General features: G+C 45.1%; 1 protein-coding gene across 1 annotated transcript; it reads left to right on the top strand.

The window, feature by feature from the left end:
• The first annotated feature begins 42,122 nt into the window (after window positions 1-42,122).
• On the top strand, window positions 42,123-136,731 carry LOC104380953 (vascular endothelial growth factor receptor kdr-like). Its single transcript, XM_086619916.1, has 30 exons — window positions 42,123-42,309; window positions 42,824-42,920; window positions 46,627-46,835; window positions 58,133-58,260; window positions 62,430-62,589; window positions 63,987-64,123; window positions 65,594-65,753; window positions 66,385-66,502; window positions 68,367-68,542; window positions 80,072-80,222; window positions 83,074-83,179; window positions 91,545-91,653; window positions 99,708-100,001; window positions 102,409-102,555; window positions 104,235-104,360; window positions 104,472-104,578; window positions 105,798-105,933; window positions 107,255-107,359; window positions 109,720-109,836; window positions 113,195-113,283; window positions 114,596-114,761; window positions 115,303-115,400; window positions 116,369-116,491; window positions 116,600-116,711; window positions 121,242-121,341; window positions 121,924-122,029; window positions 123,960-124,084; window positions 124,350-124,428; window positions 127,235-127,329; window positions 136,521-136,731. The coding sequence occupies exons 1-30, from the start codon at window positions 42,123-42,125 to the stop codon at window positions 136,729-136,731; spliced, it is 4,074 nt and encodes a 1,357-aa protein (XP_086476042.1).
• The last annotated feature ends 7,448 nt before the right edge of the window (window positions 136,732-144,179 follow it).

Here is a 144,179-nt window from a genome sequence, read left to right as displayed (position 1 = left end):
TAAAAGGTCATGCCAGAGGAAAACTCCTCACTCTTGACAGTTTTTAAGCAAAAATAAAACTGCTTGCAGTTTCTTACTTTTCTTATACTTTAGCTTTGCTGTTGTTGTTGTTATAAGTGAATGACAGGGCTCTTCCAGCTTCGCTTTGTGGCTTCGGATGATTCATTAAACCCTTCTGCGGCTTGTTTTCCCTTCTTGTACAACGAAAAAAGTTGCACAGAGACTCTGTTAATGACTGTGTGTGCTTCCTGTCCTTCCCTCTGAAGATGCCACCCCACAGAGGAGCAGCAAGTCATCAGCAACATGCCCATGGCTCTGCTGACCCCACACCTCTCGCCATCGGGCTTCTGATGGCCTGCGTGCTACTGTGTGTTTGAACAAAGCTGTGCAGGAAATGTTTTTCCCAGCTAGAGAAACATTTTGTTCCCATTCTGCGTTTGAGCCAAACGGGGTGTTCTTGAGGCTTTTTTTTTTTTTTCTGTTTTTTTCAAAACAAAGGAATAAGTAAGCAAACATGTCTGCGAGGAGCTGAATGAAACAGCCAGGGACAGCCAACGGACTTGCTGAACAGAGGACTCCTGCAAGACGTGAGAGCACAGTTTTCTGACTTAATTCGGGCTCATGTCTTGAAACCAGACCTTGGACATGCAGGAGATGCAGGTAAGGCTGGGATGGTGCTTCCTTTCCCTAGAAACTGCATCCCTAGCAGAAGTTAATCCAAACTGAGACTTCCCACAGCAGGTTTCCGTTTCGATAACGCACCGTTTTCCAACGAAAAATATTTTCAGCGCAAAGTACCCCACCCTGTTTGCTCACAGGCTGCCAACGTTAACTTGTCTTTTGACCCCCAAGGGACTACATGATGCGTGTGCAGAAAAGACAACCGGAGCAGAAAAGACACCCTATACATCAAAGAAATAATAACTGAACTCACGGGACATGCACTGTTTTATCCCAGAACGACACAGTGAAGTGTAAGGCACATTTGCAATGTCCCACCTACTTCCACCACCTCGTCTAGGGGCTTGAATTTACAGGGCATGGAAAGCTGCCCATCCAAAAAGCACTCTAGGTCCTCTCAGGAAAATGATAAAGAACTCCTTGACACAGCACACTGCAATGAAAATCTATGGGCCTGCCAACTCACTGTCCTTAGAGATAGTCACCACCCTTCTCCTCTCCTTCCAAAGACCACTAACACACAAAAATGTCTTTCAAGCTCGTCATGTTCTGCTTGCTTCTCCTTCTGCAGGCAAAGCTCAGCTCTGGAAGCCCAAGCCAGCCCTCACCAGCAGAGCACACAGCTGGGATTATCAGCTCTCTCCAACTGAAAGGGCAAGAGCTGTTGGGGAGAACAAGTCCATTTTGCAGAACACACCTCTGGTCAGGACTGTCTCCTTCAAGCTGATAGGAAAGGCCATCTTTGCATCCAAGTGCCTCTACCTGAAGACACAGGGCAGAATTAGCCATCTAAAATTTAGGCTTATAGGCTAAACTCATCTCTCCCCTCTGCTGCCCTTGAGGGAGGCAAACGGGCACCTGCCCAAGAAGGTTTGTAAAACAGAGGTTTGCGCAGATGGGACGACTCAGAAGAGCCTGTCTCTGCAGGCAGCCCAGATAACCAGCCCAGATGAGACACCTGACATTCAGACAGCTACGTTTAGGTTAGATACACTGTGCCTTTGGCTACAGCTAAACACAGCACGCAGTGGAGGATGCAATTCCAAGCTCTGCTCTGCTCAACAGCCATTCCCTCTGCTGCGCTTCCCAGATACAGGCTTACTGACGATGAGCACCAACAGAGGAGCAAGACCAAGCGAAGGAGTTCCCAGCTCTGGTGTTATCCTCTGCCAAGTTGATAAAAGGGAATAATTCATGCAATCCTCTATGTCAGACCCATGCCATAAAGGATGGAAGATACTCCAAGGGACGGCCAGGCAAGTTGCATGGTCAATCTCTAGTTAGTGCAGGTCTCACAGGCTACACCGCCTCGGTCCTGCAAAACCGCGCTGCTCCGTCCGAGCGCTTCATGGAGCCATAGCCCTGATGTCCTGGCCAAATTCTCACAGGTTATTGCTTCCCATCCCAGTTGTCTAGTATTTCCACCAGACACAGCAATCTCCACTCCCCTGTAATTATTATTTCATTTCGTTATGGTCATACTGATACAACTGCCAGGTGCCTTTGCAGAGCTAAAAGCGTTTCATTAGGAAGTGAAACGACCTTTTCCAGCCCTACTTCAATTCCCACCAGTACTGTGAGGCTAAGATATTTTTTAACATTAGTAAGGAGCTTTGAGTTCCTCACATGGAATAATTGTCACGGCAAAACAAGTTGTACTATTACGAAGAGGTTCTAGTCCAGTTAGCAAATCGCTTCTCCCACCTCCACGAACAGAACATGCTGTAGTGTTAGGGAGGTCTGTGATGCTTTGGACAAGCTCTAACAGGTTGCTGCAGGCGTTTGAAGATGCTCTGGAACAAAACGTGCCGTTTTTACAACTGGATTTTTGACTTTGCATATTTTGAGGGAGAAAATAAAGAATTAAAAATAGTTCCCAGGACCATTTGGCCAGATCTTCACACCGAATTCCTTGTGAAACGACACGCTATAGTTTAATCTCAATTAAAAGATCAATTAAGTTTATCAACAGATAAAAGATCATCTAGGGCATTACACAAATACAACATGATTTGCTAGGAGCTGCTCAGTAACCTCCAATGAATTCTTAAACACCCTCGTGTAAATGAAAAATAAGCTACAGTTCTATACTTTTCATCTGCAGTTAAGCTTCCTATAAGATTGGTCTTTACTATCATCCATAACTATTTAGAAGTCTGTTACTGTAACACAGATCTGGGAGAAGTTGCTTTCTGAAAATTAATTTTAGGCATAGAAAATGCATTTGTCATCTTAAGAACGACCCGGGCCTTTATATGAAAATCAGCATTAACTGATGACGTCGTGTGACGTTGAGAAAAGTATTCCTGATTTAACGCCGTGCATGAGAAACGATGCTTCTTGTTCATAAACTGGAAATATCTGAGGCTGTTCTGGGTTCAATTTATTGTTTTAATTTGGGACATTTGTACACGAGGTATCAATTCCGATCTTCTGAAGCGCCCACTTTCCTTGCAGGGTATCATATGGATTTGTAACTCCCAGAACGGCACCTACGTCTCGCTTTGCTCTAGTGCATTTTAATGTACCATATATACTTGTTAGGAGCATTAAGAATTTAGAAGTACACTAAAAAGAGGATGAAAAACTTCGTAACACCCTGATGACAGTTCGGTTTCCCTACACCCCTCGATACACACAGTGTAAGGACTAACGTTCCCGCGATCCTTCTCTTCTTTTGAGGATGAACTGAGCAAGAGTAACAAAAAAACACAAACAAACCCCGTCCCTCAGCCTTGGGGACAGACAGTGCTTCACTGTAGGGCTGTAACAGACCATCTAACCCCAGTGTCTCGTTTGTGGCACTACTGGCAAGGACAATCAGTGTGGGCAGCTGCAGAGCTCCCACCGCTCCCTCATTACCAGTACAGTGTAGTGGTTTGTGCACGCTAAAAGCCATGTAACTGGTGTGTGCACTGCAACAGCACGGCACAGCTCCCTGCCCATCACCTGAGTGCCTGCTCCATTTCCAGCAGTGCCCCTTACATGCACTGGGACACCTCCCAGGACGTCCAGCACTAACCAAGCACCTGTCCTGGCCCTCGGAGCTGAGGCTGCGCTGGCCCCGGTGGCACCGGGGACTCCGCTCTGCCGGGGCGGAGGCGAAAGGGGAAGCACCTGCGTGTCCCCTGCCAAACCACGTTGTCCCCCAGCATGGCAGGAGTACTGCCCCTGCTGAAGCCCTGCCTGGCACGGCGAGAGCAAAGGCATGCGGACCGGCTGGAAGCCTTTCCGCGTGGGTGGATCTGTCTACACCCAAATGCCTGGAGATAATGCCCAGGTAACGCGGAAGCAGCTGCTATGAGAAACCCAGGAGAGATCAGGGAGGCAGCCGTGCTATACAAATAACACCACCATTAGGGTTCCCCGGAACATCCTATTCAAACAAGAAACTTTCTCCGTGCCCCAGGAGCAGCGGTGGTGCCGCAGGAAGGGAGACAGCGGGGCCGGAGCGCGGAGGCGCGTTCCGGACGATACACCGAGCGGCACAACGAGAACCCCAAACTGCTCCATAACCAGGGGAAGGGGACAAAGACAGCGCTCCTGCCAGGCAGCCTGCTGCTCCGGCGGCGTCCCTCTGCGCTCCCCTTCCCCGTGCCCCGGAGCCCTGAGAGTCCCGGAGCCGGGAGGGGGGTGCTGACACCCCGGGCACCCTTCTGCCTTTGGGGGAAGCAGGGCTGGGATGCGGGGAGGGGGAAGATGCTGCTGCCTGATGCTCACGCCGCTCCGCAGGGACGGGCGATGCTGGGAGGCAGCGGGGCACAACTGGGCTCGTTTCTTTGCCCCATTTCAGGCAGCAGCAGCAGCAACAGGAAATCCAGGAGCTCTGTGAAATGACAAGGAAGGAGAGCGAGCGAGCGGAGTCCCTTTGCCTCCGCTGGTGACGTCTCTCCTTCCTCCTCTTTTTTTTTTTTTTTTTTTTTTTTTCCTGTCCCTATAAAGAATCTCGAGCTCGCATCAAACTTCCCAGCGAAAGCAAACCAAACCCAGAGGGGTGGGGGAAAAGGGAGAGAGAAACAGCCGGGCGGGCTCTGGCCATGCCCCAGCGCCGCTGCCTGCCCGCTGCGTGCCCCGGGTGCTGCGGGGTGGCCCGCGGCAGGTAGCCAGGCTGGGGGGACGTGGGTGCTCCCTCTCCTCCTGCCCTGCTAAACTGGCTGGAGTCGAGGGGTTCGTTCTTCCTCCTGATCTCCGCAGCACCTGCACCTCCCTGGATACAGACATCTAAGAGGAGGCTTTGCAGCTCAGCCACCTTAGCCCAAATTCCCGGGACTGCTCGGAGCAGCGACTCACTGACCGGAGGAAACTTTTTTGCCAAACTTTTTCTGGTGCTTCACTCTGCTTTTTAACTCCTTGAGTTACTTTGCAGCACCCAGCTGGGCGGAGGAGCTTTCTCCTCTCAGGCAGAGTAACACTCCCCCCTCCAGGCACCCCATGAATTAGAAAAGCCGGGGGAAACGAGGAATAAAGTTATTGTGAAAAGAGGGGGGGGGGGGGAAACCCAACAAACAACCAAACTTGCACCTCGAGAAGAAAGGAAGGAAAACAAACTCTGCAGCCCGAGGATGAAGCAGTGAACTGGAATCAACAAGTGGGAACTTCTTTCCCGCTTCCAGCCTTCAAACTTTCAGAAACTTGTTGCTGGAAAAGAAAACTCGTCCCTCGTTTGCAGGTTTTTTTTTCCTCCTGCTCCTTACAAGGGATAATAACTGTCATCTCCACCGGCACCAGCCATGGTCCCCAGGCCGAGCATCGCCCTGGTCCTCTGTGCCCTTCAGGGGCTGCTCCTGATACACGGTAAGATGCGTTCACACGTGGGATTTGCGTTCAGCGGAGAAATTGGGGGGGGGGGGGGGGGCACAGAGAGCCGCGGGGGCTCCGTGGAGCCCCCGCGGCTCTCTGTGCCCCCCCCCCCCCCCATCCTCCCCACCTCTGCCCTCGGTTGATGAGATTTAGAAGAGCTTTTCCATCCGCCGTGTGATTTTTCATTATCTCGCGGAGCGTAAGGATTTCGCCGGATTATCGCGTTATTCATGACGCTGTAAATTGTGCAAGGGAGATGGTCTGTTATTGACTGGGGAATTCCTTCTGACAGTACTGGGATTTATTAATTTTTTTGGCATAGTGAATGTATTTCATAGCGTAAGGCTGTTGCTTCTTTAGCATATTGTAATCTTTTTGTAGTTTAATATCAAGAGGACAGCTTCTGGAAATACTGTGAAGCATCACTGTTCTTGATTTTATCATAGAATCACAGAATGGTTTGGGTTGGAAGGGACCTCAAAGATCATCTAGTTCCAACCCCCCTGCCATGGGCAGGGACACCCTCCACTACACCAGGTTGCCCAAAGCCTCATCCAACCTGGCCTTGAACACTTCCAGGGATGGGGCAGCCACAACTTCTCTGGGCAACCTGTGCCAGTGCCTCACCACCCTCAGAGGGAAAAATTTCTTCCTTATATCTAATCTAAATCTCCCCTCTTTCAGTTTAAAGCCATTGCCCCTTGTTCTGTCACTACACGCCCTTGTAAAAAGCCCCTCTCCAGCTTTCCTGTAGGCCCCCTTTAAGTACTGGAAGGCTGCTATAAGATCTCCCAGAGCTTTCTCTTCTCCAGGCTCTTCTCCAGCCCCAAGAGATTTTCTTTCTTAGATTCATTCAGGGATTTAATGTATTCCTTCTGCAGATTGGCAAGCACTACCCCAGTGAATTTCACATATCCCCTACAAAACCTTCCCACAGTTACCTACAGAATAAATAGTTAAGCCTGAGATTGTGCTCCAAAGGGCTTGTCCAGCTTTTCCCGAAAACACCCGAAGCAGCAAACCTACAGGTGACAAGACCCCCTCCACCACAGAAACCCTGGCGACCAGGGTAGCAGTGCCCAGGTTAACCCTGTGGTGGCCCAACCACGCCGGGTACCAGCCCCCGCGTCGCACCTGGCCCAGCAGAGGAAGCTCGTGCAGCCCCCAGCCAATTCCCATCAGGTTCTCCATCTGGCTGACACGTGTGTGAGCAGCCAGCTGCATGCTACGGTAGTTTTAATGTCTGGATAGTCTGGAAAAGTTGTCCGTAGAAGGCATATGAGGAGAAATCCAGTGTGATTTTCACAAAAACATCAATCACCACAGACTTTCATGGGTCAGAGAGAGATAATAACAAGTGTTGGGCAGAATGGAGAAAGTGTGTCTTATCACAAGTGTTCCTGAGGCTCCAGGATGAAGAGGAGCACAGTGCAATTGCTACTGAGGAGGTGGGTGAAACCCTGGGCCAGAGATGCTAGCCACACCTCAGGGCTGACTTAGGTCCTTACTTACTAGGTTACTTTCCTAACGATTCTGGTCCTAATAACTTTGGAATTTGGTCCAGACTCACTTTCTCGTCAGTGCCAGGCACAGAGAAGGCAGAGAGGAGGCAATGTCTGACAAAGAAAGGCAGGCAGGCACATCGCTGACCGTCCCTGTAGGCAAAGGCTGATGATGGATTCAGAAGCAGCGTTATGGATGTCAGATCTTTGTCCATCACTAGGAAAAGATCATGTTAGCACAGTCTCTGTGTGCCCTAATTAGGCTGGAAGCCAAACTGAAACAGGGCCAGGAAGTTGGAGGATTCTGGATAGTACTGATGTTATTGAGGCATTAACTCCTCAGCCACCTTCCCCTCAAAGTCCATCTCCAGCACTGAATTCAATGAAACTTTGTTGGCCCTCCCAAGGCACAAGAGGCACCGATCAGTCCTGCAGGCTGTAGGTTAAACCTTCCCTGGGATCTCTGTGGTCAAAATGAGGCAGAGTTGCGCTGAAGAGGCTGACTCTGATTCAAATCCAAACAATTTCATCTGCAACGCAGATAGAAGATTTTACAACTGTGAAAGACATTCGGTACCCGAGGTGCTGAGCGAGCGCAGGGCAGTTGCCCTCCGAGGGATGCTTCCCCGGGCAGGGTCAGGGCTTCCCAGGTGCCCAAGCAAAAGGAAACCCTCTCAGCTCATACCAAACCTTAGCGAAGGAGCCTGAGTGCCCTCTCCTCCTGTATGAGTAGCTGATGGTGATCGCTGTGTCATTATCTTCTGCACGCTGCCAAGCAGCTGGCCAAGGCTGCCCAGGCGGCCGTGGATGCCAGCGGACAGTGGTTAACCTCAGCCATAGAGTTCATCCAGATCAGTGGATGGTTCCCTTTAGAGAACTCCTAACGCTTTTGGTGCTTTCAGTCCTCATGGGGAAGCAGGGGGAGAGATCACGCAAACGTCATCCCAATGATTTTCTGACTTGTTATGAAACACAGCTTCACAGTATTGCGTGTGTCTTGAAACTTCCTAAGACAGTTCTACGAGAATCGTTAAATTTCCACTTTCCTTTTGCTGATCACCCAGCTCATGTTCAACTCCTCGGAGTACCACTTAGGGTCCTTCTGCTCAAAACGTTTGATGTAGCAATTACGGTGCAGATGCCAACAGCTGGCACATGTTGTAGGTAAGGAGCGGGTTGGTTAAAACCCAGCCCTTTCAAAACCAATCTGCAAACGATTTTTGACACTAGCAGCACCTTATATCTTGCATGAAAATTGTAGTGACTTTTACCCCCTGATATTAGCACCAAAAAGTTTTTAAATATACGAGCAATCCCAATAACTTTATGGGTAATGGAATAAGCTCAGTAATTTCAGTGATTTAATGCTGGAAAACTAACAGGATTCAAGAATAAAAATTAGGTCCTGCCCGATCAATTTGAAATTAAAGTATGTTTGAAATGGAAAACTTTTTTTCTTCCGATTTGCAACCTCCTCTACAAAGAGAATATACTCGGATGGGCAATTTACCTTGCTAACACACGCGTTTCAGACACGTACACATTTTTGGAGTAGACCCTTGGGGACTGGAGTTTCTGGATCTCAGTAGATTTGACTTTAACCTGACATATATTCATATTTAACCTGGTGTGTATGTCTTAATGTTGTACAGAAGCAGAATTACAACTTGCAGAACAAAAAATCAGAAGACTATATACTGTAGCATACCAGTAGCTAAGTCAAAAGCTTCAGGAGCTCAGAGTCCTCAGGATGCTCCTGTAGAGCCAGGAAGACTGTGGGCTCCGTGGTGCACTGCTGAAAAGTCAGAGGCATTAAGGATTGGATCACTGACAGTACGGGCTGTGGATTGGTTCTAGCAAACCAAAAATGCATCTGTTAATTGGTGTTAGTCCTAAACATTTGCTGTACTGTGGGAAAACGTTACAAAAAGCAAAGACTTTGTTTAAGATGGTGATATATGAGCCTCCTGCCTGAAGCTGCCACATTCAAAACCAACTGGAAATCTCTTTTATTATAGAAATTCATCGATTTAAGGCCCGGAAAAAAATGTAAAGTATTTCTGAATATTCCCTGAACTTCTCAAAAACAGCACCGTACCCAAAAGAATACTGAGAATACAAACCAGATTGTTTGCTGAGGTTTCTGTTATAAGAACTTACCATATTTTCTTCAAGATATTTTAAAAAATATTTATTTGCACACATTTCCCCATTGGTCTGCTAATACCTAGCAATGTAATTAAGAGCAACGAGGTACATTTGAGTGATCTCTGTCTTTTCACACATTCCCTGAATTGTTCATTTTATGATGAAGTATTTGTACAAAGCCATAGCTCTATCTATTTCAGTTTGAAGTAATATATCAAGTTGAGCTGAATATATGATATTTATGTTGCTAGTATGTTTATGCACAAGGGCAAAAGGTTTCCAATCATCACAGGAGATTTTTTAGGTATAGTCAATGGTAGGTGATCTGTGTTTTTCTTAAGTTTGTCATCCAAACTGCCAGCACGGTTTGAAGGAGAGTGAAAATCTGAGAGGAAACCTGTCTTTTGCTTCCAAAGACGTTGGCAAAGTATATGCAGCACAGGTCACCCCCTCATCAGCAAAGGACAGGATGAACAAAGAAGCTGCTTTCAGTTTACATTGCAAAACAGTTTTGGGGGCAGCAACAGCAACCTGCATGTTTTAAAACTACACAGGAAATTTCCAGGAGGCAGTGTTTGACTTTCAGAGTGAGTACGAGAAGGACACTGAAGCTCAGCCCTACCAAAGCTCACATGCTTAGTTTGATATTTCCTCTCATCAGCCTTGCTCCACCTTTCCTTTTTTCTCTAAACCAGCCTGATGTCACTGGAATGGGAATTACGAGTGGAAGTAATTAAAAGATGTTGGGGATTTCTAAACAACAGCTAGAGACAAAATAGATCTGTCCCTAGTGTTTTCCTTCAGAAACCAGCTCAGATGACTGACAGGTCACAGAGGCTTCTGAGTGTGGATTAAGACGTTCCTGTTCCTCCAGTCCTCACCTTCGGGCAGAGCATCTAACTGTACTCAGCCACAATGTTCTCCAAATACTGGCTACCTAAATCAGCTGGCATAAAAATGTGTGTAATAGAGAACTGATCTCCTCACCAAGTTAGGCACTTCTGTAATTTTTCTTTTTAAGGCCTTAGAGAAAATAGTAGAAGCTGCCAAAATCAACCAGCCAAGGCTTTTATCTGGAAATGGCATTTCATATAAGCGCATGCTTGAAGCTTGCCCCGGGGAGCAGAACTTTAGCAGCAGAGAGCTTGCAACCATCAGAAGCAAGGCAAGATTAGAACAAATCATGTGAAGCAAGGTTTTCTGTATGAGGTGTGACCTTAGAGACTTGTCCATGAGCCGCTTACCTCAAGTGGAGAAGGAGGAAGGTTCAGAGAAGGTCGGAGTCTGATCTCACGAGGCTGTGATGAGCAAAACTGACGGTGCCCATTCCGTGCAAATTCCTCGCTGCCCGAACACACTCGCGTGGGGACTCCCAGCTCCCCTGAAACCAGATATTAACATAAATTCAGAACTGAACTAGGCAAATCTCGTGGTCAGCTCTCACAAGCTGATGGTATCTCCTGCATTGACCAATAACTAGAATACAAACCAGGAAAGCATCTCTTGGACCAAGCCCAGTCCCTGCTTCACCCAGCCGAATCTGGCGTGATGGTGCTTCTCTTTGCCGTAGCTGGGACAGGGCTGGCGTTACACTGTGTGTACAGAGGGACTCAGCTCCCTGCTTCTAAAGGCTTTGGAAACAGCGAATTAACACACTAATTTACGCAGTGAATTCACGCACTAAGGGCAGCTGAGCTACTGCCCTCTGCAAATGTTGTTAACTTTTGCATCGGGCTGTTACTCACAGCGTAACACAACCATGCACTCTGATGGACAGTGAGTCTGTGGACTGCTTTGTGAGGCAGCCCAATCCCCTCATCTCAAGTCCTTGGATTAGTCTGTCTTTACAGCACATACTTTTTGTCCTCACTACATCCTCCATCCCTCTCCTGCTCTCCCCCCCTTTCCTGGATGTCTCCTAAACTCCCCTCAGGGCTCAGGATTCCTTGAATTTTTACATTAGAAAAAGCCAAGAGGAATTTCTCAGCCTTTCCATAACAGGAGTCTGCACAGTCTCTCCTCCCTGTACCAAAATGAATTTTGCCTTTAAAACTGTGCCTGATGCCCACATTTTGGCAGCTGAGACCTGCAGCTGAATCTCTTGCTTTCTGCAATCAGATGCACCAAGTCTTCCTGCTGCACTGGATTTTACAAGAAGCAGTTTTGACAAACCTTCCACCATCCAGGGCTTTCGTTGTGGCTCTAAGCAGTAAAGCTTTTAGCACTGAGGAGTCCTTGACTTATGGAGCAAGAAGGAAAGAACCTCATCTAACCCTCTGAATGAGGAAAGGCTTAACAAATCAGTTTTCCTTTGTGCCCTGCAGGGAATGGCAAAAGCATATGGTCCCCAAGATTTCAAAATTCAGCCAAAAACTAAACTCAGGCCCAGAATGTAAAGGAAATATATGGACCAGCCTTCTATTTTCAGATCACTTGCCTTTGTCTTCTGCATTTCCACATAGGTTTCCTTAGATCTTCCTGTGTTTTTCTGAACTGTGGGAACATGATTGCCAAGGAAGTAGAGAGGGGAGTTTCCAGCCCTGCTGGGATTGTTCTTGATTTGAGGGTCAAGGAAACTTGACCTACTCATTACCTGTTCCATTTTTTACAAAATCTTCATGAATCTACAACACCTCAGCCAAAACGTTTGCAGAACAAAGAAGCTGCACACCTTAAGTTCTTCCCTGCAGATACACTAAGGTCAGTTTGCAGGAAAAGCACCAACCACCATGGGGCTATTTTGCCTGTTCCTCTATAGCTGTGAGTAAAATGGGACTGCTCGTAGGGATATGCCACACAAATATACAGCCATTCCATAAGGCACTCATCCTGTTTGCCGTTAACTCGTACCTCATTAACTGAAATCAGTGCAGAATACAATACTTTAGGAGTTAAAGCAATTTCCTCCCTGTCCCTAGAAGCCTGCAGTGGGTGATGTGAGCGTGGAGACTCCCAGAATCCCAGTCCTGATCCTTGACTCTCTCACAGCCACTGAGAAGGGCTCAGTTTGGCCCTTTGTAGCCACAGGGATCATCCCAACAGCTGATACTGAGCCTGGACTTCCCTAGCTTCTGGGTTGGGTTGGCGTTTCAGACCTGCAATGTGCAGATGCCTACTACGGTGTGCACTCCAGGAGTTACAAAAGGTGTTTTCCCTCTCTGCTTCTTCACTTGTTCTTCCAGCTGCCCAACACCAGCTCCCCAAGGGGCCGTAGCACATGCCCACGCAGTAGCATTTGGAAACCCTTCTTGTGGGCAACCCTCAGCACAATGAGCCTTCAGACAGGAAATGGCTGTTGGAAGAGATTGCCCAGAACCTTAACAGGAAGACGCGTGCGACTGTGTTTGAAAGGAGGGAAGTAAAGCCCTGTGGATTATCAGTTGCAAACCTCAAGGTCTCTGTCTTTCCTTGTAGAAAAATAAATCCCCCAGGTGCCGTGTTGTCCGGCACTGGGTCACTAGGTACATCCCCCACCTCCACTTAGGGAAGGGGACCCGCTCCAATCACTGCCCCCTCACTCCTGAATTAACGCTGTCGTTGCTAATTCGCAAAGATAAGGGAAAGGACTTCATGAGCATCCACCACTTAAAAGCACAGGTATTACTTTGCTCCTTAACCCAGGAGGAATATCATAGAATCACAGAATCACAGAATGGTTTGGGTTGGAAGGGACCTTCAAGATCATCTAGTTCCAACCCCCCTGCCATGGGCAGGGACACCCTCCACTACACCAGGTTGCCCAAAGCCTCATCCAACCTGGCCTTGAACACTTCCAGGGATGGGGCAGCCACAGCTTCTCTGGGCAACCTGTGCCAGTGCCTCACTACTGTCAGAGTGAAAAATTTCTTCCTTATATCTAAAGAAATAATAATGCAGCGCCCAGGTGTGGGGAGAAATGCTTTTCCCAGATCTCCCTCTGGATGTACAGGAGGCAAAGATACCAGCTCTTGCTGCATGACACAGCAGGACAGAGCTAAGCAGCAAATTTGGCTGGTTAAAAGGGTGCTGTGCTGTTACAATTAAAGGATGATTCAAGTGAATGTAAGCAATGATGTCACCCTGAGAACCCTTTAAAGACAATTTAAGCTATTACATGGTGCGAAGCAGAGAGAATCAGCTAACCTCTTGGCCTGCCACATTTTTTTCTCTACAAATAGATGATGTCTGGATTATTTTTGTTTCATGTTCACGCACTTGGGATGAGCTTTCCTCTCAGTTACACAGGTTTAAAGCTGTAGCCTGGCTGAAGACAATAGTTTGTCTTTGAATTCTCCCTTGTGTGACTGAGCACTTTTATTTTATTTTATTTTATTTTATTTTATTTTATTTTATTTTATTTTATTTTATTTTATTTTATTTTATTTTATTTTATTTTATTTTATTTTATTTTATTTTATTTTATTTTATTTTATTTTATTTCATTTCATTTTATTTTATTTTATTTCATTTTATTTTATTTTATTTTATTTCATTTCATTTTATTTTATTTTATTTTATTTCAGTTGTTTACACATTTTGTGGTAGAATCCAAGTGAGAAAAGAACTGACTGAAAGCTGCTCTCTCACTGCGTGCTTTATAAAGGTAGAGATTTTACTGATCTTGCTGGAAAATCCTAATTTGTCTTGGAAGTGCAAAGTGATGGTGAGCGACCTGCTTGATTTCCCGTGATGAAGGGAAGTCAGCGTTCGGCCCCAGCACCGACCCTGCAGCACCATCCCGTTGTGTGAGGCAGCACAACCACCCCGACTGCCATCCCTGAATGCTCCACATTTATTTTGGCTTTAGAGATCTCGTCCTGCTAAGCCTCCTGGAAGCCCTCATGCTTAAAACAACTTTCTTTGAGTCTTGGCAAATTTTCTGTTGAGTAAGGACGGAGCAATAGCTAAGGCAAGAGAAGGGCTGGGCCCAATAGGAATTACCAAAGAGAGTAATTAATCCCCAGAATCCTACGTCAGCATGAACGGAGCGGAGGATGCGATGGGGAGGGATTCCCTGGGGCAGAGCCTCCTCTGGCTGTGATCTCCATGCAGTTGGCCCATCTCACTTTGAAAAAGCCATGTGTTTCTCACAGCTCATCATCCCACTCAGTGATGACTTTCCCAAATATAATGACCCTGCGGGTCTCTGGGAAAGTAAGGGCCAGTTGTTACCATGAAGCTGCTAATGATCCCGTTAACAGTTTTATTACTTAATCCATTGATACATCAGGTTCTGACTTGTCCAGAAAGGAGATAAACCAAGTCTCAGTGTGATGTATTTATAGGTTTGGAATCGGTCCGGGGCTTCTAGGCTGCGCTTGCTTTTGGACTGCTTTCTCATGGCTTTCTCACAAAGCCAAAAAAGCACGGGGAGCTTCACCCTCTGGGTTAATTTGGGCAATATCACCCTGCCCTGACGAAAGAGAAGTGCAGGTCAGAAGAAAAGAACCAGGATGGCAAGACTCCCGGGATGAAGGAATTTCTAGGCAAGGTGAATTCAGGAAGAGAGCAGGCTGCTGAGCAGGGTATGTCACCAGTTCCCCCCATCTGGCTCCAGACAGTATTGTACACTGCAATCCCCATCGGGGAATTTTGTCATTACCTTTGAAGGAGGATGTACACAAGGCTGATTTTGTCTTCTCAGTATTATGGAAACATGGGATTATTCAGATCTATAGACTTTTCAAACAGAGAGACCAGTAGAGTTGGTTGTTTATATGCTCTGGCTTGTATCACAAGAGCATTGTTAGACTAGAAAGAGGAGCTAGAAGGACACCTAAAAGAAATTAGGAGTTTCACAATATATTAATTGGACTGTGATCTTTATATGAAGGATAAAAATTTTTGGTATAAATCAGCCATGTGTTTTGCCTTTTTTATTGCTGTCTACTTTGTATTTGAAATATAATGTTCGAACCCACATGGTGAAATGTCACTATTAGTATAATTTAATTTAATAAATCATGAAGTAATGTGCCTTCTTCTGGTTGCTGAAGTTGATCTCTACTGAATTCTGTGTGTGACTGTGGCTGTTATATTAACATTAAATTACTAACCTTCTTTTCCTGATGTATGATCCAGCATGTCAGAGCTGGTATACAATATCATCCAGGGCAGGCAGCCACAGACAGGCACTAGGACATCCCACAAGTCTTCAAGCACAGACTAATGCTCCCCAGAGAAAGGCTCTCCTTTTCCCATCCCAAGAATATGCACACCATTTGTTATAACATTCTTCATGACAGTATCTTCAGCTTTCTGGAGAGTTTCTGGCAGAAGGACAAAAGAAGAGGAAAGGAGACAGTTTTGTCTGGGTATAAATCTCAACTTTCATTTGCCAAACCTGTCCTGAACTTCTGAGAAAATCCGGGCAGTAAAGCTGAAAATTCTGTGCTCAAAGTGGGATTAGTGGAAAAGCTAAAACTGAGCTAGTTTTGATTTCCATGCAGTAGAGTTGGCAGAGCTGCCGTTCAAGGCTATTTGCACTTCCACTGCACCATGCCACAGTGCCACTGTACTTTAAAACACTCATGTAGACTTTTAAATGCTACAGGGACTTGTGCCTGGCCCTGAGCAATGCAACTTCGACATTCTGCCTTTCTGTCACCTATGCCTGGGACGTCGCTCAGTCTGACCACTCGACCTAAAAATTTTGGTCTCAGCTTCTTCCTGATTTAACTGGAATTTGTATATAGAAATCTTGTTTCCAAGATAGTTTACATTTAAAAGATAAGTGTGTCTTTCAGAAACAGGCAGCTATTGCTTGGGAAAACAGGAATAATCATTGTTAGATAAATGACTGGCTAGAATTAGTTTGGCCAGGAATATGAGACACAAAGCTGACGGCATGAGTCTCTTACCAGCATAAACCAGATCTGTTTGCAAACACAACTCATGGGCCCCGGGTCTGCACGTGCACGTGTGCACCAGGGCAGAATGCCCTTCAGGGGCTGGTTTGCTGCATGAAAAAAGCCACTGAAGATCTTCTCCTTGTGCAGAGAGGGGATAGAGGGATGCGCATTCCCATAGCGACAGTGCTGTCCCTACCCCTTCTCCTCCGGTGGCTTCTTCTTGCCCAGGTCACACCTAGTGTGACCACACTTTGTGACTGATCAGGTGGGAACCACCTTATTGATGAACCAGCCCTTTTCCTGAGCAAAAGGTCGAGTGTAATCTTTAATCCAGAGTCCAGTGCTTGACAATCTGTACGAGGGAAATACTGCAGGCTTTATTCTGCGACTCTGGGATTGCTGTTACAGGTTCTGGACATTTCTGACGCAGTGGTTAAACTCCTTCCATGCATTTCTTCTGCATCCTTGGAGCAGCAATGATAGTTAATATTGACATCACTAAAGCCATCACCGTTACGGTTCAGGATAAACACTTCACCTTGATGAATCAGGCACCTAAAGCTTTGCAGGGCCATTGTTTGGGGCTGCTCATTCTTTAATTCCCAGATGACCAATATATCTGGTCTTGTCTGGTGTCACCATACACAGCCTCCTTAAATTTAGAGCTAGGCTAACCAGACTTCAAAAGAGACTGTAAAAGGGGTTAAAGAGCATCATTAGGAGAGGCCAGAAGAGCCTTAACTCCTTCGGTCATCTTTCCTGTTTTAAAACCTTTCCACTTATCTCAGTTCTGGTCTTGACACCTGCTGGTAGTGAAAGCAAAGCAGTGCCACTTGGGCGTGGTGGGACGTAAGGAGGGTATCTCCTGCGCCGATCTCGCCGTGAATACGATACAGGAATTGAGAGGAATTCTCAGCAAACGTAGGGCAAAGGTCTCTCTCTCGTGGTCTTTCATTTAACGGCCGAAGTGATGTCCTTTAGTGTGCACTGTGCTGCCAGCCTTTGACAGGCTGCTTTTTTGTTTTGATTCTATATTGTTCGAAGTTAAATAGTAGGAAAAGAGAAATCTCTGCCACCATAACATTCTCTTATAGGTCTATTCACTATAGATCCCGAGAGGAAACTGAGAGCTCCCCTGGACAATGGGCTGATATACAAACGAGCACACATTAACTTTCTGTGGCTGTATAGTTCATTCTGGCTGCGTTTCCTTTACATTCTTAGGAACATGGAGTCAGGCACAATTTGGTTTGATGTCTTCCTCTGCCTTGAACTGCTGTCTTGTTAAACACACTGCACGTCAAGCAGCCTCTCTGCAGCAGAGGCCTGAAGCGGAAACGCTGCAGGCAGCGGTGGTGGCGCGTGGAGGGATGCCCAGCCGGGTCTGCGGCGTCTCGGCCAAACTGGGGGACGGATGCTGGGGCGGCTGCTGGCCACGATGTTTAAGCAACTCAGTTTTAGTCCCCTGTCCTCTGGCAAACACCTTAGGGGAGCTCACCTGGGGCACGTCTGCGATGGCGCTGGCAGCGCTGACGGCAGAGCAGGGGCTGCGGGGTCGCAGGACACAGGAACACCCACGGTCTCTGGATGGGAAGCAGCTGATGTAATTACAGCTGTGCTCACTGTGCTAATGAGTGGGGACACTTTGCTCAGGACCACAGCTCGGTTGCTGCCTGAACTGCACTCTCCAGTTTGTAGGTGCCCACTCAGACCTCCAGCACTTTGGGTGCTTTGGGTGCTTTGGCATTGCACTGATAGGACAAGGGGTAATGGTTTTAAAATAGAGGGAGGTAGATTCAGATTGGATATTAGGAAAAAATTTTTTACCATGAGAGTTGTAGAACACTGGAACAGGTTGCCCAGAGAGGTGGTGGATGCTCCATCCCTGGAGATGTTCAAGGCCAGGTTGGACGAGGCCCTGAGCAACCTGATCTAGTTGGAGATATCCTTGTTCCTTGCAGGGGGGTTGGACTAGATGGCTTTTGAAGGTCCCTTCCAGCCCTAACCATTCTATGATTCTATGATTCCTCTCTGCAGCACAGGTATGTTTGCTGCTTTTGTGCCTCTCTCTTCTTCTGTAAATCAGGGAGACCAGCACTTCCCTTCCTCCCTGGAGGGCTGGAGCACTAAACGTTTTGAAGAGAAAAAGCAGCTCAGGACCTGCAGTAGATTTACTTCACCCTTCGCTTCCATCTCCAGAGAAAAAGCCATTTGAAGCTACGAGGATATTGAGGCATTTAAGGTTGTAAGAATTAGGACCAGGATACCATGATAGGCTTGGCCTGAACTGTCAGAAATGAATCTCCCCCCTGTCCTCCAGACAGACTTCTACAGAACTTGGGTTTGGCTGTTGCTCTTTCGCACTGACACGTCTCGCTCTCGCTCGCTTTGCATGGGAGCAGAGCCAAGCGGATGAAAAAGATTAGAGACCAGATCGGTCATTGTTCCCCTGCCTTCTGCAAACAGCCTGGCACAGTGGGACGGGTGGGACGCCAGCCTCTGAAATGCTGCCTGTCCCGTGCAAAAGGTGTGTCTGACCCACCACCCCAGCTCACGCTGCCTCGCGGAGCCCGCTTGGTGTCCCGGGTACCACCAGGCGCACGGCAGCGACGCACGGGGCTCGAAAGGCTGCAGTTTTCCTTGGATTTGTTTTAACGTGGTACCACCCTCAGCTTCTTGGCCCACAGACATACAGTAGGTTGCTGGTTTCCTCGGAGGAACAACAACATGCACATGGACACACGCACACACACACGTCGAGGTGCAAACGGATGCGGCGTTGCTCCGATTGCAATGACATTCCAAAAAGCCTCTTGGTTTTCATCCTGTCTTCTGGCACAGAGAAATTTGCAAAGCTAATTTTCAGCTCCCGCCTAATGGGTTCCCCTGCTGAGTGTCTGTTACAGTTAAAGGATTCCAGATTGAGAGTTTGCTCTCGTCTCCCCTGTGCATCTATGCTGGAGGTGCTTCTTGGAGAGCCGGTTAATGAGCCTGGAGTGCGACTGAGTGCTTGTGCTGAGGTCCAGGAGGAGCTTCTCCTCCTCCTTGGAGGACGGTAGCCCTCACACTCTTACAGCCCATTTGCTTCCTTACTCCGTTCACCCCAGTCGAAACGAGGTGATTACAGGTTGTCAGGCTGCGCAAGGGAATATTGGATTTATCCGAGTTGAGAAGCAAAAGGAGAAACCCCCCATGTGAGGAGCTCACTTGTTCTGGAACTTACACGCTTTTTGGGAGGAGGAAAGAGCAGTTGAGCAGCACGCAGCAAGGGTTCACAATACACTGCAGCACTCGAGTTCCTCCTTGTCCCCGGTGCTTGCCCCGCTGGCCACGCTCAGAGGAGAGGGCACTGCCGTCCACACCGGATACTCACTAGTGCCAGCTCCTTCCAGCTCCTATGGAAACTGGAAAGAGCTTTTTCCTGGCTGATCCTGCAGCTCAGCACAGAACTGGGAGCCAATTGACTTGAGCTCTCAGTCCTGCCGCGCTGCAGCCATGTCTGACCTTCAGTAAGATACTTCTCTTATCCATCTTCAGTTTCCAGCAGCATATCAGCAATTACTTACCAACCTCACAAACATGTTGCAAGGTTAAATCCCTTTGTAAGCCAACTCACAACTAATCTCAGACATGCAGACTGCTATTATTATCATTATTATTATTATTATTATTATTATTGCCATTTTGCACTGCCCTTTCTCAGCCATGGATGTTTTGCTATGACATCTGCACCTACCCAAACCTACAGCTAAGGTTTAAGCACCAGTTTCCACGAAAGATTTTCGTGGTTTTGGACACAATGTATTGGATCTTTATCCCCAAAGGCCCTCAGAGAGTGGGCACGGCCACGCAGAAAACGAAAGATGAATGGGACACACAGTACAAACAAGACAACCCATTTCATGCATCTTCACTTCTCATACCTGGAGACCAAACCTCTAATGCTTATTTTAGTATTTGTTAAGATTTTGTCTTGAGGAAGGGTGGGAAGAAGGACAAAAAGAGACATTGTTCCTCTTTGGAAAACGTTTTGTTTTTCCCAAGCAGCTGGCCAGGCAGATCTCTTCAGTATTTACTTTAAGGACATATTTCTGTCTCCAGCAGGTACAAAGACATCTCTGCTGGGCCATCTTGATAGCACAGAAGTGAACAGGGCAAGAGGAGCCCATGTGGGGTCCATGTGGGACCCGGGCACTGTGTAGGGTTAGGATTAGGATTAGGGTCAGGGTTGGGGTCAGGATTAGGGTTAGGAGAGAGAAGCGCACGGCCTGAGCGTGAGCGGGGCTGTGAAGGGGATGCCAAAGGAAGAAGGGGCTGCAAGTCTCTGGGAATTAGGTGGTCCTGCTCCGACAGGGGAATTGGAGTAGATGATCCTTTGAGGTCCCTTCGAATCCCTAACATCCTGTGATACTGTGAATGAAGTGAGCAGGAGGCAGCAGAGGCAGAAGCCTAGAGAGCAAAGATGCCCCAGGAACCAAAATGTCTCACTGAAGCTGTGTGTGGTGGTTTGGTGGTTTCTGGAGGGTGAGGGAGGTATGGAGGCGTGCTGGCCATGCCAGTTGGTGAGGGAGAAGTCTGTCTCACAGAATGACCGTCACAGACACCCCTCAGTGCCGAAACACCAGGGACCCAATGGATTTATCGACGATGGTCATCAGGAATTCCTCGCTTACCTTGTAGCAAAGTATGTTTGTGAAGCCAGCCCGGAACGGCTCCCGAACACTTGGCACTCATTCCGTCACTGCTTTGGATACACGTGGCCAATAATCCGGCTCTTTTCGTGTGTAGTTAAGCCATCTAAAAAAGATCAAATTATTGAAGAGTTAGAAAGTTGATCTTTACATCCAGGCTAAGCTAGAATTATAATTGCTGAATCTCTTACTGAGTGGTTTCTCTCAGTTAAAAGGGAACAACATAAATGAGTTTTCACTGGAATATGCTATCTTGGCATTTTAATGAAGATGAAAATACATAGGTAAACCAAAATAACTGGGCATTATTCAGTTTTCATAGCTATTATTCTATTTGTCAGCTGGGGCAATCCATTTGCTGTGTGAACTGCAGTGCTAAGGGTACGATATCTTTGTGCTCAAAAGCAACATATTCCCAAGCATGTTGTCTTTGGCATGGTCAATATTTTATCTGCCAGAGCCAACGTTAATGAAAAATTCCTGAAAAATTCCGCATTTCAACACAGCAACACTGATGGGAATAACAATCTCTTCTGACCTCGTTCAAAAGCAGATATGGAGCCGGGTACGAAATAGGGAGGTATTCCTGAACCCCCCTACCCAGGACTTGGGGTACTTTGTGCTATGTTGCAACGCTTGTCTGCCTTTGTAAGTGCTATCAACACTGTCAGGTTGTGTACTCCCCATGGCACCTGTATCCAAAATCAGCATTTCTCGGAACAGACATGCATGCGGTCAGAAACATGGGGTTGGTGAAACTAAGAACTGCCTCCTAGTGTTGTTGCCAACAGTCGAAACAGAGTGATGCAGCAACTTTATAAAGAGAACGTGTCTCTAGAATCATAGAATGGTTCGGGTTGGAAGGGACCTCAAAGACCATCTAGTTCCAACTGATGTGGGTTTCTTTTTCTGGGACAATGCTGGTGAAGTCATGAGTCTTTTTCACATAGGGAGTAGGAATATTTGAGATCTATTACAGCCAACATTAGCCGAGATGATTGCTAACATACAGGTTCATGTCCTCTTTGCATTGGACAGTCTGGAATCAGCAACTTCTGTTGCAAGCAGGGTAGTTCTAGAGGTTCACTGGCATATGGGCTGTGCCACAAGGAAATCCCCAACCTGAACAAGAGAAGAGCCACCCCGAATTTCTCCTTCAGTCCCTTCACTTGAGCCTTGCACAGGCGGACCATCCTTCCTGCTCTGAAAAGGCTTCTTGTCAAGGCAGTCCTGTGATGTGGGCAGGACAGGCAAGCCACAGCTCTGGGAATTGGGGAAGATCCCAACTCAGGAAAGAGAGGCCATTCTAAGTAGACCTTACAGCCAAACTCCGAGAGGTGTGCTGGATTTATTCATGGACTGTAGGTCACTCAGAAAGCGGAGAAATGAGTGAGCTTGTCAACAAGCAAGGAAGACCCATGTATACAGCCTCTCCACGCACTGTCCTACAACTGGAACCTTTGTGTTACATGCACACTTTGCGGACCAGAACACAGGAGGCAAAGGAAAATCAAAGACTTACAACTAATAGACATCCAAAGTCAGCTTATCACACACACGTCCACACCTGACAAAAGGCAGGGGAAGCCCTGTTGTCAGAGTCCATGATAGGGTCTACTACCAACGGCTGTCTGTCGTGCCCTAGAGACAGCAGAGAGCCTGGCAGCACACAGATAAGAGCAGGAGCTCACTTGATGCTGTGGTCCAGCACACAGACACGATGCTGTGTAAATGCTCCGGTTTCAGCCCCTGGAAAGCCCTCTCTTGCCAAGTTCTCCCCTCCTTTGCAGACATTTTAACTGGCAGTTGCTCAGTCGGCAGCGAGAGCACAGCACGTTCCTCCTGTGCAGACAAGATCTCTGATGTGCTCGCGCTCTGAGCTGCTACCTTTATTTCAGTTTTAAAGGGGATGCAAAGGGAGGGACAGGTTCTTGCCAATCACACACTTGCCTAAATATTTATCTCTGCTAAAACCAGTTTCGCTTCTGGATTGAGCCCAGGGTTGTTTCTGATGAGAGACATCAAACACAATATACATGAATCGGGGACAGCACATCTGGCATTGCCTGTGTGCTGCAGGAATATAAATAAAAGAGCCAGCAAACTCCAGCTGGTGAGTTATTCGTTCTGCAACAAGGCTGTCAGCTTTCTAATATCCCCACCCAGGGAGAAGAAGGTGCCGTGGATCACTGGGGGCTGCTCTGTGGTCCCCCGTTGACATGTGTCTTTCTTTTCGCATGGGAGGACTCGAAAGCGAAGGATCATAACCCCTTTTTTGAAAATGATTTGCAAGAGTGCCGAAAAGAGTGGCGGGCCAAGCCAGCAGTGCTGCCAACATTTAGAACATGATGATATTTTATTTTTGGAAGTATCTGATACAAACGTTCTTTTCCTGGAAAGATCCCTTCTCCTGCCTGCCTCCCCTGCCTCCCTCAGACTGCTGGTGCCAATATTTCTGTTGCAACTTCCTTGCTCCCAGCCGTTTCCTACTATAGATTTGCCTCCTCTCTCTCCTGGAGCTGATGGTCCAGGGTGCACCCTGCATTGTTCTGCTGGCCTGGGAGGAGGCAAATGTCTGGAGACACCATCTGATCCAGCTGCCCACGCAGAGGCACCCAGCGCTGCTCGGGATGCTGGTGGGTACCGCTGTAGAATGGAGGGGCACGAACATGGCAGAGATGCCCTGCCCCTGCCAGCCCTGGGAGGATGTCTCAGATAGAGACGTGAGCAGAACACATGGCAGTGCTGCAAGGCCCGGTGGGCGCAGGGAACGGCCAGAGCTCTGGACCCACACGCGTGGGGGACACTTAGGTACATGCTGTGTCTCACTCCTTTCCATCCTCTCATCCAAGAGGAGCGCTGTCCTCGGAATGGATAGTGTCCGTTAGTGCCTTTTGCTCCATCACTCCTCAAACTGAGAAGTACAACCTTTAGTTGGGCCAAATTCGGCATGGAGTCACGAATGGAAGCCTTGGAGGCGAGGGTTAAAAAACCTGCAATGTCCAAAGAGTCATTTTGATCACTTTAAACGAAATAATCATGCAGAGCAGCCGTGGAGAGAGACTTATCACATTACTTCCCTGATTAGCCCAGGACACCAATTTTAGGTACTGTAAAAACAGCGGAGGTCAAATTTACTATGGAGGGCAAAGACCAGTGATTCTTTTTTCCTTATTCTTTATAGTCACTTTTCACCTTGAAGAACAAAAGGGCCTAAAGTCAGAGAACGTTTGTTCTTGAGTCTTGCCAAAGCCTTTTTTTCTTTTTCTTTTTTTTTTTTTTAATAAACCATCATTAAAATCTGGGCCCACTGCCTTGACAAAAGAAAAGAATATATTTGTGTATACTTAAGAGACGGGAAAGGGACTGTGCGCCAGACCTAGTCACAGATAAAGGAATTCCGGACATTATTCCTTGTGCTCCTAGGGGTTGTGACATGGGATTTCCTTTCAAAGTGGTAAATAGCCCTGCAGTTGCTGTATGCCAGGGTGGGGTGATCACTGATTTCTTCAAAACGGGGCGAGATGAAAGCACGTGATGAGAAGAAAGGCTGGATCCGTGTGTGCAATGAACCCCTGTGAACGGGGGCGAGGGGTGCAAACTCACCCCCACCCAAAGCACCAGCTCAAAGCTTTGCCCTCATAAGCTTCCCATGGTTTCGAGGTGCTACCAGCTGATCTCTGCTTTGGGAAGAGTTGCTCATGTCACGGTGAAATAGATTTAACTCTTAAAAGGGGAGCCAACATCTCGGGGCTTGTCAGCACCTTACGAGTTCCTCTCAGATCTGCGGGAGGTAGATGGAACTCATGGAGAAACAGGTCTCTCAAAGCCAGACAGCCTCTCGTTGCACACCATGGGACACTGACCACCCGTCCTGGCCTGGTGTGGGAACATGGAGGGTGGCGAGGGTGGGACACCGGAGTTGTGAGCTTCAGGAGGGGCCTCACCCTGTTTTGGAACAAGAATCAGACAGCCAAAGTCTTCTGTAACTGAAAGCACCTTTCTCTCTTCTGCTGAATCCTGCACAGGATCAGGGTGAGCAGTTTTCTCTTTTAAGAAAACAGAAGAGGTAAAGCTGCAGATTTTACCCTGTTTGCATTTTAAACAGAAAAACGTTCCACTTTGTACTTGGATTACTTTTTCTGTTGGACTTTGCATTAAGGGCTCACCAAAGTGCATTGATCTTGCAGTGTCGGGGGAAGTCGGAACGTGAATCGCTTGATGAGGGAGAAAAGAACATCAAGCTGATTTTGTGTTTGGATCTGAATACAAAACGATTTCCTTTCCTCCCTCTTCCTGCGGTTGTCCTGGAGGGTCAGCAAAGACTGCAGATCCTGAACCTCACAGCTAAAACAGAGCTCAATGAGAGGGGGAAAGAAGATTTGCATGTTACTATTCTCCAAACCCTCAGGATTCAGGTCTTCAGCAGTTAAGGAACCATCAGTGGAGCAGATAAATAAGCATATTGCAGAAGTTTGCAAATGAAAAGTTCCTACATGAGCCTTTTTATTGCTGTTTTATTGCTAGATATCTGAATTACAAGTCTATAATCCTTCTACCATGTAACAACACATTTGCAGATCTATTTTCCTTTTAAACTACAATGAGCTCTCATGTCAGTATAGGCAGGGACATGATCAAATAGTAAAATTCAGCTTGTAAACTTCATGCAAAGTGGAAATGACTGAGAGGTTGAAATGCTGCTTCTAGTGCAAGAGTCAGTTTGGATCTGCTGCAAAGGATCTTGTTCAACTAGTGAATAAAATGCCCGGGAAAGACTAGAGAGATCAAAGTCATAGCTGCATTCAGTCCCTACTGCAACTCATGGGCTTAAGAGATTGTGTCAAGAGGGTCTACGTCCACACAGGACACGTGGAAGACTCTATCCAAGTTCAGAACTGGAGACTTCAAAAGAAAAATGACAAATTTTCCTTCTTTCTCTTTGACTCCTTCCTAACATCCCACATTTTTCTGAAAACCACAGAAAAGAGAAAGTTCCCTTGTTTGTTGCCGCAGTAAAATAAGACATCTTCTAAAATAACTAACTGTATGGCTGGTCTAAGGAACAACAAAGGCAGCTAGATGAATCATACAGACAGAATTACTCATCCATAGGCATTTTCAAACAGTACCCAGGTCATGCTCAGCGTTGTTAGCTCGCCAGCACGCCCGGCTGTACAGTCCACGTTGCTGCTCGCGGGTATTTGAGGAGATCAGGAGAGAAATCAGTTGGTGCACAGCAGTAAAAGTGATGTGAATCGGGCCCTGGGGTTGCACTCAAACATTAGCACTTCCACGGCCTGTGCACGGGGCTGTACAGCAGCCACACATCAGGACAGTACCACTGCCCCCCGACGCACTGGATCGTGTTTTCCGAGCCCCGTAACAGACTACCGCATCGTGCTTTTTTGATATCCTGGTACAATCGCACTAAATCTCTTCAGATGAACTACATTTGCATGGCCAAAAGCCAAACAAACAAAACCCTTTGAAAAATCAACAAGCAGAACCCTTTCAGAAGGATTTTTAAAAAGCTAAACAGATCTTATACTTGTTTGAGGGACTTGTAATTTAAAAATAGCTCAAATAAATTAAGAATACCAAAACTGATCAACTGTCCTTCCCAGTGGTGGTGTGAGCACATGAGAATTTCTGTTTCTTCGCAGTGAAAACTGCCCCTTAATTATGGTGCTGTTGCCCAGCATCATGATCTCTTTATCTTGGACTGCACGGTGGAGTCAGCCTGGGCTCGGAGGACTATTCCCACTGGACAGATGTTCATATCCACACAACAGCTCTTGTGAATAAGATTTGCAGGACTGGTGCTTGACATACAGCTCTTTTTACTCTCAAACAATTTTTTTTTTTTTCTCCCAAAGCTGCTTATATCCTATGACCTTGCACTAAAGCCTAAATGAAATGCCTCACAATTTTCCTAAATACTATCTTTATTCTTATGGCTCCTGTATGAACCACTGCTATGCAGTTAATGCTGTGCAGTTGTTTCTACCCTAAGACCTTTTAGCCGAGGGTTTACAATTTGGCATCTGAGGTCTCAGCCTGAAAATTCATCTTTGTTTTTGTACTCTCCTCAAGAGTCTGTTTTAAATTGATATAAACATTTCGATAGCTTAAGAGTGCAACAAAATGGTCAGCCTCCCTTTCCAGCTGGAAAACAAGCATGTTTCTTTGAGTCAAAGTATTGCATGTCGTTGGCTAGACCAGTGGCTGGTCTCGTCTTGGCTTGGCCATGCAGATCCAGGCATCTGCGTAACCTTATGGCACATCCAGAAAAAAAACAAAACACATCTTTACTTGATTGTGCAATTTTCACTCTATCTGCTTCTCTGGAGTGAGCGTTGCTTCCTCCTCTTCCCCCGATATATATCGTGCACAAATGCCACCAAATTCAGCAAGAGATACCAGGAACCTGGTGATTTTTTCCAGCATGTGGAGAAATCCTTCAGTAACCTAGTTCACATCTGCCAGACCAAAATTCATATGCTGTACTAAACTAATGGAGACAAGAGGGAACAGACCTCTGGAAGAAGCAAGGATGGACCCCAGCGAATGCTCTCTCCCCCTTGATAAGCTGGTGCTTATTCTGCAGTGTCTCAGATCTGGATTTCATTATTGGGATTAATTCTCTGAAACCTTAGTGCAGCAAATCAAGGCTGTGTATGTAGATTCCGAAGGGAAAGGAATTTGATTAATTGCCTGCATGCATTTGCATTATTCTTTCATCTCCCACCTTGGTACTTTTCTCATCCTGAATCCAAATGGTGACATTTTTCTTTCTCGGTGACATGAAGTTTTCACTTTGCTTTCACTCAGTGCTCACTTAACTTTCATGATTCTTTTTTCTCTTACTCATTTTTATATAGTTCTGTATTTCCTACTAGGGATTCTGATACTCTGCAAGCGGTAGTCAGGAGAGAGCTCCAAAACCAGGAGCTGCTTTCCTCATTTAATTACTTTTAGAGTCATATTTGTTGATTTTGTTAACTATCCAGCACAAGAACTAATTTTACTGTTCAAAGGGCAACTGAACGTTTTGTCTGTCTATAGGAACTGCAATAAACTCTTGGGCTGAAGAGGCGAGATTTTTAGGAAAAGAAAACAGTGGTGTGCTTTTTTCTGCTGTTTGAAATCAATAGTAAAAACAGAACCAGTTAGGGGTTTTATAAAAAAAATGCTTTTCATTAGAAAATTACACTGTGGCAAAATTCTGTGTAGAACGTGGCTGGGTTACATGCAGTTTTCCAGGAAAGGTTCTCCCGCCAGGATGGCGTTTCTGGTCACATCCCAACGATGCCACGACTTTGTCATTGAGCTGCATGTGTAGGATGCTGGAGACACCACGTTCCTTGGTGGAATCAAGCCTTTGAATCTGCGTCTCCCGCTACCGGGGGCTGCCCTAAATATCTGGCTATTTTTAGATGAGTCTTTTTCTGTTGCTGCTTTTCATAATAAGAAAAACCTTTGAAGGATTTGTGTTTTATCCCTACGCACAACAGGAATTAAAATAAATAAATAGACCTTAAATATTTAGACATGAAGAGGGAAGAATTTCCTGCCCAGCTTTTGCTAAGCAGCGTAGGTGGCTTTAATGCAAAGCGGGTTGGCTCCCGGGTACCTGGCAATCATTTATTTTCTTGGAAGTGACTGCGGTAAGGCACCTTTAAAAGCAGGATCTGCTGTTTCCAAGGTCACTGTGCAATCGTCTTCCCCATGCCACAGTTTTTCCAGATGATGAACTGATCTCCTGCAACCTAACCAACCTGTTAGAGAAGGAAGTGCTCCAGCCAAGGGGCTGCAGCAGAATGGAGGGTACAGCCAGCACCAGGGTGGCACGGCCAAGGAGTCATTTAAGAGCCTGACCCTCCGCAAAACCCTTCAAAGTAAACCCGAAAGTCAGGATCTGGCACTAAAGAAGCAAGTTTAGCTCTGAGCATCACACTGGGTGTATCACCCACCTGTTGCCCCTTCTCTGGGCTTGCAGGACGTTGCACCCAGACACCAGCAATTGCTTTTCCTGCCGGACCTTCGCTGGTCAAGGGAGCTGATCTGGAGATCTGCGGGGGATAGAAGAAGGGACTTTTGTCAACAGGCAGCCACGCTATGCAGACTTGATAAATATGTGCAGTGCTAATTCGAAGCAGATTCCTGCTTTGCCACAAGCAGAATTCCTCCAAGCCCTGCCATCGAAAACATTATGTCACAGCTGCGGAGGAGCCTAATAACCAGGGGAGAAGTTGGGGTCACGTCAGGGTAACTGTGCGGTGGAGGCTGTAAGGAAGCGATGGAAGCCCTGTTCCACGGCCTGATGCAGTTTGTCATTAAGAAGGATTTCACAAATGATTTGCAGCCGATTCCCTGGGTCCGATTGGTACTTTCCAGCTTAATGCAAACCAGTGAGGAAATCAGCATCCAGACCCAGTTTGGCCAAACTGCCCAGGGAGGCTGCAGGCAAGAGAGAACAGAACATCGCCTGGGGCTGCGGAAATGTAACTGGAACTGGGATTGGTTTTTAAGGAGATTGTTAGGTTCTCTCTCCCCATCTTGAGCAAACAGCTTTTATCTTGTCTCCCAAAATAGCAACCTCCCACCCTTCAAAACAAACATTAAAAAAAAGGAAAATCTCTTGAGACAGGCACAGAGACAAAGCTGACAAAAGTAGAACGCAGAGCTGATCGAAAACAGATTCCGGCGTCAAGTCCAAAGTCGGTTTCAGCCCATTTCTTAATGGGTAAATTTAAGGAACTGAGAAAACAAAGTAATTACCCACCAAGCAGATTTTACTGGCACGAAGCGTTTACACGTTTCTGACACACACGATCCCTGTGATTTGGTCAAACCCGTCTCTGTTTAGTGCGGCGCGTCAACTGAGTCAACCTCAGAAGGCTCTGGCTCATTTGCTTCTGGATTTATGGCTCAAGGAAAAATGATAAACCCATGCTAACTGGGGTGGGGTTTTGTTCTGCTTCACTCTGACCATCCACCTTCTCCACTCCGATTCCAACTCCATCCCTCTCATGGCCTTCCCTTGGCCTGCTCCTTCTGCAGGTCAGTGATTCACCCCACAGAACGACACAGATGTTCTTCACAAAGAAGTGTTTCCGTGCAAGCTGATATTTTTCCTAGAAAAGAGGGCTGGGGAGGAGGAAAGAGATGGGGAGGAGGAATCCACCACTGTGCAAGAGTTCTGAGAACACACGTTGCCCCGTTTCCACCCGAGTTTGCGCGATGCTGCCTGTACGACCTGCTGGCACCCCAGGGAGCAGGGCTGGCTGCTGGATTCACACCACCAAGGCTCCAAGCAGGAAACCTTGGGGCACGTGGCCTGAGAAAAGAGGTGGTCTCTCTGAGCAGCTAATCGTTAAGCGTTTGGTGGTCAGCAGGCAGTCATCTTGCTTGATGGCAATACTAGGAATTAGCTAAGGAGCATGGTCAGAGGTTGTTTTGCAAACCACTCTCTTATCGTTCAGCAGAACCTCATCCAAATTCCTCTGTCAGCTCTTACGTTTCTTAGAAAACAGCCACAGTCCTCTTTTGAGGTCTGGCTTATGGGCACTTTTGAGTCCAAAGCTCACAACGTCCACTCTGCCTTTGGATCTCAGCAGCACTGAGGTAGCGCCAAAGAAATTCGGAAAGGGAAGAGACCTGTAGCTCAGGTCAGGCCCTGGCAGGCGATCTCAGCAGAACATCATTGCCTTAATACTGCCCAAACGTGGCAGCTGAAGCTCACAGAGATTACTTCATGTAGGTCACCAGCGAATGTGTTCTGAAGGACATCTCCTAGCACTTTATTGAGTCTAATTTTAAATATTCCTAAAGATAGGGCTGGCATCATTGCTTCTTTTGGGAGAGGAATTACACAGGCTGATATAGCTCAACCTTGGGAAGATTTTCTTTTCTCTCCCCAGACTCTTACCAGTTGCAACAGAAAAAAGTAGATGAATAGCTTCCCTTGGTATGGGATCTCTCATGATTCCAACCCCTCGTGTTAAGCACTCTGATTTGCAAAAATTTTATTATTGTAGCATCTAAAGGCTCCGTTACAGTGTGCTGTGCAAGAAGGAAGTATCAAATCTATCACTAGAGCTCTTGGTCTTCAGGTTAAACACTGTGGCAAGTTAACAGATGAGCAGCATTTAAACCATACTGACATTTCGCTTGAGCTATGGAAAACTGGCAGAACACTCACAAGACAGAGAGGCAAAACTGTTTATATAAGCATCCTTGACAGCTGAGATGTCAGAGTCAAGCTACAAAACTGAGATGCAGTTGCATGTATTTAGTATCTTAACTGTTCACTTCCTTAGATTTGGGCTACTGATCCTCGACTGAACATCAAAGAACACAGAGAAGATGACACTCTAAAATAATAACTTGCAACATGCAAGTAAAGTCATGCTTTCTTCAAAACAAACACCTCTGAGGGACTGAAATATTTTTGTCTTCAGTAGAGTTGAGCCACCAGCTTCGATGTAGGGACAAGTTTCCTTATTCTTTGGCCTCCGAGCCTCTAAACAGGTTTCTTTACCGAACTCTGCAAGCATTGAAGGTCCACGCTAGCATGTTTAGGAATGTGTTGGTATCATCCAGGCACTTTTCACCAAACCAAAATAAATGAAGGGCTGTGAGTCTCCCTCTTAAGCCTCATCCAGCTCTACCGACTCAGATCACTGCAAACAAATCATTTCCGTGCACAGGGATGCCCGGAAGGAAAGACAGGACCCAGAGTGGATCCACACGGCATATCCTGATAAATCCCATCAGTTGGGCCCAAAATATCTTTTTTCAGATCTTATAAAGGTCATTCTGTACTGCACAGCGCTAGTTTGGGGGTTTTCCCAACAGTCCTATGTGCAAGTGGTTGGTGAAACACAAAGAAAGACTTGGGAGTCACCGATTTAGTCTGCAGATGGTAGAGGAGGGACGTGAGTGAGCATCCTCCTCTCATCCCATACATCCAGGCAGAGGCTGAACGCTGGCGCAGACCGTACAATGCTTTCAAAGAAACATACTTCTTGCTAAACCAGAGTTTCAGGGATTTCGTAACTTCTTTCTCTTCTTCTTTGGTAATTTTAATGTCTCTCTAGGATATCCATTTTATACTTTTCCAAAGTCTTTTACTTAGGATGAATTATCTTCCTATTTTATTGTCCAAGGAGTAAGCTGGCATGCAGTACAATAACTTAATTGACTCAGGAGTTTGCAATACTGTGTCACTTGTTAATACTACCTTATGTTACATGTAAAATTTCTCTTTTAATGCATGTTCTGGCTAAGAACTTAAATAGCCAGGCTAGGTGAATTTCAAAGTTATCATCGCTCAACAGCTATGTAAATATATGCAGATATGGCAAGTGGGATTGTATTTTGGGTTACCACTGGCCAGTGCTTCAATTTGTGTGGCACAGCCAAGTGAAACTTAATTTACCGACCTCTCTAACTTGAGGAATTTTCATTTTCATCCGTTTGCTTTTCATTTATGTGAGTGTTATTTTCCAAGCCCCCACGGTACCAAAGCTGTCGTTCAGGAAACAAGTCTGACTGCTCTACATCATTATTGAAAGTTGTTTCACGACTGTACTTTAGAGATGATGGCGACTAGATCAGATTTATGGCTCTAGCAGCATGCTCTGGGTGCCTCGACAACCACATACCAGAACAGATTTTCAACACATGTGAAAACAGCATTATTTTACTGAATTCTGGCAATCAAAAATTCATTTCACCACTGACGCTCGCTGCTGATAGCAACTTTCATGGAAACCTAAGGGAAACCCCTCCTTAATATTTTATGGTGCCAGTTTAGAGTCTGACCTCTACTGGCAATCGGGATAAATTATAAGCTGATGCAGGTATGGATTATTGCATTGCCTCCTAAATACTGAACTAAAGGCAACTTTTTGCCTACAGAAAAATAAATGCCACTGCGTTCTGCCTGTCTCCTGCCTTGTGAACAGCCCGACCTGCACGCAGCATCACTGCTGCCTCGGCGCACCGTGCTCCCTCTGCACCAAGTGCCCCGTTGGAATCACTATCTACATTTCCAGTCTGCCACGAAGCGTGCAACAATGCTGTGATTAACAAGTGAAATCACCACATCATATCCACACAGAAAAGAAAATGACTGTAGGTGTTTTTTTAATCTGATGGCTATTCTCACTTTAATAGAAAAAAGATGAGGAAAGTATAAAACTCTATAGAAGATCTATTGAAAACTTTTTTACTACTGCTCTAACTTAAAAAAAGCCCATTCTCCTTAACAAAATACCCAGCCTGAGAGATTTACTCTCATTCTGAGTATAGGGAGGCCCTTTATTCTAGGTTAAAAGTCCAGTATAAATGTTAAAACTGGGTAGGGACAAGAGAGAAATCACTGCTTGCATCGACAGAGATTTACTACCTGTTTTTTCGTTTGAGGTCCTGGCTCCTATCAAGATAGATTTCAACGGTGACTGATTCTTTCTGTGCACATGAGCAGGTTGGGGAATAGTTCTTGGAACAGAGTCAGCACAACAGTTGCTTTCATTATTTGCAGCTGTACAAAACAAATAAGTTTGAAAGAAATACAGAGAGGTGCCAAATTCAATCCCGTTGATGTGTGAGTGAACACAGCGTTTAGTGACACGCATGAAGCCCGTGAGTTACCGCTGTTGACTTTGCAGCCTTACATGTCACCTTTGATAAACGAGCTCATCTGCTGATAGCTACTCAAAATAATAAAGTAATTTAGTTAAAAGAGTCTTAAAACATTCCTTCCTTAGCATCCGAAACTTTCTAACTACCGACTCACCGCATACAAATTACCCTGCGTGGAGCAATTCTGATTAGATTAAAGGGAACTGAACGTAGGGTTTTGACACGCTGGAATCATAACTTGGTCCATGGTTTACTGTCTGTAGCTATGAGGAACTGCTGGGCTGACATGCAACAAAAATACCCATCTATCTATCTATCCATCAGTACAGAAACATGCTCCCAGGGGTTCATCTGTGGTGACAATTCTGAGTTGACTCAGGGACACAGGGAAGCCTGGAAAGGACTCAGCGGAGGCAGATGTGGCTGGCCTGGCCCTCTACCTTCCCATTTTCCTACTCAGTGCTCTGGAGAAAGGAGACAAATCTTGGCTAGATTCACTTCCAGATAAATGCTGTATTATATCTGAAGACTGAGTAGCAGTAAGTCATTCAGAACCATAGAATCACTGAATCATGGAATGGGTTGTGTCGGAAGGGATCTTCAAGATCATCCAGTTCCAACCCCCCTGCCATGGGCAGGGACACCCTCCACTACACCAGGTTGTTCCAAGCCTCATCCAACCTGGCCTTGAACACCTCCAGGGATGGGGCAGCCACAGCTTCTCTGGGCAACCTGGTCCAGTGCCTCACCACCCTCATTGTAAAAAATTTCTTCCTTAGATCCAATCTAAATGTCCCCTCTTTCAGTTTAAAGCCATCGCCCCGTGTCCTATCACTACACACGCTTGTAAAAAGCCCCTCTCCAGCTTTCCTGTAGGCCCTTTAGGTACTGGAAGGCCAGTCAGAAGGTCTCCCTGGAGCTTTCTCTTCTCCAGGCTGAACAAATTTGTTGAGTTTTCTGGGATGAGAGAAGGGCAGGCAGAACGTGTGCTGTGGTGGACTGCAGGGAGAGTGGAGGGTGAACCCTGGGGCCAAAGCCACCAGCAGAGAGGTACACTGGGCTCTTGCAGGAGCTGCTCCCCATGCTGGTTCATCCCAGAGACGAACGTGTGCCCTTGTTCCTCCTCACACTCGCAGCCTTTGTCCGAAGAATGTGCCCTCTCCTCAGGATGGTCAACTCAAGGAAGAATGAAAGCTATGTCTGGAGCGCCTATGAAGTAATCCTGTCTGGGAATCATTGGAAACACTTGCATCTGTAACCCTAAAGCTTTTCTCAGGAGACCACGTTGGGGGAGAGGCAAAGACAGTTTCATACCTCACATTTTTTGATTTTTTTTTTTGCCCCCTAAAGTCTTCAGCACATAGCGTGGTCTCTTTTTTTGTGTCTCGTTCCCACTGGGTCTGCATATTTGCACATGGAGATGTGCCAGGTCTTCTCTTTCCCAGAGGAATTGCCATAATTTGGATCAAGAAATAACAACATTCCCAGACTTTTTTCCATCGACATGAGATTACTGCATTTCCTAAATACTTTAAACTGTGCTTGAGTGCATGGCAGATGATTGCAGATGTTGCCACCTCCTTTCCCAGATTTCATGTTTATTTTATGGCTGTAGATCTAAGTTCTGGACTTGTCATCTAGCTACAAAGAAAGGACATGTCCCCTCGCTACATAACTCAACGTAAGCACAGGGTGGTGATATCTCTGTCATTCTTTAGGACTCTGCACTCTACAGTGTCAGAGGGAAAACAATGGCTTTGATTAATGAGGTGCTGCCGCCGAAGACCAAACAATTTTGACCTGGAGTTGCTTTCTGTGACCTCTTTCCATAAATCTGCAACTGATACAGCGGTCCACATCATGGACAGCCAAGAAAGCACATGGCATTGTACGTTCAGGGAATTGCCTTTGAGCAGGTGTGGTGGAACTCAAAAGGTTATGTTTTGGTTACAGAAAACCAGAGAAAAGTTAATTGCCAGGGGAGTTGCTAAGCCTCAGCACACAAAGCAATACGGTGGCCTTGCTGAAGGGTTTCTGCTGATTACAGAAGGAAATCAGAGTCACCCTGTGCCATTTCGTCAGGAAATGCTGATGCATCTGTGGGTGAGGAAAAGCCTTGTAGGAACAAATCCCAAGAGCAGGGTCAATGTCTTATCTTATCTTTAAACACTTGCTCTACTTAGCAGTTGTTTTTACTGTGCTGTTGTTGATGTCTTCTCTGCTCCAGACTAATGATTTAATTTTTTGTTGTTGTCACTAGAAACATTTACACCCAAATCAGCTACACAAAACTCCTATTTGTGGCAGGCAGAGAAGAAGAACGGGTGTGAATTACTCCCCTTTCCCATGAGCCAGCGAAACAAATACCAGCTCCTCTGGCTTGGAAAATCAACGAAAACACGACGCCTGTTGCTTTGCCAGCAGATGCTCTTGGGTTAACACTAGCATTCGAATACCCTGAAAGAATCTTAGCCATCTCTCCTGATGAGTTTGTGATTGCTAATTTAATTTTGGATTAACTTCTTCAGCTTCCGTAGGAATGGAAGCTCTGGCTCTGCCCTACAGGTTGCTAGTTCCACGGCCACACACAGCATTTCTGTTGCAGGACCACCCTGGGGGATTCCTGGGTATTTCTAGGTGGAAAACAACAGGAAGATACGCTTCTTGTAACCATTCCCCTTAACCAAAGAAAACAGAAAATCTTTAAAACATGCTGAACCATTTTCCTTACAAATAATTCTTGGATAGCAGCAGTGTGGGCAAGGGAGACAATTTTGGCAAAAGATACAGATGGGTACTCAAGGGACCCTGGAGCCCACCACATGTGGGCTCTTTGCCCCTGGCTTTTCTGGCCTAGATGATGCGTTGGTCTTGCAAGAGCCCACAGAGAGGAGCACGCTCCTGGGTGCTTCAACACTCTGGAAGTGGTTTCCAGGTGAACCCTGTGCTCTGCTCATGCGCCTTTCACTGAGCTTGGGGTGGGAGAGGCACTTGCAACATTCAGCAGCCCCACAGGTGGGTTTCCCAGCTGGCAGGAAAGAGGTTGTATTGATCAATGGCCAAGTGAGGGTGAGGTCCTGGTCCCTGGGCAGCAGCATGGAGAAGCAAGCTGCACACCGAGCATGAGCTGGACTTTCCTGGCGGATCTGCAGCCCATTTCCCATGTGCTTCCCAAGGACAGGCTTTTCAGGGAGATTAATTTTGCCCATTACTTCTTGGGTCCATTAATCATCTGCTTTCTTTGCGTTTCATCCTCCAATTGTGAGAATTATCACATGTCTATGGTTTGGATTCCTCAGCAAAGGTGGTGGAGCAGTCTTATTTAATTCGCCCGCTGATTTGGGCTAATTTCTCTTGATTTTGCAATTATATGGGAAGTATCATGTAACTGAGATATCCAGCCTGGGCATGTGGAGAACGGCTTGGCTACCAGCCTCCAGCACATGGAGCACTTGTTAAAGTGGCATTCCTACCTCATGTGAGACTAGGACTGCGACAGGGTCCAAAGCCCTACTCATCTCCTCCTCTAGGAACCTAAGGTAGCTCACCAGGGAATAAACCAGTAACCTACAGGCGCTCGGCCTGTATCAGCACCTGATGAGGAAGTCACAGCCCCCTCCAGTAAGCACTGCACAGATGCATAGGGAAAGATGAAGGGTTTAAATCTGTACAGACAAGTTAAATTATTATCCTCAATATACACACGGAGAATTGAGGCTTAGGAGAGCAAATAACCTGATCAAAACCAAGTCCCTGAGCAAATCAGGGGAGAAATGAAAAGGCAGAGAGGCAATCAAACCACATTAGGTCTAGAGGGTAAGTTACCCTCTAACAACCCTTTCTGACCCACACATTCCCCATCTGGAGCCCATCACAGAGGCCTTTGGCCTCTGTACTGACTCTGTACCCAGCAAGTGTCTGGACACAGAACTCAGTAGCTGTCAGAAAAGAAAAAAATGGAGAGGTTAGTTCCTGACTTACAGTCAAGATCTTCTCCACAAGAGCATCCCTTCTTCTTTGCTGGGCAAGTCAAGGCTAGCAATAATATTTCATTTAGAAAATTTTGTATTTTGAATAGAGAGCACAAGACATTTTAACAATGTCAGTGCACGAGCCTAGCAGAATCAAAAATTGCATGTCCTCTCCCATCCAAATTCACAACAAAAAGGGGGGGAGGTGGGTCTTTTTAGTTATTTGCTACTGTCATTTCAAGCCTTTCAAATAATAGAAGATTACTCGAGTATAACAAGTGAAAGCTGATTCCAGGAGCTGAAGACTTAATAAACATACCAAATATTGCAAGGCTTGTGATACAATAATGCTGGCAGTGCTGTTGTGTCTTCTCTTTTCATAGGGGGTAACCTTGAAATAAATCCTCAAATGATTGCAGACCACTGGTTTAAACACAAACAGCTTTTCAGTGAACTCTGGAGCTTTCTAATTCCAGAGAAAACGGGATTTCCTTGGGGCTAATAGTCACAAAAACACCCTTTAAAAGAGGAACCTGTTCATTTTTCAGATGTGCTCACACTGTGTGCTTGTGATGAGGTACCCGTGGCACATCCTTCGTGCCATTCACTGCTGCACACACAAAGCCACTTGCAGAGCCTGAGCTGTCCCCAGTTTTTCCCTGGCAGGCAGCGTAGGTGGCAGCTCTTCATCTGCATGATCCATATTACTGGTGACCACCTTATTACTGGTGACCACCTTACTACTGGTGACCAGGGCCACCACGCTGTTCTCACAGCCCCCATCGATCCCACAAAGCGTTTCTGGAGCACAGATTATGCTCCCCATCCAGGCTCTGACTCAGTGATGCTTTAAGGTAAGCACAGCTCACAAAAGTATCCCCAATATCTATTGCCAGCAATGAAAAAAAACAGTTTTCACACGTTGTGTATGTGCCTCTCCCTTTCCCCCACTGAAATCAGCTCTAAAACTGATTGCAAGTGCTCTTCTGGGGACAGCTACTGGGTAGTTACAGTGCCTAGAGGATGCTTGGAGGAAGGCTGTTATAATAAGAAACAGAGATTAAAAATAGTTTTTTCTCCATTCTCACTGATAGCCCTAGCATGAACAATCAGGCATTCCCTTAGCGTGGGAGGGATCTCCCTCAGCCAAGTGAGATAGGCTTAGAAATCATCTGATGGAGGTGAGGGAGGTCACACATTACCCTCTGCCTGGCGATCCTCCCGTGTTTAATGTTGGCAGTGCTGCAAAATCAGATTATCCCAGGAAAAACAGCTTGCAATATACTTTTCTTCCCTGGATAATGTACCAGTCAACCTTTCACGTTTCACTCCCAAGGATTTGTGTAGCTGTGCTTGGGGTTTTCACCATCAAGAGCAGAATGCTAAAGTCTACAGTGAGGGTAAGAATAAACTCTCAGAATTAGAAATGGTGCAGTGAGGTGCTGGACAGAAGGTCTGACCTGACTTGGGGCTCTTTCCAGAGGCTATCTTGAGCCTGGTGACACTACACTCTTGAGTCTTGCTGTAGTCAACTTGTGTTGGGAACAAGTAATTGAGGGCAGGAACCAAACATCAGATGCAACACGTCACTTCCCAGAAGGAGCCCATCTTTCTCCCTTGGTTTACAGAGGGGATGCTGTGCTAAGACCTATTCGTAGCTCTGCAGGAGGCCACCAGCTCTCTGCTAATTCTGCAGTATTATCACTAGCATCTTATCCCAAAGCATGCCAGAGGATCTACAGAAGGACACTGCACCAGGCTCTTCACCCCAACCAGGCAGCAGTGTCAGCTTCACCAAGCGAATGGCAGGGACAGCCTGGATGATGATGCTGTTTCCTGGGCCTTCAGACATCGCTCTGCAGAACAGAGCCTGCCAGGCTGTCTGCTCCTCTGCAGAGCTTTGCTTTGGTAATGCCATGGTTGGCGCGAGTACTTGTTTATAATTTTATGACCCTTGTCGTCCTAGAGCAGGACCAAAGTTGTTTAGCAGAGAAGATAATGTTATTTTAGGCCTGGACACTGTAATTTGAGCTGTTTGATCAGAGCACATCAGCTTCAGCTGGACGTAGTCCAGCAGTACGGGTCTCCCACCCCACCCTGGGCAGGTTGTAGGTTCCAGTTTTATAGCGTGCCACAGCATGCTATCTCAGAGAGATGTTCTTCAAGTCTAGGAGGTTTTATTAGAGTAGCTGTGGAAAACTTTTTTTTAAGAAGTGTGAGACGTGTTGATTAAAGTCATAAAATTGAAATTAAACATATTAAAATGGTGAACATTCACGTTCATTCTAAGAAGAAGGAAAAGCCCTGCAACTAAGCTACACGGTGTATTTAAACAATGCTTTTCTATGGAATGCCAACACTGGGTTAACTTTCTCCTTCCCAGAACTAGATCAAACCTGCCTGTGTTTCACAACTCCTGCAACCCAAAGCTCACCAGCAAGTAAGAGACCTGCACACACACAACGTCCCAGAAAACTCAGTCTTTGTACAAGCTAACCAACATCTACCTCCAACCCAGGTTCCCCTGGCACCACCGACGGGTGTGAATGAGAACCCAAAGCCAACCAAACGTTAGGGTGCAGGATTGTGGAAGGTGAGGGTTTGTGCTGCTGAGGATGCTGCAGCCCACGTGCCCGCTTCTCTCTGCAGAACGCTGCTTGCAGCATCCCAACGTTTTCTTAAAGCCACGAGCCTCCTCAAATATATAAAATAAATACAGAAGTGGAGCAGATCCTTTTCTTCTGATCCAACATGCCCCGGGGTTGTCTCCAGCTTTGCCTCCAAAAAATAAAGTCTAGCTCCAGAGGGACCAAGGGAGGTTAAAAATTTTGTGAGGCATCATCCTGCCAGTTCTGGCATTTAGGTGTTCTGATGTAGCACAGCCTAACCTTTTCCCCCACCACTCTCTCTGTTTGGCCTTCAATTTTATTTTTATTTTTTCCCAGTCCACTCAGCTTTGGCTCTGGTGAGCCAGAAAGGGCACACACTGTGTTTGTCTAAACCCTCTGTCACCTGGCAGCAGCGATCGAATGGGAGTGTGGCAGAGGAATTTCTCCTCCTGTCCTCCATGGGGTAGAAAAGCACTGAAATTACACTTTGCTTTTTCTTTTCTTCAGCTCCTGAAGCCAAAATAAACTTTGGGAAAGAAGTAGCTCAGAAGTATAAACAGAATAATTGAAAAATACTTTTCTTTCTTGTAGCAAAACCAGTTTCAAATACTATAAAAGCCCAAAGACTGCGTTGCTCTGTGGTCCCAACAGCAGCCCAGGTCTAACGCCCTCCGACAGGGTCACACTTGCTCAGGAGAGGTAAAACTCAAGCCTGACCAAAAGGCCAGCTCAAGCCATCAGCTAAGCCCCTCTAAGCCCTAAGAACAACTGAGGCACAAGAGGAAAGAAACACAGGATTATTTCAAACCCCAGGATTTTCTAATTCGAAGCAGCACCTGGCTGAAGTGACAGTGTAAACAGCCCAGAGCGGATCACGGCAGCAGCTGTGTGCTGGGAGAGCTGCACAGGACCCACACGACCCTCGGTTAGCCAACTAAATGACATTTGACAAACATATTCAAAGCTGTTGGCCATTTTGGGATTGTTTCTGCAAAGCTCAGCACATGGTCTTAAGAGAGTGAAATGCCAGAGCACCACGAAATAACCCGCGCCAAAGCTCAGCCCATGCTCAGTGTGAACTGGTTGTTTCTAGAAACCGGTGGGGACTCGGGGTCAAGTGCAAGGGGGTACTTGGCTGATATTGTCTCCTCCTGCAGAGTTTGGGGCTTTTTCTGTTGATTCTTTGTTAAATGTGATGCTGTACCCTGCATGTGTCATCCTGAACATGTCTAGGAATAACGGTACTTCTTAAGACGGGGGAACTGCAGGGCTGGAACCCACTGATATTCTGCTTCCACAGCATTACATGTAATGGCAGTTTTTAGGTAGGGCCATGGTGAATAACGTCACACAGATGCACTGGGGGGAGTCTGTGTTGGCCAGACCCCAATCTCGTGTTCCACAAAAGACTTTGGAGATAGAGCTACAGTGTCATCAGTCGTGCAAAACCAGGCGGGCGACGGGGGATAACGCTGATGCTTAAGCAATGGTCAGGACCAGTTTAAAGTCCCAGGTAGAGGTCTATGGGGAGGGTCCGTATGCAGTCCCAGGTAGAGGTCTATAGGGAGGGTCCATATGCCTTCGAAGGGGGTCCAGCAACATGCTGTCTGGGCAGGATCCCCTTTGGGAAGGATCCTCTGGTGCTGTGAGATTAGCTGGCCTCCGCTGAGTTACTGATGGGAATCTGAACGGCTCATGGAAGAAGCCAGACTCTCCAAAGCAGGAGTGATTCCCTCTCCACACTGAGACACTCTGCCAGGCTAAGAGCATTTTACTCAAATCCAGCTAAAAAGAGATGAGAGATGGGAGGTGGGAGGCAAGAAAATCACTGTTTCATCCAGTTGAAAAGTTAAACCCTAATGTTTCTCTTTTTGCTAGATATGTTATCTTCACTATTCTGCTGAGAATAATGCCTCTGTTATAAGCCCAGCTAAAGATTTCTGGCTTATCAAGTTCAAGGCAAAGGAGAAGATAGAGATTTGAAGAGCAGGAGGGGAAAGAAAACATATGGCTTTAACATCAGAGCTTTGGAAATTGAGATACTTATCTAAGTCTGTTTTCTCCTTCCCTTGATTATGTTACTTTGAATTTGGACAAGAAAACCAGGCTGGCCAACCTCACTTCTGTTTCTTCTCAGTTTCACTTTCTGAAAAATTATATTGTCATAGATGCACACTCAGATATGCGTCTCGCTGAGGACAGTTTCACATCCAGAAGACATTTCACGAGCCACGAGATGATGATGAGAGAGACCTTTATCGCTACTGTCATTGAAGACCAGTGCCATCAGAGACCTGACAAACCTTGCCACACTAGTCCCAGACAGCATGGCAGATTCACCTTGGAGCATGACAGGGCACACAGTGGCGATGCCCACAAAGCAGGCAGCTCGCTGCTTAGTTCAAACGCGGTGTTTGTGAGCGGTGCTTTGGAAAACAGCAGGCTTTTCATTGCTTTTAGTAGAGCAGATGCTTCACAGTTGTGAATCAAAGAGTTGCTCCCCAGAATTATTGTTTTCCTCTTCTCCCATTGATTCAAATGTAACGTATGAGCTCGCACATCATTTCCCAAAGACGTGAATCCTTCCCTTTTTATATGCGCGTAAAATCCTTTTGAAATGAATCTCTTCTCCTGAAACGGCAGTAATTCAGCAACAAAGCTATCTCTAAATAAAAGCAGAGAAAGACTATTAGCAGAGACGCAGGTGCTCGATGTTAGAAAAGAAAGAAATGAATAAAGGAAACTAAAAACAAACTAAGGGGATCTCAGGACTAACTCCACGCTCAACTGAATTGCATCGGTATAAATGCAAGCACTGTGTGGGCCCCCAAATTAGGAACTATTTACAAAACAAAAAGCTTGCCTCGACTGTATTGTGTCTGTTCTAACCATACTGAATAGCCGCCCTAATGATCTTTTCTTCTTTATTTGGGTCAGGTCTTGCTGAGGAAGAACTTTTCGAGAAACCAACGCTAAGCATTGCAAAAGACCACATCGTCATCTCACCAGGAGACACCCTAAAAATCAAATGCAGGTAAGGATCGCTCCAGCGACGCTGGATTTCCTCGGTTGCATTGGTTACCTTGGCACAGAACAGCTTCTGGGTAGGGTAGAGCAAAGACCACTGCACGGCCAGCTGGGAACTGGGGCCGTTTACCCCACACGCATTGCTGCGCGGAGGAGAACTAAACGGGCTGTAACAGAGCAGGGAGAAGTCTCAGCTCAGCATTCAGCTTGGCCAGATCCTTTATGTTGTAAAGGGGCAAAATCCTGATTTTGGGAAAGCTTATGGGAGGGGGATGTACCATGCTGAAAGCCAGGGCTGGAAAATCCTCATCTGAAAACAGGTTCAGATTCTGCAGCTCCCATCACTTTTTCGCCCCTGTCCATAAGTAAATGATGAACAAGATCACCAGGGCATGTCATTAGCTCTTTCCATATGCATTTATGAGCTTAAACTTTCTACCTCAAACACCATCTGGCCTACAAGATGACAGTTAAATAAAGAGCAGTTAGTATGTGCACACTCAAAGACCTGACCTGCTTAAACATATCATATTCTTTAAATCAAAGATAACCAGGACTTCATAAAAAAACAGACTGCTGCTATTGGAAATTACGTCAGCTCTTTGGTTCTTGGCACAATGTGTAAAAACAAGCAAAATTATGGTACTGACACGGGTTTACAGGGAGATGATCCTCTGGAAATGGGGGATATCGCGTTTGGTCACAGGTGGCTGGCACACAACTGTATGTAGTACAGTCAGAGCACTTTCACACGCACACACATCACTTTTACACCGTCTTGCAAAGTCCCCTTGACTGTGGCCACCACAGGGATGGCTTCTTGCAACAGAAGTTACTGGAAACAGTAAAGAAAAGTAGTGGGAAGGTGAACTTACACTGTAGTTTATGCTGACACATACGTCCCTTCTGAATTTTGTCCTAGTCTATTTAATTCATTGTTATAGTGAAAGATGAATTGACTCATACTGTGTAAATTTATGATGTCTTCTGCAGATTTTTTTTCCAAATACCTCCAGCTAGCCGTGTGGCTTATGAGGTCAAAACAACCTTACAGTGGTATTTTTAGCTTGGCAAGCAGCAAGTATGATGGCAATAAAGTTTAAATAGTCCTTTAAAACCTAGATGCAGTACTTCATAAAACACATTATGTGGACATGAGTTCAGTGTAGTGCTCCGGGCCAATTAAATCAACACATTGCAGCAGTTCTCCATCCACTGCCTGTTTAATCTGCAGGAACATCCTATTTTTCTCATATCACCAGATGAAAAAATAGATGAAAATATTATTAGCACCTCAGTCCCAAATTGCTTTATGGATGCAAAGCAATAAATCCACACAACAGGTCTGAGAAACAGAGTATGCCAGCATGCTGCCGTGCTAGCAGAGGAACAGAGCTCTGGAGAACTTCGGTTCCTTGACTCAGGTCACGCAAGAGCAGGGAATAGAAGGGAAAAGTGTGAGTTCTGCACATCGAGTGCAAGACTCCCTGTACAGAGTTCTTTGTGGATGTCTGTCATCTGCCTCCTCTGACACACCGGTGTCTGCAGGCTCCGATTAGCCCTGGACTGGCCCAAAGGGAGCTCTGGAGTCCTCCGTGCTTCCCGGGGACATTAGGGCTGTGTGGAGCACAGCACGAGGTGGCAGATCGAGCAGGCAGCTGCCGAAGACTGCGATAACTCTGTGCGAACATCCCTTCTCCCTTAAACTCCATTCCTTTGAGGTTCTCAGCCAGGATTTCCTGATTTTTGGCAGCCTGGCCAAAGCTACTGCTGCTACTCCCCTCTGCCAGATGTATGAAAATCCCAAAGCAACAGCTAAAGTCTTCATCTTCCACCAGGATAAAATATGCAGAAGGAAAAGTGGGCACATGTAAGGAAGGACAGGCGTGTGAAATCCCTGACGTGCTCTGCAGAGTCACTGTTACGGATTTCCAGCCCTGACGGACACCAGACTGGGCGACAGCAGAGGGGCAGGGACATGATGACGTGCTGGGAGTTGAGTGTCTGAATGTGAAGTGGCATTGTTCCATATTCCGGGCCAGGAGTCCCATTTCTTGATAGAGGTGGTCATTACGTCATTAGTGACGTTGATAAGGTAAGGGAAGAGCCCTGGGTAGGGACGTCTGCGTCAAAAAAATAATTCAGTGTTCTGAAGGACAGGAAACTGGTATGACGGATGAGGTGGGGTTGTCCAAGTCAACAGTGCATCCAAAAACGAGGGTGAGGCTGTTCACCAGAGAGGATATTCATACTTTTCCCAGTGCTCTCATTCTGCTACGTGCTGGGAATAACCTCAAGAGTTCATCCCCGTGCCTGCATCATCTTCAGGAAGGCGACAAAAGGACGGGCAGAAATGAGGGCCAAGAGGATGTTTGTTTAAGTGTCACTGAATTTGCTGGCAAACACATTCCCTTGTTGCACCTATCGCACCACTACAAAGCCACGGGCACAGAAAGGGTAGTTAAGAGTTATTAGCTAACTGGAAACTTCACACAGCTTGCTTGTTAGATACACCTAGTACTCCCATCTCTATACCGAGTCTATGTGTTTAGACCGGATTTCTCCCTGGTGACACTGAGCTGGGGAAATCCAGAGGTTCCTACTCCTTCCTCAGCTCAGCAAATGCCACTGGGCCAATGGGAATTCACTGAGTGAGAAGGGGTGAGTCAACCCCCCATCCTTTTGAAGAGTGGCTTCTCCCTGCAAACATAGACAGACAGAACCGCCTCCCTCTCAGTAACTTCTTCCCCAAAAGAATCCATGGACGATTAACCCTGTACCCCACCAGTTTCCACACTGGCCACCAAAAACCAGTCTGCTACAAAAAGACCATAATCTTCATCACCAGAGCCCTCAAAGTGCATCCCAAGCAGAAGAGAGCTCCAAGAGCTCCTGCTGCCATGGTTTGGCCAAGTCTTTCCGACACGATAGGACTCACACAACCAGTGCCTGTTACCAGCTGAGAGCTCGCTCTCAATCCTGCAACAGGTTACGAAAAGGTCTCGCTTTTTGTCAGAGAACTGAGTAGAATTGCATTTGACATTAGCTGTGCTCATAGGTAAGACACCGAACGGGTCAGGTGGGTGAAAATGGTGTATCATCTGCCCTGCTAGCTTTACGTTCTGACTGCCATGATGAGGTCAATTGAAAAAAAAAATGTGTCTTGAGCAGATATTCTAAGATTTGTAATCTGATTAGTTCCAGACCCTTCACAAAAATCAAGACTGAGTCACTGCTGATTAAGCAAGAAAGGTGATGCAAAGTTATGTAAATGTTCTCTCTCCACGCAGCCTCAGTGTTCAGAAAATATACGTTGATTTAGCTGCTAAAATATACAAAGTCCTCAGTTTGGAAAAAACATATAGTTCTATCTGGTGTTTTCTAATGTTTGAAGTGGCTAAAATATAGCATTATAAAACCAAACTCATGTTCAGGAACTCCATTAAAATAAAAATTAAACTTTCCCCCAGGAGCTCGCTTGGTACAGTTCCCACAGACTATTTCAGCAATATCTTCTGCTCTGGGGAAGAACGTGGGGTGATCCACCTTAATTCCTTATGGGCGGATACGCAAACACCCAGCAACCTCCATCATTCATTTCCAAATGACAAGAGTAAGAACATTGGCAACATTGACAACAGTTGGCCAGAGGAAGCTCGAATTTTGGCTGAAGTCATGACTCTATCTCTAATTTTGGTGTGTTGTGTTGGCAGGGGAGCACCTTCCGTGAGCTGGGTTTTGAGGGAGGAGCAGAAGGAGGACCGGGTGCGCATAAGTAATTGTCGCAATAACACAAGGCAAAGCTGCAGCATGCTCGTCGTCAGGAAAGTCACAGCTAACGACACGGGTTACTTCACCTGCGTTCATGATGATGCCCCATCTAAGGAGGATCTCATGGCCAAGATTTATGTGTTTGTTAAAGGTAGGAATTTAGTTTCGTTTTGCTGTTATGGCTTTTTGGTAATATAAGTCGTGTTCAACTGTGGGATCTGTGCGAGGTAGAACAAGCAACTCAACTCAGATGCTTTCACAAATCCCACCTCCCCACTGGCCCAGCACTGGAGCAAGCACCAGCTTTGCCATTTTCAAGAGGCTGGACATATTTGGAATTTCATGCCAGCTGAATTCACAGGGACACAGATGTGAGAACCAGAAATTACCCATCTTGTTCGATTCCGGGACTTGAAAACTAGATTGTACCATCTAATTTTGCGTTTCAAATTACTGACACACTGATGTCTTTAAACATCTTGTGCTTTTAAGACTAAATTCTTTTATCCTAAAGGGTTTTGCCATCACATAAGAGTCATCCTGAATACCCAAGTCCTCTCTCTTTCCTCTCCTCCCCAGGCATGAAACTCCTTGACAACATCCTTTGTAATTCCTCTCTCTCCTACACATTTTTATACTGCTTTGTCCTTCACATCTGTGAGACACACTTAGCAAAGCTGGATGACTGCATTATATATATTTTATTGTAAAAAATGACCAATTGTTCATTTTTGTTCTCTTTGAACTGCCTCTCCCTCATGTGTCAGAATCAGAGTTCAGATCCAATAACAAATGGAAGCAGAAACTTCAAAGCAGCATCGTCCTCTGTGATTAAGTCAATGTAACACACTGACCAACCATTTCAATAATATAAATTTTTGTTAGAAGAATATTCCTCAAAAATGCTGATATTTTTTAAAATCTACTTGATGAATGCCTTACTAAACCACTGAATCATCTTGGATCTTCCAAGCCAAGCTTGTGAGCAGTCAGATAAAGGAGTTGACCTTTAGTGTCTTGAATAGGGGATGACATGAACTCCACTGCTGAACTATTCGGTTCCCCGCAAACTCAGGAAAATGAATTAATTTCATTTTTCTAGTAAATGCTACAATGCGATTACTAAAACGAATGCCAGAGAGGCAATGAGTTTGTCTGATATTATTTGACTAGTTCAGCACTCTCATCCTTACAGAAAACACATGTATTTGCTGGGCAGCTCTGACCCCTCGCAGTATTGCTAACGGTGGTGAAACCATCGATGTCCATCCCAAGGGGACTGTGATACACCTATACTGCTAGCTCCAACTCCTGCACTACTAGGTGAACACACCTGTTTGAGCCACGTGGATGACTTTTTCCTGTCTCTTTATGCCTGTTGAAAATAGTCCCTTTCTACCCTTATCCTGCTTTCGCAGCAAGTCTTCCTCTTATCGGAAAGCAGCTTTTTGGTGTTACTTGTTAGTTCCTGCAGTACTTTTTTCCTCCCTTTCTATTTCCTTTCTCTGATTTTTTCTTGCTACTCTAAGTCCTGGCTGCTTTATCCACCCCAGTTCTTGTGCTGAGCTGTTTCCTTTTCTCATTACACACTGCTCAGATGCCCCACATCTCACATTGTTAACCCAGCCCCATGCCTACGCTTCAGGAAACAGTGCATTGAAAACTCCATTCCCTATCCTGATTCAGTGCCCTGGCTGGCTACTCCAGCCTTCATTACTCCATGGTGGGAGCACGTGCAGGAAACGTTATGGACCTTTTGGGACTGCCTGAGCGTTTTCCTTAAGAAAGTATCTCAGGTTATGAAATACTTGCCGGTGATGCACTTGGAACAGTGCTAATCTAAAAAAAAAAATGGCAGGATGTCCTCTTGCTTGTCTGAGACTGCTGCGCCAAGGTTGTCCCCTGAAAAACAGCACTGGATGTTTTCTCTAAATCACCCTCCAAGATTGTCCCCTCTCAGATGCGATTTCATTGTGTCACGTGCCCTCCCTGCTCTAAAAGCTCTTACACAGACTCCTGTGCTTTAAGTTATTGAAGGAAAAGTGGGTAGGAAATGAACCAGCTTCTACTGCGCTCTCCACGGGTGAAGCAGTGAGAAAGGCAAGTCAGCAGGGACCTCTGTGGTCCCTGTCCTGGCCAGCCAGCTGCTCGTCCACCCCAAAGCAGAGCTCTGCCCCCGCAGCTCAGTCTATAAGCTTGCAAGTGCCCGCTGGGATGTGGGCTGCCAGCCCGAGGAAGCTGCTTGGCCCCAGTGAAATGAAGCTATTTACACCTCAGCATGGCTGCTGTCCTCAGGGCATGCTCTTCCTCCCATTCAACGAGTTAAGCAAGGCATTTGGAACGCACCTACAATTTTCTTCAATATTTAAACATGGCTCTTTAAGGTAATTGGCCTGACTGGGCATCACTGAGAAACCCATCAGTTGCCACCAAGTGAAGAAACTCACCGTTCCCTGTGAGTGCCAGGCAAGGGTGAGGTCCAAAAGACATCTCTCCAGACGTTTCGTGGAGAGAGCAAGTGCTCAGCAGGGTGTTTATGAGCCGGAGTCAGGTGGAGTTAGAAACTGTTGAGCCCGACCCTGAAAGCTGGAGATTCCTCTGAAGTTACAATCCATTATTGCCAAAAAAGGAAGAGGAATGGTATTTTTTTCCCTTCGTTCCTGGCCTGCTGCTTGACACCGAAATGAGAACATGATTGTATCGGAAGCCCTGCTTATTCCCTATTATTTCCTGTGCTTGCTCCTGTTTTTACAGCCTCCCTGGTGGGGTTTCTGAGCTCTGCCGGAATCTGGCGTTGGGCAGCTCTCCCCCCGTGCAATCGAGCTGTGACCCCGCACATCAGTCAGCTCATAAGGGACCCGGCGGTGGCAGGGTCACCCACCAACAGTCTGCAGGGAGGGAGAACTCAGGATCTTAATCCCCAGTAATTGTTCCCGAGGCTTTTTCTGCTTCCCGCCGCAGCTGCAAGTCCCAAGGATGGCAATTAAAAAGCAGGACAACCTCCTTCTCCTGTTGCCCATCTCCTTGGCGAAAATACAACGTAGCTCAGGGCTGGAGCAGAAATAGTTGGGTGTTTTTTAACTGCCGGGTTTAACTTCATGGCAACTCGGAGGGACAACCTCTGCAGCGAGACGCAGCGTGCGGCCGAGCACTTGTCTCGTGGCCGCTGTCGGAGAAGGGGGTGGATGGGGGAAGCCCACCCTCAGCCCGCAGAACGTGCCGTCTCTGCCGAGCCAGCTCTCCACCAGCAGCAGTATGGACAACTCCTCACTGCACACCAGCTGCCCACGGAGGAGCCCACATCAGCAAGACCCGTGCAGATGGCATTTCCAGTGCCAACGCCAGCTAGCCGACGTCGTCTGCTTCCATCTGTCTTCTGCAATTGCCCTTCCCAACCAAGTGGATGCTTCCCCGTGAGGGACATACTCATTTATTTCAACCTTTGGGACCCCTGTGCCAAAGGAAAGGGCAGGCTATTTGGCATCCAAAGACAGACAGCCCCCTCTACAATGTTTCCTGGGGCACGTATAAAATTTAACACGGCTTAGAGAAGACAAACCAAGCCAAGATTCGCTCCACCTTCCCAAAGGGCTATCCCAGGCCCCAGCCTAGCCAGGAGCCAGGACTTGCAGCCCTCAGCTATTTGAAATACTGTCAGCAAAGAACTGCCTGGAAGTAAGGCAGTCCTCGGGGCGTCAGCTGGAAGAGCTCTCTGCACCAGCTGAAAGCCTCAGCTTTCCCAGCGATTTCCCCTCCCAGTCCGCAGCTCTCCGGAACAGGAAGGGATTTGCTACACCTCTTTGTACCACGCGGTCAACGCATCAGGAGGAAGGAGCAGGAGCTCAATTCTGTTTCGCTTCCCTCCATCAGCGACTTGCCTGATATTATTACTGTGGTTAACTGAACTGGGCACATCTTGCCAAACAGCCTCTCGAAAAGCGCGTCCAAGTTTCCAAGCTGTGCTTTGATTCCCATCCACACACACCAGAACTGCCGGGCTGAAGGAGGCCATCACCTCCTCATCACAGACACGGGGCGAGCAGGCCAGCAACAGACATCCTCTGCTATTCTTTGTGCAAAGCAGGGCTGTTATTCTGTTTCTTGAAATAATCATGGCCATGATAGAACTGGTTCCCAAATAACTGCTTCAGAAACACGAGTCCCACTTTCTCTGAGATACTGTAATGGGCACGAAATGACGTGTGTGAGCCCAACGCATCAGCGTTGGCTGCCGCACAAGGGTCCAGGCACTGGTAGAATCATAGAATCATAGAATGGTTTGGGTTGGAAGGGACCTCAAAGATCATCCAGTTCCAACCCCCCTGCCATGGGCAGGGACACCCTCCACTACACCAGGTTGCTCAAAGCCTCATCCAACCTGGCCTTGAACACTGCCAGGGATGGGGCAGCCACAGGTTCTCTGGGCAACCTGTGCCAGTGCCTCACCACCCTCAATGTAAAAAATTTCTTCCTTATATCTAACCTAAATCTCCCCTCTTTCAGTTTAAAGCCATTGCCCCATGTCCTATCACTACACACCCTTGTAAAAAGTCCCTCTCCAGCTTTCCTGTAGCCCCTTTAGGTACTGGAAGGCTGCTATGAGATCACCCCAGAGCCTTCTCTTCTCCAGGCTGAACAGCCCCAACTCTCTCAGCCTGTCAACTCTCTCAGAATCACCAGTTCCTGTTTGTGCCTAGTGGTTTCACTCTTTGGACACACAGATTGGTGAACGTTTTAGCAGTCTCTTCCCACCCAGAGCAGTTGGGCTGCTGCTGTTTCACCATCTCAGTGTTACTGTCAGTTAGGAACACGGCAGGATTGAGGGAGTAATTTGTTTCCATACATTTGGTTTTCAGCACTGATGTTCGCAGGAACACAGTGTGACTAGAAGATACCCCTGCAGAGAACGTGAGTTCTGGCTCCTTCTAAAGTTCATCTGAACACCACGAAGCACCAGCACTGCAAGCTTGAGCCATAGTGCAGTCCTGCCAGGAGTCCAGAGCACAAGAACTGGAAATCAAATTTGAAGCACGACAGAATTTTGTATGAGAGCACAAGGTCTGTTAAGACCATTCTGAAGGAACAAGGGGGAGGCATCCAAGCAGCTTGTCCTGTCAGAGCATGCATCTCACTGCTCGTCAGCTCCAGTAGCAAGGTGTCCCCAAGGCAGGGCATGAGCTCTCCCTTGCTACTGCAAAGAACGAGGAGGAGAGGTGGTACAAGGACTGCATCCGCATAGAGCGTCACATCAACCACAGCCTCTTCTTTACCAAACAGTACAGCCTAGACATGTGAAGTCCCATCTTCTTCACCCCTTCCCCACCAAGAGAAATCAAAAGAGGATGGAAGTGCATGAAAGCACCCCTCACATGAGATCATACTTTGGTTCTGATGTTCTTTGAAGCTGATTGCTGCCTCCTTAATTCTCTTGACAGTTCACAGAGATAATGTGAATGTGAGAAACAGAAATGCAGGGCCGGGGTGACAGCCCTGACTTGAGCTTTGGCTTGCTTTCCAGAAGATATTACCAGTGGGAACAGAGCTGGAGATGCATTTCTTCTTTCTTTCATGCTGGAGGCACCGAGACAGCTACGCTTGCTGCCAGACACTCAGCAAGCTGAGATAGGCCAACACTGTCCTGTCTGCTCAGCATGGAGCCCAGCAGATAAGCTGGCTGCCTCGCACAGACTGGTGGAAGGGTTTGGCACCATATCCTCGTTAAGAACGTTTAGGGCCACATGACGTGGGAATACAGGCGATGTCACTACGCAGGACCCTCTCTGTTGTTGCTCAAGTATTAAGGGCTGGATCCAAGGGAGAAGTAAGATGCTTTCAATTCTGAATCAAGACGTTCAGTATCTTCAAATCATATCCTAAAGGGCCACTTTTAAGTGGAGGAGCTTTGTAAGATATGATGTTGAGTGAGCAGCATAAGTTCCTGGCACTAAGTCAGTGACAGCACTTGACAACCCAGCAGGAAGAGGGAACGATCCCCTCCTTCTCATTGATAAAGAATTTCTAAACGAAAGCCTGACAGCCCAAATCACACACACCTTTTCCCCACTTCTTCCTTCCCATTTCTTATCCACTCAGTAAGTGCTATCTGCTGAGCCTTACTCACGGTCTGCAGCTGGCAGCAGCTCATGTCGGAGACCTGTTCTCAATGAAGGGACTTCAGGTAAAGCTGGTGAATATCTTCTACAAAGGCTATGCCTGCCTAAAATCTGGGGTTGTGGCGACTCAAAATGTATTAATTCTTCTGACACTCGAAACTTAATTCCAGCTGAAGTATGGAGACTTTTTTTTAAAAAAAAAAAAATTAATCTTTCCATGTTGGCTTTTATTTGTTCAGCAGTGAGAAGCATTTTGCTTCCACAATTTTTGAAGCAACACTTTTTAAAGTAATATTTTTCTCTACAAATATTACTGTGTTTCTAACAGTAATCTCCAGGGGAAGAATGTATTTCATTTGACCAAAACAGAATGCTTCATGTTGACTCAGAATGGCTTCTGGGGGTTTTGCAGTCACTTTTGTTTGCCTGAAGAGAAAATATTCTGCTTTTTGTTTAATCTAAACATTCCACCACCAATTCTTTTCATTGGCCTGCCAACTGAAAAGTCCTTTATTTTCAAAGACTCAGTTTCAAAACAAGTGACTCTATAGAAGTTACTCCTGTACCTAGAAGAAGCTTTGATGGGTTACCAGGAGGAATACAGCAAACTGGGCAACTTCCTTCTAAAGCTTTCCAAAATGCTCTGACCAAAGTATCACCTAACTGCTAATGATCCTATTAACATAAAGAAGAGATTATAAACCTCCTCTCTGTGATTTTGACCTTGATGAAGACAAACTTCATGAGGATTATGTCAAAACATGAACTTAAAGAACCTGTGAAACTCTGCCCAGGCTTCCCTGCTAAGGTATGACTGAATAAAGAAAACCAACGGTGAGGGTGAGAGAATGATCTTTAGTTGGAACAAAGTGAGAAGCCAAATGAGAACGTTCAGGAATTTCAGAGACAAGAACAGCCGTGGATGACTGTCCTCAAGTCCATTTAGTGCTTATCATCTCTGTGGGCTGATGGATAGTATCTGAAGGGAGAGGTGATGTTACCTCCACAGCTTTAGCTGTGACACAAACGTCATGAGACAAATTGTCACCACGGTGTACGAAACACGAGCAGAAATGAAAAGCACCCAAAATCCTGTACAAAATCCTGTGAGTGTGTCTCAGGAGGATGTTTTGAACACGCAAGCAGGCGATATACACTGCTGAAAAGTAAAGAGCTGTAGGAGAGAGCCTGAATCCACAACACGCTGAAGTCCTGGGGTGGATCCCCAGCTGGCAGGATGGGGCCGTGAGCCCTCCGGGGAGCAGGATTCCAACACCAAGGGAGCATGACACCATAACAGACCTCCACCACTCCCTGGTAGATAGTCACCTGTACTACAGATAACACTACACAAAAGGACAGATGTCACCAGCCCCATATCTGTGCTCACACACTGTTCCCCAGGCAGCCGCTGTGACACCGCTGAGTCACAAGGGACCCTCCCCACGCTCCTCGCATGCAGCAATTAATCTCCCTCCTTCTAGGCACAGCGAGAATTTAATCACCCAGGGCTCCACTGCCCGAAAGTAAACAATGTTCTTGTAGGCACTTGACCTTTGAGTCGCTTTAGTGACTTTAGCTTGATTTTTCTGCCCGTCCCTGTCCCTGCAGCTGGACCACAGGCTCCCCTCCCCTCCACGGTCCCGCTGCTTCTGCTTCCTCCGCTTTGCTGTTTGTGTTCCCTCTTGAGCCGTGCTGGGTAAACAGTAACACCCCGGCCTGGCTGCAGTTTCCTGCAAACTTCCACTGACCTGGAGAGCCAGCCAGCCAGTCTGAGACCCGAGGGGAGGGCCCTTTCCCTCGCCTCGGAGCTGGTGCTGCAGCTGATAAGTCCCTAAACGTGCTGCAGCTCTTGTCTTTCTTCCCGGGTAATGAGCTCCGCAGCCCACGGTGAATTATTCTTTTTCATTACCCTATGGGAATTGATGGGTGTTTCTTTACGGGGAAGATTCACGGGGTACATGACCTTCCCAGCTCAGGAGGAACAGCGGTGCCAAGCTACAGGGAAATATCCTATTTCATAAAGTGTTTCTTTGCTGGCCATTTTTTCCCCCGGAGTTGCGTGCTGGTAACGGCAGAGAGGATGACACCCGCGTTCCCCATGCCACAGCTCTCCCAGTTGCAACGGCTGAGTGCAATTGATTCACACCATCTGGAATCAGAGATGTTCCTCGAGGCCAAGGTTATCATTTTTAAAGCAAAGCGACCCCATCCCTTTTGTTTCAAGAAATTCTGTCTCTGAGAGACTTTTTTACAAGGAGTTAACTGATTGCTGATTAACTTAAGGTGGTGAACACGTTTGTAAAGCTGGCAGTGACACTCCCAATGCTCCAGCAGATCATTTTTCCATGCTGCAATCAGCCTGAACTGCTTAGGAGCTGCCTGAAGGATTCAGTTTTTTCTCTGCACAAACCATAACAAAGGTATCAGCTGGCAGGTGATTAGTTCCCTATTCAGTATTTATTCTTTGTCATTTTGGTAAGATCCAAAGCTGAGCCCCTTTATATTTGCTTATCTGCTAAGTGCACAGTCCAGCTGCCTGGGAAGTGCTCCTGCTTGGAGCATCTCCTTCCCAACACACGCGGGGTCGGCTTCTCCGGCTTACGCGGGGTTGGAGAGCAGCTGGAGCGAAGCCCAAACTGTAAATTCATTCTTCCCATTCAGGTGTTCCTCAGCAGTTAGGTACCACCATGATGAGTATCTGTCCTATTTACAGCTGAAAAAGTAGATTATTTTTAGGTCTGTTGTGAATCTGAAAATTTGGTAGAGGTCAGTCTTGGAGGTAGAGAGAGATGATGGAGGAGAATGGGGTTAAATAATTATTTTTTCTTCCCTGAACAGGAAATATTTTTGAGAAATTTTACTCTGTTGTGACTAAGATATTTCAGTCATTACATAGTTCAATATTTTCTGACATTTTAGTATTATTTAACATTTGCTTAGCTGTCCTTTTTTGATTTATATTACTTTTTAAACAAACAGTGCTATTCTGAAATTCCCTCTAAAAACACTGGCACAAATATTTTTAAATTCAGTGTTCCCATCTTTTCAGTCAAAACAATTAGTCAAAATTTGGTCCAGATTTGTAAATAGTTTGCTATCAAGAAGCTCCTTTTTTCATAGCATGTTTCCTCTTGGCCTATATTCTCATCCTGTCCTCCTGGCACGTGGCACATTGGTTGTTCTCTCTTTTTCTCCATAAGACTAGAAATAGATACTAACACATTTCCCCTTACACTTTTTTGCACTCCCAGTGCTTGTTGCAAATATACACAAATCTTTTTTTCTACTACTTTTTCCTACAACAAATAGTCCAAGGACCTCCTTTTAATTATCCAGGGTCTTCTTTTAAGTAGAAATGCCTTTCACCATTTGCACAGGATTGAAAATTGGCTATAAAAATATCACATTTGATACCTCCAAGTATGGTTTAGCTGGAGAGCAAGACTGCAGAGGCATTATGTAGCATTGATGCTCTGGGACAAACACTAAACAAATTTTCATAACGTGACTCAATGTAAGAATTTAGCAGACCTGTTTGGGAAACTGCATATGACACTGGATCGAGCATAAATATTTCATATTAGGTTTAGGGATTGGAACAAGCTACAAAGTTGTGGTCTGGAGATCAGGTTTCTCAGCTCAAGGCTGCCTAACCAGAAAGTTCAGATGTGTATCTGAAACTTCCTAAATGTCTGATGGCAGGTGAGGGTGTACGCAGCCCTTACTGGAGATGCTCACGCCGTGCTGCAGAGCCAGGCTGGTGCACGCTGAACAGAGGGGCTGTAAGACAGCTCAGGTGGCATGGTCATCCTGATTTGGTAGCCTGTGGACTTCTTCATGTATGTGCAGAGAGGCATGTTGTTCTGGGCAACTTCTGGAGAGACAGCGAGGCGAGATCCACTAAGCAATAAGTAATTGACTTTTTTCTCTATTAAAAATCCCTTAATATTACATCAGGAATCAGAGAGGAAACATGACATGAGGATACAAGGGGAGTTCAGGAAGTACATTAATGATCTTCATCAAGAAGGATGCTTTCCCTCATTATACAACAGGTCACCTACACTATAGGTGTTTCCCTTTTCCAAAGCCATAAAATGTTTGGCCACTGTTGAAGGCCTCCTACCAATGCACAGCGATGGATCTGTCAGCCCTGGTTCACTGTGTTCCGTAGCAATTCAGCCCATTTGGGAATAGTTAAGCATTCTTTGGAAAACTGATTTTCATTTCCTCATAGCACATCTTTTTTTTTAAAGTACTGTCAGAAGACTTCAGAGCACATTTTTGCAACCTAGATTGCTCACAAACCTTTCATGTCAGCTATTTCCCATGCTGTAGGTGAAGCCATTTCCAAAATATAATTAAGTGTGTGGAGGCGGGTCCCAAGCCAAGGATAAGCAGGTTGAGGTTATTGTACAGGGTGCACATCCTTTCCTGCCAACAGCAGAATCCAAACCAAAAGCAGGTGATTGCCTCCGCTGTGTGGTGTAGCTGGTATTGCATTAGCTGAACGGTATTCGAAACTTTCTACTATAAGAATATCAAGTCAAAGAATGCTTGTTAGAAAAATCTTGATGCTTTTAGGATTTCACAAACATTATTTTAATTTTCTGATGACCATCACTGTATTCATGCAATGAAAAATCAGTGAATGAGACTCAGAAGCTCCATTAACTTAAACTACCTCAGATTTTTTTTTATTTATATTGTATATTTATATCCAGTCTGATTTACTGTGGCAGATCTGTAGAAAATCCCACAGTTCCCCAGGAGCGTGACCAAGTTACTTCACTGTTAGGGTAAACAGATTATTTTTGCCTGGCTTTGAATATCGCGGGTCTCCATTCCCTTTTTGCACGATTTCTGCAGTATTCTAGAGATTCTAATTCACAGAAAGAAGCTTTTTTCTTTCAGTAGATTTCCCTTAACTGCTCTAAACCCACAGGAACACTTAGCTGCTGTTAAATTCACGAGCACTGAGGTCGAGTATCACCTACAGAAGAAATTCAGAGCACTGGGGAAAGAACTAACTCAAGTGCCATGAGGATCTGTGGAGCTGATCTATTAACTTCATTTTTACAGATGGGGAACGGATAAGAAAAGGAGTTTTTACAAGATTACACTGCAAACTGGCCAAATATTCCAATTGTTGGCCATGGGCTATAATCCCTAAATGACACTGGCATTTGCAAACAAGCAAGATGTGCCGGGATGCGTGGTCACACGCTGCAGTGAGCTGTCTGCGGGCAGCTGGCTGCTCAGATGACAGTGCTCTTCTGGTCATCGATCAGTAAAGAAGCAGTTTTGCAAATCAATGTTCTCTTCCCTGCAGACTACAAAAATCCATTTGTGGAGATTCACCCGGAACATCCCCAAATAATCTACATTTTAGATGCTAAGAAAACGGTTGTTATCCCTTGCCGAGTTACCTCGCCGGACATCAAACCTAAGCTTACCCAGGTAAGTGTTTCAGAGAAACTCAGTCAATTACAGAGGTCTGGGCTGCAGCACAGTGGGTAAAAATACAAAATAAAATGTATGAAGCTAGGTAAGTTTCAGAAAAAAAAAATAGCAAAGAGACTGAAAATCCAGGAGCACAGTCCTGCTCTTGCAGTATAATACTACTGAACTGGGTACAAGGGTGTTTTGGGGATTAGACTGAGTTTATCACATATTTTTCTCATCCTTTGGCTTGATGTTCCTCCATAAATTGGCAAAGATAGATGACCAGACATAATTTTTTTCAAAATTCTTTGTATAATACCTGGCTATTAGCTATCCTCATGAAAGCTTCTCTCTTTTATACCTTGAACCTCCTCAGAACAGTTGCCTGTTTCTGCTTGATCTCATAAATTTAAAGCAAGTTTCAGCCTCAGAAATAAATGGCTACAGCATCCATCCCTTCAGCAGCAGTTACACCTGAATGTCAAGGTTACAGAACGGTCTGTGGAGGCCAAGGCCATTTTGTATAATAAAAATGGAAATTTAAGGTCTGGGGCTTCCTCAATCGATGGAGATGTAGTCACTCATCTAAAGGGCTTTAGAATTGCTCTACAGAGAAGCCTGTCACCAAGTGAGGAACAGAACAAAGGTCTCCTGGCTCCAGTCCTGCCTTTTACCCAAGAGCTCGTCCTCTGCCTCTGCTCCTTCTTCCCCAGCCCGTTCTGGAGGGGCTGGGAGAGATGAGGTTGCTCTGCTGGACACGGTGTGCTGGTGGACCACACCTAGATGGGCTGATGCTGTGCTGGTAGAGGGTTCTGAGGACCTCTGCTCCTCTTAGCAGTTAGATCTTAGTTGTAGGATGTCTCCTCCTGGGAGGCAGCACATGGAATCACGGAGGCCTGAGAGAGTGCTCCGGCTCCTGCTGAGACCGATGGCAGATTTCCAGTAGACGTGCCGAGGGACAGCGCTGGCCTTATTGCTTTAGCAGATCTCTATTTTTAAATGTTGTCAGCAGGGATTAGAGGGAGGGGGAATAAGGCTCCTCTGCAGTTACAGCTTATCACTTTAGCCAGGATAAGTGTTATCACCTTCTCCTCCTTGGCTATAAAAATGAAGCATCCCCATCTTATTTTAGCCTACTTCAACCAAATTCATTGCTGGAGTGCTGCTGCCGACTTCGGTACAGACACATGAGCCTAAACGTGGCTTTGGACCAAGCAGACCTCCACCTTTATCCCCTTATTTATAGGCAGCCCTGCTCTCCCTGCTCGCCACCTAAATTCTCTCCCGGTCATTTCTTCAAGCACAAACTGAAGTCCTTTACCTTGCTGCAAGCTGCTGCTGGAATGAGATCTCTACTGAAATCTCCTTTTTGAATTGCAAAGGAAATTGTCCCCCAAAAAGATTTTTCCCCTCGGAGGGAGAGCAGCTGGAGCGCAGGGCAGGGATGGAGATGTTGAAGGAACCCTCCGGAGGCTGTGAGCTGGGAGTGCTCAAGGGGATGCGCTTCGGGAGGGATGTGTTGGCTTTGGGAGGGATGTGTTGGCTTCGGGAGGGATGTGTTGGCTTCGGGAGGGATCTGTTGGCTTCGGGAGCCGCCGGCCCCGAGCTCCATCCATGGAAAGTCACTGCTTGTTTTGCCCTGTCCGGGAATTTCATAGCGCCGTGCGGAGCCGAGGTGGCGGCTTCCCGTGCGAAGAGGAAGCGGGGCGGGAGCGGGTGGAGGTAAGGATGGGGGGGAGAGGTGAATAAGGCGACCAGACAAATTTAGAACATCCTCTTCTTCCAAATTTAATCTCCAATAGACAACGAACTTCAAAGGGAGGAAAGCCGCTGTGATTTCCTTCAAGCAGCGTTGACGCTTTTTGTTTGATTGTTTAAATATATATTTTTGAATATTTTATGAAGACGTTTAAGATGTGTGTAGTGTTGAAAAGGGCCTCCTGAGTAGGGCTATTTTTTCTTTCCCCTTCCCCTAGCCGTCAGGGAGCAGAGCTGCCAAACCATGAAGTTCAGCTTTATCACATTTTATTATTCTTGTAGAAAATGTACTTTTTTCCACCGTAAATTAAGTTCCTTATGTTACCATTAGACTTTAAAATCATTGCACTCTCTGGCCTTTAAATATGTATGGAGAGAGGTACCTCTTGCTAATACTAAACAGATCCCAGCTAACCCTACACATCACTTTTGCTGTTAATAAACCCATGCTAAGACACACACTTCAAACTTTTCTTTTTTGCTTAACACGATTTTAACTCAGGGCAACAAAACCAGGTATTTTCAGTCTGTCAGATCTGTTTAGTCACTGGTCTGGTTCATTGTGCATTTGCCACTTACAGCTTCGACCTTCATGGGTGTTAAAGCACGATTAAGCCTCAGGTCTCAGATCTCTTTCTGTAATTTTCCTGAATTTTCCTAATGGTTCCGAACAGAGATGCCACAGCTTGATTACTTCAAAAGTATTTACATGAAATCCACGTTTCCTACCTTTTCCAAACAAAGCTAGTGCCTGGCTGTGCCTGCTCCCCCACAGCCACAATTCCTTTGCCTTTGCTCTGTGCTGAACACGTAACAACACGCGACCCGAACCAATGCCAACCCGATCAATGGTGTGTTCACACCAGAGGTACGAGCATCCGCTCGCGACGCCCGGAGCTGAAATTTCCTCGGAACAGAACTGTTATTTAAACTGAATCCTATTTAAACCTCACTGCCACACCAGACTGCTGTTTGTTTGGAGACGGAAAAATAAACCGCGTGCTGCGTAACACCAAGAGTGAGAGCAAAATTATCACGTTGTTGGGGAAATTCCCACTTGCAGTCCCGAGAGCAGCTCTTCCCTTGACGAGCTCCGAAAGCTAAAACAAGGTAGCAAGGGAAAGGCAAACGTTGACCTGCCTCACCTTTGAGAAGCCAGTATATGGTAGGAAGGAGGGAGAAGCTCCGTGCAAATGGAGTCAGCTACCATGGGGCAAGTGTAGGCACACTGAGGCTTCCCCAGGCCCTTCATTTTCAGCCAAAAGTGATCTCAACACCCCCACGGCGCACCCCGAGTCCCAAAGGGCCTTCCCATGACCTGCCGGGACCGTCAGACCTACAGCCTGTGCCTGCAAACAGGCTGAACCGGGGCAATGGCAGTGACCTCCTCCTTTACAGACTCCTGAGTTCCTTGTCTGCACTTAATTTCACTTATTTCTTTTCTGCCTTATAATCCAGGATTTTCAAAATGAGTGGAAAATAAATTGCATTTTCTCTAGCAAACAGACAATTTCCCTGTGTGTTAATAATAATAATAAACTATTCCCACCAACCAAAGCTAACCTGCTTGGCATTGGTGCTGTCCAAACGTATACAGAAGGTTCATTCTTATTAAATTAATTTTTGCTCTAGTTTATTTTCCACATTTCGTATCCTCACTTCTTCCTCATAAGCAGAACTTACAGCCACCGTTTTTTCAAGAATCTCAGAACATTACAACTGTGGTTTTGAATTCAGCACAAAAAATGTCTACGTTACTAAGTCCCCTCATTTCTGCCATCCTACGATTTACCGTCGCGAGCCATCCATGCTGCTTCGGTGCCTGGTGGAAATCGATAGGCTGCTCTGAAAGTGTCTCATCCCTTTCTGTGACACAGAGAGAAGGTGATGACAAGCCCTAGCCCACAGCTTATAGATGACTGACGTCAGGTCAGTTAGTGACATGACTCATTGATTTTTTGGGGGTCTAACTTTTTAAGTACTGTGAGATCCCAGGAAAACATGTGGCAGCTACATGTAGCATTAGGGGAAGCAAATTTTGTTCTTAAACACTGCCAAGAAGATTACCCTGCAGAACTCATATAAGACAGGCATAATTATTTCCAGTAAAGAGTGAGGGAAACGGGACCTACAATGGGTAGCATGGTGTCTTGCCTAAGATCTGAAAGGAGCGGGGCTACTGAATCAAAAGCTTCAGTTATTACATCCAAGTTTTGGATTTCAAAGACAGTCACACCTTAGGGAGGGCTTTTCTATTTGCTTATGTTGATGTTGCTTAAGATATGTGTGGAATGAGACCACCAACCACTCTGAAAGGTCAAATATCTACCTTGCCTCTAAAGCAGAACAGCCTTGGCTGGTTACTTCTATGGTCTGAGGGGTAAGGGAACGTCTCACAAGCCTCCAATCTGTCTGTTCTCTTTCAGTATCCTTATTCTGTAGAGATGAACTTCAAGAGAATGGTGTGGGACCCCAGAAGAGGATTTGTCATCCCTTCTCATTCTTTTGTTTACTCTGGAGTACTCACATGCACTGCCAACGTCAGTGGAAGCGTGTTCACCTCCTACTACCTGGCACAGAGGTTGGGTGAGTGACTACTGTGTGCCAAGGAGCGACCACAATGTTTCTAGTTCCTAGCTAAGCTCCTGGGTATTATTTCTTGGTCAGCCTCAATTATATTTGATGTAGCTCATTGGTATGTCTCTGTAGCCAGTCCAAGCTGGAACGCTAAAAGCAAACTCATTCTTCCCTTTTTTTCCTATTCAGTTGAAAAATTACCAAGTGTTGAGGTGGTACAAAATAGGAGTATTTTAGTCAAACCCCACCAAGGCTTTGTTTGCTTGGTTTGAGCTGTATTTACAGTAAAACGACTGCTGGTTTAGGATAAACCAAGCAGTAGCTTTCTTTTTGCTTCTGGTCATTAAACACACAAGATGATGGTATAAAAATCTCATTAAACTGCTAATTCACTTCTTTGCATTTTTATATGGTTTTTCTTGGCGATTTACTATACCCTTTCCCTTGTATTTACAGTTGAGCTTCAGCTCAGAATTCAAATCTGAATTTGAAGCAACTAAACATTACATTTTTGAGTGCTGGGGATTTATATGAAGCCAATTAGAATTTATTTTTCCTTTGTTTTCAATGTGTTTTCTTTCTCCCCTCATATATTACATTTTTGACAGAGGAGAGTTTATTGTGACTTCATTCCCATTAGCTCATGGCATCCTTCTATACAATTAGCACTTGGCTTTAAACAACAGGCTTGTAAATTTGTATGGCAGCCAAATGAAAGTCCTGTAAATCCCTCTCTCTCTTTCTTCATTGTTGGAGTAATTATTTTTTCCAGAATTATGAATGCAAAGCTAAAAAACCCATGAGGTCACCCCTTTCTAGCCCAACAGGACACAGGCAATGACTTGCGGTGGTCAGACGTGTGTTTGGCGTGGGGCACCACGAACAGGGTGGAGGCTCATTTCAGAGCCGATGTATAGAAGGCATCAAGACATGTATAGGAGCAAGATTTGGGGATCCCATTCAGTAAGGAAAGAGAGCTGGTCATCAGAGGCAGGAGAAACACGTTTCGTGTTTCACAGAAGTTAATCCTCTCGCAGATACGCAAATGTTGAGGCACTCAAAAGGATGAGTCACTTCAAAAACCTTTCTGAGAAGCACTGTGGAGCCGATGAGCGAGCGTTGGAGCCGAACACGGCAAACGCAAGAAAAGTAATTCATAAACTGCTGTGTCCACGTGTGATCAGTTAGTTTGATCAGCTGATGTTCAGGCATTTATACAACTGACCTAACGTTTCCATTGTGTGGGCATTTCCAACAATTTCCATAGAAACGAGAGAAGAAAGCCAAGTGTTTTGGAAACTGTGAAAGGAGCAGATGTTGGAGAGGCAATTGGAGTGCGGATTCCATCTTAAATGTCATCGACGTAGAGTGCTGCGTGGTTATACCTTTGCTTTTTCTCATTTCAGAGAGCAGAGTACAGAACCTGGATCTGAAAGCAATTCCCAAAAAACTGCTGGTTGGACAAACCCTCAGTTTGGAATGCACTGCAGAAACCTTCATCAACGGGCGCATTGAGCTCATATGGACGTGTCCCAGCGGGAGAGTGAGTTGATGAAAATTCTGTATTCTGCTTTCACGCAGCCTCCCCCTGCCCAAAAGCAAGATCTGCTCACAGGGCTGAGTAAACCCCAACTACTACTGATGCTGAAACGTATCCAACCCTTTGTAAGCCTACAACTGATTGTGTTTTCAGTTTGGATGAATCTAAAACTCATCTGGCCATCTTGTACCTGCAAATTAAACTGCAAATCTCAGGCTAAATATAAGTTCGCAAGAAAAGCCAGGAGTGTGGGTTTCTTGTTGGGAAGAACAGCTGAGTCAGCAATTCTGGGCTGTCTCTTGATCCCGGCTCACAGTGGCAAGTCTCAAAGGAGGTTGCAAGTTGTCAATCTGCTCATCCATCTTGGCATTTATTAAGTAGGAAGAAGTGATACAAAAGCCAATAGTATCTGCTGAAATCTCCACAAAAGAATTAAATTTAAATTCTGAATGGAGGTTCTTGAGCTTTCTGCGGAATGCAATACGAAAATGCCGAATTCGAAGTAGAAACTTGTAAGACACTGAGCATTTGCTTTGATGTACTAAAACCTTTCAGTTCTCCTAAGGAAAAACAGAGGGAAGAAGGGGCATATTCCAAATCAGTTCATTTATTTGATGCTCAGAATTTAATTTTTTATCTTTTTAACACATTTCAAAGAAGCAACTAAGCCTCTCAGAAAAGTGCAAAATGTGATTCCTAAAAATTGATTTTTTTTGACTTATTTTGTTTACTTAAAGAAAGAATGACTGGTTTTGTTTTGGTGAAGTAACTACAGAAAATAAAACATTGAATTTATAGGAATGCAAGCAATATGGTGTTACTGAATTTTGTTTCTTGAAATCCATATGACAGAAGAGAGTTGTTTTTCTATGAAGACTCCTTAGATTTCTAACATTATAAATGTAAAACTTCTTGGCCAGATCTCTGGGATCAAAAATCCTATCAGAAGTGATAATGCTTTCTAAAATTCTTCAGGAATTTGCATTGGCACGAGGCTGTCATAATATATTATATTTCTGCCATAATATATTTCTTTTAGAAAGCAGGAGTTTTTTAAGGCAGAAAAATACTGACTGTGACCAAAAATAACCCCAACAGAACAAACAAAACAAAAAAACCAAAGCACAGCTCTGACCCTACAGATGGCAACGGCAGTTTTACACTGAGATCCCTGGGATCTGGTCCCTGAGAAGGGCTGATCCTTGGTGCATCCCCTTCTTCACCTGCCTGCCCAGATTTCAGCAGAGAAGCACCACAATCCCACTCTGTTTCTCTCTCTTATTAGACTTGATAATGTCACCTCCCACAAGCGCTCTTCCTGCTGATTTGGTTTTTATGTTCCTTATTTCAGTGGCGGGGAGATACGATTATTTTGACACGAATCGCTGCTTTGCTTTACTGGCAGACTTTGAAAGGCTGAACAAAATGATCCAGTTTATGCTGCTCTTTGACCCCTTTTTTCCTACCTTCCAGCACCCTTATCCTAGAAGAACAATGGACCAGAGTGGCATGGTGTACAAAGTCGGCAGTAAGCTGACAATTGAAAATGTCACCGTGCAGGACGGAGGGCTGTACGTATGCAAAACATTCAACGTCACACGGCTGGAGGCCAACGTCACAGTGACAGTGTACGGTAAGTTCTGCAGCTCGACCAGCATACCCACCAGCCAAGACTCTTAAGCTTAAAGGATAATGCCACATTATTAAACCTGTTGATAGGCAGATGGCATTAGGAAGAATGCCAACTAGTTAAAACAACCATTAATCATCTATAATCTCTAATCAAGCTATAAAAGAGTCAGCACCCAGCACTGCGTTTTTCAAAGAAACTCTAATTTAGAGAGTTCAAGACCGAAACATGCCTGAGGACACGGATCAACCAGGAGCCAAACTGTTTTGAAAGAGGTGGCATCAAGTGTGGTTGCTGATGCCCTGGCAAATCTGGCCTGCTGGCATTCACACACACAAGGGATACTCCAGGCATTTCTACACGTGGCTCCAGGGGCAATGCAGATGCATATTGTCTGCTTTAAATATAAAATCCTTCATTTGGAGATAGACCATTTGGAGATAGACCTTCCTGGCCGTGGCTGAGCTTTGCAGGGGATCTGCGGGCACAGCCTGTCATTCCATTTGGTTCTCTGCAGCTTCTGCAGATCTGCATTGCAAAAAACCCAGGGCAGACCCAAGGCGGTTCAGAGATGCGAGCACTGCTCTGTGGCAGATAGACCATCACTCGTCTTCCTGCTCATTTCTCTCCCCAGACAAACCTTTCCTCATGGTTTCACATAAGAAAGGGTCTTACTATGAGATTCCATCAGGACACAAGTCACTGAAACTGGCTGCTAAGGTGGACGCCTTTCCTCGCCCAAACGTCACCTGGTGAGTACCATCAAATCAGGAATACGTGACCTTCTTTCAAGCTCCTGTCTAGGATAGATTCCCACCGTTCCTTACTACACAGACAAAAGATGGGAGCTGGGAATGCTCAGAGCTGTGGTCTCACAGCTCAGCTAAGGAGATGTGACCCCGGCTCTGTGCTGACGTATGCCCTGTGAAGCTGGGCAAGCCAAACCTCTCTCCCATGCTACTTTTCTCTCCTAGCCATGCAGAAAAGGTCCCTACAGGAGGAACAGCAAATTTCGTTTACCCTGGACACAGAACTGTTTGGAGGATTCAAGTAGAAAGCAATTGTGGAAGGGCTACAAATTTACCAGCATTACTGGTGGTCAGTCTGCAAGGAGGTGGTGCATAACAGAAAGCTGCAGGATACGTTCTCAACATGAGAAATTGTCTCTCTTCGTAACTTTTAAATCATTTTCTCTAATCCTGTACCACCATCAATGTCAGACCCTTGCAGACAGTGCAGTGAGTCCTCCCAAGCAAAGTAAAGGCTCCACCAGGACCGTAATGAATCAGCTTAACAGGAGGGACGATGTGTCAGCAGCTCCAGGAGATGCCCATTTCTCCCTTTACCCTTTCATCGCTTGCCCTCTCTCTTGCTACTTTTTCTATGCTTCATTCTACAGGGGGTCTTTAAGAACCCCATCCAACATCTAATACATCTTTAACTGTACGAAATCCCGTACGACAGCTGGCATGGGTTTGCCTGTCCTGGCAGAGAAGGTGGCCTGGGTGAGTTAGCACCAGCACAGTGCACTTTTCCATGGCCAGTTGAGTCCCACCCAGGGGGCCCTGGCCATCAGCACAAAGTATTGCTCAAGGTTGGGTTTGCTGCACTTTTTTTAGCAGTGAAGTAACATGAAATTCTCTAATATTCGGTCACACCAGTGAAATCAGTGCTGCCAGGAGATATTTTTAATTGTTGCTGCTATTTAGGAGATGGAAATGTTTTTGTGAGTTGAAGTGGGGTCCGTCTGCCTTTGCCAAGGCTTTGTTCTCGGGGCTGAGTGTGGAGCTCCTTGGGAGCTGCCTGGGACCACCAGCGCTGCCTTCCCTGCGTGTTCGACGCTACAGCTGTTGATGTTGGAGGTCTCTCAGGACAGTTGTTTAAATGACTGTAAAGGAGGTTTCCAGCACTCTCAGGCAGTAGGACACATGCCTCAGCTTCTACTTCCACCAAGCCTAAAGCTCTGTGTGTGGCAAAGTCTGGCCTATTTCATATTCATAACTCAAATCTGCATATCGATTAGCAGTGGAGTCTGCTCGTGCGGACTCTGCTATCCTTCTCTTAGCTAGTGAAGATTCAAGACTGTGGATTCCTCATGGACCTTCCTATCGACTGTGAATTCTCCAGGTCACAGACTTCAACGTTTTCAGAAAGACTAAAGGGTCATGTATATTGAAAGACAATTCTGCTTGATTAATATCTTGGTTTAAAACTGATGACATAAATTTTGGCTAACCGACGCACTCAGTATTGCACATCCAGCATAATTTGGGGGCATCTAGATGTACATTTCTGATCATAGTTGAGCATTCAGATCCATTCAAATACATTTCTTTTCCCTGTTTGCTGGATGAAGCCATCCCACAGCACTGCAGGTGCTATGAGTAAAGGGTAAAAGGAATAGATGTCCAGTTCCAGCAGTGATTATGGATCTGTGTTTCCCTTGCTGTTTCCAAAGGATGACTCTGTACCCACCTAACTTGAGTAATAGCTTTTCTGAGGGCTAACGTGCATGCATGCACATCATGAGGGGTTGGACTAGACGGACCTTTAAAGGTCTCTTCCAACCCAAACTATTCTATGATTCTATAAGCCTTGATGGGATTTTCAAAACAGGTACAAAGACGGCAAACCGATCAAGGATAACCACACTTGCTATGAGCTGGATCCAATGAGGTACAAACTGGGCATAAGAGATGTGAGACCAAAGCATGCTGGAAACTACACCATCGTCTTGAGCAATGAAGAATACGGCCTGTATAAGAACCTCACCATGCAGCTGGTAGTGACAGGTAAGGACTTGATGTTTATATTGACTTCTACTGGGTTCTTTCTCATTTTTTCTGTGATCCTACTTTACCAGTCGGCAGGAACAGGTGACATTTCCCCATGTTTAGCTGATACGAGCTGATACAGCACTGTGCATAGATTCCCACCTTACTTAGGAACCACTGAAGATCCATCCACCTCATTTCACCACGTGTTAAATCAAAGCAACAGAATGGAGAGCTGGTATGAGGAGTTAATCTGAAACTAGGTCATCTAAAGTCACTTTCCACTGAGATACTGCACCTCAGACACGGTCTGTGGCACCTTTGTGTTGGGACGGTGTCTCCGCAGAGGGAGGCAGAAATGGCTTGAAAGTGGACAAACTTAACAGGACTTAAATTTTAATAGGAGTTTGGGAGGATAGCTAGTAGTGAGGTCTTAGAGCTAGAGGCAGAGTTTCCCAAGAGAAGTGATGGAAGTTGTATCCCTGGAGATTAAAAACTAGCTTGGGCAAAGCACTGGAGAACATCTGTTGGGACAGGAAAAGTCCCAATAGGGCTGACGGAAGGAACTGGATAAGCTACCCTGTCTTTTATGTCTCTCCATCATCCTGCTACAGAAATACTTTCCAAGTCTGTATTTTGTGTATTGTCACTTATCTGCTGGGAGCACTCGAGAGACAGGTTCCTTTTCAGGGGAATCTGGAGAAAACCGAAGTAAACTCTGGTGTGCACTGAAGCAGGTTCACTTGACACAGAGGGCAAATAGATATTGGAATCACGTTTATTAATCTCCCTTGCTGGAATAATGGAAGACAGAGCCACATTGTCTCTTTGCACATCCACTGCCTCTTTTAATCCATTGAATTTGGCAACAGAGATTGAATCACGAGGCCAAGCAGGAGTTCAGCAAAAGTTAGCTCTGCTTCCCTTTGTATTTCCCGAGGTTCGCTCAGGCAGTGAAATAGATAAAGTTATTGGGGACAGCTTTGCTTTCTTTTCTGCAGTGAATTCTTTCCTCCTTATCCTCTTTACGCCTAAAAATATTCTCACTTGTCCTGTCTTGTACACTTATGTACTGTTGCACCGTGTAACTTCCAGCCTTTGTGTTCTTCTCATTTCACCTTTCTCCCTTCACAAAGGAGTAACAATGCCTAACGAATGGAGAACTTGTCACTTGGGCACATTTGGCCTATTAAAAATGCTAAATAAGACACGGTAGCTTAAACCACCTTAAACGTTACATAAACTAAAGTGTGATTTAGGAGTGGAGAGAGCTAAGGACACGCTTATGGTCAGGTACTGCAGCTCAGCTGATGAGGAGGAACGTGTTAAGTTGCAGTAATTTGTTCACTTGAGACTGTTTATCCGTACAATGGTTTTGCCTTCTTGCTAAGAGAACGGAAACGTTCAAAGGAAGAGAAAATTAAGAATGATAATAAACTATCTTGTCAAGGTAAACATTGGTGTTTGCACGCAAAAGAGAATGTTTACTTGAAGAGCAGCCGTGCCCCAAATAGGCACATAAAAAACAAACAGACCTTGTTTGCATCAGCAAGATGCTATTTCAGGATTAAACCATCCCATGCTCTTAACCACAGAATGAGCCTTTCATCTCTATTGTGTGCACGAGTACGCGGTACTCTGTCTCACCCACGGCGTGTGCCTAGCCCGGTGCTCATTGTTGGCCCTTCTGAGACATCAGCCCAACAGAGACTTCAATCAGGAATAATTTATTTCCTTGCAAAAACATCATTTCTCAAGAGTCTGCAAAGTCCAGCAGCTGCAGGAACGTTACCCACTGCACAAGGTTCTGCATGGAGAAGCAGAGGAAAAACGAACAGCAAGTGTCTCTTTTCTAGGAAAAGGTCATCCCAGAAATGAGAGCAAGCAAAGGAAAATATCTGCCAGAAAGTGCCGTTGTTTTTAAGCTCAAGGCTGCACACAATGAGGATATTTGCCCTGGCTGTAGACAGGATGGACACAAAACACCCAGGAAATCTCTTGCCTTTGCCAGGCTCTTCTCAGCAGCAACCTGACGTGCTGTTTGTGAAGCACCCAGCCCAAGGAGAGGGTCATTTTGCTGAGACGCCTGTGGGTAGAGACCAAAAAAGGCAAATTTTGCTCTTGAAGCTTATCCAACAGCAGCAAACTGCCTTTTTTCTTCTGCTTTCAGTTAAAGGGACTGCCATCCCAGATCTGGGCATCATTTGCTTTCCTTTCACAAAAAACTCTGAAGCTCCAAACGGAATGCAGGTTTGAATTTTTCCCTTAACCCTTCAACAAATAACCTGACTCTTTATCTCCCGTCAGACTGATATCCTGGCATTGCACCTGAATAGATTAAATTGCTTGGAACTTCAGCAGATGCTTAGACCCGGAGAAAGAGACCAAAACACACTTTCTAGCCGTTTTATACAGGGATTACCTTGCCCACCACTGAAACACAACCACCTCTGAGCTGGGAGGGGTGATTAATGTCTCTGCCCCAAACCATGGGCAGTCTGCAATTACTGCAGCTGGAATTTGAACACAGGGATTAGCAGACTTGATGGAAAAATCCTCTTGGGCTTGCAAGTGAACACGGTGGTGGGAGCATCAGTTTTGCATCATGTCTAAAAGGTGGAGCCTGCAGCAGTTCAGCGAGCGACAAGCCTCATGCTGAGCACATAACCATTCCCAGCTCCCTATTACTGAGAAATGACATTTCTTTTTGAGTAACAGCATTGCTCCCCAAAAGCCAGGGCCAGTCTTTTACATTTCGGAGCTGCACCTGTAAAAGTGAGTGAGTTCTGATCTTAGAAGATGGAAAATTATTTACACAGACTTTTCAATGAGAAGATAAATGTCATTTGAATGCTTTCTTTTGCTGCAAGGGGCCACTGCATTGAAGAAATGATAAGCAAGCATACAGCCCCCTCTCCTGTGAGTCTCTTCAAAATAATTCGTCGCTAACGTTCCCGAGCATCACAGACAGTACCACTGGCAGTCAGCGTGCTGTGACAAACCCATCAACGGCAAATTCGAACTAGGTGCAGAGGAAGTTTGAAGTTAATGGTGCTGTGAATCGTTGTTCACAAACAAAGTATAAACAGCAGCAGGATTCCTCCATCAAACTGCGCTGTATTAATTTTTGCAGCGTATTTCATGCAATAATAATGGCAGCAGAAGAGAACCCTTTAAGCAGGATGAGAACAAGACAAGAAGTCATCCGCTTGAGCCCTCCAGGACAGCAGCTTATAGGCACTGTATCTCCTGACGGGGCAGAAAACCAGCCCTGCTGAGGCTTTCCTTGGGGTCACCTCCTGTATCCTCAGTTGGCAGCAATCTCAGTAGTTCTGACATAAGGCGCACGCTGTACGTGCAAGGTATTTCACTCCATGGCAACGAGTAAAATATTAAGAGTTATTTCCCCAAAAAAAAGTTCGATATGGCCACAAAAGCGATGAGTATCTGCAGAACGCAGAGGTATCCATCGTCTCAGCTCCACGGAGGCAAGAAGGAGCAAAAGGGGCAGATAACTCCCAGAGCTGCAGGGTGGGCACTGATAGCAGAGGTGGCCCGAGGCGAGGACCTGGCTGACGACGCGCAGGAAGGAGGCACGCGAAGACGTGCGAGAGCTGCCTGGCCTGGAGGAGAATCACGCTGCTATTCAAAAAATGTCTCTTTAAGAAGTGGCTTAGCTGTGCCTCTGGTCACCCGTGCTCCCACTGCAGCTGGAATTTAATCTTGCAGGAGCACATATCTCCCTTGTGGAGTCACCTTGGCTCATTGTAGGACTCCAGTCCCCAGGAGGCAGCTGATTGCATTTTCAAAACACTCCTTCTTTACATATTTACACATCAAACACTGTCCAAGAAGCAGCGGGTTGCTGTGTTTTTGTTTTGTTTGATTAAATTCTTATTGAGAAAAGCTTCGAGAAAATAATGTCCTGAAGAATTTGGAGGGGAGGGAGCAAGGAGAAGGAACAATCCTAGCTAACAGCTGGTGGCTGTACATCCAAGCCAGCCAAGAGGGAGAAACGTGGGAGAAAAGAGTTATTCCGGGCTGGAGTACAAAGCTGTTTCAGAACAAAACATAAACAAAACCCCTCCAATCTATTTACGGGCAAGCAGGGCCCATTTCATTCTCACCCTTGCACAAGTCATCTGCATGTATCAGGGTTCTTGCTGAGCCCTTTATGGAGCAGTCAGCACGCTCTGACCACCACGTTGTGAGCAAAGATTGTATTGAAGCATAAGTTAATTCAAAAATGGGATGAATAACCTCCTTCACCACTTTGCCATTCTTCTTTGTCCCAAAGTTTCTCTCCTGTGCTCCCTCAAGGCTCTCCCAGCAAATATTGCTTTGGGTTCCAGCTGCTCTAGTCAATTGAAATTACTCTCCCTTGTAGAGTCCTTGATCCCCCAAGCTCTTGTGTTGTATCTGTAAGAAATGCAGGATTAAGTGCTAGAAATAGCCTCTCCCATAAGCAGTAGTCATTCACAGGCTCCTTATGAATTCCCTCTCTCCTGGGCAAGAACTGGAATAAAAGGGGTGCACGGAGAATTCACGTGTGCATTGCCATGTGCTCCTTGTTACGTCAGCAAGGTGACCGGCTATGCCTCGGTGTCCTACTGGGGAGAATTAGCTCCAGAGCCCTTCATGATGCATATGCTACCCTACTCTGCAGTCAGGCCAGCTCTTCATAATTTGGTTTAAAATCAAAGGCAAAGGAGTTCTGTGCCTGACCTACTTTGGCTTGCAAGGGATGAGTTGACATCAAAGGGGTCCCCAGTGATTTCCATGAAAGTTAATAAATATGTGGTGATCCACGTGAACAAATACCCCATCACCTCAACCAGACCCAGAAACAGTCTGAAGAGGGAAACGAGCCTTCAAGATGAGGTTAATACATTTGGGCTATGCCAGTTCAGGCAAAAAGAGTTCTTAGAGTGAAGGATCTCAGTTAAAGCCAGTTGAAGACAAGACAGGAGACTCCTGTAGTCTTTTGTGCATGGAAGGGCCACAGGAATCTCTAAGATGGACACTGTTGCACTGTGAGAAACATTAATTTCGTTGGATTATTAGTGCAACCCAACTGATGTTCAGGTTAAAGGACTGGGCCACATAGGAGAAAGCAGGGCTACGTAAAATGATCTACCTTCACCTTGCCTGCACGCCTCGGTACCCTGCCAGGATTGGTTTTCCTTTGTGTATCCTATCCATCTCCTGCATAGCTCCTTGGAGGATAACCCATCCAGGAAAAGTCAAAATAGAAAATCTAATTTTCCACCTCCTGGGCCAGCCGAGCAAACTAGAAACCCCAAAATAAAACAGAGCCTGTCTCCATCCAATGTGTTCTTCCCCGAGCCCATTGCTTTGCCTTCCTCCCGGGTACTGGCAGCAATGGCTCTGGCCAGTGCTTTGGGTGGGCAGGATGCTCAGCTGAGCGAGCAAGGACAGAGGGATACAGTGCTCCAGTCTATCCTTCAAGTCTCGTTTGTCAGACACAGGCAGGAGAGACACAACTGGCTTTTTCTGGGAGATATATGAAAGAAAAAGAAAAAATCCAGCAGCACGGACTGCAGTGGGCTTTTCTGGCACACTAATTATTAGCAAATTATGAAGAATTTTCTCACTGACATCATGCAAACCCAGCACACTCTTAGCTCTGCAGTCCAGCCTGCGCTCAGCCTCCGTGCGCTCCCAGGAGAGCCCCTAATGAAAAAGTCAGATGAGCTATTTTCATTTTGTTGCAAGTAGCCAAAGCAATTTTAGGAAGAGGAAGGTGGGGGCCTGCTGGAGTTTGCCAGAAAAATCCGAAGCATTCAACTCACGTCTTTGCAGCAGCAATGTCTCTCTGACAGCCCTTACACACCGGAGCGGTGGGGAAAAGTCGGAAAGTGGCAGCATGTGGTTTCCTGCTCCCTCTCGGCCAAGCCTGCAGGTGGATTAACTGCTGCTTTTCGCTTTTGAAAAGTGGGCAAAGGGGGCAGAGACAAAAATCCTAGAAAATTGCCTGCTCTGCTAAAAATTAAACAGTTCATCATTATGCATTTGCTTTTGAACTCTGTTCAGCCACAAAAAATAAGATGGGGAGAGACAGGCAAGAGAAAACCCTGTTTTTTTCCCAAAGCTTGGCTGCATCAGAGTTGCACGACAGACCCGGGAAAGGTGGTACAGGACTGGAAAAGACAGCTTTCTTCCTACAAGGTGAAGATAGATACATCCAAAAATGACAGCACGAGGTCAGAAAAAGCAAAACCGAGCTGCGCTGCCATTTTAACAACAAAATTCCCTGTAGGGTAGGTCAAGTGCCCTGTCATTTTTCTTACTATCTGTCCCTACAGAACCCAGCTGCACGGTTTCTCTTCCATTCACTTCCACCCTGCTGGCATCCCAGCCCGGAACGGCGGGTCACAATGGAGCAGCACCGTGTGTGTGCTAGAGATTAGGCAGGCGACCGCTCATCGGTGACCCTAATTCTATTCCTGGCCATGGTATTCACTCACAGAGAGATTTTGGGCACTCGTTTCATCTTGGCATCTGCTTCCTCAGAGGTTCCGTGGGGACGGCGCCGTGCACCCACTCCTCAGCAGCCGCGTACGTGGCGCTGCGCAAAATGGAACAGAAAAGCCAACAGAAGGAAACAAAGAAAACTGCCCAGGCAAAATCAGCTGGGGTCAAATACACTGTTCTGTTCAGCCTGAAACAAAAGGCTTGTTTTCAGGTCATTTAACTAAATTTTTTTTTTCTTTCCTTTTAACAAAAAAGAAAACAAACAAACAAACCACAGAGATCACTTGTGAGCTGAACACAAAGTGTTTTTACTTTGGGGGAACTTTCCTCCTCTTTTTCCCGTACTGTTTGACCAGCCCAAACTTGTATTAATAAGTTTCCCATCTACCATACAGAATATTCACCTCCCTAACTGCAGAGCTTGTATTTCCATTAAGTATCACACAAACATCAGATGACAGATTCTAAAGTGCAAATTATTTTTGCTTTTGGGAAAGAGGATAAAGAGAAAACAAGTTGCCTCCCTATCAAGAGTTTTAATGGAGCCCCATGTCCAGCAAAGTACATAAGGTTGAGACTAAACGCTTCCCTGGACCACTCTATGTTATTTTAATGATGCTCTTACTGTGAGAAGATTTTTTGAAACCCAGTTTGAATGGAAGTGGGGAAGGTACGTAAACAGCAGTTCAGTCAGAGGTTACTGAAAGTAAAGCAAAGTTTCTCTACAAAGGCAGGGAATCTTGCTATGTGCTGTCCTCTGTATTTGGATGCTCCTTTGGGTGACAAGTGTGCAACTCCACAGTAACACCTGCAAGGAATTTAGAGACAGGAGAGTCTCTTGCAAAAGGGGTAATGCCAGAGGGTCACTGTCCTAATCCTTGCACGTGTTATTTGCTCCTAATGCCGCTCACTAAGTAACACTAGAAAGTAAGGTGAGATTTACATAATGCTGATCGATTTGAAATTTGCAGTAAGCACAACAGCTCTTGGATTGCATTGCACAGTGCAGCAGCAGCAAAGTCTTTAGCTATTCAGGTCAGCTCTCACACCAGCAACTGCACCTCTGCAAAGCGAGCTGGGGATACGATCGCACGTCAAGCCGGAGAGGACGAAACCCCATTTATCTCGAGACATTTAAAGCCACCTGAACATTGCGTGTCCCAAATGCAGCCAGAGATGAGAAAACTTTTCAGGTTTGTTTGGCTTCTGCTTGAGGAAACTCCGCCTGGGGAGGGCAACGGCCAAGGGGCGGGAGGCGGAGGGCGAAAGGCAGCAGGAGGCAGATCTCTGTGCCCGGGGTAGCGGGAAGCAAGAATAGGATGGGATAGCAAGAAGTGGGATAGCGAAGGATAGTTTGGGTGAGGAATGAAGAGCATTTAAGGATCTCCTGCAGTTCAGCACGACTGCAGCAGGCAGGGCTGCGGGCTGGGGCAAGGCTCTACGGGCAGGTGGCCAGGAGCCCACGGGTGGGTGAGCAGAGGGTGCTGTGGGTCAGGCTCTTGGCACAGCCACAAAGCTCCAAGGAGAACGGAGGGCTCCACGCTGCCCTTGCTGGAGGAGGAACGGTGCACTGCGGGGCTCTGTGCAGAGGCAGCTTGTTTGGTTCCTCAGCTTGTGTACTGCCCTCAGTCCAACGCATGCTGAAGCTCTCCATCCCCAACAGCTTTTTTTTTTTTTTTTTGGCCTGCTTAAAAACCAGCAATACACATGCAAACGTACGTGCCTCGATGAAATCCACACTTTAGATGCATAATTTAAGGTGAAACCAGAAATACACTTGGATTTTGGCAGTGCTTACAAATGGATTTGTACCCTGAGCCTTCCCCCACACCTAACCATGAGCAAAGATGAACAAGAATTTGGGTATAATCCACCCTGCTGCTTAGGAAGCAAACATAAAAGAGAAAGCAAAGCCCTGTTTGGAGAAGGGAGAGAGTTACCTGAGCGATACACTCCCAGGTGTGCCTTAGATAAGCACTGGGTTCAGGCTAAAAGCTCCTCATCACCCTCACGTGCAGAGCCTTTTTGCTGGCCCACCAAGCCCGCTACCCAGCTGCAGTCTGAGCAAATCCAAAAGGCTGGTACCCACCAGAGAAGGCAGCTCATTTGTTTGATCACCGATAGAGGCGACTTCTGTAAACCAGATCTGGCCCAGCAACGAGCTAAGTGGATGGAAAAGCTCCAGTTGCCTTCAAGGCTCATGGTACGAGGTAAATGGCCCTGAGAGCGTGCAGAGATTCGGAAAGTTTTCAACCCAAGAAATATCCCCCCTACGAATGCCCCGCACTGCTCATCACATCACAACCCCGCAGGGCGCTGGGGCCAGTGCCAGCACCCTTACAAGCACAAAGAAGGCACGTCCAGAACTGGGAAGGGGCTGGTCCCCACTGCAGTAGCACCATCACAGAACGACACCCACCATCATCACAACCTTTGCAGGGAAAAAGAGAGAGATGCTTACAAAAACTGCTTCGATTTCTGACTGTCATGCCCATAATTAGCTACGACCCCACACTAACCGTGTTCTAAGGCACTATGGAAGACACAATGGGGAGGTATTTTTTGCAAGCCCCTCCAGTTTTAAGAAAATAATTGCTTAAGCCTCATAAATAACAATTATTTCAATTGATCAATCATTTTGACTCATTTTAGGTTTCAAGTAATATTTAATAGTGCCATGCAGTAAAGTAATTGAGGAATTAAGAATTCATTCGTCACTCTTGTATGTTCTTATTTGAATTAGACCAAATCAAAATTATTATTACTTTTTTAGACAGATAATTTAAATGACAGTCATTTTCGTCGTTTCACCAGAGTATAGAAAAATCTCCTAAAATTAAAAGATTGTAATCAAACCTTGTCCCCCCCATATTCTTTCACGCACACAAACCCACACAAACCGTCTCCCTCCCCAAGTGTGTAAAGCTTTGTTCTCACAGCCCTGAAAACTTAACACTTGAGTAACCTTTCACATAACACTTGAGTAACCTTTCACACTCAACTTAAAGTCTCTTTCTCCAAGTGAAAATCACACTTCTGAGGTCAGTCCAGACACGCCAAACACAGGATTTCAGACTGAAAAGAAAAATGTCTGAGATAATGAAACAGGCGCTTCTCTCTCCAGGGTATTTTACAAAATTATGTTTACGATCAGAAATAATTTACTGATGGGAAATGAGATGCCAGTTACAAGGAAATTCAACGTTAATCCCAATAATTTGCCCTGTGATTTGCTCACAATCTCAAAGCACTTGATGAGCAGCACGTTGCATAACCCAGAGCGATGCGGGGCAGGAAACCTGGCGTCCACGTTACTGATGAGGACGTTGAGTTTGAGAGACCCTAAGCACAGTCTGAAGCACCCTCCTGTCTGCTCCCTTCTCCGTCTTCTCCTTCACAAAAAGACAATCCCTCTCCCTGTCTGAAGGGATGAAGGAGTGAGCAGTGGATTTTTGGAACCTGATACAACATCGTGTGCAGGGAGACGGGGAAACAAGACTCAACCAAAGGGGATCAAAAAAGCAAAAGGGAACACAAGAGTGAAACCAAACACGGCGGGTCAGTTGGGTTTAACTGGGATTAACATTGGGATGTTAATCAGGACCTAATGAAGGTTCTGTAGAGCAGCTAATGTTTTACTATATGAGACTTAGGATATGGCTGAACCAACCACAGCCAATACTCCTTTCATGTGGTCGAGAAGGAAACGCTGATGTATTTTCAGACAATGATGAGGTCAGAAGATTTTTCAGAGTCTGACCTGGCAGCCATGAGAAATGGAAAGCAAGGATCCCACCGAGAGATGGGATCAGCCTGGTCAGTTCTCTTGTAAGAGCAGAGGGCTGGAAGGCAAAAAAAGCTATTAAAAAAAAAAGAGGGAAAGGGCTCAAGATTGATGAGGTGGGCAGTAGCTCATATTTACATATCTGGGGCCTCCATGACAGCAGAAAAAATAAGTTAACCCAAAAACCAGAAATCTAATCTACATTCACTTCCCAAGTTGTCAAAAGCCCTCAGCGTACAGCGGCCGCGCTTGGCTGCCCAGAGGTGTTCCGCAGAGGGACCCCGACCAATAAATCTGTTTGATTTCCTGTTATGAGAAGCAGACAAAGAGATATGGCCAAGGATGGGCAGAGCTGTCCGCACAAGGGAAGAGTCTGTGCTTTCACCCCAAACTCAAACCCACCCTCTCCGAGGTTAGGAAAAGTTCAGTTCACTTTGGGGATTTTTTAGCGTTATTCCTCGTTTTCGCATGTTCCCGTGGGAGCTGGAAGTAGATGGGACAAAGCATTTCTTTCCTGCTGGCAACAAGCAGCCCTGCAAGTGTCACACAAAAGTTTGTTCTTGAGAGACTTCCAGTCCAAGGGTGTGATCTTACAACCCCTCCAGACGCGGATAACGCACTGACATTTTTAATGGCTTTGCTGTTGGTGAGAATTTCTGGACATTACAAGTGGTTTTCCTCCTCCACTTCTTCCTTGCTTTCTTCCCCCCTTCATCCAGCACACGTTACACACAAACAGAAAAAGAAAACAAAGTTTTGGGATCAAAAAGACCGTTTTTCCAAAACCCTGGGGAGAACCTGCACAATGGTCACAATATTGCAGAACAGCAGCTGTTGATAAGGTTCCTCTCAGGAGGTGACATCAGAAGTCAAATGCTATTTTGTCCACCGTACTCAGACTAACAGCCTGACCCTGCAGTCCCTGACCAATACGTGTTTCGTGGCATAAATCTTCCAGCAGTATAGCAGGTCCCCAACAACATTTGAAAGCAATTAGGATGAATGCAGTAGTATTTCAATGTATTTCCCTTCCAACCCTAACCATTCCATGATTCTATGATTTTTCTGAAACATCACAATACTCACATTTCTGCAGATGAATACTTCCAGTACTGCTGGTAATTTCCCTACAACTCCAGCAGCCTCACGAAATCATCACTTAGTGATCCCAGCAAAAAGTTTCAAAATGTCAATTGAGTTTCAATGGTCAATTGACCACGGATGTCAATTTGCTCATTTACATTTTTTGTTTGTTTGTTTTTCTCTAGAGAGACCCAAAATCTATGAAAAGGAAACTGATTTCGATAAGATTGAGAAGGTGGAATTAAGAAGCAAACACAAAATCCAGTGCACCGTAAGTGGGAACCCTGACCCGAAGATCGAGTGGAAGTGGCAGCCCTGCAGCCTCACAGACACGCTGTAAGTGGACATTCCTACAGATGAACGTGTTGCAAACCAGTTTGGTAGTTTCAAGTCAGTTTTTCTTTCCAGCACATCTTATTTACCTTCGTTAAAAACCACAAGCAGTGATTCCCCACCTAAATATCTCAAGGGTTATGAACCCAGCAGACATCTAGTTGCGTACGATCTTCTGGGAGTTACGAGCACCTTCTGTATCATCAGAATTGTGTCAAATAAGTTTAAAGTGACTGAAGAACAGGCTTGAATTTTCTTTAACTTGACCAGCAACGTCCCTCTGACTTACCAAGATCTTTTCTTACACCTCTTGGATGCAGCCTACATGGTTGACACAGAAAAAGCAGATAGGTGCTTTCTGTGGAGAGGTAACACTTTTTTCCCCGTAAGAGCTATTGTCAGACAAACCTGCTAAATCTTGGCTTCATTTAGATGCCATATGGAATTTGTGCCACTTCCTAAGGGTTGTCTTCACTAGTGCACGCTGAGCGTGGGCTCCTGGAGCAGCATCTGCGTTGCAGAAGCTGGAAAAGGTAGCCAAGCCTTCACGCTCTACTGAGGACCCTTTGCTAAAGCTGGGAGGCAGCCCGAGGTGTGAAGACACAGAAGCGAGTCACTGGGTCAAAACTGTCAGGAATGAGGCAAGTTAAAAGCTTTTCCAGATTCTCCTTATACAAGTAGACATTTTTTTTGCTCCTGCTGTTACATAAGCAGAGTCATCTATAGAGGTCTTGGCTGAGGTCTGAATGCTTGCCCTGGTAGCCCCAGGGGACATGTATAGCAATTCTCACCCCACTTCAGCTCCTCCCTGCAATGAGAGGGCTGAAGTTAGGTTTTCCATCCATAAAAAAAAATGAAGGCAGGTCTAGGAAGCAAAAGAGAAAATTGCTGGATGGTTCCTTATCTTCTCCCCATTTCAATTTTTTCCCAAATGTTGTCAATGGCAAGCCATGAGACAGGGGAACATCACAAAGAGGAGCTCCTTTCCCAGGTTCCCTGCTGCAGCAGTTGCAGTGGTGTTGGGTGATCTAGTCTCAGGTCAGGTCTAAAATGTGACCTTGTGTCCCTCCACAAGGGAAACAGCCCGTTCCCACTGCTCCTGCAGGAATAAACCAGCAGAGATTTGTAGGCTTAGGTAGGGCTGTTGGCATCGCGGGTCAGCAGAAGGCACGCAAGCTGCTGCCTCGGAGGTGTTGAACAAGAGTGGAATGGAGCCACCATAGGGAAGCAAGTTATGCATGCTGTAGGAAAGCCACCGAGATGACCTGAAATCTTTTCCAGGCCTTTCTGTCTAGGCAGAGGGAATTGGTCATGAATGCCAAATCAAGCCAGATTCAAACCAGTGACCTGGTGGCAAAAGACCTCACATAACCCCGGCTCCAGCTCTCTGACTCTGATCTTATCAATTTAAATACAATTGCAGAGTGGCTCTACCTCTTCTGGTCTCCAGGGCAGCCTTATCTTTTTCCAGCAGAAGCTGTAGGAGGATTCCTGTGGGAAATGACACAGACCCCGTTTCCTTCTGTTGTCTCACTTCCTCTCTCTCCCTCTCTCTCTCCCCTCCTCACTAGTGCACTTTGAATCCCAAAACACCATCATTGTTCCTTATAGCTGTGATGTGATTTGCTTCCTTTGAGTTTTTTCCCTTCATCCTCAAGACAGAACTGTGCCTTGCAGGAAATCACTCAAGACATCTTCTAATTAGGCTCTTTTGAGAGCTACAAACCCTCCCTTGACCCCGGGTGTTACCCATGCATCTTGTGCGGGTTTGGCAAAGGCACGGTTGATTTATGGATTCGTTTTCTACAGCATCAGCTCTGGGTCATCACCTTTAGAAGTCGATATTCTTTTTACCTCCTATAATTCTAATTTACTACGGCGGGCTCAGAGGCCGCTGGGACCGGCCACGGGAAGTGCGGCGGCTCCGCTGAGGCAGAGGAGGCAATAAGGACACTTCCCTGTTGCACATGGGGATGACTTGTGCAAGGCACAACTGCAGCTGGCTGTGGGACTGAACTCCCAGCCATGCTGGTCTGGAGCTGAACCAGCAGCTTTGAAACGAAAGGCTTCCTCGAGTGGCACGGCTGGCAGTGCCCTCAGCCAGGATTCCTGCAGCTCCAGCCTTGCTGGAGCCTTTGTGCTCCTAAGCATGAGAGCTGGGTCTCTGCTCGTTTATTCCAAGGGCTGTAGATGAAGAAGACAGAAAAGCCTTTTGCCTTTTGATGGTGCACATACACCTTTTCGCGTGACGTGCTACACAGACTACTCTTTGTCCATAATTTAAAAATGATATGAGATATGGCTATCTTCTGGGGAATGTGCAATGCTAAAGGAGCCTTCTGCTGTCGTTATCCCAATATTTATCCATTCTGCATGTCATGTCGGAAAGCTGAGCAGACAGAGACACGCTCAGCAACATTCACCTGCCCCCAGTTTCAAGAGACTGGCATTTTGAATTTTGAAATGCGTTGCAAGTGCTAGAAGAGCACTTAAAAAACCACAGCTGCATTGAGTTGGAGTATAACTCATATCGGCCAGATTAAACTCACATGATTTAATTAGTTGCCCAGTATTTTCTGTTTTCAATCTTCACAAACTTTGGAGGGTTTCCTTGCTGGTCATACCCTGATCTTTGTCTACCTTTGTCAAAGCACTTCGTAAATAATTCTGAAATGTTGCGATGAAGGAATATCTCACAAAGGGATAAGAATCTCCAGCAGCAATAGCTTTTGGTAGTTTTTAAGGCCTAAGACTATTGTCTAAGAATGACATTTAATAATCTTTAATAAAGCCTCCCTGGGTTATTTGCAGCGAGTTGGGTTCTTGACCACCACCTTTGCTTTTCTACTTCCAGATGCAACCCTGATGGGCAAAAAATTGTGGTCCAGGAGAACACGTTCATAGGCAACAAGATCAGAAGCATTGAAAACGTAACCATGAAGCATGGGGATAAAAGAAAGGTATGTGTCTGGTGGAAATCTGAGCAATGATGTCATGGAATAGCAATGGGCTTTGTGGAGGCGACGCTGTGCTCACATGGAGATCTCTCCCTGCAGTTCCCAAGCTGCCACGGGTTGTTAGCATGCTTCAGATTCCACAGCCCTGGGATCATTTGCAGCTCTCTGCTGTTTATAAATGCTGGGATTCTGGCAATGATGTCACATACCCGGTTTAAAACTCTTCAAAGAATTTTGGGTCAAAAACCTCTCTGCCTCCCTCGGTCTTGAGAAAGTGTAAGGCTAGTTCAGTGCAAGAGGGTCCTGTGAAGTGTCTACAACTGATAAGGGCTCTAAATTCATTAAAATGCTTGGCACTTAGCGAGCCCTTTGTACTGCCCAACCTTGCCTACTCTAAGGTAGGAGCAGTTAAACAGCTGCGTAACTTAGGAGGCTCACGGTGGCCAGAGAGAGCTGGTCTGATGTTCAGAGTGTGTGAGTGTCTGCAGGACCTGCCTGTTTCAGCTGGAGTTCTCAACATTTCTTTACGCATTTGGGTTGCCAACCATGTTACTGACCCAATGAAGGTAGGAAGACCTCCTTCCTTCTACACTTCCCTGCCTGCTTTCCCTTCCAAACAGCACTGGGAGCACACTTTCTGCATGAACTGAAAAGATCCCAGCTATGGATTATCTGTTAAAACACCTCCCAGGTACCTGGGATGATACCAAGTGATGCTGTTCACACACGTCCATGCTAATCCTGGAGAAATTGCTGCAGCTCTTCTGCCCTAGATTCACAGACTTCTGGCTATGCCTTGGAGAAGATGTTGTGCTCTGGCTCAGTTGTTTCATCTCTGTTGGACTTGGAGAGGCTTGTGGCTTTAGGAGTGGTTTCGCAGCTACAGGTTTCGAGGTGGATACTCCAGATAGTTCAGTGCCTAATCCTGCAAGGTGCTGAGTGCTGCAGTTCGTATCCTGGTATATCTTTACGTAGATGATAATTTTTGGGCTACTCCTAAGCTTAAAGTTAAGCACAAAGCTAAAGTGCTCTTCTGGATTTGGTCCAGACTAAATCAGCATCTGGCAGGATCAGGGCCTTAGCCATCTGCTCTTTCTCATGGAGACTTTCCAGCTCCAAACATAATCTAAAACAGAGCTCTGAAAACATGGAGGTTGGGCTGGGAAGGAGAAAATCAGTGTTTGCATTTCATTCCTGAGTTTTCCCCTTGCTGGAAGATATTTATAAATTGGATATATTCAGATGGCATAGTGCCCCTTAAGCTCTGTTTTTAATTTATTCTCTAAGAATTTTAGACCTTAGGTAAATGCAACTACCTTATAAGTTCTAATTGTAAAAAATGGAGGTCGGTGACATGTACTTACAAAGTTTCTTCCTTTTCCAAGATTTTCTGGTTGCTGCATGGACTGACCAGAGTTTTGGAGCTCTCATGGCCACTGTTTCCGTATATACAGTCTGTCTAAATACAGGATCTGGTGTCCAAGAGCTTAGTTTATGTCTGATGATCAGTCTAACAGCTACGTTAGTCCCCATGTAAAAGTGAAGGGTTTCACAATTGCTGCGACTCACAAAATATCCGTTGGTTGCTAAATTGTCCCCCATGCTGGGACAGTGAGACGCCTCTACAACACAAAATCAGAAACATTTTTCTGTGTTTTATGCATATGTACACCACTCCCATTTCTTTTTTTACCAATTTTGCTGCGGCAGATATGAAACAGGGTGAAATATTAGTTGGTTAGTGGATTTAAGATGGGATTTGGCTGCAGACTCTGAATAAGATGTTTTAGGAGTGCCACAGAGCTCCTGGATCCAGTGGGACACTCCAAACACATCCTCTGTCAATGCTGGTGCATGATTAGGGACTTCCTAGCTTTCCCCTACCACCTAATCTCCCCAGAAAGGAAAGGTGCAGCAATCTCCAAGTACAACAATCAGAGAAGAGCTAGTGCTCCACTCCCACAGAGGACACCATAGCACCTACCCACAGCTCAGTCCTGACGGCACCAGCTGCCCGAATTTCCTGCCCGTAAAACGTGGTGGACACTAGAGCGCGAGGAGAAGGGAGGCACAGCTGGGGAGATGCTTAGTGGGAATGAGGGCTGCAAGGGAACATCAGTACAAGGACTCAAAAGGACTCCTCAAAAGGACTCCTCTTGTTCCCCAGGAGCTTTGCTGCTGCTCACAACTGCAGAACCACCAACAGCCCCGAGGCTGCCCCTCCTCTGCCCTGCACAGCCATCTCTGCTCTTTCTGTAGACTCCAGGCATCCTGAAGTGTTCGCTTCCCAGCCATGTTCAAAAGCTCAGCCCACGACCCTTTAACTTCAGCTTTTACATATTTCATTACTAAAGTTTCATAAAAATACTTCTTTACAAGTTACATAATTCTACAATTTTTAGCATATTCATTATTTTAATCTCCTCCTGATCCACTGGTTGAAAACGCGTTCTGAGGTGTTTCCTAATAATTTTTACGTCCTGATTAAGATTTACTCAAATTCATAAAACTAGATTTTATGAATCTCAGGTTTCAGCACTTTGTCTCCCTGCTTACATTAGCAGACAATTCCTCTCCTTCTCCCTTTCAGAAGTCCAAGGCTATCTGTGTGGAGTCTTTAGATAATAGAATATAATTCAAAAAAAGACACTGATGAAAACTCATAGCCTTCAGACTTTTTCTTGTTTTTTATCAGTCATTATTCCCACCAGAAATTGAATAGACAGGAAACAGCCCAAGCCATTCCCACCATGTCCTAGCAAGTCATTCATCTGCATTGAGTAGCCAGATGAAATAATAAAGATGTTGGAGTCTGACTGAGCGTGGCTTTTACTGACTGTGTTATGAAACTGGGATTAGCTGAGACTGGTTATTTTTCCTGTGTGATTTGAGGCTGTCCAATGATAGCTAGAGTCTCAGAGCAGAAGGTAGAATTTACCTGGTCTTTAAGATTTCTCAGCATCCCTAGAGTTCACCCTCAAAGAACCGTAGCAGTACACGCTGCTTCAGCGACATACAAAAAAAATGCATTAACTTTTTAGAGCTGCTAAGAATATGGGAAGAAAAACCCAGGAAATTACCAGATGCAGAATCTTGCTCAAAAGCTAGCTGGCAGGGCAGCAAGCAAGGATTTTTCCAGCAGACCGCTGATGCTTGATGTGATCTTTGATCATATCGAGATCTTCAGACATCTATTTGACAAGAGTGGGATGTAAAATCGAGGTCTCTTGTCATCTTTGTCACAGTGATTATTCCATTATTATTCCACAGATAGAGAAGCGAATTCCTCCCTCTCCTGTCTTCTAAAGGCTGAGTCTCACTCTTAAAAAAAAAAAGCATGTGGTTAATGTTATGATGTAATTCACTGAAGTTCTGGTCAAACAGTGGTTGAGGCAATTGCATCGTGACAGTTTAATTTTCCCGGTGGTTTCGAGTCAATATTGAACTTTTCACTTTGTGATTTAAACGACTGTGCAGCTGCCTCCAAAGGCTGCTTTTTAACACCAGGTGAAACATCCGTGATTGCGTGAACCGCCCGAATTTCCTCTTCGAGCTGCAAGCAGCTAGGTTGCTATTTTATTCCCTTCCCTGTGAGTAAACTGAACATACCGGTCTGAGCTTGGGAGAACAGGTCACAGCAGAAAAGAACAGCTAGATCCATACTTAATTCAGTCCTCCTTGGGGTTTTCTTTTAATCTCTTTTCTCCCTTTCATGTACACATGAGAGAGTGGCCTGGCCTTGGGGATGTTTCTCCAATGAAACTCATGCATCTCTCTTGCTGGTGAAATTCATAACCACTCAAGAAAATTGACCCAAAACTGCCAGGTTTAAACCTCCTGAAGGAACAAAAAGACTACATTAGAGCAGTGGGATGTGTTTGGTGAAAAATATGTGAACAACTCAGTAGGGCTGTTGAAATTCGTCCCCCTATGTGGGTGCCCTACTCAGTGAGCTCCCACAAGCCCTGCCACGTTGGTCTCTGGCAGGGGAAGGTGAACAGTCACGCAGTTGGGTTTTTGAACAAAGCGTCCGCTCTCTGGGAGACCAGCCCAGATGTTTCAGGCACTACACAAGCACTGGAGCACATGGACTATACAGGTCTTCTTGAGAGAGCCTGGCTAGCAGCAGGCACTAAGAAATGGCCCTCTGTCTTCCCTGTCCTCTTAAACTCCTTAGCTGCAACCAGTGGGTGCAGGAAGAAGCATGGAGATGGTAATTACTCATGACTAGCCAGCACCCACCCACCTGCCCCAGGGCCAGAAAGCGATGGGTCCATCCATACTGGAAATGTAGACCAGTTCCTCCAGAGGCACCTCAAACCTCTGCTTTTCCCCAGCTTCCTGCCTTGCCCAGCATCTTTCCTGATCACACAGTACCACCCTCAGCTCTGCCATACTGCGAGGAACGCGATGGTTGAAGAGAGAAATGCCGACTGCCAGAGATGACAGCAACCCCTAGAAATTCTCAGTCAGCTCACAGACTTCTCTTACCACTTGTCCTCAGTCCATCCTTTAGCATGTTTTGAATGAATGAACTAAGATCACGGATCAGAATTGTCAGGCTATAAAAATAAGTGTTATTCTGTGCCATTCAAGTAGATGGATTGGGAGCCAGCTGAATATTTTCTTTGCGGGGTCTCTGGTGACGTTCCTATAATTTCATCTCCCTCTAGCCACCTCCACCCCAGCTCTGCCAGAGTTAGACAGCTGACAAGTTTTCCACCCACTTTTTCTACTCCTCATCCTCGCCCACATACAGCTAACGAAGTGAAAGAGAGAAGAATTGTTAACTAAAGCCGTCGGAGAGAGGGCTTAGACAAAGGAAAGAGAAAGCAAGGAATAACAAGACATATTAATTCATGCTGGCTCCAGCTTAAAAAAAGGTCTTGCTGCTCTGTCCTTACTACAAGATGTCTTAAAACACTCACAGTACATGGCTGTGGAATGTTATTTGGCTGCTTCTAAAATAGCTTGTTTTTATCAGTCGGAGAACATTACAGTGCAAGACATATGGACTTTATTGAACCATTCCATTAGGAGTTTTCCCAGCAGCAATGTCTATTTACTTGTCATAGCTGTTCTTCAGAGATCAGTCATTTTATTTCTTTTCTTATTAAATTTTAAACTTAGTTTATTCTTTTATAGTATTTATTTATTAGCTAATAATCCCTTCTTTGGGCTGGCAGTATTGGGTGGCCTTTAGGTTAAGTGCTAGGAAATGGAGCCCTTGACTTCCAAATTCAACACAGGCAATCAAAACTGGTTTGAAGGATGTTTGGTGTTTGGCATGCAGTGAACTCACAGGATCTCAGTCCAGCTCCCACTAGGAAGACGTCTAGACATTACATGCCAATAATTTGTTATTAATTACCATTGGTTCCAGTGTAGTCTGCAAGGAACTGAACCACTGGTGGCTTCCTAAATGTTTCTTTCCAGTCCCTTTTGGTAAAAGACAAAACTATGCGGTCTTAGAGAGAGAAGGAGGATTTGGATGCCCTTTGGTATAGCAGAGTGATGCTTTGGAACACACACGTGCTAGACCAAAGGGCATCCAAGTCCTTGATTTCAATGGGATATCCTTGACCTACAGATCCCTCGCCCGGGGAGGTGGTTGAGTCCCCATCCCTGGATGTGTTTAAGAATAGGGTGGATGATCTACTTAGCGATATGGTTTAATGGGGATTAGGGACGGTTGGACTCGATGATCTCTAAGGTCTTTTCCAACCTAGAAATCTATGAAATCTATGAAATCTTGAACCTGGATTAGGTTAGTTTGGCAACTGAGAACTTTATTTAAGATGTTGGAAAGATAATTGGGAGATCTACCCAGGAGCACACAGATAGAGTGAAAAGCTGATGCATAATGATTCCAAGGGATTCATCTTATTACAAGAAAATCACCCCAAATCCTTCATTTCCAGCTCTAAAATCACATCTATTTCTCTGCTGGATGCTGCTGGTTTGAAAGGCGCGTTTTGGAGGACTCTGGGAGGTGCTAGTTCTAAGACAAGACAGTAAAGTGCATTATCTCTTGTGCTCAGGTGTGTAGCAAACTGGTATCTGAGTGCATAACAGCGATTTTGAGCTTACGAACAAGAAAATTACTTTTTCTCTTTTCCTCCACAAATTTTCCCAAGAATTTGTCCCCAGATTGCTTCCCACCGTCATTTTAACACCTTTTCCACCTTCACATGTAGACACAATTGCAAATAGCTAAGACAAGGTGTCAGTATGGCTGTTTGCTCTTTTATTTTTTCCCACTACCACGTCAGACGTTTCTCGTGTTACGTAGTTAGGGACGTCAGCATCTCCGTGTGTGTTCATGAGCATCCGTGTGCGTTTACCTCCGGGCCACCAAATGCAGCTTGAGGCATTGCATCAGTTTTTAGCAGAGTCACAGGGTCACCCCTAGCAATTTGGACATATTCCAAAATGCATAATTAGGATTTTAACTGGCTCTACAGTATTATCCTTGACTTCCCATCTAGAGCTGTCACTTGGCAAGACTAATAGCTGCTAAATAGTTGTCCAAATTTATCCCCTTCTGTCCTCAGCACGTACATTTATATTGGGTTTTTCTATGCCCAAATATAAAATTCTAAGATCCAGTAATCATGAGGACAAGGATCTTGGTGCTGATTCAGCAGTAATTGAAAAGGCAGCGTCTGCTGCTCAAAGTCAGGGGTAGTGCTCTGCACATGTGCTTCTTACTGACCTGTGGCATTAGGCCCACTGCTACAGGAACAGAAAAACGAGGAGGAGCAGACTGCTCCTCTGGGTGATTTTACATCCAAGTTTGAGCTGTTTTCACATCATAAATAAATCAGAACTGCATAGCTCTTTCTTTGGTGGACACCAGAGGGAGCTGGGTTTACTGGTCTCCTGTTTTCACCCCTAAATTTGGTTTGTCCCTATTCTTGGTTAATTCCTGTGTTTGGTGCCCGGGAAAAGTAGATACTTTTCCACTTACTCATTATACTGCTGAAAATGTTCCCCGTTACAAGGTAAAATGCACATTGGATCAAAACCTTTGAAACTCATTTCCCTACAGGATTTGAAGTGCCAAAGCTCAGAAAATCTCAACCAACTCTCCGAAAACACATCCCGCACAGCTATAGACACATTCGTGGGGCAGCTTTATGAGGAGTAAAGGAATGTCTTGCGTGAGTTTAGTTTAGGATATTAAAAAGAAAGGCCAGGGATGGTTTTATGCACTCCAAAGTGCTCTCTGGAGATAAGGACAAAGGGCCAGAGGGTGTTATAAGTTTTGATTCTCAAAGTCCTTAGAGAGGACGGCAAAGAAAGTGGTTATTTGTTCCAAATGTGAGGGCTCAGAGTTCCTCAGGTGAATGGCTGCAGGGGAAGCAAAGTAATCTTGGAAGAACATCTCTGTCCTGGTGGGTTAGACCCTGCTTTCTTGCTAGCAGCCCAAAGGAAGTACTAGAAGTCATTAAAGTCATGACTTGTGGATAGTCCTCCACGAACTTGTGATGTGGCATCATGACAGGGCAGTGCCCTACAGCTGGCTCCGCGATAAGAAGACCCGATACAGAAGCAGGGGCTTAGGATGTTTGAGGAACACAAGTTCTTAAGGACGTGTTTGAATTCAGCCCCATGAGTAACTGAACCACTTCCTTTTTCTACGTGGTGAAGCTCAGGACAAGCGTTCCTTCCTTCTCCTTCACGATCCTCCTTTTCTTTCTGCACTTGCCAAGTGTCTTAGCACAGGTGGCTTCTCCAGAGCTTCCTTACGTACCACACAGCTCTGGCAAGGCTCTGAGGAAGGGTTATGGAACCAAGGGGCTTCCAAGCACAATTCACAAGAGTGAGCTGGGGCCCAAAGGGGCCACATCCCTCCCTTCTCTGGGGCTATGGCAAAGCAAAGCGAAACCCTACAATATCCTTTATACCCCATCCACGTGGATGACCTGCTTCCCGTGCAAACGTGGGTGTCCTGTCACCCATGGAAACCATAACTGAAAAGCAGAAAAGAAAATAAAAGGATGTGGAACTGTATTCCCTGTGTCTTAGATGAATGTTCCAGGTCCTTCTCTTCAGCTTTTTGCTGATGTTGTCACACAAAGACCTCGGCAGTGTGTCAAAGGAGAACCCTGTTTTTCACGGGGGAGACAGGAAGAAAAGAAGGGGAAAGTTTAGGAATGAGGAGGGAAGAGAATTAACCGGGCTGAAGCGACGTGAGGTGAGAGATCAGAGACCAAACTGAAGCACTCATCTGTTTCCGAGCTTCACTCGAAACTCCTTTGTTAACTGTTCTGCTGCCATACAGCACACAGCCGCTACTCTCGAGCCTGTCTGCTAAGCTGATACCACACTCCAAGCCTTTCCTTTTTTCCTCTTCGCTTGGCAGATTGTGAGCACACTGACCATGGAAAACAGCAGCGCATCGGGAATCTATTACTGTGTGGCTTCAAACAAGATGGGTGCAGAAGAGAGGAGCATTGAGTTCTACGTCTCAGGTAAGCAACACAAGAGACAACGGCACAAAACCGAGATGCTGATGATCTGCTTTACCTCGACGTTTTAGATGGCTGGTGAGTGCTCGTTAAAATTTCTGGGAATCCCTGCACGTTGTGTTTCCAGAGCGCTCCCGATCACGCAGTCCCGGCCTCCCCAGCACGTGCGAGGTTGGGTCCTGCGTCAGTGCACGGCCGAGTTTGACATGTCCAGCATCAGCCCTGATGCCCCGTTTGCCCTTTCCAAGCTGCAGATGCAGGCCCTGAGTCTGGCCGCCTGTGCCTCAAAGCAACACTCATGACATTTGAGCGCTGTCCTCATGAAACCTCCAGCAAAAGACTACTACTCCTTTGTAGTCTTCCGAAGGCCTGAAGCCTCTCCCTGATTCTCCTCTGCCGATGGGCAGAGGCTGTTCAGGAGGGCCAGTTGTGATAGGACAAGGGGTAATGGTTTTAAAATAGAGGGAGGTAGATTCAGGTTGGATATTAGGAAAAAATTTTTTACTATGAGAGTTGTAGAACACTGGAACAGGTTGCCCAGAGAGGTGGTGAATGCTCCATCCCTGGAGACGTTCAAGGCCAGGTTGGATGAGGCCCTGAGCAACCTGATCTAGTTGGAGATATCCCTGTTCCTTGCAGGGGGGTTGGACTAGATGACCTCTGAAGGTCCCTTCCAGCCCTAACCATTCTATGTATTTGTGCCTAACCAGGCACAAATACAGACTGGGCGGAGAATGGATCGAGAGCAGCCCTGAGGAGAAGGACTTGGGAGTACTGGTGGACGAGAAGCTCAATATGAGCCGGCAATGTGCTCTTGCGGCCCAGAAGGCCAACCGCGTCCTGGGCTGCATCAAGAGGAGCGTGGCCAGCAGGTCGAGGGAGGTGACTCTCCCCCTCTACTCTGCCCTCGTGAGACCTCACTTGGAGTACTGCGTCCAGTTCTGGAGTCCCCAACATAAGAAGGACATGGACCAGTTGGAGAGGGTCCAGAGGAGGGCCACGAAGATGATAAGAGGGCTGGAGCACCTTTCCTATGAGGACAGGCTGAAAGAGTTGGGGCTGTTCAGCCTGGAGAAGAGGAGGCTCCGGGGTGACCTTATAGCGGTCTTCCAGTACCTCAAGGGGGCCTACAGGAAAGATGGGGAGAGGCTGTTCAGGAGGGCCAGTTGTGATAGGACAAGGGGTAATGGTTTTAAAATAGAGGGAAGTAGACTCAGGTTGGATATTAGGAAAAAATTTTTTACCATGAGAGTTGTAGAACACTGGAACAGGTTGCCCAGAGAGGTGGTGGATGCTCCATCCCTGGAGACATTCAAGGCCCGGTTGGATGAGGCCCTGAGCAACCTGATCTAGTTGGAGATATCCCTGTTCCTTGCAGGGGGGTTGGACTAGATGGCCTTTGAAGGTCCCTTCCAGCCCTAACCATTCTATGATTCTATGATTCTATGATTCAGGAGAACGGTTGGTCGCCAATTAAGTCAGCAGACACAGCAAAGGTGAGCAAGGCCAATGCTCAGACCTAATCCAGGGCTGGTATCACTGGGAGCAGTGGTGACACTGGATCCCTGCCTGGGCAATTAGCCTTTCCACTGCCCTTGAAGGAGGGAGGAGGTGGACATGCTATTTCTCCAAAGAACACAAATCCAAACAAATATCTGCGTAACCTTTCGACACAGAAATTCTTTAGTAGTGAGATCAAGACCTACATAATGCTTTTAGGAGAGCTGGGAGTTTAAAGAAAGAGAAGAGTCCAGGCACAGCCTTGTTCAAGTGCTTAACCAGAACAAAATGAATCATTTCTGTGCTTGCTTTCTGGATGAGCGGACATTGGCTGGTAGAATTTGTATCAAAATAACAATTTTTAGAACAAAGAGTGCAGAAGTGTCCTGACAGGTAAATGTCTGATTCTCACTACTTGGTTTCTTTCCCACGAAGCAAGATCTGAGGGCGAAGCTCGCTCGTGGCAGCGCTCCGCACTCCTCTGCCTCTCCTGCCTCCGGTGCTGTTTGACTCCATTGCTCCAAAGTGATTCAGTTCATTTCAAACTGGGCGAACCAAAAAAGGGCTCACTAATTCGTCACCATTCTTGTTACACAGAAGTGTTCCTACAAAAATGTCATCCCACGATAACGAAGCTGGTGCCTTACGGATTTCACTTCCATTTACAGCTTCTGTGTGCTACCCCGATGCCTCACGGAGACAGAAGAAGGTTTAAGCCTCCAAAAGATATTTTCCAAAGCCCTAACTTCTTTACTTAGGAAAAAGCCCTTCCAGGTGCACTTTTGGGAGATACAGCTCAGACACAAGAGGTCCTCAAGGTGTCCAAAGCAGGCTGAAGTCCAGCTATTAATTTCACACTTCACCATTTCCATGGGTTTGTTTCTGCCCTGAATTCTGCCAGCTGTTGTGTTCGGATGGGTTACTCAAAGCTGCACGTTCTCAGGCTGTTCCCAGCACTTTGCAGTACTTGGGTGACTAAAACCAACGCTGCAGCAATGAAATTACAACAAGCATCGGGTCAGATTCACGGGATTAGATCAATCCATGCACCTTTCACAACTAGGTTTTATTTTAGTAGAGAAGTTATGTAGGGTTTGCCCCCCCACACACACAGTGAGCTAATATTTTGGATTTTTTATTTTAAGATCAATCTAGCAATGTTTTGAGACACAAATGTTTTAATTATGCAATTCTAACTACAAAGGAAATGGATCACTGGACAAAATCACTGACAGCAGTTACGGTGGGAATGTTTCCACCAAAACAGACCAGGAGGTGAACGGGGCTTGGCGAGACACACTCTTGCCTGTGAAGACAAGGCTGTGAGTCTGTGCCATTCTGGGGAACAGGCAGATGCTGAACACTTCTACAAGTGCTGTGTTTAAAAATAGTGGTGTTTATGCATTAGAAAGAACGAAATCTTTCTAAATGTGGCCATCCTTATCCTAAAGTAGGTCATGCTGCAGTGGTAAAATAGCAGCAGAGTGACCTGCTGCTGGGTTTCTTTCCATGATGGTCCTCTGCTGAGTAATGCATGTTACTCCAACACGTGGCCAGGCTGCTATAGGAGCTGCTGCTGAGGGTCTGCCTCACGGGGGAAAAACCAGCACTGTCTTCTACTGGGTGCACTTGGAGGAGACTGAGTGACTGCCAGGTTACTCTCACCAGGAGTTGCCCCCAGTCTCAGCGCTGGAGGGACATTCAGGGCCACTTAGTGAGTACCAAACACTGGAAGTCCAAAAGAGTGAGGCTCTAAGCAGGTCCCTTTACAACTGCCAGGCTGATTAATTTTATGGAGATAGAACCGAAAAGCTGAGATAAAGGCTGAGTTCGAGTCTGAGAGCACACAAGCACTGTGTGGGCCTTTAGGACAATGTCTAGCAAATGTTCTTGGCACTTCACAGTGCTCTGTTCTCTGCAAAACAGCTGCTAGTTGTGGGACACCACAATTAATTCAGCAATTTGTTGATTTTAAAGACCTGATTTCCCATTATCTCCTACCAACAAACAAGCTGGTGGATCCTGAGCTGCTTTCAAACATTTTGGCTGAATTGAGCTTAACTAACTTCTCCCTGGTGAGAAATCTGAAGACGATACAGAGGCTGAACTCTTCTTCCCTCAAAAACCTGTTCCACTAGGTCAGGGTTGGAATGTTTTGCCAGGACATGGCAGAGTGTTACAGGGAAACCATCAGGTGTTGTTCAGGCTGCACCTGCTTTCTGGGGACATGCCCTTCTTCAGCCTCATGTTTTCATCACCACCATATCCATTCCAGAAAAATGTATTTATCCCAATAGAATAATGTCAACAGCCATTTTGTTCTTCCACTGTAGAGCCCCCACAAAAACTCCCACGGACACTAGAAATAGCTCTGGTATCTATTTTTAAATCGTTTCTTTGCCAACAGAAATTATTTCAGTGAAGGGTCAACAGGGTTTGGAGATCACGCCAAAACCAAACCATATAAGGGGTCCAACGTGATGAGAAACCTTATCACCCAGTGACAGCCCTGAAGCCTCTCTGAGCATTTTGTGTAGATGTCCTGACTGTCAGTGTCCCACTGAAGCTCTCCTAAAGCTGTTCATGGCAGCAGAAATGCCCACAGCAACATGGTAGCAGCGTTATCCATCATGTCCTGGCCTAACTCTTAGTCCAGTATTTCTGTTTTGTGTAAATCCTTTTTACTGTTTCCTGCGGAAACAAAATCTGTCTCCTGCCTATCTTGCCTACCGTGGTTTTGACACCAGTGTTCCCAATTAAGTCAGACGACTATTTTGGCACGGGCAGAGGCATGGGTGAGCCATCGGATGCTCAGACCTGCCACGTGTCATTGCCCACCACCGGTGACGCACCAAAGGACACTCAAGGCAGGCTGCAACCTTCCTAGTGCAGTGAAAAGCTGACCTGATGTCTCCTGGAGGTATTCTCTGCCATCAACAAGTATTTTATTCACCTTCTAAGCTCTGGTCTGTACCTTGGAAAGGCCAACTATATATTACTGTATGTCCACAGTAAATCAAATTCTAGCCTTTGTATGACTGTACTATGGACAATAAAATGGGATCCCACCCATATGAAACCTCTGAATGTTCTTGGAATACAAATGAATTATGATAAGAATAACAAATAATAACAAAAGCCCTTTCTCAAGGGCTTATCTGATTGCAAAAACAACTTGGAAAAACGGAGTTAAAGATATTAAAATATCTTTAACAGAAAGAAAATATTATATTTCAAACACGAGATACAAATCTGCTATCAGATGCTAGAACAATGTATGAACTGGGCTGTTCTACAACCGCTTGCCACTCTCGATTTGCTTATTCCTGACATGTTTACAGGATTTATGAAAAGCTCTGTGCTGTTTCAGATGGTAGGGCTCACCCTTTCTTTTTCTCGCTCTCCCTACATGCATATGCCTGATGGCAACCCCCCCACCCTGACAGGCACAGGGATGGAATTTGGGAAAGAGCAGAAGTTTTGAATTACACAGATTATTGTGCAAAGCACAGGAAATTAAAACCAATTAATTCCTTGTAAATACAAACGCAGCCAGACTTTCTTTTGATTTATTCTGACTTTTTACCTTCCCCCAATGACTTATTTCCCTATTTTGCCATGGAATCCTGCACGGTCGAGAGTGAAATTCGCGGCTACTACACTGTAATACAATATGAAAGACAAATGTTTGGTGACTGCTGATAAAAGAGAAAAGGCCCCATGGTGCATTCTTTTAGCCAACTTATTAGGAGTCTTATAAAACACTGTATCTGTTCAGAGAGAGGAAGTTAATCACTGCTCAGGTTCAAGACTGTGTAAGCAAAGTAGTCTAAGAGATGAACTGACTTATAATGTGCTCTCAAAGCTGCAGTTACTCCCCAGATAATCCAGGTAGGAGGAGAAAAGAGAGAGGAGAGCAAGAGAGACTTTTTTTTCTCTCTTTTTCCTTCCACTGTAATGAAAATCAATGAATATTCTATTGGAGCTGAAAGAGCTTCTTGAAAGGCTAAGACGATGGAAAAGGATAGCAGAGGTTCCAGCTAAAAATATTCAAAATGCTAAATAAAAAATGTCAGTAGAAGAAATGATAAGAAAAACAAGCCAGGCCTCTGCTCCCAGAATGTTAAGTTGGTAGAAAAAACCCTGCACTGGTGAAGTCCAGCAGCAAGGCAAAACTATTGAGCATCCTTCACAATTTGGGGCTTGGAAATTACATCAAATTCATTAGGAATTTGCACCAAAACGTCAGAGATCTCCAGGCACTCCAGCCCATGCTGTCACTGCCGTACACAACCAAAGCCTTATCCCAAGAGATGCAGGATTTCCCGTGGAGTGGGCTTCCTCCCACTGCCATTCAGGAAAACTCACCCCGCAAAACAGAGGGCTGCAGGTTGTAAGAAGAAATTCCCTGGAGAAAAGGCTTCCTGCGAGGCAGGAGCAAGGGCAGAGGGTAAGGGCAAGGTTTGGCATGCCCTGCAGATTTGCAGGAGTTCACGGTGTTTTACCCAGGATGATGTGACCAAACTCCTTCCTCGTCACTTCACCTGGCATCCCTTTATACTTTCACTGAGCCCCGGCACTTGGGATCACAGGATAATGCAGGCTGGAGGGGATCCCAGGAGGTGTCCCAGACCACTGAGCTTACTCAAGAACTGAGTCTGACCAAAGATCCACCTACCTCAGTGCTGCAACTCTTGCTGGAGCAAACAGCAAAAGCTTAGAAGAGAAACTAAGAAAAAGGCAAGTTAGGAGGGCGCTTTTTCCCTATTTTGGTTTCACAGATTCAGGAGAGATGCTGAGATGCTGCTCATGCCACAGCCCAGTGTTTTCACTGGACCTTAATTCTTCCTGTTTAGAGAAGTTCTGCTGGCCTCAGACTTTCCCCCCCGTTTGATAAGCATCATCTTGACATGTTGGAACCACAGGACATCAGATGTGAAGAATGGATGTATTACCCAAGTCAGTTTGAGCGTACAGCTAGCACTAAGCAAGAAAGAGAGCAACTGAGCCTAACAAAACAGTGCATAAAGTAAACTGAAATTTCATGAAAAGGGAAGAAAAGAAAAATAACAATTGCCACAGCTGTGGCCTGAGGGGTATCTTCTCTCTTTGGATCTTTTGTAAAACATTTCTGGTGCCAGTCTTTGAAAACCATGAAGCAAAGCTTATTGGTTCTATTCCAGATGACTTGTGAAGGAGAGAGACTTTTAATCATATCTGAAAGCTCCTTCGGGGCTCTGCATTTTATATAATATATGGTTTATTATGAGGCAGATTGGTTATTTCAACAGCCTTGCTATTTACGCTCAACTGTAGCTTTGGCAGAACTTTTTGCAAGAGTTTGGAGTGTGAGCCCCTGGCCAAATTCCAGCTCCCATGTGGAATTTGTCAGATGGCAAGTGCAATGCATGCTTGCTCCCCTTTAACTTCTGTCCTTCCCAAAGTACCACCCATTTCATCCTAGCTTGGGAAAGCATCTTACTAACAGCTTGGTCCTGAAGCAACAATCTAACAGATTTATTGTGAACATTGCTCATGGGCAGAAGGGAATCCAGAGCCCTCCCAAAGTGTCCCATCCCCGTCCTGCTCCTGGTACAATTTATAAGGGATTCCTCATAACTCTCAGCTGCTTGGAAATCCTGACCTGACAGACAGAAGAACAATTCCAAGTCACTGTGGTAATCAATGCACTTTCATTCAAGTCTGCTGGGTGGATAGATCACGGATACTAACAGGATTAAAAGGGAGAAGAGCATCTCTGAGACACAATTTAATTGTAGGTCCCTGGTCAGCAATAGGAGCGGATCTATGGGCCAGACTCTGGCATTCTACTCAGAAACAATTTTTCTTGTCTTCAAATGGATTCGAGTTTGCCACTTCAGGAAAACTGATTTTTTTTCTTCTGGAGTGAAAAGCTGCTAAAAATATAGCAAGAAACAGCTTACTTACTCTTTTGTGGATAGATGGGACTCAAGCCTCAAAGTATTTCTCTGCTAAATATAAAGGCCTCAAGGACTTGTACGTCATTAGATCAGTTAATCCATTCAGAGATCAAGTAAATACCCACCGAGGCACAAATAATGATGAAAACAAATATTGGCACAGCTGAAATAAGAGAGAATTGGGGAGATTGTCCAGTGGTGAAGAAAGAGAGTGTGTACATTTCTTTCTTCTTATGCAACTGTGCTTTCAAGCACTGATTGCAGAGAGAAAGAGAAAAACTCACCAACACATTTGTTACCTGGATAGCAGTCTCTCCTGATTAAACTCTCTTAGTTCAGTAACTACTTCTCTGTGTAAAATTTAAATTAATTACTTGACAATGTGATTATTAGGATGCTAAGGGCCAAATTACCAGCACTGGGATGTAAGAGGAACATTCACTCACCTAATTCACAAGCCCCGGTGCCCGTTTGCACACGCAAATACAGGTCTCATCCAAACTGGTTCGTTCCGTTACGGCTGGTCTTTGAAATTTGACCATCCAGTTGCAAACGGGCAGCCAAAGACCTTCCCAGTTGTGACTTGATTGCAAACACATTTTCTCTTCCTCCTAGACGTGCCGTTTGGGTTGCAAACAGACCCACAAGTCACAACCATCGTGGGGAACGACGTCCGGCTGACCTGCCGGGCCTCCCGGTACATCTACAGCCACCTGGGCTGGTACCACCCCTCCTCGGAGGCGGCTCTTGGCGACTCCGTCATCAAGAAAACCGACAACTATTCCATTTCTTTGACGCTGGTCATCACTAACGTCACGAAGGAACAGAGTGGCCTCTACAAGTGCAGAGCCCAGAACCTGCACAACAGCACGGACACGCTGGAACAGCACACTCAGCTCCTCGTCAGAGGTAGGTCCTGCCCATGGAAAAGGGCAGCGGGACGTGCTGTCGGTCTGCTGCCAGAGAACAAACGCTGGGCATCTGCTGCTCTCTTTGAAGCCTTTCAAAGCAGAAGGTGCCCAGCATTTCTTAGGGACTATCCTAATATAGACTTTGTGCTCTGGTTTGGTTCTTTTTTCACACTAATGTATGTGGATTGACACCTGGCCATACATATTGCCATACCATGGATTTAAACTGAAAGAGGGGAGATTTAGATTAGATATAAGGAAGAAATTCTTCCCTCTGAGGGTGGTGAGGCACTGGAACAGGTTGCCCAGAGAAGTTGTGGATGCTCCATCCCTGGAAGTATTCAAGGCCAGGTTGGATGAGGCTTTGAGCAACCTGGTGTAGTGGAGGGTGTCCCTGCCCGTGGCAGGGGGTTGGAACTGGATGATCTTTGAGATCCCTTCCAACTCTAACCATTCTATGCTTCTATATTACTCATCCAGCCACTGCTGGTTTTGTATAAAATATTTACCTTACACATAAAGATAATTTCAGCTGCATTTTAGCTTCCCAACTCCATGCTGGGCACAGATAAGAGTGTTGACTGAGGAGAAAAGGCATCACCCACCATGTCACTAACAGCACCACTCTATGGTTTGGGACTGTCACCCCACATCTATGTGACTTTGGTAGAAGACTCCACCCACTTACAGCTGCCAGGATGATACAGATACCTAAACAAATTTGCACCCAGCAGACGTAATCATAAACATTTCTGGTCAAGTGTATAACCAAGTGACACGTACCATTTATTCTGGGCAAGTGGGATGAGCTTCATTGTAAGAACGGTGTTTTCTTACTTATACCCAACGCCCCAAGTCTTTTATTGCCATAAAAATAGTAACACTACAGATCCTGAAGCCTGTTTTTTTTTTTGGCTATGTGAATATAAAGAGCAGGACACTTCTTCTGGTAGAAACTCACTGAAAATTAGTGAAGTTTTTTCTGCTTCATAATGAAGAAAGTGAGTGATCGGCTCTAAGCCTTCTCAGAAAAAAAAAGTGCTGCTGGAACGGGTGAATTGATTAGCTATCCTCCAATGGTGAAGAAAAACCCAACGCCCAGCAATGGAGTAGAACTGAACTAGAGAGCAGCAAGGCAGCGTGCAGAAGCCAGAGTCCTTCAGAAGCCGAATTAGACGATGATTTTCAAATTGGCTTCTCCGCTTACATTAATGGCTAATGAGACACTGAAGGGACAGCTCTGCTGCCGCGAGCACTTGTCACTTGGGTGAAAACTAGGCCAGGCAGTGCTGCCTTCATCCTTGGTTAAGGGGAAGAGCACACCTCCCACGCGGTCTCCTGCCCCGAGCGGCCAACGCTCCGGGAGCCCCTTCCCCCTCCACGCGGGCACGCACACGGGGAGAAACCGCCCACCCACGGCACAGCTGTGGCTGGCACAGCTCTGCCACCTGAGTGGGAGGGCATTTATTTTAAGAAATGGAACGAGCACCTGCCTCTTCCTGAAGGGCGGAGGAAGGGAAAGAATCTCACCCCGGTATTACGGAGCGCTGGCGGTTTGGCTTGTCCCCGCGGCCGGCACCGGAGCCACCTGTCAGCATCATCTGACGTGGAGGCACTGGGCTTCCTCTGCATTCTGCATTCAGGCAACTCATTTTTCTCTCCCCTGGCAGATATTTTTATTCGTTTAGTCAAATTTCCACCTACGCAGACACCTACACATGATGGCTATGGGAAAAACACAGCTAAACTGGGAATACATCCATGGGAGAACTGGAACTTTGATCGCGTTCTTTTGAGAATTACTGGGCTCTGTTATTTGTCTGGCTCGTGTCAGAGAGGCAATTCTCCCGGAGAACACGCGTGGGAATGCCCCTCCAAACCAGCCCTCCTTCTCCTATACAAATAAGGTCTTTTAAATCAGCTACTGTCCTTATTGCAGGTTTTCTGTATTTTTTTATGCTGTGCTTGGGATTTTATTCACTGCTTTCCTGTACCTTTAATAAATGAACATAAGTAGAGGTTAACACCCTTTGTAGTAAGTAGATAACTGCACTCGTTATAGAGGACAACACAAAATCCTTAGAGCTGCTTCCTCTCTGCCTCCTCCTTCCTCTTCTTGCATTCACTCTGCATTTGCTCTACCCACTCCCTGTCCTGTCTTCTTCAGAGGATAAGAAACTCAAGAAGGTTCAAGCTGAAGCTGAATCTAAGCTTAGTCAGTTTGAAAATCAGCCAAAGAAACTCACCCACTCCTCCTATAATTTGCGGGGGGATTTTTGCCACTGCTCATCAACTATATCTGTGCCACTTCCAGCCCAGAGAGGCCATGCAGGTGAGAGGATGGCAGAGCTGAGGGAGGTGCCCTCTGAAACCTCACCCTGTACTGTTTTGCTTTGTGACCGTAGCAAAGGCAGCGCCGTACGTGATACAAAACCTCACGGATCTGGAGGTTAACATCAGCGGCAAGATCATTCTGGAGTGCAAGGTCAGCGGAACGCCAGAACCCCAGATTACGTGGAGGAAGAACGGCTACCCCATTTCAGCAGCATCAGGTGAGGGCACCTGCTCCCGAGCGCGCCGCGGTACCGTACGGAACACGGGATAACGGACCCGCAGGTTCACCACAAACATGGGACCTACCACTCCACAGCTGAGTCAGGGTGGTATATGCCACCTCGGAAACACACACACAAAGCCAAACGTATCAGACCATGGCAGGAGTCTCCAGCTCGGACTCTTGAGGTCGAAGCTGCCCACTGGTTGCAAGCCACCTCCTGCTTATGCAGTTTGCCTTCTGCACGTGGCAGCGCTGGTGCCTGCAGAGTCAGGCAGGCAGCCTGCATCCATTAGCATAGCATTAGGAAATCCAGGAGCACAGCGTGCTGCGGCTCGGGCTGCTCGTGCGAGACAACAGTTCGTGTACGAAACCGAGACGGGGCGTACTTGTGTGTCAGGTGGGGCTGAAAACACAAACCTGAGCCATCAGTTATTCTCAGGGCCTGACCAGGATATATTGCAGCAAATTGTGGGCAGTCACCTACCAGCCAGGAGCAGGGCACGCCATGGTGCACTACACATCCTTTCTCCCTCTCCCACAACGTAGCAACGAGGATGTGCTCTCAGCTCAACCGGTGCTCAACTCAGCAGTGCTACCTTGGGCAGGGAGCATGGGCTCCTTCACCTGAGCCTGGAATTCCTTCTCAGCTCTCTATCCTGAGATCTTCTACAAATCATGGAGAATCCCATGTCAGTAGCTGGTCCTGGGGCTTTAATTTTGCATCCTGGACTACGTAGGAAATCTAGGATCATCCATAATTCAGATCAGACTGTTCCGAGAGAAACTCTTTATAGCTACTGAAATTTTATAAATAATTCTAGAGGGACAAGCATGTAACTCATCCAACCAACGGAAACATAAATTAAATATTTGGAAAAAACACCTCAGGGTAAATATTTCAGCAGAGTGCATGGCAAGTTCTGTGCAGTACTCTTGTTAACAACAACAGGATTCACAGGCAGAACACCCAGAAACTCAAAATGTCCTTCCCTTTTGGATTCAAAGTCTGACCTGTTTCCCTGTTTCTGCCAAACATATCCTTAGTGAAACGGATGAGCTCTGAGTTTTGTGCCACAGATTAGGGAAAATTAAATGTGAAAAATTAATGAGGAAAATTAAATGTAGAAAAGCCTCGCATAGGTCATATTCGGGTAACCTCCCTCTTCCCACTCCACCTCTAGTCCCCAGCTGCCTGTGAATCCAGGATTGCTCCACCCGATGATTTTTCCAGGGATGTGCATAACCTGATTTCCATGTTCCACGTGTTAGATCTCCCATCACATCCCACAGCCTCCGAGACATCAGCTTTCTCCAAAAACTTCTCCGAGTTCTCTTTTTTCCCCAGTGTATCTATTGCTATCAGAAAACCTATCTTCCCTCCACTAACTTCCACTGAAGTTTTCTCAGGCTCTGTCTGCTCATAATAAATTAACAGCCGCGTTTGCTGTTGGTTAAATGATCCCCAAGCAATTTACACAGGTATTGAGGAGAAAAAAAGGTCAGGGAAAGGTTGTTGCCAGACCCCAATGAGCAGCATCGCATTAGAACGCCCCCTGATAGCAGTGCACATCAGGCCTGCAGGGATGGGAGCTGACTTGCAGTCCTCTGTCTCCTCAGAGCATTTGCAAGCAGGTAGGTTATTGCAATAATATTAACCAAAATCCCTTACAACAGGAATTTCCATGGAAAATAATACCCTGGTCATTGAGCGAGTGAAAAAGGACGATGAAGGGCTCTATGAATGCAAAGCATCCAACGACATGGGCCAAGACAGCACATCAGCCTTCATTAGAATACAAGGTGAGTTCAAGGCTAAGGTGAAACACGGATCTTCTGCTGGACTGATGAGACCTATTGTTCAGTCATGGACTTTGGCTACATTTAAAATCTGGTGGTACTTTTAACCTACAGGTTCCGAGGAGAAATCCAACATTGAAGTTATCATTCTGGTCTGCACTGGTCTAGCCGCTACGCTCTTCTGGCTGCTGCTGACCCTATTCATACGGAAACTGAGAAAAGTAAGAGAGCTTCCCTACTGCACAAGGGGTCTGGGATTGGGCCAGTTTATGGGCCAAGTGTTTGGGACAGATGATAGGAAAACTGTGCAAAATGTTCCTATAAAATTTCAGTCCAAGATTTCTGCTCATCGTCCTTTGACTTCTCAAGAGGTCACTTGCACCTGTGAGATTTCTGCTCACTTCCATAGTACCATAAAATCAGGCTACTCCCTCTTTATGAGTCAAACTGGCTTGCAAGATTAGGAAACAGAAAAAAATCCTAAATGCCCTAAAATGAGGGCTTGACTTCAGCACTTATCCAATGAGATTTCTCTAAAACATAGGTATTAAAGGAGGCCCTGCTTTAAGAAAGATCCTAGGATGTCTGCTCTAGAAATGAGCTCAAATCACACAGCTTATTTCGTCTCCAAGTCTTGCTATACTTTCATCTCCCTTTTGTGATTCAAAAGTAAAGTTTCAGTGAAGTTCCAAGGAATTTAGGTCTGGTTTTCCTAAGATAAACAGTAAACAGAAAGGCAACCACAGCTCTCTGTTCTGAAGCTCACCAAACTACAGTTCCAGTAGTGATCCCTAACACTTGAGTATAATTTCCCATCTTATTGCAAAATACAGTGATTAAATTCATGTTTTCCTCCTTGACCTCAGTTAAAGAGAGCTGTGGACAACAGTGAATTTCCAGTTAGGTTTCACACCCGTGCAAGGCTGCTCACAGGACCCACCAAATCACAGTTTCTCACTCGGCAGCATTAGAAGTAGCAGTTTTCACCAGCTTTCAATTTTAAATGGTTCTAATAGCCATGAAGTGGATAACCTTGGAGAATCGAGCCTGCAGAACAGAACACTACGAAAATGCCAAAACGCTCCGTAGTGCACCGGGAAGTGCAACTCACGGACTTCCCATAGCAAAGCACTGATTTCCTAAATAGATACAGGTAGGAGACAGCGACGGATTTCGTGTGCTCGGGGTGTTACCGACGTCACTCGGTGACTCTTCCCAACGCCCATGAGTGGCGGGCATACATAAACATTTATTTGCCAGAGATATAAAAACAGAGGCAGGGAGCTGAAGTGATGCGTCCATGGTTCCGAATAAATTCCAGCACGACGTCTGGAATCCAAGGAACTCCCCAGACAGCCCTCAGTCTGGTAGACGACAGCTCTGTCCCATTAGAATGGCAGGGTAAATACTGTGAATAATTTCTCCACACCCTGTTTTTAGCCCGATGCCACAGATATCAAAACGGGATACCTGTCGATTATAATGGATCCAGAGGAAATGCCTCTTGACGAGCAGTGTGACCGTCTTCCCTACGACAGCAGTAAATGGGAGTTCCCAAGAGACAGACTGCGGCTGGGTGAGTGGTTTGGGAATTACTGCTCCAGAGAACGATGACTTCTAACGCTCCTCAATTTCACCCATCTGTTGTATAACCCAAGAAGCAGCCCATCGTTTAGCGCCGGTGTGCTGCCGTCCTTGGGGAGAATCGGCAGTGAGTCGCCGAATTCAGGATCATCCTTAACGAGGGGTGAAACAGGGGATTTGGTGAGAAAAAGCAAAGATGATGTCTCTCTCAAAATAGCTACTACCTCTTTTTCTTTCTTGGAGAAGCGAAGTCAAACGCTTGACATGGAAGAAAGGTACCTCCAGGTACTGTCCCTGCCAACAGCATGGTTTCACACCCGGAGAGGAAAAGGGAATGAGAAGTCAGTCTGAAAGGTGACAGTCTTTCAGTGAATCTTATTTTGAAGAAATCTATCAATTCATCAAATAATCAGTTCCCTATCAATTATTTGAGCGTGGCGTTGAGTTGTAAAGAGCTATCACAAGAAAATGAACCAAATTTCATTCAACAGCTCGGCTCACTGGATGATGGAGCAAGAAAATGTAAAGAGCAGGTTGTGTTTGTAGAGAGAAACAGTAACATCTGTGTGCGATGATGAGAGCAGGGAATATAGCTCTATTTGCCTGTGCTCCTGGTGCTTTAGCTGGAAAACATGGAAGAAGGAGGAAGACACAAAAATAACAAAAAATGAGATGATAGTGGGACATAGGGTCAAAATAGCAGAACCCAAAAGCCAGACGATGATGCCCAGTGTACTCTGCCTCGTTGCGGGTCAGATCCCTCAGAGAACACTAGGTAACACAGGCACGAAAATGCAAATGAAAGGGAAAACAAAGATTATAATCTTCAAATCCATTCATTATACTTTTTATGTCAAAGAAATGTCAATAACTGAAGGGTTAAGAGGTTCTGACTGTCTGAGAGCCTTAGCTGGCTATCTCCACGACTGACTCATGAGAGATCGGGGTTCCACGATTCTACGTTTAACCCAAACTCTGACTTTCCTGGGCTTCAGGACAACCGCACGTAATGGTTTTACCCTTGAGCCATATGTACGTATCCAGCCTTGCCTTCAGCTGAATCCAGATGTATTTGTTCTGCTCTGTTCTATCATGTCCTGTATTGCATTGAAGTCGTATGGATATAAATCATTCCATTTATATTCATATACTGCAAATACGTGATACAGGCTTCTGTTGACTCTCGGTCTACGTTGTGGCTGGGCACTGGAGTCTTGTACTTCTTGCATAGCTGAGGATGCATGTTTCCCTCTTAGCTGATGCCGACTGTCGTGAAGTCCCCTTTGGCTCACTCTTGACTCTTGCTTCTCTAGGTAAAACACTGGGTCATGGTGCTTTTGGGAAGGTGGTGGAGGCGTCTGCATTTGGCATTGATAAGTCTTCAACCTGCAAAACAGTTGCTGTAAAAATGCTTAAAGGTACATATCCCTCTGAGATTCTCACAAGACTCCTCAGGGAACCTGTGGGCAATGAGGTTTCCAGTTCTCAGCTCCAAACCAGTCCCAAGTTCATTGTGTTCAGAAGGGAGTGGGTTTGTCATATGGGACCAATTAGTCGTTACACAGTGGATGTTAACGTGTACGAAATGACAAGCAGGCTCCATGCTGTGCTGCTGATTAAGTCTTGTATTCCTAAAGGAGGAAAACAGCAGCTTCCAGGTCTGTGGGGTTAGGAGGGAAACAGATTACAGAATGTAATTACATTAGATAGTCTGAAATTGGATCTGAGCCTTCCATCACAGCCCTTCCAGATGTAGAACAGTTCAAGGGGTTGAAAAAAAAGCAATGCCAAGGGAGTGAATTAGAGTCAGCTTGCTTGCAATTATTGAAATTAAGGACAGCTTTTACCCTTCAGTGGTGGGGAAGGGGGAACTTGGAGACTATTCTTTCATACTGTATTTACGTACAAAGCCTCTGCAGACAGCTTATGAGTAAATGCATCAGCCAGCACATCCACTGCTTGGGCTGGAGGTTCTCAACTGTTCACTTAGGATTTTTTCAAAGGTACAGTCGATGCTCACTGGATGGCTTTTCATAGCCCACACTGCTCTGCATTGCTGCTGCATGACAGTATTAACCCCTGCAATGCCACGATTCAGGAACTTCTATCACGGTATTTGGCTTCTGTTGCTAGTTGCTTCTCCTGATGCTCTGCTGCTTCCCATCTCTCTGGAATTTCAAAATCATCAGTTTATCACCTGTCTGGACCTCCTCCAAATCTGGTCTCCCTTCTCTGCATCAGTCAGTAGATCTTCAGATCATCTTCTCTCCTGCTGTTTTTTCTTCTGTTCCATGCCCATCTCCAGATCTCTGAAATATCCTAGAAGCCCCTGATCCAGACATATTCCCTTCTCCATCCAAAGTTTACTGCCCTGGATAGCTCTGGGTTTCCATTCACTTCCACGCTGTGCTTCCCAGCTGATCCTCATGTCAACTCTACCCTGCCTGCACATATCCAGCAAACTATTTGACAGTTCCTCCATCATTTTACCCATTCCTCCCCCAGTGGAGGCAGCAGCCTCCTGCTCTGACCTCTCCCTTCCCAACTAACATGCCCATAATTCATCATGTTCCTGAATAAAGCAGATTCTCTAGTGTGAATCAATACATTTGAGGGGGAAAAAAAAAGAAAAAAGCTCTGGAGATGTCTGCATTACTGTCATTCTAGTATTATCTGTTATTTCCATGAAGTAGGCTGGTGAACTTAATGTGTAAGATTATCTGCTACATTTCCGAGGCTGTTCTGTTTAGATTTTGACAGGCATGTGTTCCAGCTCATGCCAGGGTCAATCAGGAGTAATGCCACCCATCTAGACACCCATCTACAAAGTGTTGACTGAAATCTTGGGCTCGGAATAGCTCCTTCTTTATGACACCATTTGGTGAAAGATTTGTTTATGGAGAATTCCACAAACAGATAAAGACATTACATTTGTCACACCAAATGATCTGTTGTGGAACTGTTTCTTCATATTTAAATCTTACATGATGCAAAGGCAAAAACAGAGGAAACGGGACGCAGCCTCTTTTGTTAAAATCCATCGTGAAAGTTTTGGAAAGAAGGCAGAGGAAACAACGTTCTGGTCTAAGAGTGCCTTCCTTAGCTTTGGCAGCGAAAGAGAACAAAAGCACAGTGTAACTGGCCAGATGGTGCTTCAAGTGTCAAGTTCATGGGTCACACACAAACATGGTCCCCTCTGCTTTGCTGGAAAATGTATTTCTCGGGTCGATGCGATCTCACAGGGCTGGAATTTCGTAATGCTGTACATTCTCCAGTACATTTTGGGACCCAACGTACAGATTTGTTAGATTCCTCCATCACCTGCAGCGAAGAGTTGCTCAGTACTGTGGAAAAATATATTCTGAGGTATTGTAAAGAAGTACAACTAAACTGCACATCACCATTATAGACTGAGGAGCACGTTCTGTGCGCTCTTGTTGGTTGGAGTGGGTGGCTGATCCTTTGTTAAGCTTGAAAACTCGGTCCTTGCAAAGGCTCTCTGGTATCTGACTGGGGGAGGCTTCTCCTACAGGACAGTAACCCTCCATAACCCATGCTAGAGAAAGGAAGAGTCACCCAAAAGATAAAGTGTTATTCCACTTCATAAAGGTCAACAGACAATGAAACGGATGAATTATTATCTGTTTAAGAGCCTGAAAAGCAAAGATACTGCAAGTAACCTGAGTGGGTTTTGTTTCCAAGTATAAACAGGATCTTGCTGTGTCCTGTTAAAAATATCCTGGTGTGTAAAGATGATTTTTTTCCTGTTTATCTTAAGCAGAATGTGCAACTACTAATGAATGCAAGGCTTTAATGTCTGAACTGAAGATCCTCATCCATATTGGACATCACCTGAATGTAGTCAACCTGCTGGGAGCCTGCACCAAAGCTGGAGGTGAGAAGTCCTCAGTAAATAAGAAGAGACACTTTTCAGAATCTCTGGTGGAGTCCAAGTCTCGTGCACATGAAGTTAATGCAAGCACAAATGTTTCTACCTCTCTGCTCAGAGGACAGCTTCTACTACTGCAGAATATGGCCACATCTCATCAATGGTCTCTTAATATCTTCTCCAGCCAGTGGTGTCACTTCACTATTTTCTTTTTCTCTGTCCTTTGTAAGCTTGTTTACAACAGGGATTATGGACTGAAGGGAGGCAGGATCCTTAACTGCAATTAGTCCTCCACATCAGCACTACTGATCATTTCAAAGGTTCTTCTCCCTCTTCTTCCCTGCCTTATCAGGAGGATGCACCAGGCTGAGCACTTAGCTACTTGAGGCCTCCTCCTTTCCCAAGCACTCCACTCTTGCTGGGCAAACACAGGCATTTTTTGGGTAGCCTGAAGCAGTCCGAAGCTGAATGGAGCAACAGCATGGACTTCCAGGGGCTGAGCTGACACAACTGGCTGTACATCATACAAAAAATCTGTTGCAAAGCGCAGACTTAAACAAAGGACTCCATAAATCTTAGACCTTTGTCACTAAAACACCCCCTCCCATACTGCCATACAAAGCATCCTTGTCTGTTACTCTGTTGTGCGTTAACTTCAGGGTAACAACGCTCAGATGCCTCCTTCTTGCTTACAAGGAACCTTCAAAACAATCCCCAAAGGGCAGACTTAGGAGGGCTGAAGACAAAGAAACCAGAGTAAAATAAATGAAGGGGAAAGAGCGAGAGAGATGGTGCACACATCTGTTGTCACCTGAGACTGCAAAACTATTGATTGCCCAAAGAACATGTAGCTGTCCAGTCACAGGGGAAAAAAGAAAACTCCAAGTGAGGTAGATCTAGTAGAATGCCAGGAAAGAAATCCTCCCTCCAGCAAGATACTCCCAGTTCCTCAAGGAGCCGTCAGCACCCACAGATACTGCTGCAATGTGGGAATTGCTGCAGCACTGCAGACCCCAAGAGCTGCTCTGGGAGGAGGGCAGCTTTGGCTGGGGGGGTGAGATTCAGAGGCACAAGCAAGTGGCCTTTGCCTGGGGCTGTGAGCAGAGGGGAAGCAACATTCTGAAAGCTGGTGCCTCCCCTCTCCTGTCCAGTCAATGAGGTGGACAACACAAAGAGGTGCCTGACACACGGCAGCATTACCAAGGGCTCCATAGTTTTTAACCAAAGCACTAACTCGGCCACAGAGTTCTAGCTGCACAGCAAGACACATCTCAGTAATCAATCAGATCAAACACTGATTGTCCAGTCTCTGAGGAACAACTTCTCCTGACAGCCCCTCAGTTCCCCGTTCTCCAGCCTGCTCCATCCTGATTGCCTTCCTGGGTGAAGAGGTAACCCTCCCTCTTCCCTGCTGACTCTGGGGAGCAGAGGACGGAGCAGAGCGGTGCAGCACCCTTGCAGGGTGCTGAGGAGCCTCCGGGCAGGTGCTGGTTTGTTTAGCTGTGAGCAACACAACTGCAGACTAAAGAAAAACAGCCTGGAGCTCTGGAGACAGACACTGGGATAAGAGTTGCTATTAAAATGCCATTGCAGAACGTGGTGCTTTCTCCTTCCTTGCTAGGTTTTACGTAACCGTGTAACAGCATACCTGACTAAGACTGATATTAAGTATGCACATATATTTCTGTAACAATCTCACGAATAGCAAATTTTAACACCTTGGCTGAGCATCTGATGTGAAGCAGTGAGAACTAATGCATAGTAGATGCTTTACAATGAGGAAATAAAATGCAGAGAGGCTCTAGGAAGCATTTCGAAAACATGAATAAATCACTAACTGGAGCTTTAGAGATGTACCAGAATCTGCATTTCCTCAGGGCATCCATGAGGGACATTGGACTTTAGGTTCTTCAGAACAACGTCCCACAGAGTTCCCTTGTGCACTGCCAGATCACGGCGCTGCTGCCTTTAAGCCCAGCAGCAGAACCACCAACAGCTCTGATTTTGGGTCAGCTGTGGTTCTGCAGTCACTGGTACAGCGTGCTCAGGTCCTGAGCACATCACAACTGTGGGTCTGCAGTCACTGGTACAGCGTGCTCAGGTCCTGAGCACATCACAGCTGTAGTCAACAGGAACTGGGAGCTCTGAACAGCCCAGAGGTGTGTATTCAGCCTAGCTGTGCCACAGGTCTTGCACAAATAAAAAGCTTGGCAGAAATACGCGATGCAATTATCAGCAAGCTATTGGTTATTATTGCTGGAATTCACCATCTCCCTCTTCATGAGATGATCTGCTTCCAAACAGTACTCCTCAGTCTCAGCCAAGGTGCAGCAACCAGAATCCCTAAGGTTCACTCTTCCCTCCCAGACCCCCTGCTCTCCGTAGAGCCCTGCTCTCCGCCTTGTCGGTCCGTACCGTGCGTGTCGGACCGGACCACGGGGCCAGATCGCTGCACAGCCTGTACGTGATTTCGGATACAGCACATCCACGTGCTGCCCAGAGCCACCTCCTTCCCGAGTGGCCAAGTGCAGCTCTCAGCACTTTGAAGGTCAAATTCCTAAATCTGGACCTTCTAGACAGAAAAAGGTTTCTGGACGTGAAAGTCTAGTTGCTTAGGACTGATAACAATACGTATTTAAGTGCATTCTAAGTCCCCTGATTTCACCTTTTATCTTACATTTGATGATTTTAAAAAGCAGTAATTATGCTAAAGGTAGGGAATGTAGCTTTTCCCTTTCCTAACAGCGCACACTGAAACATAGAAGCATTTTCAAGCAGATCTTAAAAAGATCCATAATTGTATAAAAGCAGCAATTGCACTGAACTCTGCAGTGGTTTGCACGGAAATAAGAAAGGAAAAAATTGATAGGACTTTCCAGGCCTTCAAAAACTTTTGACTAAATATTTTTGCAACTTTTGATTTAGAGCTGACTACGATCCTGCATACTTTTATTGCCTCTAGTGGCACCAGTTCCACCCAAACCAAACAACTGTGAAGGCAGAAGAGAAAAATGAAGACTGCTCCATCCTACGGATCTATGTAGAGAGTAAAACAACCTTAACAGCATATGGGATTTTATATTCCTATTTCTGATTCTGAATCTTCCTTTGTTTATAAATAAGAAACAAGGACCAACTGTTGCCATCTAATGGGGAAAACTAAGAATCAGTACCATATTCCTTTCTTTCCATATCCACTATGGATTGAGTGCTTGTGGAGAGTCACTTCTCTGTTTCCTAATTTCCTCATCTGTATAGTAGCAATGACAGTATTTACTTATTTTGAACAGGATTTGTGAGGATAAGATAGTATTAAATGCTTTGCAGTTCTTCAAAACTCATTTGATTTTCACTGTCTTTTTAGGTCCTTTAATGGTCATAGTAGAATATTGCAAATATGGAAATCTGTCCAACTATCTAAGAGGAAAACGAGGAGATTTCATTGCATACAAGGTAAAAAAAAAAAAATGACAAGCTTCTCATAGTTACAAGGCAGAAAATTAACAACCACTTACCACAAGCTGGATTTTTTTTCTGCATTGGCACTGAGACAGTTTGGTATTTATATAGGTGCTTTATTTTCTCACCACGTTTCAATTTGTATGAGTAAGAGCAGGAAACTTTATTCCCTATAGATCCTACAGATCCTCTTCTTTTCTAGCACCTACTAAAGAATACCCCAGCACTCCAGCGCATTTGCGAGAGGGAATTACTCGTGAGACACTACTCAGCACAAGGGGGGCAACACAGTAGTAGTAAAAAAACAGTATTAACTGAACCAGGAGAAGGTAAACCCTCCCCCAAAATACAAGCCCAGTTTTGGGATTTTTGTTTCCAGGCCCACCCCACCAGCTACCAAAAGCAGCTCACGCTTCCATCATCTGCTCATTCCCATCTTCTGTGTTCTCCCTTCCCCTGTGCCTACCTAAAAGTTTGTGCTGTATGCAGCCAACTGGACCACGAACACAGTGTCCATTAAAACCAACCGAATGGTTTTGGTTTTCAAGCCCTTGTCTGCATCCACACAAACGTTTGTCCCAGCACAAATTGGGCTGGGATATGGGGGAAGGCATAGGAGGCCAGAAATCAGCAATGGGGAGAGAGGACAGGACTATCTTCTCATTGTGAAAATACAGCACTAAAAGGGCCCTCCGATCTAAGCCCTGCCAGAAACTGGAGCCTCCCCAAGATTATTTTCCTGGATTATTCTATAATAATAATAATAATAATAATAATAATAATAATAATAATAATAATAATAATAATAATAATCCTATTGTGTACAGGCACAAAAGTACATGAGGCACTTTGTGTAAGAGAAGGTTTTCATGGTAGGGTCACTCAAAATTTCTTTTCTCACCACTGTTCTGATGAATTGCAGGGACTGGTTGTGTCTCATCCCCCAGGACAGGGTGAGACGGACACATTTCAGTGCACATACCTTGAACTGGGATTTTTAGCATGATTTCCTAAGAAAGCAAGAGGAACAGAATTAGAATATCTCTCTGCTAATCTGTCAGTCTCACTCGACCATCTTCCAGCTAACTTTTATGGTGGAATATTGCTATCAGTAAAATGTGAGGTTCTGTACTAATGAACAGGAAATCAGGCTTCATTAATTCTGCTATTCGGGGAACATCATGTCCAAACATGTTTTAAGCTCATCTCCAGAGGATGCTTTCTCCATATGCCATTCTATCACATATTTTAAATGCCCAGGCATTGCGTCATCCAAAGCTAAAAAGCAGTTTTCCACCATTTCTAGTCCCAGGAAAACTCTGACCAAGCAGAGAAAAGTCTGGATGAGTCCAACAGTGATTTGACCGAACTGATCAAGAGGCGCCTCGAGAGCGTAGCCAGCACAGGAAGCTCTGCCAGCTCAGGATTTATTGAAGATAAGAGTTACAGCGATTCAGAAGACGATGAAGAAGGTAAAAGAAACCTACCTAATCCCAGATCTTTTAATCGTAAGGATTTCTGTACTTGGCTAGTGCCATGCACACTGCCACAGACTTTACAAGCCCTTACACAGATTGATGTGTTTCTGAAATGGCAAATTCTTTCTCCTGCCTGTGCCTCGCTCCAACTTTCTCACAAAAAGAGAATTGCAGTAACATATGCGTATAAAAGATGCTCCTGTTGCATAAGAGGAGCAATAACAATATTTTACCAGAAGATTTGTGGGGCCAGTCTGTCCCCAGTCTCACCACTCACTCACTATAAATAGTTTCCCTCACTTTCATTCCCAGATGTTGTTTTCCCCATAGCTAAATGACATGATTAATGTTGGATGGAACATTTTTAATCATCTCTAGGTCAGTGCTTCTTAAACTAGAGGTACAATCATAGTAGAGAACACATGTGACATTGCTCAGATGCAGGACCGGGGTCACCAGCATCCAAGTGGCACCAGTGCCAGAAAAGTTTGTCGCTGTTGCTCTAGTGTTTTGCTGTGCCTGTGATCTCTCCTAGATGCTGAGGATCTGTACAAGCGGCCCCTGACTTTGGAGGATCTGATTTGCTATAGCTTCCAAGTGGCAAAAGGCATGGAGTTTCTTGCCTCCCGAAAAGTGAGTTCATGAAAACGTCAGGGCTCAACTTCTTTCACAGAATCATGAGTATCTGATACGAAGAAATCCAAATATGCTTTTGAGCCTGAGTAATCTGCTTCTTGCTCTTACATTAAAGTGTTAGAGATGACATTAGCTCTGGTGGTTAAGCAATAAGTAGCACTGAAGGAGTTGTGAAGGAATATCCATCATGTCCTTGGCTACAAGGACTGGCATCTGTAACATGAGAGTTGAGATAGAAGGAGTGAATACAGATTGTAAGGCAATTCGTGGAACTGTCTCATAAATAAATGCAGAAAAGGCTTCTTATCCAGAAAGATCCTTCTAGTATGGTCAACAAAACTACTACTGAAAAATGAAGAGGGAGTATACAGCTATTTATTAGCCTGTCAGTAATGTTGGAGACTATCAGCAAAGTTAGCACCTCTTTTGGATATTAAAAAAAAAAAAGTATGTTTGTAGGCTGGTTTTGAAGTAAATTAAAAGCAAAACACATGCCAAAGGATGCCCCAAACTGCCAGCTTGCACTTACCACCCAGCTACCAGGGGCACACACAGGAATCCCGGGCACAGGACCTGCCTCTGTGCAACTCCCCGTCCCGCACACCCTCACGGGACTACATCTGCAAACGGAGCCACAGCTGCTTTTTGACCCCTCACCAATCTGCTGCAGGACTAGTCACTGGAAAAGGGCACTCCCTTCATCTCACAGAACTGTGGAAGTTATTTCACACGGAAAAAATCAGAAAACCAACTGCAATACTTGGCTGTTCCCTGCGTTATTTTCTCTTTTGCGTATGACAGTATATTCGCAGCGGATTCCCACACACATTTTCCCTCTCTAACCTGTTCACAACAAAAGTTCATTTATCTTTCCATTTCCAAAGAAGGTCTCATGCTTTCAGCTCCAGCAGTGGCTCCTTGGCCAGGCAGACCCTCTGATCTTGCTTGTCCTCATGCCTTCACAGTGCATTCACCGGGATCTGGCAGCGAGGAACATCCTTCTTTCAGAGAACAACGTGGTGAAGATCTGCGACTTTGGACTAGCCAGGGATATTTATAAAGACCCTGACTACGTACGGAAAGGAGATGTAAGTGGAAGAAACTTAAAATGCTAATCTCAAGATTTTCTTCCCCTGGGGCTTGGGCAGATTCATAACAATAGTTCTGGCAACATGTTGTGTCTTCTGCATTCCTAGGCAAGACTGCCACTCAAATGGATGGCTCCAGAAGCTATTTTCGATAAAATTTACACAACACAGAGTGATGTATGGTCTTTTGGAGTGCTGTTGTGGGAAATATTTTCTCTAGGTAAGAATGGTTTAAAACTTTCTTTCCCCCTAATTTACGGCTCTATTGCTAGGAAAAGCTTTAAACAAAACACGGTGACGTGGTGCCACGTTTCTGTTTCAGTTAATACAATTACACAGGGCAGATAAGGCGTAAAATAAAGTCATTGGACTGAAATCAGTGAGAACTTCACCTGGCAAAGTACATGACAACAGTGAATATTGAGGAGGGGGGAACAAAAAATCCTAAACTTTGCACTTAACATCTGTCATAACTGAAACAGGCAGAGCACAAGGATAACACCTCTGCTGCTCAGGAGCGAAATCTTTCTTGGAGAGCAATGCAGAAGTTTCCCATCAAACCACGTTTCCCACTGAGCAGTCTGCTTCAGGAAAGGGCGCAGAGCATCACGCCGCTGTGGACACAGCGGTCCGATGTTGCCCGTGGCAGCCCATGGAACACAAGGGAGTTTGCCCACGTGACCTTTTATCCCAGCCTGATTTACCTTCCCCACAAAATCTAAGATTTTCTAAGAAAAATGTATTGGCAGCAGCTGCCACCAGGTTGATACAAGAACCAGCACTAGACTCTGCTGAGTCGTTTTGGCAGTGAACAGGCAGGACGCAGACTCTTCTGGCCATGCCATCTGCAAGCCACAACATTTTTGAAAGAATACTACTGGTGTTTACGTACTACAGATTTCATCTTACTGTGCTGCTAAAATCTCGCTGAGATCTGGTTACTGTCCAGCAGATAAAGCCCTGAAGTTCAGGCAGGCAGTCTTACAGACAGTTGGACTTCGCTGCTCTCAAGTTCTCCTTGCAGAGTGGCAGGTTTTGTTTTCCTGGGGGAATTTAGGAATGTCAGCTCTGGCTTTTTAATCAGCATTCGCAGACAAAAGAAAACAAGAAGCATTGTCAACTTAAGCTGCTGGATTTTAAAGCAAACTCTGTAATCTCTTACTATCTTTGGTTCATGGATCGGTTGAAATTAATGATTGGGCTCAAGATGCCAAGTCCAGATCTGGATGCAAAATCTGGAGCTGTTTCTATCCTAATCTTTATTTAATACTGGCTGCAAATATCTCAACCTGATTTCAGTCCAAGCCTTCGATTTGAACTTTTCTCTAGTTTGTATCAGCATGCAAAACAGAAAGTTCACATTCAAATGGTTCAAACAAGTGGAGTTCCTGCTTTCTCCAGAGTCCAGTCCTATTTATTGAGAGTTTTGTAACCTCGGTGTAACAACATCACCTGCTGCACGTGTTTTGAAACACCACAGAAAGACAAAGCTCCCAAAGCACCAGCAATGCCCCAGTTCTAACAGATGATCCAAGGAGATGCATTAGCAGAGACACACTCAGAGGGGATGGTCTCTTCGTTGGGCATCTCCAAGGAACCAAACAAACCGAATACTGGCGAATGGCAAGGAGCACTGCAGAAAGCAAACTTTATACCATTCCCAAAGGTCCTGACAGAGTTTAACAGCTGTGAACTTTGGGTCCTTTGGCCTTTAATACTGAAGACTAATAAAAATTAAAATATAGTCAGTCAGTGAAATCTCTATTTTTAACTATTTTTAAAAATAATTTATCTGGCTTCTTTTAATTTTAGATAGCCTGTTTTCTTAATGAAGGTGCTTACTTGGAACAATAGTCTTGTGAATTCAGAGGAATCTACTCAATGACTCCAAGGGCTGCCATCCGTAGAGCAGCCTCTGTCCTCATTATGACGTAGATCACAAACTACTTTCTTCCATCCACGGCCCAGATTCAAAAGCAGTCATTTTCTCTAAGAGGGTTTTTCATACAGATCATCCAGGCATGTCTGTGGTTTGGCACTACTCACATCTGCAGCTCACGCGATAAATATTTAATTAAGGATTTGTGTCACTGATTGAACTCTCTTATATAAAAGTTTTACAGATCATTGAGAGCCAGGAGATGGAAGTTATTTGTTGTTGCTACAGGGTATGTTTTGGCTCCCGTTTACAACTACTGCTTTTTACTGGATCCCCCAGACTTAGCACCCTCTGAAAAAGGAAAATATACTTATTAGCAAAACGCACAGTTTGGTTTGGACATGGGCACTTTCAGGGTTAGAAGCTGAAAGAAGTATGATAAGGCTGGCAGACTGGATCCATTCTGGTGATACACAGAGAAATCAGGACTTGAGAGACTGTTAATTTTCATTTGGGGCTGAGTTTGCACTAAGCTTTGCATTATTTAGATGGGGTCAGCACATCTCGTGTCAGGTAACGCCAGCGACGTTTAATACATCCTGAAATCACTTACACGGCGCATTACAGAATGTCAGTGTCTCCTGGAATTTCAATGTGCACTGTTCAAAAAGCAATCAAAGGTAATTATGTAAACAAGCAGTGCCTGGTAGTATAACATCAGCATCTTATTACCCTGCTAAAATAAAACCAAGATCAAAAGAGTGCTACTATATCTAATGCATGCCACATCTTTGAGCATTTTGGAAGAGATTTCCCCTAAGGAAAATGTCATGTGTAGACCTTACACCATATGTTTCAGCCTACATTTCTCCCGAGCTGTCTCAGCATCCCAAATTCAAGTTATTAGGCTTATCACATAGTCCAGATGAGGTACAATGGTGAGTGGAGGTGGAAAAGGGGGAGTTCCTTGCTTTTGAGATCTGAGCTGCCTCCAGGAGGCCAGCACTGCTCAAAATATTAACTACCAAAAGATTTTGCAATCAAATATTCTTCTTTGCCTTCCCTGTGCTTGCTGTCAGCAATATATTGCAGTTTATATGATCAATGATGTAATCCAAGAAGGATAACTCAGATTGTGAGATCAGGTGGAATTCTCCATCCCTCCTCAGCCAATTCTACCATGTTGTCCTCAAAGTCTCAGTCCCAAGTGATGTATTTGCAAGACTAATTTTTATCCATAACCTCTGCTGTGCCCATGAGCCAGATCTGGCCAGGAATACTCAGCAAACTGAGGGATTTCTTTTGCATATCAGAATGGTCAGTGTAAAACTGCCATTCATCAATGGCATGGCTCCATTCAGCTCCTCCTCATGGAAATTGGTTGGCCATGACAGCACGACAATCTGCAGTTGGAAATGAATGAAAAAGGCCACGCAGCCCATCTCTTCTGCAATGAGGGGTGTTGTTTTCAGTGTTGCCCCAGTACATGGACAACCTAGGGCTAACTAGACCAAGTGAGGCTTTTGCTCACTTCTCTTGAGAGGCTGTGCCACTGTTAAATAGATTGGGAATCAACTGGGCAAGTCGCAGACGGATTCATGAAGCCTCAGTACCTTGCAAAGGTTTGTACAGATAAACCTGTACAGAAGAAAACACGAGCTAGTGAGAGTGCTTTTATCCAAAAGATTTCTGCTGTGTTTGTTGTGCCCCCAAGTGCACACGATTGTGTTTCCAAATGGGGAAAAAAAAAAAAAAATGCAGGAAATAGATGGAAACATTATAGATGGTAAATCATATACCGATTCCGTGAGGGCTGGATACAGAACCAGATTCCATTCAATCCCCTCTGTTAAGACTTGATTAAATTTTTTCCAAATTCACCATCCAGCCTCTGCCAAAACATGACAAAGGTTGTGCTGCATGTGAAGCCTTTGCTGAGAAGGAAGGGAGGAAAGCTTACGGATCCACAAGAGGTTCAGTAACTTCGAGTTTCAAACTTCAGTGTAGACATCTCTTGGATTTTACCTATGAGGTCTGGATTACTCAGATGCCAGAGCACTTTCTCAAACTATGTATTTGTTCCTCTTATTTATGGTGCATCATGAAGTGCAGATGTCACACAACAAAGATCACAACCTCTGAGAAGCCCCATTTGCTCATTAGTTGAAGAGCACATCATTGCATACATGCATCTACGCTAGCCATTCCTCTGAAGATAACTGCTTACACAGGAAAGCGAAATAATTCTCACTGCTTCATTTTGATGCCTGCTAGGCCAACTTTGTTCAAATTAATATAATACCACCAGTCCCTTTATAGGAGTCTGGTTTCACACTGACAATTGAGTGGCCCTGAAAATAAGCAGCATTGAACTCACACTCAGAAAAGAAAACAAGGCGAGAAATTTGGAAGGTCATTTTTCAAGGAAATTTTACCGGTAGGACTGCGTTTACTTCATGTGTATTCACTTAGTGCAGGATATTGGCAGATGGTTTGGAAAACAGTATGTAACCATTGAATGAGCTGGAACTTTTCTACCACTGTCCAAAAGGTCATTTAAAGTCTCAAACTAACAAAATTTATTTCCCTTCTGCCATATTTCACCCTGGAGTGGTCCTGGCTATATCATGAACGCAGAGGAGACAGCCTGGTTGAAATCTCCAAAGAGACAAAATGAGTCTGTGATGGGTTTCCAAACAAAACATTTAGATAGCAAGTGATTGCAACCTCTTCTTTGCTCTAGCTTCTTTTACTGTCAGACTCCAGGTAATCTCAAATGTTCAATAGATACCACCAATATGTGTTTAATTCACTGGACTGGGAAATAAGGATTGTTCCATTCTGAGCCTTCCTCCTTATTTCTCCCATCAGGTGCCTCACCATACCCTGGCGTGCAGATAGATGAGGACTTTTGCCGACGGCTCAAAGAAGGAACCCGGATGAGATCTCCAGAGTACTCCACTCCAGAAGTGTAAGAGCTCCTCCTTTTGTATTGAGAGCTGATACATGTCATTTAAGCATCATAAAAGAGATTGTATTTAAGCGTGGAGGAGGAAGGAGACCTCATCAACTGACAGCTATGTATTTTGTGTTTTGTTCTCAGTAAACATTGTAGTTGTGCATATCTTGGGTGTCCTGATACCACAGACAAATGCTAAAGACAGACCAAGTCAGCCTGACCTTTGCAAACAAGAAGATTAACAGATCTCCCCATGTCAGTTGTAGTTAATGAATCTCAGTTCAAGACACTACTGTGTCTGCCTCGATTTCCAATTCTGCGACAGATACCAGGCATCCGTAACTAGGACTTATTTCAGCAATATCAGTGCGGCCTGTCAGCCAAATTTTAAGTGAAAATCAAAAGCCTACAGGCTTAATGGAGGCAGGAACACGGAAGGAAAAGGCACGTCCCATGGAAACTAGAATAGAATTTCAGCACATGGAGATCTTGATCCAAAACTATGCAAGCAATGACCAAAACAAGCAGGAAGAAAGAGTTCGGAAGCGAAGCTCCTGTTCTTTTCCTTTCTCAATACCTGTGGTTTTTATTTAGGTACCAGACGATGCTGGATTGTTGGCACGGAGTACCCACAGAGAGGCCTACTTTCACTGAGCTTGTCGAGCGCTTAGGAGATCTTCTCCAAGCCAACGTTCAGCAGGTACAGCAATGCAAACGTTTCATAGAATCGTAGAATCATCTGGTTGGAAGAGACCTTCAAGATCATCGTGTCCAACCATTCACCCTGCACTGTCAGGGTCCCTAAACCATGTTGCTCAACACCAAATCTACACATTTTTTAAACACCTCCAGGGATGGGGACTCCACCACCTCCCTGGGCAGCCTGTTCCAATACTTCACAAAGTATTGTCACCAAGTGTGACCATGCAGATGGATACGTACGTGGATATGTGTATGGGTGTGCACAGGTAAAAACTATGTGGAGCAACAGTAGGTCTGACTTCATAACAGAGGCCACAAGGAAAACGGCTGCTGGGAGGAGGAAAGAAAATGCTAACTATTCAAAAGGGATTATGTTTCAAAACTAGATGCTTATCCATCCATAATAAGCAGAAACTTACATTAATTAAAAAAACACTCAGCTGGCCCTTAGAGGAACAATAGTGCTTTATCTCACAATTTTAATTAGACTCCAACATAGTAAAGTGCCAGTAGTTGGTCTGAACTTTCTCTCTCATTTTGTGAGCTTGTGTTCATCAGTGCTCTTAGGAGCTTTAAAATGATGCAGTTTAAAGCTCAGAAAGTCAATTACATAATTATTAATTTCATAACACTTAAATCAGTTGTTTTCTTCTTCAGTAAAAACAACCAGACCAGTTATGAAACTGACAATTTAATTTAAGAAGAAATCAAACATTCTCCTCCAGCTCCTCCCTGTTTGTAAACAAATTTAGTGAAGCTGAGTTGAAGAGGGCCCAGTTCGCAATATGAAGAGCTTGTGAGTTTTATCCTATAACCAAAGTAGATTAAGGAGACATAAAAATCACGATAAGGGAATAGGGCACTCAACTGCTTCTCAAAATTAAAAAAAAAAAAAATCAAGTGAAGGGAAATTTGGACAAACAGTTTTAGGAGCTAAAGGAAAAGTCATTTCTGAAGATGACTGCAGGGGTGTAACGACAATGCGGAGCTTATGAAGATGTGTACTGAATTCTAGTAAACTCACAGCATCAATTTCTTGTCAGGACAAGAAATAAAACCCTTGAAGGTTTGGCTCTTGCTAAGCTGCAACTCCTTACGTTGAACATAATCAAAATTCTACACATGGGCAATATTATTTTACCAATTCCAACATGTTACAAGTCATATTGACCATAGGGTTTTGTGACGTCCTGCTGCTCCCTCCCATCTCCCAGACACAGGGCTTAAACTTGGGTTTAGGTGTCCCTGAGACTGGTCCCTTGGAATCCCCAAAGGGGCCAACATGATGACAATAGAGAACTGCTTTCCTGAAGAGATTTCCTGAAATTTCTGAAATTCTGAAGAATTTCCTGAAATTCCGTTCACTTTCACTGAGGCAGAACAGCACACATCTGGAATACAGCAATGATCACAAAGAAATTGCTGCAAACTCATCAAAGATGCTGCTGCGAGAGGCAGCAAAGCCAGCTCCTGGCAAACGGGACGCACGGATATCGACACCCTCAACAGAACCGTCGCGCTGCTGCGCCATATGTGAGGGACATGCAGAAGCCTTGTAACTGCTATAAAGACCAGTGAAGCAACAGCTCAGGCTGAGATGTCTGGAAGAAGAAACACGCTAACTGCAGATGAGAACTGGAACATCAGAGACCATTCCCAGCCGTTCTACGTTGCCGGTTTCCCAAAATGTACCATTTTCCTCATGCAAAGCCTCCTACACTGTAAACACTGGATAAAGCTATACGTTCTAACTTCCACATGTTGTGAAGAACATCACAATCACTTTGAAGAAACATCATAAAGTTGAAATAAAATCTAGTGCTTTCTCAGTGTAAAGCTCTGTAGGATACAATAACCTTTTACATCTGAGATGCAGTACGAAATGAACTTTACCTGCTGTGTGTTCTTTTATGTTATTAATTATATAGGATGGTAAAGACTATATTCCACTGAACATCACCTTGTGTCCTGATGGAGAATCTAACTCCAAAACTTGCCCTGTGGAAGAAAACTTGAACAACTGTGTTAATCGCTGGAGTGCAGTGGAAACTGGGTAAGAAAAAAAAAAATGCACATAGAGGGTGGGAGGGAAAGAAAGATTTGATACAGCTGGGCACTACTTGTTGTCCTCTCTCAATATGGCTGTTTTGAAGGAGTTGGACAGACAAATTTGTCAGGGCATTGCTCATTAGTTACAAGAGATTAAAAAAGAAAACTGGTCCAGGAAACTGAGCTGTGTCAGGGATGCTAATTGAGCTACCAACTGGTGCAGCATCTGCTTGGGCTTTGTGCTGACCCCTCAACTCTCCTGCTTTCAGTAACAACAGCAAGAAGCGACCACTGAGTGTGAAGACATTTGATGAGGTGCCAGTGGAAAAGGAGAAAGTGATGCATGAGGTAAGTGAGGTGATTGCACCCTTCTCCATTGGGTTCACAGATCACTTGTCACCAGCACCTGAAACACTTATTAAAGCTTTTGAAATCTGTTTGGTAAGAAAAAGCTTTAAATCAAGCAGAAGATTTGGCCCTAGCATCTCACACATAGGTCTGTGTCACAACAAAGAGGGACTTGCATTTAGCTTAACAAATAATTCAAAGAGAAGCTCATGCTTGATTATCCTGGCTTTGATCAGGCTAAGGGGCTTTACATTACATATTTTGATTATGGTTTTTTCACCATAATAAAATGGCAGCTCATTGAAATGAAGCTTTTTGAAGGGAACGTGTCCAGAACACATTCTGGCTGGCTGAGACAGCCAAAAACTTGGTGGTGGTGAGGGTGTTCAGTTCTGGATAGACGAGACCAAAATTCAAGTTCCTGCTCTACTTGATTCACACAAAGGGCCTTAACTCTGGATTTTTCTCCCCCCGAGTGAATATATTTATTGCTGGTTTAATGGCACTGCAGGGTGGGAGAGTGTTGAAAAGTTTCATTTTCACTCCCCAGGAAAACAAAAGCTTGTTTTGTTACAGAGTGATGGTTCTGCTCATTGACTTTCTCAGGTTCCAAGGGCGGAGGTGTTTTTTTTTTTCCTTATTTTTTCTTCCTTGTTAAAAAAAAAATAAAAAACAACCAACCCACCTGAACTCATGAATTTGCTCTATGGTTCAGGTACTCCCTGGCTGCAGTGCCCTGTGCAGGTCACACACTTGCCTCAACAACAGATTCTGTGCTGCTGAGGAGGGATCTTCATAACACACACAACATGTTTGAAGCAGGTAGAAGGTTAGGGAGGAGGCATGAAGCCCTTGAGAAACCTTCTAATGGAGGAGGAGGGCAAGAATCAGATGGCTAGGAGCAGCACAAGGAAAGAAAGACGTGTAGGGTTTTATAGAAAGCCAGTCTGTCTGCTCTGCTAGCCAGGGAACATCTCCCACGCTCCAGCTAAGACTCCCTCGTGGACAGCCAGCCTTTCCTCAGACCAGCTCTCTTGGGGAGGGTCAAGTCTTCAGCTACAACTTGTCCTGGACGTATTTCATGTCCCTGACAAATATAGTGCATTTCTCAGCCCTTAGCACAAACTGATGCCCATTATTCCCTACTATTTTGCCAGGTGTACTTTCTGTGCCTTTATCGGTGCATCTTAGGGATTAGAAGGCTTAGAATTTTCTCTGGCTCCTGCATCTTTCCTCTTGCAGGATAAAAATCTGTCCCTCTGAATCACACAAAGACATTTACTAGATAGATCCGGTCTCAGTAAGAGATTACTGCTGCCAGCATGAGCATTACTTTCCTAAATGCTGCCTGTTCCTGGCATTTTAAAGTAAGTCCTTACATGAAGGGGGAAAAGTTTCAAAAAAGGGTAATAACACATTAACAGATGATAAATAAATGTGAGATTTCAATGAGGATCTTTTAAAGCAAAATTTTGGAGTGATTTACTTTTGGTCACGGTAAGTGCACTTGGGTTACTAAAATTATCTTAAAGACATTAATACTGATTAGGTCATTATTTCAAACAGTTGCCCAGGAACTCTAGAAGTGTTCTACCACACCTTCCTGCAATTGTGGAGGTAATAAAAGATATTTAATATTTTTTAAATTACTTAGAACAGGGACTGTGCATGCTTGTGAATTTGTGCAGCACTTAGACAACAACGACTTGATCTTAATTGCAACCTCGAGACTCAACTTCAAGCGCAGCAGAATCACAACCTCAACTTTAAAACTAATCAAGACAGTTTTATTGGACAGCTCATAAAAAAAATCCATAACCACAGTACAATGAGCCCTTTAAGCTATATATCTTTGCAAAGCACTTGGAATTGCCAAAACGATACTGAACTTCCACTTCCTTAAAATTTCAATATTTCTAATAGTGTATTTCTAGTAGGTATTTAGGGTACTTTTTCTCTGAGGAGCCTAACCAGTATTATTGGATATATTCTTTATGAATTTCTGTCTATTCATATCTCAGCGATCCTACCTAGATGGTATGCATATGTCATGCTTAATATCAAATTCAAGCTTGAAAATGTCAAATTATTTTCTGATACGTTCATTTTAGGGGTGCTTTCTCAAAATACAGCTCAAAAACTTTATAATCACAAAACCAAGGCAAAAGTTCTCAAGCTAAACAGCAGCATTTCAGGAACAGTTGGATAAAAACTGGTAATATCAGCCCTGATAAGAGAATATGCTGAAGAAGGGGTTTAATGTCATACACCAACTGGACATATCTACATGTTCAGCACTTTAGTACTAAACAGCACGCAGCTGAGAGCTTTGATGCCAGCATTTGCCCTCCGGGTCGTCGGTTGGCATCTTGTGATTACACAGAACAGCTGGTAGCTCCCACACTAGTTCCAGCACACGAGTATCAGTATCTCACACTACGACATAACATCTACGGATGGCCACCTTGTTGGCAGTGTCTCCCTGCTAACTGCAGACAGGGAGCCCCAACCTCTGTGGGTCACAGCGAAGGAGAAGTTGCGTTCTCCTGCCCTTGCTTTGTCTGCCCTGCAGCTGGAGACAGTTTTAGAAGGTGAAATTCTATCAACTTGCCTGTTTGGTATCACCATTAGCTGGAATTTGCCATTCGAACTCGCTCCTTGGCTCTCCTTCTCTACTGACTTTAATAGTGGTTCAGTCTGGCTCCTCTCCACACTCTCCTAATGGAAGCCGTGTCTAATTTCAAAGTGCTCCGTGCCATCAGGATCATCTGGCACTCTGCTGATGGTGTCTTCCTTTTCTACTCAGGAGTCGGACAGTGGGATGGTGCTGACGTCAGATGAGATAAAAAGCCCCAAGAGGCTGGAAATCCGTTCTTGGCCTTACGGGATCATGGCTCTAGCGTGAGTATTTTTGTTATTTCTTTTCAAGACCGTTCAGAAAAACGCTTCTGAAATTTGCAGCTTTTTTCTGATTCCAAAAGGAAAACCATTAGACTGTCTAAACAAGCTAGAGGGAGAAACAGCTCTGGATTTCAGCCCTATAACTGAAAGACCATGGTTAATGTATTTTAAGAAAGTTATAATGTAAATTTTGCTTCCAGAAGGAAGTTGAACATAAAACAGAGTTGCAAGTCTCTGAAAGGAATGCTGCACTGTTGCATTTAAGTTACAGGAAGGTTAATTAACATGAAAAATGTTGATTCGCGTGGTAAAAATGAAAACTCATTTCATCAGCTTTGAGCACATGACGTCTCGTCAATTAATTTAACTCTTCTTCCAAAATGCCAAGCTGCCTTGTGATTCTGAATCACGTTCAGAAAACCAAGAGAGTGCTCTCTAGTGAAGCTGGTGGCTCCTGGTCTTGACCTGGTCTCCTGGGGCAGAACATTGTGCACGTGGCAAACGACGGGAGCAAAAAAGCTGAGAATACACACATCTACTGTAGCTATTGCTTGACTGCCCCTCCGGTGCTCTCCTTTACTGATGGAACAAAGTTTGAAGAACTCGATTTGTCAATCCAGAAAATAACATTTATAATTATACCAGAGTCCAACAAAGACGTGTTTAACTTCAGACATAGGGAAGGACTGGCACCTTTGCAACTGATGGAACATGAGAAAAGTTAAGGCAGCATGTACAGTAAAGAATAGTATAAGCACTGCAAAGCAAGTACATTTACCAGAACCTTGATTGCTACATTTGCTTTATCACAGCTATGAAGATATTTCTACAGAGCAGTCCCTTAATCCTACCACCTTCTTGATCCCATGAATTACATTGCTCAGATTTGGTTTACAAATAGAGACTGTGACAGTGTTTGCTCTGTTTATCCGTTCGTAGTACAGACGATCACAGAAGGATTACTTGGCTTTTAGCTCACAGTTCTTTGTATTTCTGTAACAACCAGGCACAAGCAGAGAATTGGTCTAGTAGTGAAACAGGTCTTCTCCACCTTCCTAGAAAAGTATAATACCAATAGTAACCCATTTCACCCATTCAAACATCAACTTGTAGAGTATTATAAAAGAAATGATTCTGTAGCAAGGAATTCCATGTCTATTCAGTTAATTAAGCTAATTAGACTTTACTGAATCACCTAGAGCCTTCTCCGAAATCTATGGATGAGATTTCTATTAGTTTCCTGTGTATTAAACTCAATGATCTTTCCCACCAGAGCAATTGCTTGTTCTACATCAAGCCACCATCTTTCTCTACTACAGAGAAACGACAGGGAGGAAACGCTCGTGCAGCTTCTGCCGAGTATGGGAGAGTTCACGGGAGAGCGCGGAGTCAGAATCTAACAGTATTTCGCTCCCTCACTCCAAGTAAGATGGAAGGAGCTTGCTTTGTCTTTTCAGACCTTAAACCGATAAATTCCTAGATGTTTGAAAGCAGGAGAGAAGAAGAAAGAGGAAAAGGGAGAAGGTTCCATAAGGAAGGCTAGAGAGCCTCGCAGCACTGACAGGGAGCATCCAAATGCTGCAGGTGCTGCTGGGCAGGAGCGTGACTTCAGGACCAATGTTGTTCAGCAGTATTTCTCCTGGAGCACTGTCCCTGCTGGGGGATTATCAGAGATCCAGACACGGTTCCATGTTTCTACCCTACATGCACGCTGAGAGGGCTCTGCACAGCCCAGTGCATTGCTATGGAGACCAAATGGCACCAGCTCTAAGAAAAGGAGCTTAAATGTCAGGAACTGCTTTACTCTGATGCTTTACCTGGGCTAATTTACCTCTCTTTTCTGCATGATGTCATGTTGACACGAATCCAACATATACACACACACACAAACCGCCTCCCTGATAGGATTTCTCCTTCTGAAGATTTCTGTCAATCACCTCTGCCTGCTGTTTCCCTGGTTGGAGAAACAGTTGGCAGAGGAAGGTTTTCCCTCTCCTCCTTCCAGGCTTTCTGCTGAAAATCAGAAAAATCAACATCCAGCCAGATGCAGAAACACAAAATTTCCATAACAGCCCGTTCTTTCAAGATTTCCAGGAAAACCTTCTGAACTGCTATCAGGCCCACTGGGAGTGAACGTGGGCTCTGCTGGGTTCAGTGGGTCTCTGCCTGACCCACACCATCTGGGGCTCTCCCCATTTACAGCCACACTTCCACAAGGATGACATTCATCATGACATACCTGACACTTTCTGTGCCAGCCAGATCACGAAAGACCCTGTTAACAGAGGTCTGCTAGAAAATCAAACCCTGCAGCAAGCTGTGTGTGTTGTCTCCTCAGTCCCAGGACCCTGACCTACCACTGAACGGACAGAGGTGTGGTTTTTCTTGGCCACATCCTTCACTGAGTGTTTGAGGTCCAGCTGAGAAAGCTATTTTGTCAGCTTCTTATTTGTTAATCTTGCAGACTATCATTGGCACAAGTAACATTTTTTACATCGTCGCAGAGCATCCTGATGCCCTCTCATTTGAGGACATGACACCCCTTGGTGCTCCTGCACTGCTAACTTGAAAAATAAGCCTCAAAAGCATACAGATGAGGAGGAGAGGTCAGAAGGGAGTGCTGGCTTAATAGGAGAGATAAAGTCACCCTTGTTAATTGTATATCGCTCTCTACCAAAAACATTTACCCTGGATCCTTTTCAAACAGTCTTTCTTCTCTAAAACAAAACTTTTCAAAGGCTTAGCATGTTTTCTAAACCAGAGTGGCTGCATTTATTATTTTGCCCAAATCTTGCTGTTTATTTATCTTGCATTCATTTCTCTGTCGAGTTTAAAATTTGGCAACACTACGCACCACGGACTGTCGGTGTCAAGAGTTTATTGAAGATGAATCTGATACTTTTGGCCTGGGACCACTGCTGGACTGGACTAACCGTTTCTGAGCTCTAAGCATTTTATACTGCTGAAGTATCGAGTCACAACAGTAGCTGCAGTGAGAGACAGAAAGATTGACTGGGATAATGACACTGCAGCTGGCATTCAAGGAAGTGCATTAAACACAGAGGGGTTGGAATGATGGGATGACCTCGGTGTCAGGTTTTGTCTCACAGTACTAACAGGCTACTGCCAAGCACTGCTTTAAAATTCTCTCAAAGACTCTATAATCAAGTTATTGTTGAAAATTCCAATAGGTTTGATATCTGCTCAGTTGTCCTCCCTCCACCCCTTTCCCTTCTTGCCCCCCTCCCTCCCACTCCAATTATCCTCAGTTGCTCTGAAATTGCTTATCTGGTTCTGGCCAAGTCCCACGGCACCAGCTGACCGAGGCTCAGCTGATCCGCTCTGGGCTCTGGATGCTGCATCCAGATCACATCACTGAGGGCTCTGCCAAAGCCAAACTGGGCCTAAGGCAAGTCAATAATACTGAAACAAACTGATTTTGCTCAGGAGCATCAAGCACTCATGTCCAAACACAAGGTGCCCGACAAAAACGCAGCCCAACTGATTGGGCTAGAATCTGTCTGCACCATCTCAGAAAAATGGGCCATGGAAATGTTTGCTCCATAGCAGAACTTAGTTTTAGAAGATTTTTCTTCTGTGATGAGCATGCTGAGATAGCAAATGTACTTACAGTTGTGTCACGCAGCACCTTGTACTCTGACCTGACTTGAGCTCTCCAAAATATAAGTAACTTTGAATGAGTAGCTACTCGGGAGTTATGTAAGCCCCTTTTTTCTAGGATTATATACTGTGCACTTGCAGTGGCAAGGGCTAAAGGGAGAATTGTGAGTGCTCCCCAGCTTGGTTTTGACTGCAGTGCTTTTCATCTCACTGAACTTGGAGTGCTGGAGCTAGTGTCAGGGACAGCTGGACCAGCATTGCCACACGCGCACAGGGACAGGTACTTAATGAGTGGGAGGCTTTCGCCTGTTAGAACTTGATGTTAGCTGCACTTTGTATTTAGAAGTGTTTCAAAACAATAAATCCTTGATCCTAACCCCCTGAGTTCTCCATGCCAGTAGACTACTGATGCACTGATACTGCCAGAAGAGAACTCAGGATCAAATTCTTCCTGCACAGCATCCCGTCTAAACTGTATTAAAGCAAACTGAATCAGTCGTAATTATCAGAAGAAAAAAATAACCCTTTTATTTCTTTCATGGCAGAAAAATTTAAAAAATTAATCACTTACTCTGTGCCTCATTAAACACCTACGAAAGCTGTTACAAAGCCCTGAAGCTCCCACATGTTATTATGAGATGTGGTCGTGAGACAAACTGCTCTACTTGGCAACGCTCAGCCCAATTTCTCATCTTTCCCTGAACACAGCTTCTGAACAAGGCCAGGATTGCTTCATGGACACAATGGTCTATTAGTTTTTCCTACTGAGGGCCAGACACTTGGCCATCTCATCGCAAGGCAATAAGAGCTGCTCCACAGCACTGGGAATAAGTGCTACGCCTGGTACTGTAGCCCCTCTCTGGATAAGGGTGATTTTCTTACAGTCATCTCTCCTTCTCCATGCTCCTCTTCAAGCCATCGACCCTGAGATTTAGGCTAATAGAAACTGGCTCCCTCTCACATAAAATAAACAGCTCCAGTAATGATTTCCCAGCTCCTTGATGATTTCAGTATTTTTCAACCTCTAACCAAAATCCCTGGTTCATACAGTAGGATGAAGAAGTCTCATTAGGTCACTTAGGTCTTCTGGCTATTGCACGATTATCCTCTGTGGTATCTTCTAAACAACTTTGACACCTCTCCAGAAAACTTAAAAAACATTGTGAAAGATTACTCCGTATTCAGGCTAGCTTTTCCTTCATCTAATTTAATTCCTAGACTTTTCAGTTTCATCTGGACCGGGAAATCTGACATAGCACAGTAGAAATGGGAACTCGCTACCCCCCGTGCCACGCTAGCACGCACATGTTCCAGCTTGCAGCTGGGTCATGAGACCTACTAACCATACCGTGGCCCACACAGCCACACGACACGAGCATGCAGCAGCACAGAGCCCAAGCTCTGAGACAATCAGGCTGCTTGATGCAACCCTATCTACAGACCTGGCAGGCTTTTAGTTACCGTCCACACCAGTAGGTTCCACCACCTCCTTTGGTTTTTACGTCTAACAGGCTCGACACCGGCACCAGGGCCAGGGACGCTATAGAAACACAACCTGAAGTGAAGCAGGATTTGCTGCCAATTACGAATGTCACTCTTGGTTGATTTGCTGCTACCTATTTGCATTCTCCTGATCTTCTAGTATCGGTTCCTCTAGTGCTTTCCCCGCTTTTGTACTTCTCCCCACAAACCTCCCCAGCTTGTAGGTATCTTTCTGATTTTAGAAGAGGCCAGTGCTGTGCCTTGGCTAACTCTAGCCTAAGACACAAGGCTGAAGCCAGCTCACCGCATTCCACGAAACATCTTTCCCCAACCAGCACTCCGCAGAAACGCGCACGTTATGATAGAGCATCCTTTGGGTTACAAAATCTGCTTGAGGTCAGGAAATGGCAGTGTTTGGACTCCCATCTTTCCCCTTATCCTGCCCCAACCAGTACACATTCTTGCAAGGACAACCGAGTTTTCAGGCTGGTCCTTGTGCACAATGTGACCAGCTCGGGTCAGTGAGCAAACCTGTTGCGGTCGAATGTCACGGCATTCACACGCCTCATCTCCAGCGTTGCGCCGTGGTGAGATTACGAACAGCCAGGTGGGACTGGGCTGAGACATTCACAGTTATGAGCAGATTTATCAAAGCTGAACGTCTCTTTTATCGCCTCCTGCAGCTGCAGCACTCGCAAGTCGGGCAGAGGCAAAGTCAGTAAGGAAACACCTTTTGGGGCAGTGTAATGCCAACCCAGGAGAAGCACTGAACCAAGTAATGGCTAGCTTTTAATGAAATTATTTAATTACATAACCATTATTAACTTCTGTAGCTGCATAATTGTGTGATTAATCAAATCTAATGCCTTCAGTCAGAAAATGTTTATCGGTGGGGCTCAGGGAGAATTTTTCTATCTTATACAGGGCAGCACAAGTTGCTCGGAGCACAAAGGGGTTTTTGCCTTCCTCTGAAGCATCCAGTACTGACCACTGCCGGAGGCAAAACTGGTGTCTGATTCACTGTGGCAGTTTCTGTGCAGCAAATGAGATTTCAAGGACAGAGAGAAAAGCGATGCTGCAGTCTCTTTTTTCCAATATACAGTCCAAGTGTATGCACATTACATATATATATTCTCTGTTGCTGAGCGTGAACAGAGTAGTTTGAAGTGTCAGTAATATGCAGCATTAAAGGAAAAAAATGCAAAGACCCTTGGATAGCTTTAATTTAGGAAATGCATTTAGATGAAAGCAGTAGTTTTGAAAGTTAATTGCGTTTTGGTCTGCCATAAGACAGCTAATGACAAAACTTGCTTCTGACCTAACTCATCAGCTTTCTGCCTTTGGAGCAAATATTAGATGTCAGCATTTCAGAGTCTTTCTTCAAACACCAGCTTGATTTCAGCGATAGGCAGAGTTATTCCCAGATATCCAGTCTCCTGACCTATGGGGGCAGAAACCTAACAAGAACACTTGGCTACGTCTGAAAATTTCCCACTGTGTGGCCAACCTAAACGCTAATAACATTTCTTTTTCTCCAGCACTCTGAGATATGCAGGCTGGGGGCCAAATTAAACAGATACTTTCAAACTTCTCTCTGTCTCCACTGACAACTTTAATACCTGGCAAATTAGAAGCCAGAGCATCCACGGAATTGTCTGACACAAGTCAACAGAACTGAGCAACAAAAAGAAAAATACATAAATAAAGAATGAAGCAAAGTTGTGGTTCCATTGCTCATGGCAGGGAAGAATTTATCTACAGAGAAAGTGTGTGTGTATAGAAAGGAACAGCTGCCAAATGTATAGCATACAGAAGAAGTTTCCACTCACATTTTCCTCTGGACAAAGGAAAAACTTAGACTGTGAAAGCAGAGCGCGCTACGTTTTTGTTCAAGTTCTCAGGGTTACTATCTATTTTAGAACTTCTGCTTTGCCACTCCACAAGTTTGGTTTCAATGCCTTGTGCAGGTCTAAAAGCACAGTAACGTTAGCTTTAAGCTATAACATCTGCCTTTGCATTTAGAAGTCACAGAACCCGAGTTTATTCTAGACGTGCATGACGTGGTGGGCTGGCTCGTACAACGCAGAGGTCCTGGGTTCACTTTCTAGAGACAAAGCTGGAGATGCAAACGTGCTGTGGAAACTCACTACAGTCAGGCCAACTCCGAAGCAGCCAATCTCCCACTGCAGCTGATTAGAGCTGCAGCGAGTTGCAGCTGTTTGTTATGTCCAAACGTGGCTGAACGTCTCAGCCTCTGGCTTAGAACGACTGGTTTCACAGACCGAGAGATACAGAGCATCACCTACTCCTCACACTCCCCCAAAAAGAGAACTACAGGGACAGATAATTTACAGATGGAGCCTACAGGCTGTTCGATGTGGTTGTGCACAGATCATCTACTCCAGCCAATGGACTGCACCCTCTTGACCCTTCCAGAATTAGCAAGATTTTTAAGGGAAGATACTGCCACTAGTTCTGTCAGCCAGACTGAGAACATCTGCAGCTTGTGGGAAAACCAAAGCTTTTGACAGGTTCCAGATTCAGAGGCGAGACAACACAACTTCTAAAGTCACAGTAGCATAATGGAGCAGGACATATTCACCCTTCCATAGTTGAAAGGAGCTGGGCCTGCTGGATATCACAATTCTGTCATGCCAAGCACCAACCTGCTCTTAAGCCTACAGCATTTCTCTCTGCTGTACCATCACAAAAACATGACAGTGCACACAGCTGGTGTCTTGGATCTGCTGCTTTTCCTATTCACGGTTTTTGTTCCCCTTCCTCCAATTACTGTACTTGTCTCTTAGCTATCGTTATTGTTCCTGGAGCAGGAACCGGCTTTGCTTTCTTTCTAAGGCATCATACCCTGAATCCATGATCAACTGTTGGGGACTGTAAGCACTGCAGCAGCACAAATAAGTGGAATGAATCATACAATTATTTGATGAACTGTTGATTATTCAGACTTGGTTTAAGGTCAGCAGAACGTAGCCTTACCCTCCTTTAAACACATACGAAACACACACACAAGGTGCTTACGCACTGCCTGGTTTTAAATTCTCTCAGACACGTTCAGAAGCCATTCCGAACCCGGACGTGAGCAATGCCATAGCCGGTCCGTGAGTGAGGCTCATCCCAAGGAGATGCCTGCTAAACGGTCCCTAAGCAAAGTGGAGAAGTTCAAAAGCCATTCTCACGTTGAGATCCTTTTGAGAACCAACCCGATATTATCCAGACCTCTTCCAATGAATTCCTCATGTGCAAGAAACCAGACTTTACAAAACATTATTTTTAAGGCAGCCAATGACAAAAAGTACCTTTTTTTCTTCCCCACGATGCTTGCTGCTCCTCAAGGTCACCTTGTGATACAAATCCTCTCCAGGGTTCTCCTACTTTTAACATTGAGGTTGCTCCATGTGATCTGAGTTGCTTCTCTCCCACCGCCTTCATCACCTATAATACGAGAAGACAGCAGAAAATGAAAGCTGACTCTCTGTAATAGCATCACTTACAGGCCAGCAGTTGTCACGCTGAAAAGTGCTGCCCTTCACTAGGCACATTGCTCAGTAATTTTAAAAAGCCAGAGAAAATAAAAGAGATTTTGCCCTACATGGCAAAATTATGTTCAACATACTCTTTATCATTTTAAATTGGAGTCTGTCATAGATTATTCATTATTTCATCCTTTATTACACTTAAAGAAAAGTCATGGCCTTCAGTTCTGCTTTCAGAAAAGTCAAATTTTTGCTGACCTGTGTCAGAACAATAAGAGAAAATATTATTGTATGTATAGGACAGGTGCATTCATAACTAAGATATACACAGTGCATTGAAACGTGGTAAGCTAAAAAGGGCAACAGGACTCCTGGATTTACTCCTAAAGCTACTTTTAAAACACCAAGTTATTTGAAATATCTGATTTGGTTCCCTTATTCAATCCGTAAAACATCACTGTCTTACAGGATGCTGCAAAGGTAAATTGAGATGCTTTATCTATTTATTTTTAAATCATTTTGACCATTAATTACACGTAGAAACAAAACCTTATGGAGACAAAGTCAATACATGATACTGTTTGTTCCCAACAGGCGCAGAGCTGTTAGCAAGAGCAAAGAATCCATATTATCCGATCACGAGCGCGAGGCTGTCAAATACCAGCCAGCAGTACAGGTAGAAGAGGACACCATGGACTTCACACTGGAAGACTCTGTTCTCCTTCCTATGGATCCAAACCTGGAGTGCCACAGCCCACCTCCAGATTACAACTCTGTCATTCACTACTCAGCCCCTCCAGTGTAATCAGCCCAACCTGGCAGGGGGCATCTTGCACCTCTCTTAACCATGCTAGAGTCTCACATGCCTCCATGCCTGGGTGAAAACAGAAGGGAAATCTGACAGGACAATAGTTCATATGTTTCTCCTGGCACATCTCTCTGATGTGAATAGAAACATTTTAAAAGCATCTTCTTCGCTATCTTTAAAGACCTATTGCAACATATGCAGTAAGTTAAAATTCTGCCTATCAGAATTGTAAACCCAGAACTTCTTCCACTCCTTCCCCAGCTGGGACTGATCATGGGCATGTGCAGATTTACAAGTCCCTTCATTCATGTTTTACTCCGCAAGAGTCACCAAGAGGCATGTCAAGCTACTTGTGAAAACAAGATTCATGCTCCTGGTCCTGCACACATCCTGCAGGGATTGTTTAGTACGATGCTGTAAGGGACCAGTTGAAAACTACAGCCACCCACACTAATGTTTTGCTTTTGGAGAAAATCCAAGATTGAACCACTGTTCTTAACTTGGGATCTCACCTTCCGTAAATATTTCTGAAATATTTTGAAATCCGAAATATTTGGCAATCCAAATTATTTTGGTTACAATTTGTGATCTAATAGTTTCCATTGCTTATAGGATACACCTGAAAATGGCATGGCACGGAGAAAGCACATATCAAGAGGCAGGCTGGTCTTTTGGGCCAGCAAAGTATACGATGTCACTAAATCTGGTTCCCTGTGTTTTCTCCTTGTTCAAACAGCAATTTCTTTAGCGTACATGCAATAGGGAACCTTGATAGAGATGCACCTGTAACGGCTGCAAGGCAAAATCACTGCCTTAAATAAGAACCTTCTTGAGCTTAAATAGGCAAATTTCTCAGTGCACTTGCACACGTTTGTGCAAAATACTTATTAACAACACGGGAGTTATACACAAGTGCACATACACCCATGAGGCACCAGCAGGGTGGCAGCATTTTTATGTTTCTTTTCTGCACACAGGCTATTTAGTAAAAAGAGAAAAAAAAAACAAACCCAAAACATTTCCTTTGGATTCTGTGGCAGATGCCCAACAGTTTGATCCCGGGAATACTGGCCCATGCTAAACCATAAGCCTACGTGACACGTGCTTGTCTCTGACTGCCTTGCCAAGGTAAATATTGGTGTGATCTGCAAGGCCCTCTGCATCTAAACCCTTCATGGGTTCATGGCAATTCAAAGCTTTTTTTGCAGCCTAACCATGCAGGACTGAAAGCATCACAAATTCTCACATTTGAGAAATTCAAAGTGTACTGGCCCCACCAAAAGCTGCGTGTGGCAGGGACAGTTGGGCTGTAAGTGTGTATATCCAGGTCCCGTGCATCCTCACAACAGCTTCCAAAATAAGCAAACAAACTTTGTCATTTAATGTGCTATGTAATGATCAGAGTTGATTTTAGAAATCTAGGGAGGGAAAAAGTATCCAGGTTGCAAATATAAAAAGCAAGGATGAGAAAGATGTTCATTGACAGTCAAGGCTATAACCTCCTGAGTTACACACCGAGATCCGTAAAGGACTCTCTGTGCAGTTTCTTCCAAGGTCTGCACAACCCTTTCCTTTTCTTAGACCTGACACTGATTTGACTTCTTCAGAGAAAAAGAATTTTTCTTCATGATCACAAACTAAAGGAAGAAAAAAAAAAAATCCAACCCTTGCAAAACAATTATATTACCTTGGCCAAGACAGCCTGAACGCCCTGGCAGCAGGGAAGAAAACATTTCTGGATGGTTGGTTACACTGAAGTAAACACAAACAAGCCTCAGGTATTATCAGAGGGGGAAACAAATGTCCAAACCCCACACCAGGATAACTGTGAACGCTAAAGCGTCTGAAGTACGGGCTCTTGGGAACTGAGCTTCTCCTTGACTTCACATTCCATGGATTAAGGAAATCACCTGCAGGAACTCACGAGCCCCTGTTCGTAGCAGACCTGCTAAACAGCTGCGGTCTGTAGTTGCTTTATGGTCATTTTTGCACTTCTTTGTGTTTTAGTACCTATGCATTAAGTAGACCTGGTCATATAACAGAAGAAACTACTGGGATGAGTTCATCTGATGAGCCCCAGGAAGCTCATTGGATCCATTTTTTCATCAAACAGTAAATTAATTATCTATAGTTCTGATCAAATAATCAATCGCTTCTTTTGGAAATAATTTATTTGTGTGACAAAAAGAAAAAAAGGTGCAGACAGTTTGTCTGGCTCTGCTGGTAATGGCACCCGTGTGAGACGGTTTGTTGTTGTGCCTGGTTCTGTAGGGTAAGAAAATGACAATGTTTAAAAACCTTTGCTTATAAACTTTAAAATAAGTACATACGGGGAAACAGCCTTGCAAGTATGCTCTCTATTTTGAAAAACAATGGGAAACGCTGCTGAGTAAACTGCTCCTAAGAGAGCCCGAGTTTGTCATCTCTCCACTTTATCACGGAGGAACCGTAGGGGTTTCCCTGAAACCAGAGGAACACGAAGCACGTTTCCCACGTTTCCCCAAATCCAGGGGACCACGAAGCACGTGTCCCACGCGGGACCCCAGCGGACCCTCTGACGGAACGCCGGTGGCCACGTCCCTTTCCGGCTCTCAGGAACACGCATCAGCCTTTCTGCGTGGCGCGAGATGGCGCGAAGGCAGTGCAGGCTCGAGTGCTGAAACCAGTTTGAACCACTGGTTGGTCTTTGACAGCTCCCTGCGCACCGGGGGCTCCTCTGCAGCGGCAGCATCACAGCTGTCCTCAGCAGTATGCATGGCCGGTTCCATTCGGAGCAGACACCCCCCGAATCCACGGAATGGCCTTCGAGTGTTCTGGAAATGGCAAGTGACTGATGTTTGGGCAGCTGTTTCCAATGTCTATTTTGAGTGGAAGATTTTTTTTCCTCCTTATAGCAAATGTAACAAGCAAAAGTATTGCCTGAAAAGTATTATTGAACATATGTCTTCTATTTTATTTACTAATATTTTGTTTGTCCTCTTCTCTCCTCCCTTTATTTAATTATTGTTCTTTTCTGATGGTGATGTATATAGTTTACCCAGTAGAAGCAAACGTAGTGATTCATTTAGATGGTAAAATTTGTAACATTTTAGTCAAACGAGAAAGAGATACCCAGACATAACAGAGTTAAGTATCGTTACTAAACATTTCACTAACGCTTGCAGGCCAGGCTGCAGTTTACAGTACCCTACTAGTGCCATTTCATAGTCATCCTCCTCTTGGCTGCGAGTGTCCCTGGCTCTCCCTCACTCTCCACGTTATTTAGTTCCAGTTAGGAAACAGGGAGCTGGAGGAATCTGGCAGGTTTATCTCATTCCTGGAAGGGTCACCATGCAGCTCGTGGGGAAGGCGAGGAATTTCCACTGCCTCTGTTTTAATTGAAGGCTGGTGTGTTGGCTCGAGGATCAGAAAGGGCCAAATTGTTTAAATGATGTGATGTTTATTATTTTTTCACACTTCTCAGGGATTCTTATTCAACTCCTGTCAGCTACCTGCTCTGCTTTATCTAGCCCGACTGAGCTCAATGGTATCTGCTATTAACTCGTACCTTTGTTTTCTTTAATGGTGCTTACTCCTACTGGTTTTGTCCTCTTGCAACCCCAGCAAATTAGGGCAAAGGAACTCGGAGCTCACCACAGAAACGTGTTGCCTTCTCCCCAGCAATCACCTGCCACGTAGGTGTCCCAGGATAAGTGTCTTCACCTGCATGCTATTGTTCAGGCTGGTGTTTTTAACAATCTGCTTTCCTATCTCCTCTTTTCTCTACTTTTCATCTATTTCCTGATATTTGCTCTTCACAGGCCCTTTGGGCTGCTTTTCTCTGCCTTTTGACTATGAGCAGGTATAGGACTCATTTCACTCTGCAGTTTCCTGTATATTCTGCTCTTACAGATGCTGAACTAGATAATCTAAAGCAAACTTTTTTCACATTAAAAAAATTTTCCAATACAGGCAAGGAAAACTAGTTTATATTGGTTTGTTTGGAAGCCTCTCTTCTCTGTATCCTTCCCTGAATGACAGAAGCTTTTTAATCTATTGATTTTTCAATATTTGGTATCTGGAGCAAAACAAATGTTGGTGACAATCTATGTGAATCTCATCTTTCTATTAGATCATTCTCAAACAATGAGGTTTCTCTTAGGTTCTTCCAAGTTATCCTCACAAGAAGAGGGTCCTAACCAGCATGCTGGGCCCCCACCATCTACTCAGGATATCAAGGAAGGTCAGATATTAAAGTCTGAGTAATAGTCTCAAACAAAACCAATGAAATTTGAGCCCACTGAATGCTGAAGATGTATACGTTTAGGTCTGCCTGCAGGTGTAAATTGCTCTGCTTAAGACACCCCACTAACACAAACTCTACTCCCCAGTCAGCCTGCTTGGCAAATGCCTCGGACAACCCGGAGTGTCCAGGCACCTCTCTCTTTGTATTTATGCTCTAGTATGCTGTTGGAATGTTAGTTGGCATGTAAGCCTGTAACTGGCCAGTCAGCAGTTTATGACTTATCTTCTCCATGATCCTTCATGTTGAGCACTGGCACTGCCTTGTCACGTCCTGTCTTGCTTCACAAATGTGATCTGGCCTTATTGCAGCTGTAAGGATGTGGTCGTGGGTCAATGGTCTTTAGCTCCCACCAGCACCAGCTTGACAACACCAGGAAATGTTTGCAGGGAACATCACCAGCAAATAGCTACATAACGAGATGAAGCATGACTGGGTTTTCCTGAACACAGGAGTTAGGCAGGATCAGTATCATACTCAGAGATCAGCCTGTGGGGTTTTTTTTAATCATAAAGTGAATATAAAGTACAGAGTGTAGCAATAATTTTTTTGTCTCTCCCCACAAATAGTAACAGCCGAACCCTGAAATCCATTTTTCTGTTTTTATACTACACCACAAAAAGAAACAGAAATAATTTTGCCAAAGTAATGCCACCAGCACCATCTTATGCAAGTCAAATTCAGGGAGGACTTGTGCATTTGACCCTATCAAGAGTCAGTCACTGCACAGGACCTAAGTGTTGAGCCCAAGCACTGGCCTTTCTGTTTGACACTTGTGTTGTTTTCACATTGTGTTAGCACAGAAAATAAAACTTGCTGGACTGGGTCATCTGGGATATGATGCCATAAGGGCCGTGGTTATGGGAAGAGACTGGAGTGGTATGCACTGGGCAGCGTCCCTTTGTCCTGCCTAATAACCCTGTGCCACAAGAGCCAGCCCATCCTTATCACTCAATTCATTTTTCCTTAGACCTTGAGTTGTCCAAGCAGCTAATGAAAACTGGGAAAACCCAGTAACTAAGGTCTTAAAGAAAAGAAACTAAGTGCCATAAGGAATGTTTGTCTGCCCTGTTCCTGTCTGTCTGAAGAACGTATGCACTGAAAACAATGCTTTCTTATGTAGTCAAAAATTGTACTGTATCTATTAACCAAAAAAAATAAAAAGATTCTATATTTATACAGCCCAGGGCTCCTTTGTGTCATCTCTTGGCTTGAAAAGTGTTGTCCTTGAAGCAGAATATAAATAAATAACGCAACAGTTTTGAGACATTTTTTACAAGGCATAGATCTCATTAACTTCTACAGAGGGTTCAAAACTTGGGACATAAACCTGCCACACTGTCACTGCTCAGAGTATCTACCCATTGCATTTGCTTCAAGGATTCCCAGAGCTCAGAAAACGCTGGCCCAATTTGCTGGAGAAAGGCACAGCCAGGAACAGCCCATGAAACAGAGACGGCTGTCTCGTTAAATATTAACTAAAGAAACAAATAAATAAATAAATGGGACAGAGACAGAAGAGAGAATCAGAATTCTGCTTTCTAAATAACCCCCATGTTCACCAAAGCATGTAAGTTTGTGAAGATAATTTGCAGAACATGGTAGTGTTTGGGGGCTGCTCAGCTTCCAAATTCCAGAAATTGTGTTTCATTTAGCTTACCGTAACATTCTAAAAAGAACACAACTAAATAAATATTTCCCAACACACAGCCATGATGATGATGATGATGAATTTTCACTTGAATAAAATCTGCACTGTTGAAATATAGAATAGTCCACGCTCTTATTTTCAAGATAAGGTCTAACATTTAGAAGGCTGAAATAAAAAAAAAAATCTCCCAACAACAGTCAAGTGCAGCAGACATGCCATTTTCCTTACCAGCTGCCTAATCTTTCTGAAATACTATTTCCCATTTCTCTTTCCATTTTGGTGGCACAGCAGGTAACCACTGGCAGAAAAAATATGAGATCTTTGCAGATTTTTTACAGACAAATACTAGTTTCTACTTATGTCTTAAAATAAACACTGCTATTAGAAAAAAAAAAAAAAAAAGGTGTTTGTTTCAGAGCCATTCTTCCATTAGCCCAGTCTTAAAAGTTATTGGTCTGTGTATTTTGCTAGTCACATTAAAAACTATGAAGCACTCAAGTCACTTCAAACATTTTAGTTTCTCTTCATTCCCTGTTCCAAACAGTCCTAGAAATAAGTGTCTAAATTATACATGTCATTTGAAATGCAGCAATCTCCTTTCATGCACATAACGAGCAAGAACATTCTTCTCTGTAAACTGTAAAATGATTCTGTTACTTATGTAACACATGAGTCAGTGCTTGCCAGGCAATATAGAGTCTCCTTTACGGGGAAACGAATGTATTAAATAGTGAAGGGAAAATATACAAAATTAACTCTGATTTGCTTTTAGCACAAGATGTGAATTATTAATCACAGCTTGAGTTACACTTGTGGAAGGTACTCTGTTATGGCGTGCCTTGGATAAGAATTTTGGGAAAAAAAAGTGTAATACTAGGAATCAAGATGTGTAAGCTTTTCTCTTAGGTCTTAACCAGGGTACGTAATTTCTCTGTCCCTTACTTTCAGCATGCATGATGTAAAAGATTTTTGTTTTTACAGCAGCAGCAGCATCTCGAGATGCAAGACCAGAAAAATCTCAGTCTAAAGTATTGAAACTTGGTGGTTTGAGGTGATAAAAATCCAAGAAGAAAATAGGGACTAGAAAGAGAAAGATTAAGGAGTAAGATAAACAGATTTTGTGTTGGTCACATTAGAAAGCTGAGAAGAGAATCCAGGTGATTTCCAGTCAGGTCCTTCTTCCTTCCTCCCATAACAAGACTTAACTTACAAGGGTTTGTAAAGTGCGAAGGCTCTGCCAGAGTGGAAAATACTGCTACTTTTAGATGAATGGTGAGACCCACAAGCAGTAGATAATAATTTTGTCTCAAAAGTCGTGGGATCTCAGTATACATTTCCTCACTGGCTGCTGCCTGTTTGGAGGGGCCCACTGAATGCCCCCTACTGCCTGTACTGTGATGAACTTGCTCTGTGTAAAGAGTAGAGGAAGCCCTACAAGGGCCATGAATGTAACCACTAATTTCAAGAGTACTGAAGTCAGTTATGATGAGTTGGAATTGTTACCGTAGCCTG

The sequence above is a fragment of the Tauraco erythrolophus genome, chromosome 13, assembly GCF_009769465.1.
Source record: "Tauraco erythrolophus isolate bTauEry1 chromosome 13, bTauEry1.pri, whole genome shotgun sequence".
In the NCBI taxonomy this organism is placed as follows: Eukaryota; Metazoa; Chordata; class Aves; order Musophagiformes; family Musophagidae; genus Tauraco; species Tauraco erythrolophus.
This window is presented reverse-complemented; position numbering and strand designations above follow the sequence as displayed.

What these genes read in the sequence shown, in the direction of transcription:
- LOC104380953 (XM_086619916.1), top strand. Translation starts at nt 42,123, where the DNA reads ATGATGATGAGAGAGACCTTTATCGCTACTGTCATTGAAGACCAGTGC. An exon ending in CGTCACAGTGACAGTGTACG is followed by an intron (nt 65,754 to 66,384) that starts GTAAGTTCTGCA and finishes TTCTCTCCCCAG; the next exon opens with ACAAACCTTTCCTCATGGTT. An exon ending in TTCAGAAGACGATGAAGAAG is followed by an intron (nt 114,762 to 115,302) that starts GTAAAAGAAACC and finishes GATCTCTCCTAG; the next exon opens with ATGCTGAGGATCTGTACAAG.